Consider the following 144,179-nt stretch of genomic DNA (forward strand, 5'->3'; position numbering starts at 1 on the left):
AGTGAACCCTAAGGATAAAGGAGGAATTCTTATTAAAACATGTAACAGAAAAACACTTGAGAATCTTTCCGATGAAGTGATTCGTGATTGTGCGTAACTCCATTGGGCTTTAGTTCACTAGTGCTTTGGTTTGCATTAAATCAATATTCTTTTGCAGACAGTTTGATCTTGAAATGTCTGAGAATCCACAGCATATTTTGACAAAATCCAATTCAGAGACCATCACACCATAATGTTATAACACAAACTCCTTTTTGTTAAATTTTTAAAAATTTTATTTTGTATTGTGGTATATAGTCAATTAACAATGTCATGATAGTTCCTGGTGGACAGCAAAGGGACTCAGGGATATACATACACATGTAACCATTGTCCCCAAACTCCCCTCCCAGCCAGGCTGCCGCATGACATGGAGCAGAGTCCCCTGTGCTGTCCAGCAGGTCCTTGTTGGTTCTCCATGTGAAATACAGCAGTGTGTCCATGTCCATCCCAGACTCCCTGACTATCCCTTCCCCCATCCTTCCCCTTCAGCAACCATGAAATCATTCTGTAAGTCTGAGAATCGGCTTCTATTTTATGAGTTCCTTGAATCATTTCTTTTCAGATTCCACGTATAAGTGATATCATATCATATTGATCTTACCTGTCTGGTTTACTTCGCTTCGAATGACAACCTCTAGGTCCATCCGTGGTGCCTGTGAGTGGCATTATTTCATTCTTTTTTTTTTAATGAGTGGTATTCCATTGTTGTAGAGGGAAATGGCAACCCTCTCCCGTATTCTTGCCTGGGGAATCCCATGAACAGAGGAGCCCGGCTGGCTACAGTCCACAGGGTTGCAAGAGTTGGACATGACTGAGTGACTAAACCAACGTTCCATTGTATATTTGTATCACATCTGCATTATCCATTCATCTGTTGATGGACACTTAGGTTGTTTGCATGTCTTGGCTGTTGTAGACACTGCTGCTGTGAACATGGGCATGCATGTATCTCTTTGAATGATGGTTTTGTGTGATAGATGCCCAGTCGTACGATAGTTCTACTTTTAGTTTTTCAAGGAACCTCCAAACTCTTGTCCATAGGGGCTGCGCTAATTTGCATCCCCACCAACAGGGTAGGAGACAAAGTCTGTTTTACTTTGGATGGAATGGCAGCTGGCTTCACGATTGCGTGCCATTGGAAATGAAGAAGAAGATCCCCCTTCTGCTCTTAGACACAAACATGGCTCTCAGGATGCTCTTATAATAGTCCAGGGCAGGTCAGAATATAGCGGGAAGCTCTCTACATGGTAGGCTGTGCCTTTCTTGAAAGTACAGTAACATTTCGTGTAGAACATTCCTCCGTTCCTGACGTTACCGGCTTGCAGTCAGAAAGCCATGAGGTCTTCCCCATTCTGTTCTGACTTTGTCATTGTTGCTGAGCGCGTGAGGACTTTGCTGTTTTAGCTGTAGGACCGCCGAACCCAAGGACATGGGACGGCAGACCAAGGTCTGCCTGGAGCTGGCGAAGAGGAAACTGAACGACTTTCTTTTCTTTTCATCACCCGCTCATTTTTGGTCATGCTGGGTCTCTCTCGCCGTGCAGGCTTTGGGCTTCTCACTGTGGTGGTTTTTCTCCTTGCAGAGCACAGACTGTAGCCACACGGGCTTCGGTGGTTGCAGCAAGTGGACTCAGTCGTTCTGGTGTGCGAGCTTAGTTGCTGCACAGTATGTGGGATCTTCCGGGACCATGGCTGACTGCAGAAAAAATAACCTCTGCAGCCCCTGGCCATCAGCAGTGCGTGTTCTGTCCCTGTGGGTTTCCTTCTGGAGGACGTTCCATAGGAATGCAATTATTCCTCATGTCTTGTGTGTCTGGACTTGCTCTTATGTGTCTGGCTCATGTAACTCAGCGCGTGTTTTCAAAACATTTGTAGCGACCCACTTTTCTGTGTGTGACCTGCATTCCATCGAAGGTACGGACCACATTTGGTATATTCCTCATCTGTTGATGATCATCTGAACTGCTTCCAGCTTTCACTATCATGCATCCTAATTGTGTGATCTTCCATGTACGTGTCGGAGAAGGCAATGACACCCCACTCCAGTACTCTTGCCTGGAAAATCCCATGGATGGAGGAGCCTGGTGGGCTGCAGCCCATAGGGTTGCTAAGAGTTGGACACGACTGAGCGACTTCACTTTTACTTTTCACTTTCATGCATTGGAGAAGGAAATGGCAACCCACTCCAGTGTTCCTGCCTGGAGAATCCCGGGGACAGGGGAGCCTGGTGGGCTGCCGTCTCTGGGGTCGCACAGTCGGACACGACTGAAGCGACTTAGCAGCAGACTTAGCAGCCATGTACGTGTATTTGTTTAAATGTGTGTCTGTGTTTTAGACGCTCAGTCGTGTCCGACTCTTTGCCACCCCATGGCCTGTGGCCCTCCAGGCTCCGCTGTCCATGGGATTCTCCAGGCAGGAATACTGGAGTGGGTTGCCATGCCCTTCTCCAGGGGATCTTCCCCACCCAGGAATCAAACCTTGGTCTCCTGCACTGCAGGCAGATTCTTTACCGTTTCAGCCGCCTTCTCTGGGGGTCTGTATACCTAACCCCAAATTGCTGTGTCGTTTTCTACCAAGTTTTGCGATTTATGTTCTGTGCTCCAACAAACGTTACCCGGTTTCCCCAAGAGCAGATGAACTTACCTTTTGAGCTTCATTCTTTCTCGTTATCAAATGACCGCTCCTTTAAAATCATCATGTTACACTGCACTCGGTAGAGAGGGTGTCTGAAAATATGAGCAATGTGTATTTTTATGTGGAGATTCTATTTGGCATCATCAGTCTATTCCTAATCCCAAATGGACATGAGATCAAGATCAAGAGTTCCCTTAACTGAAAAAAGTAGTAGCAAAGGGAGGTGCTGAATGTGTTAATTAGCTTAATTGTGGTAATCACTTCAGAATGTGTACGTATACCATTTGATCATGTTGTACAGTTTATATATAGAAGTAGGATTTTATTTCTCATTTATTCCTAAATGAAGCTGAAATAAATAGTAAAAATAAATTCCCTTAAAGGTATGAAGAACAACACATTAAAAAAGAATTAGGAATTTTAAGCCAATTTGAAAATGATGTCTGTGGCACATATGTGATACAGCAATTATTACTTTATTATACAACAAGTATTACAAGTCTTCAGACATCTGCAATGTGGTGTGTTATTTCTTAATGCTGAAAGTATGGCAACATTGAGTTATTTAGGGATTAATACATTTATTTAAATTTTGAATTGAAAAACTCCAAATATTTGGATTGAAATATATCCAAATATTTGGATTGAAATATATCCAAATATTTGGATTGAAATAAATCCAATTGAATAAATACACTTATTTAAGTAAATGCAAAATCAGTTAAAAGATGCTTACTCTTTGGAAGAAAAGCTATGACAAACCTAGACAGTATATTAAAAATCAAAGACATCAGTTAGCTGACAAAGGTCCATATGGTCAAAGCTGTGATTTTTTCCTGTAGTCATGTACAGATGGGAGAGTTGGACCAGAAAGAAGGCTGAGTGCCAAAGAACTGATGCTTTTGAATGGTGGTGCTGGAGAAGACTCTTGACAGTCTCTTGGACAGCGAGGAGATCCAACCAGTCCATCCTAAAGGAAATTGGTCCTGAATGTTCATTGGAAGGACTGATGTTGAAGCTGAAGCTCCAATACTTGGGCCACCTGATGTGAATAGCTGACTCATTGGCAAAGACCCTGATGCTGGGAAAGATTGAGGGCAGGAAGATAAGGGGACGACAGAGGATGAGATGTTTGGATGGCATCACTGACTTGATGGACATGAGTTTGAGTGAACTCCGGGAGATGGTGAAGGACAGAGAAGCCTGGCGTGCTGCGGTCCATGGGGTCTCAAAGAACCAGAGACTGCTTAGCGACTGAACAACCACATTTAGTTAAATGTCTACAAGTTGAATGTAGGGTATCTTTTTTGTTGCCCTATTAAAATGTATTAACTTTATATGTGGAATCTAAAAAAAAAGGCGGGGGGCACAAATGAACTTATCTACAAAATAGAGATAGACTTACTGATATAGAAAACAAACTTATGCTTACCTGGAGGTAAGTGGAGGGGAGAGGTTAATTGCAAGATTGACACTGATATGTACACACTACTACATAAAATAGATAATTAATACGGACCTACTGTATAGCACGGGGAACTTCACTCAGAACCATGTTGTGGCCTATACGAGAAAATTAAAAATCTGTATGTATATACATACATATGTATATATGTGTATATACATATATCCACTAAGAAAGTGGATATATGTATAACTGATTTACTTTGCTGTATACTTGAAAATACATAAGGTTGTAAATCAACTATACTACAATAAAAATTTTAGTAATAATAATAAAAAAAAAATGCATTAACTTGATACAAAGATCTAGGGAAAAATGTCCACTGAACTATAGTTGAAAATCACAGATTCTGATTTAAAAAAAAAAAGAAATTCCTGAGGGATAAATGCAGATGAAGAGCATGGCTCGAAGCCCCCTGCAGAAAGCGCCCTCCCCGTAGACTCATAGATCCGTCTTTCACCCAGGACTCCGTAAATTAGGGGAGAGCAGAGCGTAAGGAGACGCTGACTGGCCATTGTTCTCTGTTTTTCCTCTGCTTACATTTGTTTCTACAGCACAGGGAAGCCAGTCAGACTGGATAATCATCACCATCCTTCTTGGAACGGGTTACTCTGCGCTCACCTGCGGGGAGTCGAGGAAGCGGAAAAGACCCTAGGGGGAGAAATATTTCTTCTCTGCGAGTAGCAAACCTCAAACCTGGTTTACACGTCAAAACACCAGCCTGTAATTTATCTCACTGTGGTGTGATCCGCAATTAAGATAACCTGGTAAAACCATTCCTTTCGAAGGAATTTCTGAACGCTTGGCAGGGGTTGGCTCCTGGGTATTAAATGTTTCACCCGCTGCCTGTCTGCTGATTGGGAGACTGGAAGCTAGTCATCAGTTGCCCTTGTCTTTCACAAGCTTTAGTGCTAGGGACTTCACGGGCCGCCCAGTGGTTAAGAATCCACCTGCTGATGGGGACACGGGTTCGATCCCTGGTCTGGGAGGATCCCACGTGCCCTGGGACAATTGAGCCTATGCACCACAGCTACTTAGCCAGTGCTTCAGAGCCTGGGAGCTGTAACTACTGAGCCCATGTGCCTTTCCCTTCTGCAGGGGATCTTCCCAACCCAGGGATCGAACCTAGGTCTCCTGCATTGCCAGGCGGATCCTTCACCAGCTGAGCCACCAGGGAAGCCCAGGAGTACTGGAGTGGGTAGCCTATCCCTTCTCTAGTGAGTCTTCCTGACCCAGGAATTGAACCGGGGTCTCCTGGATGGCAGGCAGATTCTTTACCACCTGAGCCATCAGGAAAGCCCCTAAACAAATACTCCTTTTGAAACATTTGGAAAGAATTGGAGCTGGTGGTCTGTGACATTTTCTTTCCCTTTGTAAATTTTATTCTTCTGTTATTTTATGAGGGAGCTGCACTTTCTTTTTCTCATAAAAGTGAGTGTATTTGGGATGGGATTTGTAATGCGAAATCTGTTTCGAGCTGAATGAAAATGAAAACAAAAGGCACCGTGATTTGGGAGGTGCAGAAAAAAAAATGGGCTTGGAGTTCTTGCATTAGGAAAAAAAATGAAGAGTCTCAGAGAAAATAGCTAAGCTTCTGATTTTAAAGCCATAAAAATAAGAGCAAATTAAATCCCAAATAAATGGAAGGAAAGAAATTATAAAGACCAGAGGGGAAAAAAAAAATCAGTGAGAGACAGAACTGTTAAACAGTGGATGAAACCAATTAAATCAAAAGCCGGTCTTGGGAAAGTTCAACAAAATTATGTAGTGTCTAGCCGTCTGGTCAGGAAAATAAAAGATCAGACACAAATTGGTGAAATAGGATCACTGTTAAGGGCTTCATAAATATTGATGTAATAATTAGTGAATATTATGAACAAGATCACACCAATATATCTGACAACTTGGAGAATCAACGAAGAAGTATTAATGATGCAAATTACTAAAACTCATGCAAGAAGAAAACATTAAGCATATAAGCCTGTGTATATTTAACAAATATAATTTGCAGTTTAAAAAAAATAGTTTCCGAAGAAGACTTGAAGAAGACATGGCCTATCAGGTGGAACATGAAATGAAAATTTATGGAATAAAAATACAGAATGCATATAAAGTCATCTAGAAAATAGAAGATGAGAAAATGCTTTCTAACTCCTTCGAGGAGGCGCGTATTATACTACCACAGCATGAAAAAGACATCACAATAAAAGGCAGCTGTAGATGAATACCCATAGTAAATCTTTGTGTCAAAATCCTTAGCTAAATATTTTAAGTGGAGTCCAGCAATGTATAAAAATTAGTGTCTAGGTTGGGTTTAAACATAGGAATAGATGGTTGGTTTAACACAGAGTAACTCATCAGAATGAGACGATACACTTGTAGAACAAAAAACAAAAATCCACCTAAATCCAAATAAATATAATTGGCCAAGAAAAACTGACTTAGGGGCTTCCCTGGGGATGAGTCAGCTATAAAAGAATTCACCTGTCATGCAGGAGCTGCAAGAGACCTGGGTTTGATCCCTGGATCTGGAATATCCCGTGGAGGAGAGAATGGCAACCCACTCCAGTGTTCTTCCCTGGAGCATGCCTTGGACGAGGAGCCTGGTGGGCTACAGTCCGTGGGGTCGCAAAGAGTCGGGCACGACTGAGTGACCGAGCACACACACCATGTATATAAAAGAGATCTCTTCACATTGAACTAAATGACTCTTAACAGTTAAACCTGATTAGTCAGTAATATTAAAAAAAATAATAAAAGCATTTAGAAGATAACAAGATGCTTCCACTGGGATTTGATTAACACGATGAGAACAGAAACACAAGACTGTCAGGGGTCACGGTTTTTACAATTCTTTTCAATCACACAAGTGTTGGATAAAGAACTCTAAGCATTTAGAGGGCTGGTTGTGAAATACAGAGGGAATGTAACTGCTTTCAAATTCCAGATCTAGCCTTCATTTTCATTTCGGTTATTGAACAATGCAAGTCAGAACACTGGGTTTGGTAAGTAAGAAAAACAATCATTAGAAGCGTGATAATGATCATGGCAATAGTTCAGGGCCATTTGGGAATTAAAGCTGAGATATGTCATTTATATTTTCATTTATTATGGAGTTAACAAACACCACTGAGGGCTTCCCTGGTGGCTCCGTGGTAAACAACCCATCTGCCAATGCAGGAGACGTGGGTTCCATCCCTGGCTTGGGAAGATCCCCCAGAGGAGGAAATGGCAACCCACACTGTATTCTTGCCTAAAAAAGGAAGTTGAGCTTGGCATTAATGGAACTCATTGGACGAGCTCTATGGTCATTACGTGACACTTGATTGTAAGGTGTGACATCAGTATATAAGCTTTCGTGGATAGAATCGTACTTATTTCTAGAACCGATTGTCTACTGTAAATAAGTGTGGGTGAGATGGTTTGAAAGGTCAAGGATGCCAAGAGATATCAGAGTCTCCCAGTTAGATCACAGCAAAGAAGTAAGATAGGGCTATTTTCTTCTTTCTTTCTAAAGCTCAACTCTCATCCAAAGAAAGAAAGCTTAAATGATAACTTAAGGTAGATAGCAGTGAACACGAGGATTGAAAAAGGAAAATGTGTTGCATTTTGGTGGTTAAAGTTTGCAAAGAAAAGATAAGGGTAGGCAAGAAGGAGGTAACGCCAACAAAAGTTGGCTGTGGAAATAAAAGGCTCTTTGATACACGCCTGCTGTAGGAGAGAAAAGGAAATCTGAGCCCCCTCGCCAAATTAAAAAAAAAAAGACTATTACATCACCATCCATCCTTAAATGCCAGCTACTGAAACCAGCTTTTACACTTTGCAGACAAAGTGGTGAGATTTACTAAAGTTTCCATTAGAAGAAATGTTGTTATTCAGTCGCTCAATCGAGTCCAGGTCTTTGCAACCCCTTGGACTGTAGCACACCAGGCCTCCCTGTCCATCACCATCTCCCAGAGCTTGCACAAACTCATGTCCATCGAGTTGGTGATGCCAGCCAACCATCTCATCCTCTGTAGTCCCCTTCTCCTCCTGCCTTCAGTCTTTCCCAGCATCAGGGTCTTTTCCAAGGAGTCAGCTCTTCCCATCAGGTGGCCAAAGTATTGGAGCTTCAGCTTCAGTCCTAACAGTGAACAGTCAGGGTTGATTTCCTTTAGGGTTGACTGGTTTGATCTCCTTGCTGTCCGAGGAACTCTGAAGAAGAAGCGCGTTATCAAACACGTGTAAATTTGCAAGTGAGGACAGAGGAGAAAAGACCCGATCATGATTTCTGAGTCGGGGTTTTTGTGTTTCCGTTAGGAACAGAATTCCTTGCGGCGCTCAGAATGCAAACCTTGCATAGCATCTTCCTTGCCCTGAGCTGAAGCCTTAGGACTTCCATTCTTGGGCTGCAACCTGAAACCGCCCTGGAATGACTACTGTATTTTTGTTCATCCTGATCCCTTAAATAAAAGGCTTGCTGACCTGTGTCGTGGTGGATTGCAAATGGAAATGCAATGTTTATTGGAAAGAAAGTAGTGTCTGTTTTTCTATACATTTTTCTAGCAGAACCTAAAAGGATGTGCATATAAGCTAAGCACTCAATAAAATAAAATTATAATGTTGTGCTTTATGATTAAATGTTTCAGAATCCAGCTGCCAATGCAGGAGATGCAGGAGATGTGGGTTCGATTCTTGGGTTGGGAATATCCACTGGAGAAGGGAATGGCAACTCACTCCAGTATTCTTGCCTGGAGAATCCCATGGACTGAGGAGCCTGGTGGGCTACCATCCAAGGGGTCCCAAAAAAGTTGGAAATGAGTGATGCAATTTAGCACACACATAAAAACACACACATACAACATCACTCCTGTCTTAATATGCTTCTGTGAAAAGAATCCTGTTCACTGATTCTAAATCTCTACCAAAAATTAAAACCTTCATTGTCTTCATGCTAGATAAAAGAAACATTGCTATTTGTGGTTTAGATGGTAAAGAATCTGCCTCCAATGCAGGAGACCCAAGTTCTATCCCTGGGTGGGGAATGTCCCCTTGGCCGGCACGCTAAATTGTCAGAAACATTACTGTTTGTGGTTCAGAATGTAAAGAATCCACCTATAACGCAAGAGACCTGAGTTCAGTCCCTGGGTCTGGAAGATCCCTTGGCCAGTATGCTCGATATTGGAAACATTACTATTTTCAGTTCAGTTCAGTCGCTCAGTCGTGTCCGACTCTTTGCGACCCTATGGACCGCAGCACTCCAGGCTTCCCTTTCCATCACCAACTCCCAGAGCTTGCTCAGACTCAAGTCCGTCGAGTCGGTGATGCCATCCAACCATCTCATCCTCTGATTTTTAGGAATAGCTAACAGATACAGTTGTGTTAATGGGATGTTCCCATGCTTCTACAAAATGAAAACTTTGTCTGGTTTGACGGTGTGTGTTGAAAGAAAAGAAAGTGAAGTCGCTCAGTCACGTCCGACTCTTTGTGACCCCATGGACTGTAGCCCACCAGGCTCCTCCATCCATGTGTGTTGAAACCAGTGTTAATAGTTAAGTGGTTCTGAGTGAGTTTACTAAAATCTCCCACCTTGTACTTTTATAAGAGACTGCACTTTGCACTGAAATCTCATTAAGTTGTATTTTCAGGAAAATCATTTTCATTGGTTTTATTACACTTGCCTACTTCTATAAAAGTTCCAGGCAGAATTGAAGTCCTATTACAATGCAGCAACAGGTTAAAAAATAAATGAATGTTATTAATTTTTGGTGAGAAGTTTTTTAAAAAAAAAAGCATGTGTACGATATTTACAGACTTAATATAGAAAGAAACTTGTAAATCAGTGTATTTTTAAGGCAGGCAAATTTAAATAACTAAAGAGCTATTTATTTATTTTAATTCAAAGCTGTGTTGAATGTTAGAGTAAAGATTTTTTCTTTCCCCAATAAGTTTTGACTGAAGTTTTTATATAACTGAAAGGGGAAATTTCTAACAACTTTCAATGAATAAGTTGATTAAAATGTGTTGGAATACATATATAAATATAGAAATGGGTCTTGGGAATATGTTCAAAGGGATAATTATTTTGAAAACACTCTGCTAAACACATTCTGCTATGTCTTTATCAGATTATTTGATTAGATCGTTGCATTTTGCGTAAGTTTCATGGGGTAGGACGTGCTCTTGTGGTCATCATACTTGTAAGCTCTCAACCACTTGGAAGAAAAAGGAACAAAGGAATGAGCCATGTGTGTAAAGGAATACAGAGTAACGAGAATTCCCCATGGTCCAGTCGTTAGGTCTCTGAGCTTCCAAAGCCGAGGGCCTGGGTTTGATTCCTGCTCAAGGACCTGCGATCCCATAAGCCATTCAGCACAGCCAGAAAATAAAATAAAAAAATCAAAGAGACCAGAATATTGATCGGAAGTGGCAGGCAGATAACAGTTACCACCAAGTGTTTTTTTCCCCTCTACACATTGAACACGGAAGTAGAAATAGCGTCTAATTTTACGTTTGTGAATTTAGATACACTTGTATGGTTTTAAGCACCTTTCCAAGATGCCCTTTGTGAGTGGGAAATAAAATGATTCTCCGTAGCACGCCTCGCAGTTTTTAGGATCCCATTATCTCGTCAAAATTGCGGCTACTTTTTTTCTGCCGTTGTTTTTTTACTGCTGTAATAAAATGAATAACATGAAGTCGTAAGAAGAGACAGACCCTTGGCCATTTCTGTTGTCTCTACCGCCAGCCGCAAGTTCCGACCAGTGTCTAAAAGCATGACATTCTGATTTAACTCCAATTTCTGGCAAAGGACAATGAAAAGAGATTTGATGACTCAGTTCATCACGTCAGCACTTACTACAAGTTGGCCTTGTTTTGAAGTGCTTCGGTTTACATGGACTTCTCTTCTGGCTCAGCTGATAAAGAAGCTGAGACCTGGGTTGGATCCCTGGGTTGGGAAGATCCCCTGGAGAAGGGAAGGCTACCCACTCCAGTATTCTGGCCTGGAGAATTCCATGGACTGACTAGTCCATGGGATCGAGAGTCGGACACGCCTGAGTTGTGCACGGCATCAGTAGTTCCAGAGTGCGGACTTACTCGCTCCCTGGCATGTGGGATCTTAGTTCCCCGACCAGGGATCGAACCCATGTCCCCTGCATTGCACGGTGGATTCTTAACCACTGGACCACCAGGGAGGTCCCCGACACTCCTCATTGGTCACAGTAAAGATACCATCATCAATGTCTCCATCATTAAGGGGCTGAGGTTACAAAGTATCCCAGTCTCTTATGTAGCGATTAAAATAAGCCACCTGGGCGTTGATGTGCAATTACTATTCCGTGACTGCTCTTCCAACTGGCATAGCTGGAGGAAGTGAAGTGAACTCACAGTCATTCAGTCGTGTCCAACTCTTTGCAACCCCATGAGCTATACAGTCCATGGAACGTTCCAGGCCAGAATACTGGAGTGTGTAGCCTTTCCCTTCTCCAGGGTATCTTCCCAACCCAGGTCTCCCACATTGCTGGTAGAATCCTTACCAAGCTGAGCCAACAGGGAAGCCAGTGGAGAGCAATGCATAGTTAATTATCTCTATGTGGCATTGGACTTTTGAGTGGAGTGCTTCAAACTAAATTTTCCTAGTACTACTTATGATTCTTGGGAGTTTCCCAGGTGATGTAGTAGTAAAGAATCTGCCTGCCACTGCAGGAGACACAGGAGACGTGGGTTCAATCCGAAAGTCAATAAGATCCCCAGGAGAAGGAAATGGCAACCCACTCCAGTGTTCTTGCCTGGAGAATCGAGTGGTCAGTGAAGCCTGGTGGGCTACAGTCCCTGGGGTCACAAAGAGTCAGACATGACTGAGCATATATATAGTCACAATTCTTCAGCATCCACTTTGATGTAAACAGTTCAGTAAGCTTCCTAAAGCGCGTCACCTCTTTGAATTCAAAATTCACACTTTCCAGCTCAGAACATCGAGGGCGTCTTCTCAAGAGTGTACAGGCTGCATTTTGATTTTCTCTAACAGCCCCTCCTCCCTGCCCCACCACCCTCCACTTCTTCCCTTTCTTCCAAAATGTCAAGACATTGGGGGATTTATACCCTCTGAAAAAAAAGGGAAAAAATAAAGAGCTTGTTGAATGCACATAATAACATGCCTCAGGCCAGCCTCAGCATATAGGAGAAATAAATGCAGTAACTTGAAATTCCCATCACTTCCAAGCACCACTCGGGTTATTTAAAGAGCGTTGTTTGCTTACTTGTATTTCTAAAGAACTGTAATGAAAGCTGTATGTGGAGAAGAAAATGTCATGAAGTACTGCAAAGTCATCTGAGACTTCAGGAAAATGAGTTTCCTTCAGTGGTTGTGTCTGTTGATTTCAGGGCCAATTATGTAGAATAGCACTGTCTGTATCAGAAATGTCACTGAAATCTTGTAAATATATCAAGTCTCATATCAACAATTTGACTTTTAGCTATTATATTGGTCAGGGTTCTCCAGAGAAGCAGAATATCTGTGCATCTATGTGATTCTTGACTCTTTGCAACCCCGTGGACTGCAACACGCCAAGGCCTCCCTGTCCATCAGCAACTCCCGGAGTTTACTCAGACTCATGTCCATCGAGTCAGTGATGCCATCCAGCCGTCTCATCCTCTGTCCTTCCCTGCTCTTCCCACCTTCAATCTTTCCCAGCATCAGGATCTTTTCCAGTGAGTCAGTTCTTCGCATCAGGTGGCCAGAGTATTGGAGCTTCAGCTGCAGCACCAGTCCTTCCAGTGAATACTCAGGGTTCATTTCCTTCAGGATGGACTGGTGGGATCTCCGTGCAGTCCAAGGGACTCTCAAGAGTCTTCTCCAACACCACAGTTCAAAAGCATCCGTTCTTCGGCGCTCAGTCTTCTTTATGGTCCATATGTGACTACTGGAAAAATCATAAGTCTTTGGCCATATGGACCTTTGTCAACAAAGTGATGTCTCCGCTTTTCGATAGGCTGTTGGTTTCGTTGTAGCTTTCCTATATAGAGAGAGATACATTTATTTTAAGGAGTTTGCTTACGTGATTGTGGAGATTGATGCATTGAAATCTGCTGGACAGACGAGCAGTCCAGAGACCCAACAGTTAATATTTCAGTTCAAGTCTGAAGTCTGTCTGGTGGCAGAATTCTCTTTTCCATCGGGGGCCTAGGGTTTTTTTTCCCCCCCTCTTAACGACTTCACCTGAGAAGATGTGACCCACCAGCATACTATGGAGGGCAATATGCTTTACTCCCAGCCTTCTAATTTAAATCTCAGTCTCATCTTTAAGGACTCATCATAAGGTCTTCCCTGGTGGCTCAGATAGTAAAGTGTCTGCCTACAATGTGGGAGACCCGGGTTCGATCCCTGGGTTGGAAAGATCCTGTGGAGAAGGAAATGGCAATCCACTCCAGTATTCTTGCCTGGAAAATGCTATAGACAGAGGAGGCTGGTAGGCTACAGTCCATGGGGTCACAAAGAGTCGGACACGACTGAGCAACTGAACTTTCACTTTTCACTTTCAGAGTATACCTTCTAAACCTCTAAACTCTAAAATAACCTCTAAACTAGTGTTTGGCCAAATATCTGAGTACCTTGAGGGTGCATAGAGTTAAACCATCACAAAGACTGGCCAAATATCTGAGTACCTTGAGGGCTCATAGAGTTAAATCATCACAAATACTTTACTTGCTGTACATTTGTGGAAATTAATTTATGAATACTCAGAGGTACTTGCAACAAATTCTGTGACCGGACATCTAACGTGTGTAACTTTTGGTGAGATAGAGATTCTATTATTACTTATCATTGTTCGACTGACCTCTTAATATTTCCTACTCTGGTGAAAGGTCTTTCAGTTGTTGAGTAGGAGAAAATCTGAGACTATGAACCATGAGAATATGGGAGCATGTGGATGGAAATCCATGTTGATGGAAATCGACTTGCTTTATTACTATTTGATCTGGATCCATTATTTAGACCACTTTACATGCAAAGAGTTGACTCATTGGAAAAGACTGTGATGCTGGGAGGGATTGGGGGTAGGAGGAGAAGGGGACGACAGAGAATGAGATGTCTGGATGGCATCACCGACTCGATGGACATGAGTCTGAGTGAACTCCCGGTGTTGGTGATGGACAGGGAGGCCTGGCGTGCTGCGATTCATGGGGCCACAAAGAGTCGGACACGAATGAGCAACTGAACTGAACTGATAGTCATTATTTCATCTAATATCAACAATGTCACAATATTTACATAAGAGTCAAAGCATATGAAAAAAATAGAGGAGATAAAGTTACCATGGGGGCTTCCCTAGTGACTGAGTGATAAAGAATCCACCCACTACATCGGAAATGCAGGTTTGATCCCTGGGTTGGGAAGATCCCCTGGAGGAGGAAATGGCAACCCACTCCAGTATTCTTGCCTGGACAATTCCGTGGAGAGAGAAGCCTGGGGGACTGCAGTCATGCAGTGGCAAAGAGTTGGACATGACTCAGCAACTGGGGAACCACAAAGAAGTTAGAGTGAAATGTGTTTCATGTCAATTTTGTTAGTGTATCAGAAGTTCAAAGCAAATATTCATTAAAATACTGTCTACCATTGTATCAGGCTTCCCAGTTACATTAATACTGATTTGTTGCATTTTTTTCCACAGGGGCATCACCACTATAAACGTAGACAAAATACATTCAAATTAATCAAATCATTTCATTTATTCTTCTGCTTTCAAGTAGCTGCAAGACCAACACGTTGATTTAACACACGTTGAACAGTGAACAGCTTGTGTTTCTGAGCATGGCACAGCTTAGCTTTTAGTAGTATTCTTTTATGAACAGATTTTTTTTTAGCTTTGCGGACACTTTTGCTTCTAAACCAGAGTTGGCTCTTGCAAGCAGCGTATCTGGGTTTATGCCTTCCGGGTTGTGGTTCGGTCGCTCAGTCATATCCGACTCTCTATGACCCCACGGACTGCAGCACGCCAGGCTTCTCTGTCTGTGGCATTTCCCCGAGAAGAACGCTGGAGTGGGTTGCCATTTCCTTCTCCAGGGGATCTTCCCGACCCAGGGATCAAACCCAGGTCTCCTCCACTGGCAGGCAGGTTCTTTACTATCTGAGCCACCGGGGAAGCCCACACCTTCCAGGAGGATTCCAGAAGTCGGAAAACTTCTCTTATTTTATGTTCTGATTCTCAGTTCTTTAAATCTTGCTCAGGAGTCCAGAAGACAAACATGTATTGGTCAAAGTGAAGTCGCTCCATCGTGTCTGACTCTCAGCAACCCCATGGACTGTAGCCCACCAGGCTCCTCCATCCATAGGATTCTCCAGGCAAGAATACTGGAGTGGGTTGCCATTTCCTTCCCGACCCAGGGATCGAACCCAGGTCTCCCGCATTGCAGGCAGACGCTTTAACCTCTGAGCCACCAGGGAAGCCCTGAATTCGTCAAGGATTATCCTTATTTGCACTTGGACAGAAATAAATCTCCAGTTTTAAGAAGTGTCTGCATTCCAATCCTGCATTAGATTTCCTGGTATTATTTACTTTTCACTTTGTATTTGAGATTGGAACATTGTTGCCAACATTTTCAGATCCAAAATGGACCGTTCTGTCAAGATTCTGTTTGCTTGCCGAAATCCACAAGTTGCATGATCTGATAACGCCTCTCTTCCTGTTTCGCTTCTATATTCGTTCTCCCACTTGAAGTTACAGATAAAATTATTACCATGTCACAATATACCTATGTTGTTTTAAAACCAGAGCTTTTGTTTTATTTCACTTTATTTTTTTAATATAAATTTATTTACTTAAAAATATTATGGCTGTAAGTGAAGTGTAAAGTAGAATTTTAAAGCTAAGTATTTGCCCAAATTTCTATATAACTTTGAATATACTTAATGAACTCAGGTATATCTGTGTGTTAATAAAATTAAAGTTAGGAAACAGCGCTGGCTTTTAAAAATATTGAAATAAATAATATTAAAAATATGTATATTTATATATACACACACACACACACACGTACACATGTATGTATTTTTTTGAATTCCCAGGTGGTGCTAGTGGTAAAGAACCCACCTCCCAGCGCAGGAAACATAAGAGACACGGGTTTGATATTTGGGTCGGGACGATCCCCTGGAGAAGGAAATGGCAAGCCACTCGAGCATTCTTACCTGGGGAATCCCATGGACAGAGAGGAGCCTGGTGGGGTACAGTCCATGCAGGTTTAAAGAGTCAGCCATGACTGAAGCGCCTTAGCAGGCATGCACGTATTTTTCAAGTCCATCATTTTCCCTGGGCCTGCTGTAACAATATATGACAAATTGGATTGCCCACAACAGCACCGTTGTGCAAACCAGCCGTCTGAAATCTAAACGTGCTCCAAGTAACTCTAACCCTCTGAGACTTTGGGACGAATCTTTCCTCGACTTTTCTCTCTGCTGGAAAATGTAGGAAATCCTTGGCATTCTTTGGCATCACTCCATTCATATAACTTTGTCTCCGTCTGCAAAGCTGTTCCAGGTTTCCCCTTTTCCTAAAGAGCCCACGTATATCAGTTTTTAAAGCCCACCCAGATATCCGCATTTTAACACAGTTGATTCTGCAAAAACCAGTTTTCTAAGTAAGGTCAGGTTCATGGTGCTGGCGGTTAGGAGTTCAGCATATCTTTATGGAAGACTCACTTTAACCCATAACATTAAGAAGCTGACTTTGGTCACATGCCAGGTTAATACTGAATCCTAAGCTAACATATGCCACTGGATGACTTTACTCATGAACAACCCTGATAAGCTCGTCTTTTAATGAAATGCACTGTAGCTAAAATAGTTGCCCAGTGATTTAACCAGACTCTTTAAGAAAACCAATAATTGCAGGAGCATGCAAATGTTTTCTCCTCTTCACACTTTGGTGAGCAGGTTGACCTCCAGAGAAATGTTGGATTTCTGACTTCCTCTGCATATTCTCTGCACTAACTCGAGATTTCAAAACACTGATGCTATTGCCCAAGATCAACTTGGTTTTTAGCATTTCCTGTCCAAACATTATTTCAGGAGAGATGATAAATTTGTTCTTTGGCTAGTCCTAGCGGAAGACATCACTTTGTGAAGAAGGATTTTTTTCACCTACTTGAGAACTGTCTCCTTTTCTTCTCTGTACCAGCTGTGTTTCAGCAGCTTCTACGACCACTGAGTGTAATGCCACCTGCAGGATCAGACTTCTAAACAGTGGCCCTGTTAATATTATTTGGGCAGAAGAATCATTTGTTTGCAGGGTACGGCCTCTGCACTGTGCAGTCTTTATAGCATCCTTGATGCTTCTCACCAGATGCCAGTACCACCCCACCCCGAGCTGCGACCTCGAGAAGTGGTTAAATCCCTAACTGTTAATCAACAGATAAAGAAGATGTAGATAAACAGATAAATACATTCCAAATGTATGCAATGGAATATTGCTGCTGCTGCTGCTAAGTCACTTCAGTTGTGTCTGACTCTGTGCAACCCCATAGACAGAAGCCCACCAGGCTCCCCTGTCCCTGGGATTCTCCAGGCAAGAATACTGGAGTAGGTCGCCATTTCCTTCTACTCAGCCATAAAAAGAAGAATGAAATAATGCCATTGTCAGCAACATGGATGGACCTAGAGAAGATCATAGTAAGTGAAGTAAGGCAGAGGAAGATAAATATTGTAGTATACATTTATATGCAGAATCTAAAAACAGTGATACAGATAACGTTATTTATAAAAGAAGCAGCCACAGACCTAGAAAACAAGCTTACGGTGACCACAGGGGAAAGGGTGGGGGGTAAATTAGGGGGTTGGGATTAACATATTCCTAAATATAAAATAGATAAGCAACAAGGACCTACTGTATAGCACAGGGAACTCTACTCAGTATTCTGTGATAACCTATATGAGCAAAGAATCTAAAAAGAATGAATATATGTATATATATATAACTGAGTCACTTCTCTTTAGCCCTGAAACTAACACAGCATTGAAAATCAACTGTTCTTCCATTAAAATTTTTAAAAGCTAAAATTCTACTATGAATTATATAAAAAAATCTTGTTTGATTCAGAAGCACTATAACAGATGCTACATCCCCTATCTGTGTCTTCCAAGATGGACAGCGGACCATACATAAGTTCTCAAAAGCTCTTTCTGAATTCGTAAGAGTTGCAGGTATTCATGAAACTCCCAACTATATGCTAAGCAGTCTTCTTTACACCTTTTAAATGTTTTTTAAAAGAAATTTTTAAGCCTTTGTTGAGTTTTTTATAATATTCTTTCTATTTTATATTTTTTGGCCATAAGGCACGTGAGATCCTAGCTCCTCAAGGGATCAAACCCTAACCTTCTGCATTTGGAAGTCAAAGCCACCAGGGAAGTCACTAAGCACTTTTTTTTTAAATCAATCTTTATTTTATTGATGTGTAGTTGATTGACAGTGTTGGGCTTCCCTGCTAACTCAGCTGGTAAACAATCTTCGTGCAAGGCAGGAGACCCCAGTTCAATTCCTGGGCCGGGAAGATCCACTAGAGAAAGGATAAGCTACCCACTCTAGTATTCTTAAGCTTCCCTTGTGGCTCAGCTGGTAAAGAATCCAGCTACAATGCAGGAGACCTGGGTTCGATCCCTTGGTTGGGAAGATCCCCTGGAGAAGGGAAAGGCTAGCCACTCCAGGATTCTAGCCTGGAGAATTCATGGACTGCAGTCCATCGGGTTGCAAAGAGTTGAACACAACTTGCATTTGTTCTGCTGAAGTGCAGTTGATTTACAATGTTGTATTAATTTCTTCTGTAGAGCAAAGTGATTCATTTATACACATATATACATTCTTTTTAAAATCATTGTTTCATGATGATTTGTCATATAATATTGACCATAGTTCTCTGTATGCACTTTAATTTTTTTAATTTTATTTTTATTTATTTAACACCAAAAATGGTTTGCCTTGCAGTATAGCCGATTAACAATGCTGTGATAGTTTCAGGTAAATAGCAAAGGGACTGAGCCGTACATAGACCATGTATCCATTCTCCTGCAAACCCCCCTCCTTTAAATACGGTATTTCATTTTGTCTTCAGAATGAAATGGATCTGAAGCCTGATGTCCATTTAGGGGAGTGAGAAAACCGGGTCGACCTCTGTTTTCTTTGTTTCAGAGAAACTGTGGCCAAGTTTCTCTCTCGGCCAGGTTTTCAGATTTCTGCTCACGGGTCCCTGAGGTGGGCCTGACGTGTTGAACCAGCCTTGGGGGCTGGGGACGTCGGCATTTCCTAAAGAGCTGGTGACAGTGAGGTTTCTGCTGCTTGTGTGGGAGGCGCCAGGGGAGTCCTGCGTTCAACCCAATTGTTTCAGGCCATGATTCTCTTCTTCTCCTGGAGGCAATTTGAGAGATGCATTAACTTTTTCAGGCCATTAAGGTATTTTATGGCACATGAGCGCACTGGCATCCCACGTGGTCACCCAGGGGCCTCATCCAGTCGATACAGCTTCAAAAATTTCCTCCTCCACGGCAAGCCCCGGGGAGCACTGGAGCGGGCAGCTTGCATTTTCTGTGCTCTCACTTGAGTCGTGTCCGACTCTTTGCGACCCCACGGACTGTAGCCCACCAGGCTCCTCTGTCCAAATTCTCCAGGCAAGAATACAGGAGTGGGTTGCCATGCCCTCCTCCAGGGGACCCTCGCGACCTGGGATCAGACCTGCGTCTCCTGCATCGGCAGGCAAATTCTTTACCACCGAGCCACCAGGAAAGCTTCTTAGGGAAACTTCCTGGCAAATGGATATATTTCTAGGAGCTATATACTAAAGGGTGGGGTTGCTAGAAAGAGGATGAGATGGTTGGACGGCATCACCAACTCAATGGACATGAGTTTGCGCAAGCTCCAGGAGTGGGTGATGGACAGGGAGGCCTGGCGTGCTGCGGTCCTTGGGGTCGCAGAGAGTCGGACATGACTGAGCAACTGAACTGAACTGCCCTTGCTAGATCACAGTGCATAAGAAAAGGATTGTCGATACATTGTGACTTCACCATGCACCATGTTATTCTTTGATTAACATTTGTAAGATAGTTCCAGTTCAACGTCACCCTCCCTGAAACTTGGTACTGGCTACCACTTTATCCCCACGCTCTCCATAACAGTATAGTACTGTTACTTTGTTTTAAATTTCGTTGTCTTTTTTTTTGGCTGTGCTAGGTCTTTGTTGCTGCCTGGGCTTTGCTGTAGTTGAGGGGAGCGAGGGCTGCTCTCTGGTTGGGGTGCAGGGGCGTCTCATTGCGGTGGCTTCTATTGTTCTCTAGAGCCTGCGGGCTTCAGCAATTGCTGCACATTCGCTCAGTAGGCTTAGCTGCTACATGCCATGCGGGATCTTGCTAGACCAAGGATAGAACCCCTTTCTTTAACATTGGCAGACGTATTCTTTACCACTGAGCCACCAGGGAAGCCCCTAAATCCCGTTACCTCGGTGACAAGTAACATGGACAACCCATCCATACGTATCTTTTGGTATGTCAGTTTCTACACTTCCATTGGCGTCTTTGTCTTCTCGTGAGGTTTTCATAGGAGGGATGGATAGACTGATGAATGCTGGGTGGTGTTACATAGAAAAGTGAAGTCACTCAGTCGTGTCCGACTCTGTAAACCAGTGGACTATACAGTCCATGGGATTCTCCAGGCCAGCAGACTGGAGTGGGTAGCTTTTCCCTTCTCCAGGGGATCTTCCCAACCCAGGGATCGAACCCAGGTCTCCCACACTGTGAGCTGATTCTTTACCAGCTGAGCCACCAGGGAAGCCCAAGAATACTAGAGTGGGTTGCCTATCCCTTCTCCATGGGATCTTCCCACCCCAGGGATCGAACCGGGGTCTCCTGCATTGCAGGCAGATTCTTTACCAGCTGAGCTGCCAGGGAAGCCCATAGATAATAGGTAAAAAGATGATAAGCAGATTGTAGAGTGATCGGAACACAGGTAGAGAGAAGGAAGCAAAGAAGAATCCTTTGTTGCACATATCTGTTCAAGCTTGTATTCTCCCCACCTGGTGGGCTGCATTTTCACTCTTGCAGTGGTGTGTGTGTGATAAATGGAAGAGCTTGATTTTATTTTAATGCGGTTTATCAGCATTTCCCATCATGGTTATCACAAGGCCGCTCTGTTTCAGGAATTTTACCTGATCAGTGTCATAAATCTGTTTCCTGTTTCCTCCAGAATCCATCCCTACTTTATATTGTGCCTTTGGGTGACAGTCCAACTAGACTGAATTGATGTAAAAGATGTAAAATCCTAGTAAAGATGCGTATTCGCCCACAAGACTGCCGTGTTGAACTACCATCTATTTTCAAGGCCATATTCCTCTTTGCAGTTGGCTGCCAAAGTCATCATAGATCTTACGTCTCAGATCATATCTGTTTCTCTCTGCTCTGTTTCATCAGTCAATTAATTTACATTTCTGGCCATAAAACACCATTGAATTGTAATAGCTTAGACATAGCTGCTTGTACAAATCTTTTAATACAGTCCTGCAGTTTCAAGATACCTTGTGTATGCACCTTTCTTTATATTTCCATGTGAGTTTTGCTCTAAATTTACCAATACGTATTTAATAAACTGACATTTTTAATAGTTTAGGCTCACTCTATAAATTTTGGGGAGAGATACCTCAATTCATGAAGAGGGTAATTTCCTCCCTTAATTTAGATTCTTTTTTTCCTTACAATGTGTTTTGCAGTTTAGAGTAGAAATTGATGTTTTTATACTGCTTTCCGTTGAGAAACCTTACTAGATTAGCTTATTATTTCTAGCGGTGTCTCTACAGATTCTTTTATATGCTCTGTGTAGCTCTTCATGGCCTCTATGAATAATATATTTCTTTTAAAATAGTATATGCAGTCCAAGTTATACCTGTTGTTGTTCAGTCGCTCAGTCGTGTCCGACTCTTTGCAACCCCATGGACTGCAGCACACCAGGCTTCCCTGTCCTTCACCAACTCCCAGAGTCTGCTCAAAGTCATGTCCATTAAGTTGGTTGCATGCATGTAGGCATTCAAAATTTGCTTTACAAACTTCCAATTGAAAAACACCTCAGTATAGATATAAATAGAAATATCCTTGTCCCGTTTCAAATTTTTGTGGAAAATCTTTAATAAATTATTAGGAATAATTCTAGATATGCAGATGTTGGAAATACCCTTTGTCAGATGAAACTTTTTTCTTATCATCATAGCTAAGAGTTTTATTAGAAATGAGCGATTGATATTATCAAATGCTTTATCTCCATCTCTTTAGAAGATTATTTATATGTACTTTTGCTTCTGTTGTGTGGAGAATTGTATTGAAGGTTTTTAAGTGATAAATCAGCCTTGCATTCCTCAAACAAAACCTACTTAAATAAGATACATTTCTGCTTGTAAATACCCCTGGATTTAATTTGCTAATGTCTGATCTACGATATGTGTCTCTCCATGCTTGAGGGACATTTTATTTAATGCCATTTTCAGATGTGCTTTTAGGATCATGTATAGTTCTCATAAAATAAGCAGAAAGCACATTTGTTAACATCCTCAGAAAATAAGTGGGGGGGTATTTTTTTGTCTCTTTCTGTTATCTGCAAATTTGTTTCTTCCTTAAATGCCAGAAGAATTTACCACTCTTTATCCATTGGGTTGGGAATTACTTTTGTGGCAGTTTGAAAAATAACATTTAAAAAAAAATCATTGCAAAGTGAGTTTCTGTTCTTCAGTGATCTGTGTTTATAACTTATAAAATGCAGGTGTCTATGTCATCTAAACTTTCAATTAAATTAGCATAAATCTGCACATGCTGGCCTTTGAATATATCACCCCTGCCAGCAGCGTGTATACAAGAGACTGTCTTTGGTAGTTTTTACTTTAGAATTGGTGTTATCTTTCTTTTATTCTGCTGTGACCTCATGAGAGATATATAAAGTACATGTTGTTTCCCAAAAAAATGGGCTCTCCTGGTGGCTCAGATGGTAAAGAAGCTGCCTGCCGTGTGGGACACCCAGCTTCCCTGGAGAAGGAAATGGCAACAACCCACGCCAGTACTCTTGCCTGGAGAATCCCATGGACAGGGGAGCCTGGCGGGCTGCAGTCCATGGGGTCGAGAAGAGTCGGGAATGAGTTAGCAACGAAGCAACAGCAACTTGGATTTATTTATGTGATCTTTGGATTATTTGCTTCCCTGGTGGCTCAGATGGTAAAGCATGTGCCTGCAATTTGGGAGACCCAGGTTCGATCCCTGGGTCAGAAAGTTCCTGTGGAGAAGAAAACTGCAACCCGCTCCCGTACTCTTGCCTGGAAAACTTCATGGACAGAGGAGCCCAGTAGGCTACAGTCCGTGGGGTCAAAGAGAGTCGGACACGACTAAAGGACTTCACTTTCACTGTCTTTTGGATTACATTTTCTATTTTTTGGGGGGTGTGTGTTTTTGTTTGCTTTTGCATCATGCATACAAGCCTAACTCCAAGATAATTTTCCAGACTCTCTTTTTCTGACGTATGCATTAGTGTCAGAGTTATTTTGAACACATGCAATTGGAAGTCCGTAACATTTGCTTTCATACATAGTGTTTTTATTATATGTTTTACTATTATTATATATTCCAATTTTTATTTACATAGAGATTTCTTCTTTGATCAGTACGTTATTTGGAAATGCACTGTTTCATTTTCAAATAATTGCAAATGTGTCATCCTTTTCTCATTGATGTTTAACCTAATTTTACCAAGACTGTAGAATATCAGCTGTCAGTGTGTTGACATGAATTATGTTCTAGTATATTTCTAGTATATATAAAAATCACATGGTTTTTACAAGTATACCTTAAAAGAATGCATACTCTGTATTTTTGGTTCAGTCAGTTTGACAGATGTTGTTAACCTATCAATTAAATGCTCTTTATCCTGGCTATTCGCCCCACCCCCATTAATTACTATCAGGATCTGTGACCATTGTGTTGAAATCACTCACTCCAAGATAGTGCTCTCTCTACTGAATGGGTCGGTATCCTTTATAAAATCTCCTTATTACCCTGAAGCCTTCCTAGTCTAGCATGAGAATAATTATTCCTTGGTTAATGCTTGCATGGCATATTTTCTTTCTATTCTTCTATGTAGACTGTAGTTAATATTTGCATGACACTTTTTTTTTTCTATTCTTGTACTTAGAATGTAGCTACTCTCGTATACCTTCAATATTGACAGAGTAGACAGCATATATAATCGCAATTAGTTTCTTTAATGTAATTGAGACATACGTTCGTTTAATAGAATTTGGAATATTGAGACCATAAATATCCAGTGTAATTTAATGGATCTGTTGATACCAAAACCAAACCCACTGTCTTGTTGGTTGGGTTGTTTCGTCTTTTTATGCCTATACTATGCTCCTGTTGGTCTGCACCATGCCTTATCAATGTTTCATTTGAGTTCTGTTTGTGTATTTATTTATGGCTGTGCTGGGCTTTGCATTTGCAAGAGCTCTCTCTAGCTGGGGCGCATGGGGCTACTCCTTGCTGCAATGTACGGGCTTCTCACTGTGCTGTCTTCTCTCCTTGCAGAGCGTGGGCTGTAAGACGCGTGGGCTTAGTTGTCCATACATTCGTATTCCCTCATCATAATTCATGTTCAATTAAAATGTTTTTTTTTCCCAAGTCGTTTTGTATTTTCTAGGACTAGCCACTTTTGATTGTTCAAAACGCCTGGTGTCTAAAGTTTAAGGATATATGTCAATCAGAGGCGAGTATGACATAGTCTTTACTGCCATCCATGTCAGCCCGGATTTCTTGAATTAATGAACTCAATTCATCAGTACTCAGTACACAGCCAATAAATTCCCAGAAATACAGACCCAACCCTGAGAGAATCACGTGGCATGTGCTAAGGGTGTGTTCTTTCTCCTGCACGAAATTCTGTGAAGGCCCATCAAATATGCACCTAGCCATTTCCACATATATTTAGATGTGAAAAGAATCAGGATCATCTCTCTAGACATTTTTGGTTGACTATTCTGATGAGATAATGGCTAATTTGTTTCATTTAAAAAAGGGCAGATGAGTAATTAAACGCAGAACTCTTACAGATCCAGGAGTCACCCCTCTGAACACCTTCAGTTATGGACATAATCAAGTGTGGTTAATTGGGTACCACAGTTAATAACACCCATGTTATTAGGGTCAGGAGAACTTGGCCCCATCCTGTAAAAGGGCACCACCCCCCTTTCCTGCTCATCTCTTCCTGGTTATTTATTTCCAAGTCTCCACATTATTAAAAAAAAATATATGTAGCAAGTTTCTAGTCCATCTTTTCATTGTAGCAGACATCTTTTCTCTCTGTTTCTAATACCAAGTAACCTCTTTTTTTGTTTTTATCTGACTTTATTAAGATATAAGTGAAGTCGCTCAGTCATGTCCGACTCTTTGTGACTCCATGGACTGCAGCCTACCAGGCTCCTCCGTCTATGGGATTTTCCAGGCAAGAACACTAGATTGGGCTGCCATTACCTTCTCCAGGAGATCTTCCCGACGCAGGGATTGAACCCTGGTCTCCCGAATTGTAGACAGACGCTTTTTCCGTCTGAACCAACTGATGTATAATACATGACATATACAACATTTTTAATCTAGTTTTATTAAGCTATAACTGATGCATAATATATGACGTATGCTACTGCTAAGTCACTTCAGTCGTGTCCGACTCTGTGCGACCCCATAGACGGCAGCCCACCAGGCTCCCCCAACCCTGGGATTCTCCAGGTAAGAACACTGGAGTGGGTTGCCATTTCCTTCCCCAATGCATGAAAGTGAAAAGTGAAAGTGAAGTCGATCAGTCGTATCCGACTCTTAGCGACCCCATGGACTGCAGCCTGCCAGGATCCTCCATCCATGGGATTTTCCAGGCAAGAGTACTGGAGTGGGGTGCCATTGCCTTCTCCATATGACATATAATTGATGCTTTTTAACTGTGGTGTTGGAGAAGACCTGGAGAGTCCTTTGGACTGTAAGGAGATCCCACCAGTCCATCCTAAAGGAAATCAGTCCTGAATATTCATTGGAAGGACTGATGCTGAACTGAAACTCCATTACTTTGGCCACCTGATGCCAAGAAATGACTCATTGGAAAAGACGTTGATGCTGGGAAAGATTGAAGGCGGGAGGAGAAGGGGAAGATAGAGGATGAGATGGTTGGATGACATCACTGATGTGATGAACATGCGTTTGAATAAACTCCGGGAGTTGGTGATGGACAGGGAGGCCTGGCGTGCTGCGGTCCATGGGGTCGCAAAGAGTCAGACACGGCTGAGCAACTGAACTGAACAAAACTGACATATAATATTGTATTAATATTAATTTTAGGTGTACAGCATACTGATTTCATATATGTATATATTGAAAATGATGACCACAGTAAATCTAGTTAGCATCCATCATCTCACCTAGTTACAATCTTTTCTTGTAATGAGAAATTTTAAGGTCCACTCTGTTCAGATCAGATCAGTCACTCAGTCATGTCCGACTCTTTGCGACCCCATGAATCGCAGCACGCCAGGCCTCCCTGTCCATCACCAACTCCCGGAGTTCACTGAGACTCACGTCCATCGAGTCAGTGATGCCATCCAGCCATCTCATCCTCTGTCGTCCCCTTCTCCTCCTGCCCCCAATCCCTCCCAGCACCAGAGTCTTTTCCAAATACACAATACGGTGTTGTTAGTTACAGACACCAGTCTGTACATCACATCCTTAGGATTTATCTTTTTTTTAAGCTGTAATCGGAGGATAATTGCCTTACAGAGTTGTGTTGGTTTCTGCCGTACATCAATGTGAAGCGTCCGTACGTATAAATGGGCTTCCCTTGTGGCTCAGCTGGTAAACAATTCGCCTGCAATGTGGGAGACCTGGGTTCGATCCATGGGTCGGCAAGATCCCCTGGAGAAGGGAACGGCTACCCAGTCCAGTATTCTGGCCTGGAGAATTCCATGGACTGTATAGTCCCATGCAGTCGCAAAGAGTCGGACACTTTCACTTTCATAAGTACACATACGTACCTTTTCTGTTATCTCATCATTCAGTCCTCAGAAAAGTAAGGCGGTTTAATAGAGTCATTTCTTTCATTGGATATCATGCTGTCTTAGCCTAAATTGACACTTCTCCTTTCAACTTGAATATATTTAATAAGAAATGATTACTGGAGCTCATTTCTATCCACATTAGATTAACCATCACCATCTTTTCTTTATATCTGTGTAATGAGGTGTGCCTTTTTTGATTGTAGAAGAAAAACGGTATTCTCACTCTCATTAACACATCCACCGTGTCCCACTGAAGGAGCTCCGTTAAGCTTCGTAGATAAATCAGATCCCTGGGAGATCAATTAGGACATCACCCAGATGATCTGGGTCAATGGCTACTTGTGATTTATAGAATATCAACGAGAAATCAAAAGGAAGCATATGGTAATAATTCAAGTGTTGGAAGTGTTTAATAATTCTTGATGCTCGTTTTGATCGTGTTTCCAGCAGAATCACCTCTTTATCTCTGGACTCTTGTCTCAGCAATGTTAGAAGGCAGTCTGGGACTTTCTCAATGGGTGAGCACACAGTTACACCTAAGCCAACAATTTAACCCCCGGTGTGTGCCCAAGAGAAACGCAGAGTAAAACTTACATAGGAGCATGCATTGCATTATTATTCATAAGAGGTAGAAGGTGGAAACAAACCAACTGTCCATCGATGGATGGATGGATGGATAGACGGTTGAACAGAGGAGCTGTATCCTCTCAACTGGGGCTTCCCAGGTGGCTCGGTGCTGAAGAATCTGCCTGCAATTCAGGACACCCAGGTGCGATCCCCAGGTCAGGAAGATCCCCTGGAGAAGGAAATGACAACTGACTCCAGTATTTTTGCTTGGAGAACCCCATGAACACAGGAGCCTGACGGGCTACAGTCCATGGGGTCACAGAGAGTCAGACTTAACAGTCTCTTTAACTTTCAGCTCGCAGCACAAGATTGGGGTTCATCAGTGGCTACCTGAATAGAACACTTGACGGATACCCAGTTGGAAAAAAGACCGCATTGCTGTTACTTCCGTCTCAGACTTTTTTTTTCACAGCTGCAGGCAGCTTTTCTCCGAATCGCTCTGTAGCACATGCTCTGGTGTGCTGGCCTTGGTTGCCATGGGAACTTCCCTTCCACTCATCTGTAAGGTCCATGACTTTCAGGCACGGTCCAGTCTCATGAAGCAGCCTAGCACGTGTGAAAGGAAAAGCCACACTGTCCCTTTTTTCTTTTAGTAATTAAAAAAAAAATGTGCATCATTTTAAAAGTCTTTTTTGCATTCGTTACAATATTGCTTCTGTTTTACATTTTAGATTTTATTGCCCTGAGGCCTGTGGAATCTTTGCTCCCCGACCATGGATGAAACCTGCGCCCCCTCCATTGGAAGGCACAAAGTCTTAACCCCTGGGCCACCAGGGAAGTCTGAACCTCAGTCCTTTAACCCACAACACACAAGAGCTCATGTATGCATTGGTCAGAGACGTAACATTCACGTTATCAATTAGGCTTCTATTTTTGGGGCTTCCCAGGTGGAAGTGAAGTGAAGTCGCTCAGTCGTGTCCGACTCTTTGCGACCCCATGGACTGTAGCACGCCAGGCTCCTCCGTCCATGGGATTTGCCAGGCAGGAATACTGGAGTGGGTTGCCATTTCCTTCTCCAGGGGATCTTCCCGACCCAGGGATCGAACCCGGGTCTTCCGCACTGTAGGCAGATGCTTTTACCGTCTCAGCCACCGGGAAAGTCCCAGGTGGCGCTGGTGGTTAAGAATCTGCCTTCCAATGCAAGAGACATAAGAAATGAGGGTCCGATCTCTGGGTGGGGAAGATCCCCTGGAGGAGGGCACGGCTACCCACTCCAGTGTTCTTGCCTGGAGAATTCCATGGACAGAGGCGTCTGGAGGGCTACAGTCCATAGGGTCATCAAAGAGTCTGACATAACTGAGGCAATTTAATACGCATGCGTGCGTTCAAGTTCCCAGTGAGTTCTAACTTACACATTTGCTTCTTGGCACTGATTTCACAACTACCAACCTAGTACTTGGAATGCCTTCTTGTTCCAGGTGACTGAATCTCAGGTGACTGAGTCAGACTGCCTACATCGTACAGTTCAGTTCAGTCACTCAGTCATGTCCGACTCTTAGCGACCCCATGAATCGCAGCACGCCAGGCCTCCCTATCCATCACTAACTCCCGAAGTGCACGAAAACTCATGTGCATTGAGTTGGTGATGCCCTCCAGCCATCTCATCCTCTGTTGTCCCCTTCTTCTCCTGCCCGCAATCCCTCCCAGCGTCAAAGTCTTCCAATGAGTCAACTCGTCACATCAGGTGGCCAAAGTACTGGAGTTTCAGCTTCAGCATCAGTCCTTCCAAAGAACACCCAGGGCTGATCTCCTTGAGAATGGACTGGTTGGATCTCCTTGCAGTCCAAGGGACTCTCAGGAGTCTTCTCCAACACCACAGTTCAAAAGCATCAATTCTTCGGCGCTCAGCCTTCTTCACAGTTCAACTTTCACATCCATACATGACCACTGGAAAAACCATAGCCTTGACTAGATGGACCTTTGTTGGAAAAGTAATTTCTCTGCTTTTGAATATGCTATCTAGGTTGGTCATAACTTTCCTTCCAAGGAGTAAGCGTCTTTTAATTTCATGGCTGCAATCACCATCTGCAGTGATTTTGGAGCCCAGAAAAATAGTCTGACACTGTTTCCCCTGTTTCCCCATCTATTTACCATGAAGTGATGGGACCAGATCCCATGATCTTAGTTTCCTGAATATTGAGTTTTAAGCCAACTTTTTCACTCTCCTCTTTCACTTTCATCAAGAGGCTTTTTAGTTCCTCTTCACTTTCTGCCATGAGGGTGGTGTCATCTGCATATCTGAGGTTATTGATATTTCTCCCAGCAATCTTGATTACAGCTTGTGCTTCTTGGCCCAGCGTTTCTCATGATGTACTCTGCATAGAAGTTAAATAAAGCCCTCATTAATGACCTGTGCCAAATTAGTCTTTTTCACATTGATTTATCAAGGATTTATGGGCTGCCCACCCATTCCAATGGGCTTCCCTGGTGGCTCAGATGGTAAGGAACCCACCTATAATGCAGGAGACCTGGGTTTAATCCCAGGCTGCCACCTGACATTGAGCAGAGTCCGATGTGCTGTACAGCAGGTCCTTGTTGGTTCTCTGTGTTAAATACAGGAGTGAGTCCATGTCCATCCCAGACTCCCTGACTATCCCTTCCCCCTAGGAACCATAAGGTTATTACAGAGTATTGAGCAGAGTTCCCTGTGCTGTCCAGCAGGCTCTTGATGCTTCTCCATGTTAAATACAGCAGTGTGTCCATGGGCATCCCAGACTCCCTGACTATCCCTTCCCCCATCCTCCCCACTGGTGATGCCAAAACCAGATAAGCATATCACCAAAAAAAAAAAAAAAAAAGAACTTAAGAAAAATTAGAGGCCAGTATCATTGATGAACTAGATGCAAATACCTCTGTGCTTTCTTATTTTCCTGTGTGTGTGTGTGTGTGTGTGTGTGTGTTCAGCCACTAAGTCATGCCCTACTCTTTGCAACCCTATGGACTGTAGCCTAGCAGGCTCCTCTGTCCATGAGATTCTCCAGGCAAGAATACTGGAGTGGTGCCATTCCCTCCTCCAAGGGATCTTCCTGACCCAGGGATTGAACCCACGTCTCCTGTGTCTCCTGCATTGGCAGGCACATTCTTTATCCTCCGGGCCACCTGGCAATCCCATATATTATTTCAGTGTCTCAGCCAAAGTATCCTTTGGGTCTTTGTCCATCTCTATGTCTCTCTTGCCTGCTGCATCCCTTAGCCGCACCCCAGAGGCATAACCAAGGCAGCCTGTGTCTTGGTTCCCGTGGGTGGATCCCTCCAGCAGCTCCAGCTCGATCAACCTACCAACTAACTGGCCTCTCTGTCTTCACTGTTTCTTTTCCTCTTGTCAGTCCTGTGGCTGGGGTTCCTCTTCAGAAAGCAAAAGCCGTGTGCGTCCCTCCTTTTCCACAGTGTTGCAGTGGATCACTCTTTCTGTAGGGTCAGAGCCGAAGCCATCTAAATGAGCACGGGGCTGACCTCACCCATTCCTGTTGTTACTGGCCACCACGTCCCGGCCACACTTACCTCCCAGCTGTGGGTCAAATAAGCCTGCCACGTTCGCAGCTCTGGATGTTGTCCTTACGATTTATTTTCCCTGAAATGTCTCCCTCGAACCAGACTCACGCTCAACTTTCTTATCTCTTCAAGTTTCGCATCAAACATCACATTTTCCATTAAAAAAAATGCATTTCATTATGCCTTGATTTGACTTCTCTGGGTCTTAGTTGCCACACGCGAACCCTCAGTTACAGCATATAGATTCTAGTTCCCTAACCAGGGATCAAACTTGGGCCCCCTAAATTTCGAGCTCAGAGTCTTAGCCACTGGACCACCAGGGAACTCCCAAACACCCTGTTTTCAGAGTCCTGTCCTGATCATGCTGTTTGAAATCTGACACCCCCACCCCCATCCTTACGTTTCTGGTCCCTCTCTTGCCTGGAAAATCCCATGGGCAGAGGAGCCTGGTGGGCTGCCGTCTATGGGGTCTCAAAGAGTCGGACACAACTGAGCGACTTCACTTTCACTCTTCGCTTTCATGCATTGGGGAAGGAAATGGCAACCCACTCCGGTGTTCTTGCCTGGAGAATCCCAGGGACGGGGGAGCCTGGTGGGCTGCCGTCTATGGGGTCGCACAGAGTCGGACACGACTGAAGCGACTTAGCAGCAGCAGCATACTCCGTGTATACATTTCCACAACTCTCATAACTTTTTAAGATATCATAGAATGCATTTGTTATACTCTCCATGTCTTGTAACTCAAAAACAATTCCCACAAGTGCAGAGGTCTTTGTCAATCTTTTTTCCTCCTCTAATGTTTGCCTAACACCTAGGAAAATGTCTAGAGTAGAGACGGTGTTCTTTAAATGTTATTGAATTAATGAAAGAATTGAATTAAGAGGCTCTTAATGTAGGCAAACCGTCAGGATAAATATGATAAAATTCTTCCCTGCTGTGGCTGTCTTTGGAGTCTATAGAGTGGTATTTGAAGACAGAGCTATATTAGATAAAAATGCATATTGATAATGCCTGGGGAAATATTAGAATCCAACTTAATGTTGAGAGAAGAGACAGTGAAATGGTTTTAAACCCTCAAATGAAAACAGAAGGCTGCAAATGAGGGAAATATTTTAAAGCCCAAATAGAATAAATGAAGTGAAGGAAATGGCAACCCACTCCAATATTCTTGCCTGGAGAATCCCATGCAGAGACTAGCCTGGCGGACTACAGTCCATGGGGTCTCAAGAGTCGGACCTGACCTAGCAACTAAAGCAGCACAGATATCTTAGCTATTATTTCAGCTATATCAGTAATTGCTTTAAATGTTAAGGTTTTAAATATAGTGTTTAAGAGAACGAGGTTGTAAGCGCATATGTAATTTTCTTTTAAGGGACACATATATATTGTCTAAAGGAAACCCATTTGAAATGTAAAATCAGAAATAGGATAAAATGAAGATAAAGCAGGCCTGCACTAATCAATGAAAAAGAAATCAAAAGATGCATTAATTTTTGAGAGACCAGATTTCAGGACAAGAAAAAGTATTGAGGGTGAAAATATGTTAAAGAGGACAGTTCTCCTTGGAGATTTATCAATCGGAAATGTGTACTCACCAGGAGTATAACAATATAGGAGGTAAAACCTTATAGATGTGAGAGAGGAAATAGAAAAAGTCCCTCTTTCTAGCTGTAGAGTTCCACTTACCTTCATCGATAACTGATGGATCCCTCAGGCTGAAAATCAGTAAGGGCATCACTCAGCATCACAGCTGAATCATTCAACTTGATCTCAGTGGCATTTATAGAATAGTCCATCCAACCATAGCAGAAGACACATTCTTCTCAGGTTCCCATGCAACTGAGCACACATTCTGGGTCATAAAACATGACATACCAAGAGTGAAAGGGTAGAAATAGAAAATAGGTTCCTAGCGTACACGGATCTAAATTAGAAATCGAGGACAGAAAGATAGATGGAGAATTCTCAACTCACTGGAGATTAAATAACACAGTTCTGAATGACTCATGGGAAAAAAATTCAGCTTATTGAAACATGTATGGTGCAGTGAAAGCTGGGTTTCATGGGGCTTTTACAATATCAAATGCACATATTAGATAAGGAGAGAGAGAGAGAAAGGATAACCTAAGTGTCTTAGGGAAGCATAGAAAGAAAGTGAATTTAGATCTAAAGTAAATTAAAGAAAATCAGTTATATAAATTAGAGCAGAGATCAATAAATTAAAAAAACAGGAAACCCACACAGAAACATCAACAACACAAGTAATAGGTGTCTGAAAAGATCAGTGATCAAGTCATCTACATATTGTCTGCAGGTATAGGATGAAAGTGCAGTCACTCAGCGGTGTCCCAACTCTTTGCAAATCCATGGACTGCATCTTCTCGACCCAGGGATCCAACCTGGGTCTCTGCATTGCAGGCAAATTCTTTACCATCTGAGCTACCATATAACCAACTGATGGTCATACCTATTTCTTACAGGTAGGAGGCAGTGATTTGATGGAAATTGCTTATGATTTAAATTTCAAAATACGCAAGGGTGATTAAACAGTTTGTTTATGGAGTTAAAATTAGAAAACTAATAAAAATAGATGCCTAAGAAATGAAAACAATTACAAGAGCTGTTAGAGTCCAAAGGGGACGCAGAAGAAACATCACCATGTTGGTTGTGGGTGCATGCCAAGTCACTCGGTCATGTCTGACTCTTTGCGACCCCATGGATGGTAGCCTGCCAGGCTCCTTTGTCCATGGGATTTCCCAGGCAGGAATACTGGAGTGGGTTACCATTTCATTTTCCAAGGGGGTCTTGCCAACCCAAGGGATCAAACCCAGGTCTTCTACATTGGCAGGCAGATTCTTTTTCTTCTGAACCACTTGGGAAGCCCAATCTCTATGAGAGAAGTAGCTTTCTCAGCTATCATAGAGATGGAAGAATTAAAGCTCAGAAAATCGGTATTAGCCAGTTTATCATCCACGGAAGAGAGTCAGCGTTGAACTTGGTCACGGACTTGAAAAGTTGACGGTCTTTGGCTCTCACACTTTCTCATTTTATATTTGTAAAGCAAGTAAAATATATCCCAATGAGAGAGATTATATAGAAATAAAACATTACACTCAGCATCATATGAACAGTTACCATTATAACATCCATTTCTGTATTAAAGAGCTATTTCTGCACCCCAGCAAATGACCCATCGTAACAGTGATTTGTAGATCTTGTTGTAAAACCTTCTAATAAAAATTCCTATGTAAGTATTCAGTTCAGCTCACCAGGAATTCATTAGCTTGTCTTTTAGCAATGTAAGCAAATCGAAAAGTGAAGTTTCATACCAAAGCATTTGGGAGATTGTGCGTTACCACTGGCAGGACTGATCCCATGGAGAGAAGTGTTTCAACAGGAGTCTGGAGGAGGTCAGGAGTTGTAAGAGCCTGGGTTCTAAGAAAGGCTGAAGCTCCAACACTTTGGCCACCTGACGTGAAAAGAGAACTCATTGGAAAAGACCTTGATGCTGGGAAAGATTGAGGGCAGGAGGTGAAGGGGACAACAGAAGATGAGATGGTTGGATGGCATCACCTACTCAGTCAACATGAATTTGAGCAAACTCTGGGAGATGGTGAAGGACAGGGAAGCCTGGCAGGCTGCAGTCCATGGGGTCGCAGAGTCGGACACGACTGAGCGACTGAACAGCAAATTCCTTTTAGTGGGCTCTCCTGATGGCTCAGTGGTGAAGAATCAACCTGTCGATGCAGCCGTAACAGGACATATGGATTTGATCCCTGGGTCTGGGAAGATCCCCTGGAGAAGGGAATGGCAACCTTCTCCAATATTCTTGCCCGGAGAATCCCAGGGACCGAGGAGCCTGATGGACTATAATCCATGGGGTTGCAAAGAGTCGGCTGCAACTGAGCACACACGTTACTGAGTTTCTTTCGGTAAATTTTATACCCACTTAGAAAGTATAATAGAAACAAAGCAACTTCCTTTAAACATGCTGGAGTGGGGCCATTCCCTGCAGGAGCGATGACTAGACCCTAAATATTTGAGGAAGCACTTAGCTACATTTCTGATACTATATGGTCTTCAGTCTTGCCTTAAGCTCCAGGTTTTCTACATTTGGAAAGCAGAGCTTTGCACCCTCTGAATGGATCCCTCTGCTCGTGAAAACAAAGCCTGGTTTTTGCTGTTGTTATTCCAATAGGTCTGGTGTGGGACCGTGTTCACACTGGGTCCATCTCAGCTTCCTCAGATGCAATGTTTTTGAAAGGTAGAGACCTGATCGTTACTAAAGAAGCAGCCCAGAGAAGAGACAGTGTCAACTGAACCAAAAGCATGCTTTGAAATTAATTTCTCATTTTGATATCAACTTCTTATTTCAATGCTTTCTTCTCTGCCATCACCCTCTGGTTTTTCTTCTGTCTTTTAACTCTTGAGGCTTTCGATGGCTGTGTCAAAGATGTCTTATGGTAAATGTCCCATTGTACTTGAACATATGTGGGTTATCTTCCAGCATCTTTTGATATCGATTCATAACACGCTTCTATAGTGGTAGAAAAACAGGTTCTATATGATTTCAACACCTTGAGACCATGAAATTTTTGCCCTGAGTTTTATGTCCCTGTATATGTTCCAGTGGGTCCAGGTTTGTTCTCTATGGGAACTTGAATAGAATTTGTATCCCATTATTGTGTGAAAATTGTATAAACCTTCTTTATGTTGAATCAGTTCGTACCGCTTATCCGGGTCTGTTGTATTCTTCTGCTTCTCTTTACATTCATGGTTAATTTTAAAGAGTTTGATATTGAAATTCTAATTAAAACCCTTAATTTATCTACTTAAAAATCATTCCAATATGCATTGGAAGTATATGTAGCCTTGTTCTGTATTTTCCAAGTCTCCTCTACATTCGTTAATCACCTTTTCATAATAAAAAAGAAAGAAAGAAAATAAAAAAAGTTTAAACATGAAAAGGAAAACACGATTAAAAATGATGACAGAGGGTTGGAAAATCCAGGCTGAGAGGCCCACATAGGCTGAACAGCCTTCTCCTTGGGGAGGTGTAGATAGACTTTTCGGGAACCTCCATGGAAGGACGTGTGAATAGACAGCAGAGCACAGGCTGGTGGCCAGGATAAATGATGCTCACATTTGTAGGCAACAGGAACCAAGCAAACGCCTTTCAGAGAGGAGAAACGTAACTGCAGTACCTGGAAAACGTTAAACAATCATTTCAGGTGTGGAGGGCCGGACTTTGAGAACCACGGACCATCATGGCAACGTCAACAATATGATGCAACGAAGATGGTAGACCTTTTTTTTTCCTACATAGTTTATGTTTTAAATTGAGGTCTACTTGATTCACAATGTAGTCTTAGTTTCAGATGTTCGGCAAAGTGATTGAGCAATAGGTTTGCTTGTCCATGTTCTTTTCCACCATGGAAAAAAGCAGGATATTGAATATTTCTCACAGGATACTGCGGAGAAGGCAATGGCACCCCACTCCAGTACTCTTGCCTGGAAAATCCCATGGACGGAGGAGCCTGGTAGGCTGCAGTCCATGGGGTCGAGAAGAGTTGGACACGGCTGAGCGACTTCACTTTCACTTTTCACTTTCATGCATTGGAGAAGGAAATGGCACCCCAGTCCAGTGTTCTTGCCTGGAGAATCCCAGGGACGGGGGAGCCTGGTGGGCTGCCGTCTATGGGGTCACACAGAGTCGGACACGACTGAAGCAACTTAGCAGCAGCAGCAGCAGAGGATGCTGACTCTAGTTCCCTGTGCTCCATAGTAGATCCTTGTCATTTATTTGTCTTGTACAGAGTGGTGTGTGTATGTTTTCCTGATAGATCAGCTGGTAAAGAATCCGCCTGCGATGCAGGAGACCCCGGTTCAATTCCTGGGTCAGGAACATCCCCTGGAGAAGGGACAGGCTACCCACCCCAGTATTCTTGGGCTTCCCTGGTGGCGCAACTGGTAACCCTGGTGGCTCAACTGGTAAAGAATCCACCTGCAATGCGGGAAACCTGGGTTTGATCCTTGGGTTGGGACGATTCCCTGGAGGAGGGCATGGCAACTCACTCCAGTAGTCTGGCCTGGAGAATTCTGTGGACTTAGTCCATGGAGTTGCAAATAAGTAGTCCATGGAGTTGCAAAGAGTCAGACATGACTAACTGACTTTCAGTTTGAGTGTGTGTATGTTAGTCCCAAACTCTTAATTTATCCCTCCCTTCCTTTCCTGTTTGCTAACCCGAAAGTTGTTCTCTGTGTCCGTGAGTCTGTTTCTGATTTGTTAGTTCATTCATTTGTATTATTTACTTTTTTATTTTAAAAATTTTATTGGCATTTAGTTGATTTACAACGTTGTGTTACTTTCTCCTGTACCAAAGTGACCGAGTTATACATGTATCTACTCTGTTTTAGATTCTGTTCCCTTATAGATCATTACAGAGTATTGAGTAGAGTTCCCTGTGCTATACAGTAACAACATATTAATCATCTGTTGTATATATAGTGGTGTGTATATGTCAATCCCCAACTCCAAATTTGTCCCTCTCCCACCTGAGCCCCTGGTCACCATCAGTTCAGTTCACTCAGTCGTGTGCAACTCTTTGCAACCCCATGAATCACAGCACGCCCCAGGCCTCCCTGTCCATCACCAACTCCCGGAGTTCACTGAGACTCACGTCCGTCGAGTCGGTGCCATCCAGCCATCTCATCCTCTGTCATCCCCTTCTCCTCCTGCCCCCAATCCCTCCCAGCATCAGAGTCTTTTCCAGTGAGTCAACTCTTCGCATGAGGTGGCCAAAGTACTGGAGTTTCAGCTTTAGCATCATTCCTTCCAAAGAACACCCAGGGCTGATCTCCTTTAGGATGGACTGGTTGGATCTCCTTGCAGTCCAAGGGACTCTCAAGAGTCTTCTCCAACATCACAGCTCAAAAGCATCAATTCTTTGGTGCTCAGCCATAGGTTTGTTTTTTACATCTGTGCCTCCATTTGTTTCGTAAATGAGTTCATTTGAACCATTTTTTAAGATGCTGCACATAAGTGATATCATATGATATTTGTCTTTGTCCATCTGACTTACTTCACTTACTATGATCATCTCCAGGCCCATCCATGTGGCTTCAAATGGCATCATTTCATTCAGTGATGTCATCCAGTATTTATCTTTCTCTGACTTATTGCTTGAGAGCCCCTTGGACTGCAGGGAGAGCCAACCAGTCCATCCTAAAGGAAATCAGTTCTGAATATTCATTGGAAGGACTGATGCTGAGGCCAAAGCTTCAGTGCTTTGGCCACCTGATGCGAAGAGCTGACTCACTGGAAAAGACCCTGATGCTGGAAAAGATTGAAAGCAGGAGGAGAAGGAGATGACAAAGGATGGGATGGTTGGATGGCATCACTGACTCAATGGACATGAGTTTGAGCAAGCTCTGGGAGTTGGTGATGGACAGGGAAGCCTGGCATGTTGCAGCCCATGAGGTGGCAAAGAGTTGCACACGACTGAGAGACTGAACTGAGTGACTGACTTATTTCACTTAGTATAATGCCCTCCAAGCCCATCCATGTGGCTGCAAATGGGAAAGTTTCCCTGTTTCTTGGCTGAGTAATATTCATGTGTATATATGGACTGTGTGTGCTAAGTCACTCCAGTCATGTCCAGCCCCCTGCAACCCCATGGACTGTAGCCCACCAGGCTTCTCCATCCATGGGATTCTCCAGGCAAGAATACTGGAGCGAGTTGTCATTTCCTTCTCCAGGGGATCTTCCCGATCCAGGGATTGAACCCCGGGTCTCCTGCATTGCAGGCAGACGCTTTAACCTCTGATCCAGGAGGGAAGCCCAGGGAAGTCCCGTATGTATGGAGTACATCTTCTTTATCCATTCATCTCGTGATGGGCTTGGTCACATCTACTGAAGACCTCCGTTCCGGCACCTAGATGAGACTCTGATTGGAAACCTTAATCTACCTCAGATACCCCAAGCCGTTGGCCTCTCCACTCATACACCTGGCCATGGCAGAGACTCTCAGAAAGGTAGTTATTCTTCTGTTAGTACAAATCCACTAGGGACCAAAGAGGAATCAGTACTGCATGCTCCTCTGGGAAAGACCCAACAGTTACATTTGGATGAAGTTTGACTTCAGACGGGCATGGAGGCCAGATGATCCCGTCTGTGATGTCATGTCATGAGAAAGTCCTGCTTTGTTGCTGTCATTCAGTCGCTTAGTCGTGTCTGACTCCTTGCGACCCCATGGACTGCAGGACACCAGGCCTCCCTGTCCTTCACAATCTCCTGGAGTTTGCTCAAACTCACGTCCATCGAGTCAGTGATGCCATCCAACCGTCTCATCCTCTGTCGTCCCCTTCTCCTCCCGCCTTCAGTCTTTCCCAGCATCAGGGTCTTTTCCAATGAGTCAGCTCTTCTCATCAGGTGGCCAAAGTATTGGGGCTTCAGCCTCAGCATCACTCCTTCCAATGAATATTCAGGGTTGATTTCCTTTAGAATGGACTGGATCTCCTAAGCCTTCCTTTAGACTCATGACATAACTCCAAAGACATTCACCTCTCCGAGGACTTGTATGATCCAATTGTGATACAAGTCACTTTTTTCTGCCGTATATTTTGTTTTACTTATTTATTTATTTTTGGCAGTGCTGAGTCTTTGTTACTGCACACGGGCTTTCTCTAGTTGCAGCAAGCAGGGACATCTCTCTGGTTGTGGTGTTGGGGCTTGTCCTTCCCCGGGATACATGAAAAATGCAGATAAATCACAATGTCGTTATGAGTGTTATAAGGATATGATTTGCAACACTCAGAGGATCGTTTCAGTGAGTATAACGGTCATTACCCTGCCTGTCCCAGGCTTCAGGAAAAGGATGTCAATGTGGGGACCAACCCTGCCTCCCAAACTGCTAAGGAAATGAGAAACCATAGTTAACTAGCCCTCCCCCACTGGGCCAAACACCCCTGTATACTCACCGTTCTCCATAAACCTACCTGAGCCTGCTTCTCTTTCCAACTGTCTTTCTCTCCTGCTTAGATACCACTCGTTTAAAAAATCAGGTGGCTCAATGGTGAAAAACCCACCTGCAGTGCAGGAGATGCAAGAGATTTGAGTTCGATCCCTGGGTTGGGAAGATCTCCTGGAGGAGGAAATGGCAACTCAATCCAGTATTCTTCCTGGAGAATCCCATGGACAGAGGAGCCTGGAGGGGCTACAGTCCATGGGGTTGCAAAGAGTCAGACTTGACTGAGTGCACACGCTCACAGACTCACACAGTAAGGACTTGGTAGGTGGCCAGTGTTAGGTAAACACTCTTCTGCTCTCTAGAAAGAATTCCTTCAGCCTCATAGCAATGATTGCATCAGATCAAAACCACAGATTTGTTGATGCATATACCAGTCCATTCTAAACGAGAGCAGCCCTCGGTGTTCTTTGGAAGGAATGATGCTGAAGCTGAAACTCCAGTACTTTGGCCAGCTCATGCGAAGAGTTGACTCACTGGAAAAGACTCTGATGCTGGGAGGGATTGGGGGCAGGAGGAGAAGGGGACGACAGAGGATGAGATGGCTGGATGGCATCACTGGCTCGATGGACGTGAGTCTGAGTGAACTCCGGGAGTTGGTGATGGACAGGGAGGCCTGGCGTGCTGCAATTCATGGGGTCGCAAAGAGTCGGACACGACTGAGTGACTGAACTGAACTGATAGTATAACTTCCTTGAGGGGAGTGACCTAGATTCTGCTGACTTTATAAACCTTTTTCTGATAAAGTGCTTGATGCATAAACAGAAACTTTGTATCCGGGTGTTGGTACATGTTCATAAAGTCAAAAGTGAAAACAGAAATCATTGCCTCAGTTTCACGAAAGCTGTATCGCATCCTTTGTGAAGGATGTGGGAGAACCCAGATAGCATCAGCGGTCCCCAGCATCTTTGGCACCAGGGACCAGTTTTGTGGAAGTCATCTTTACATGGACCGGGGAAGGGGGATGGTTTTAGGATGATTCAAGCATACTGCATACTGTGCATTTCATTTCCCAGCTTATACCGCTGCTGATCTCAGAGGTCATACCAGTCTGTGGCCCAGAGGTTGGGGAACCCTGTCCTGTAGAACTGCAGACACATAGAGACTGGATTGAAAACATTCTAAACCATTACTGGCCTGGAAAACAAGAAAAGGAAATGCCAAATGCCAACATAGAAGCAAAAAATGCAATAATAGACTAAAATTATTATGAGCTAAGAAGTTATTAAAAAAATTACATATAAAGAAATAAAAATGCACATTATTTCATTCAATGCTAGATTACAGGATACCATAGATATCTTTTTGTACTTAATATATTTTTGGCTGAGCTGAGTCTTTGTTGCTGTACTCAGGCTCTCTCTAGCTGCGGCGAGTGGGGGCTACTCTTTCGTGGTACGTGGGCCTCTTGTTGCTGTGATTTCTCTGTGCAGAGCATGTGTTCTAGAGCACGTAGGCTCAGTAATTGTGGCCCCCAGGCTGAGCTGCCCCGTGGCATGTGGGATCGTCCTAGACCAGGGATCAAACTCATATCCCCTGGGTTTGCAGGTGGATTCTTAACCACTGGACCACCAGGGAAGCCCATACCACAGGTAGCTTCAAAGAGCTGCATGGAAATAAACACCAAAAAGTAATTCTATAGCAAATTACAATGTCACTCAGGATCGAGGCGCCCATAAAATATTTTCAGGCATGTAAACACTCAAGCATGAGCTACTTGGGACTCTGGTAAATGAAATGTCCAGAGAACATAGGCATGCCCGCATATTGTGGGTTTGACTCCAGAATACCACAGTAAAGCAAGTCACACAAGTTTAATTTCCTAGCGTATACAAAAGTTGTGTTTATACTATAGTACAATCTGTTAAGTGTGCAGTAGTTTATAGCTAACAAATTACATACCTTAATTAAAAAATACTTTATTGCTAAAAGATAGTGAATATCAGCTGGCACTGCAGGTTGCCACAAAATTTCAATTTGTAAAGAAAAAAAAGTGGAATTATTCGCAACATGTAAAAATGTGGCATAAAAATCTTTATAATACACAATGCAGAAATATGCCTGTATGTTTGTAGAACATGACAGCTAGTCTTCTGTCCACGGAATTCCAGGCAAGAACAGTGGAGTGGGTTTCCATTCCCTCCTCCAGGGCATCTTCCCGACCCAAGGAGGAAACCTGGGTCTTGCTCATTGCAGGCAGACTCTTTACCATCTGAGCCGCCAGGGAAGTCCATGACAATTAAACCTGGGAGCAAAATATGTGATTCTGTACGGAGCCCTTTTGAGCCATGATCTTACATCTACAGTGGTCAAAATAATTGTTTACTTTTGTTTATAATGTGTGAAAATGTTGGATTTACAATCCTAGAAAATAATGCATGGAAGATGGCAGGTGAAGATAATGTTTAAAATACTTTCAGATTCTTGAATCTTTGAGGAGAAAGTTAGACATGTCGAGTAGTTATATATCTTTTGTATGCATATACTAAAATGTGAGGATTAACCCCTGAAGAATAGAAAACAAAGATCAAATTACAAGCCCGTAGAGGATAAGAGTGCTAATCAAAATTTGATCAGTCCAGTGGGGGCCATGAGAGCGAGGGGAATATGAAAGGAAGACAGAACCTTCATGTTACTCAGGAACAGGGACAAAATTAACAATACATGTAAAAATGGTGAAACATGGAAAATGGATTCATTGAACAAACTAGTTATGTATGAGAGAGTGTTGTGTGCAAATGAGGCAATGCAGAATAATACATTCATCAGAATGTAAAAAAATGCGCACAAAAATCCTATGTATTATTCATGAGTCCATGAATAATAACCCTGTCTTCACTTGAGTGATACAAGACAGTTTCATGAAAAGGGTTGTCTGGGCTGAGAGGAGGACAAATCTGGTATTAGAATAATGCATACTTCCTCTTACCTTTTTTTTTAGAAACTGAACATTTGACTGGAAAGTCTCAACTTTAAATCTATGTACACTGGATTATGGTTGCTGGACTTCCACCACGTTCTTTCTTTCCTGTCATTGTAAACATGTTTCAACGTGAAAAATTCATCCTCTGTAAGCTTAGAACGTATCGCAGTGGATTATAAATGGCATGGACAAGCATGTGACGTTTTGAAACGTCAGGTGTTTGAATAATAAAGCGTCTTTGTGGCAAATATTCAAAGCGGAATCACAACCAGCACGGCAGAAGTACTTTGGAGGAAGACTACAATCGAGCCAAACTCTGTCTCCCTTCCAAGTTGGCTGGTAGTAGTTAGGAGGACTTCCTGAGTCCTGAGAAAGAAACAGATGGAAGCATACCTTTAACTCTTTAATGCATGAGTTATTTCTGGAAACTTGAGGTTCTTTGGGGAGAAGGCGATGGCACCCCACTCCAGTACTCTTGCCTGGAAAATCCCATGGATGGAGGAGCCTGGTAGGCTGCAGTCCATGGGGTCACTAAGAGTCAGACACCACTGAGCGACTTCACTTTCACTTTTCACTTTCATGCATTGGAGAAGGAAATGGCAACCCCCTCCAGTGGTCTTGCCTGGAGAACCCCAGGGACGGGGAAGCCTGGTGGGCTGTTGTCTCTGGGGTCGCACAGAGTCGGACACGACTGAAGCAACTTAGCAGCAGCAGCAGAGGTTCTTTGGAAAAAAAAAAATGCTAGAGTGTGGGCGTATATCCAGAGAAAACCATAATTTGAAAGGACATACTCAAAGGACATTCACAATAGCCAGAATGTGGGAGCAAGCTAAGTGTCCACCCACAGAGATAAAGAAGATGTGGTACATATATACAGGAGACTATTACTCAGCCATAAAAAAGAGTGAAATAATGCCCGTTTGCAGCAACATGGATGGCCCTAGAGATTGCCATACTCGTATTTTAGGTTACACACGTAAATTATATGGTGTTTTTCTTTGACTGACTTCACTCGGTATGACAATCTCTCAGTCCATTCTTGTCGCTGCAGATGATATAATTGGAGTCTTTTTAATGGCTGAGCAGTACTCCATTGTGTGTGTGTGTGTGTGTGTATCACGTCTTCTTTATCCATTCATCTGTGGATGAATAATTGTTTCTGTGTCTCATCTATTGTGAATGGTGCTGCTTTGAACATTAGGGTGCATGTACCCTTCTGAATTATGCTTTTCTCCAGATGCATGCCCAGGAGTGGGATTTCTGAATCATATGGTAGCTCTTTTTTTTTTTTTTTTTTTTAGTTTTTCTAAGGAACCTCCATCGTGTTTTCCCTAGTGGCGGTACCAATTTCCATTCCCACTAACAGTGTAGGAGGGTTCCCTTCTCCCCTGACCCCTGCCAGCATTTATTGTCTGTAAACTGTAAATAATGTTCCTTCTGATTGGTGTGAGGTGACACGTCATTGTAGTTTTGGTGTGCATTTCTCTAGTATAATCAGCGATGTTGAGCATCTTTTCACGTGTCCTTTGGTAATCTGTAATTCTTCTGTGGAGAAATGTATGTTTAGCTCTTCTGCTCATTTTTTGATTGAGTTGTTTTGTGTGTTACTGAGTTGTATGAGCTGCCTGTGTATTTTGGAGATTAAGCGCCTGTGATTTGCATTGTTTGCAAATTTTTCTTCCATCCCATAGATTGTCTTTTCGCTTTGTTTATAGTCTCTTTTTTTTTTTTGCTGTGCAAAAGCTTTTAAGTTTGATTAGATCCCATTTGCAAAATGGGGTTTCTAACTCATCGTGTTGGTGGGCTTTTCATGAAAGGGATAAAGCTAACAGAGCTTACAGTGGGATTGAGAGGCTGAGAAAACGGAAATGAGAAACACAAATCCCAATTCATTATATGAATGTGGATTGGATACAAAAGCCTAGTAAACATTTTGGGGGAGTGGAATATCACAGACTGAATGTAAGTGTAATACAAAAGGGCATGGGTAACAGTCTCGTGCTCAGTCGTTCCGTTGCATCTGACTCTTTGTGACCCCATGGACTGTAGCTCGCCAGCCTTCCCTGTCAATTGGATTCCCCAGGCAAGAATATTGGGGTGGGTTGCTGTTTCCTCCTCCAGGGGATCTTCCCTGGCCCAGGGATCGAACCCATGTCTACTACATTGCCAGGTGAATTGTTTACCACTGAGCAAACAGCAAATCCAAGTAAGAAACGAATTGAAATCCATAATCTGTAGGGTGAAGTTTAAATTACTGTGATACTTCAAAAGTCCAACTGGCATTTAAAACTGCCTTATTAGGAAAAATGAGGTATTTTTTAGAATATCATCTTCATTTCTTTCCTCTTTTATTGAAGTATATAGCTAATAATCAGTGAAGGGTAGAAATATGGAGAGCAGAAGTAATCATATTTACTAATTGCACAGATGGACAGTTACTTTGGGACATTACTTCTGAAAATTGGACTTCCTGTTTCATAGTTGAGGGAACCAAATTTCAGAACAATAGAGTGTATGACTGTTTCGGCTCTTACTTAATCCTGAACGGAAATCCTAGTGGGGCTTAAACAGCTTCCTTCAGTGATGTTAAAAATATATATATATATTATTCAACTCCTCTTAAGCCACCTTTACATAAGTACTAGCTTCTTTATGGGAAACCAAATCCCATAATGCTTATTACAGAGAGAATTGCATTTGCTTTTGAATTTTCTTGAACCACGCATTTTAAAGCAGGTTGGAAATTAGAATGTAATAAAAATGAAAAGCCAGGGGCAAAATAGCTCTGGAATGAGACTGTCAGTGAAGATTTCCCTCTGGCAATTTTATTTCCACCACAGAGAAAAAAATACAAGCATATTCTAAATCTGTTGCAATATGTGAGGAGTTTTCAGTTGGATACCCGAAGACTAGCTGTTTGGGAGCAGAAGCAAAAAGGGCAGGGAGAGTTGGTTTTAGAAAGTAAAACTCTCTATAAACCCAGAAGCTACCTGAGTCTCTGTCGAGGTGGTAGTTTAGTGGCTCAGTCAAGTCGGAGTCTTCAAAATCCCATGGACAGCAGCACAGCCGGCCTCCCTGTCCTTTACAATCTCCCAGAGTCGGCTCAGACTCATGTGCATTGAGTTCGTGATGCCATCCAACTGCCTCATCTTCTGTCACCGCCTTCTCCTCCTGCCTTCAGTGTTTCGGGGTCTTTTCCAAATGAGTTGACTCTTCCCATCAGCTGGCCAAGGTATTGGAGGGTCAGCGTAAGCAATGACATGAGTCCCTTGTGACTAAATTCCAATGCATCAGATTCCATCACTGTGGATGGAATTCACATCCGCATGAATGAAGGAATGCTTCCCCCCGACACCCCATTCAAGGGTCCCACACTCAGTGTCGTGTGGCATATTTTTTCTTTTACATTTTTAACTGCCCTGGGTCTTCGTTGCTGTGTAAGGGATTTTCTCCAGTTCCAGCCAGTTGGGGCCACTCTGCGTTGCAGGACATGCAGTTCTCCTGTGGTGGTTTTCCTCGTTGAGGAAAATGGGGCTTCGGTCGTTGCCGTACATGGAGTCAATAGCTGTACACGCGGGCTCAGTTGCCCTAAGGCAGGCAGTGTCTTCCCGGACCAGGGGTGGAACCCACGTCCCCTGCATTGGCAGGCGGATTCTCAACCACCGGACCGCCAAGAAAGTCATTTAATGTCACGTCCCCAACATTTCATCTCACCTGTGACCTTGCCTCAACCCTCGCTTACTCTTCCACAACCACGAACATCTAGAGGATGGCTGAGCCATCAAACGTTTGTATCAACAGGGAGATAACAGACGGAGGCCACCTTAGATGTAATTTATCATAGATCCAGCCTTGAATGTAGAAGGAGAACTCTTAGAAGAGACGGAAAGTTGTTTCCTTTGATATCTATTCAGTGTGTAGTAAGGATGGGGTGTACCAGGTCTAATGCTTGTAAAATTCTACATAAAAGACAAACAGGCCCGTGCAGTATGTAGTATATGGTAGGTGCTCAGTACACTGTGAATGAAGGAAGGAAGGAAGGAAGGAATGAGTGCTCTAGTGCCTGTAATAATAACAATAACGACTTCCAGGAGGCTCAGCCAGGATAGAATCTTCCTGCAGTGCAGGAGACCCAGGTTTGATCCCTGGGTGGGGAAGATCCCCTGAAGAAGGGAATGGCAACCCGCTCCAGTGTTCTTGCCTAGGGAATCCCATGGACAGGGAAGGCTGGCAGGCTACGGTCCATGGAGTTGCAAAAGAGTTAGGACATGACTGGATGACTAACACTTAATGCGTGTAATACTGTACGCAGGAGAAAAATACAGGTTATACAATATACAGGTCTGTCTGTAATCACTATATCTGAAAACTAAAATAATGCCCATTGTTGGGAGTGTTGTTTTTACCTTCATTGACTTGATTTTATCTGCAGTATGAATTGTCGTCTGCTAGGTGAAACTCAGCTTCTCTTCCATTAGCATTTCTTGGTGGTGTTCCAGGTTTTAATGGATAGCAACTAAAAATTCTGTTCATCTCTCTGAAGGGTCTTTTGACTCCAAGGGGATAAATGCATCTTTTCTCATCTGGATTCAAATTTCAGCCTGATGCGGATGTTTTTTGTTTTTCTGTCTTTCAAGTTTTATTTTGTATTGGAGTGTAGCCGATTAAAAATATGATGGTAGTTTCAGGTGGACAGTGAAGGAACTCAGCCATACATATACACGTATCCATGCTCCCCCAAACTCCCCTCCCATCCAGGCTGCCACGTGACACTGAGCAGACTTCCTTGTGCTGTCCAGCAGGTCCTTGCTGGTTCTCTGTGTTAAATACAGCAGTGTATCCATGTCCATCCCAAACTCCCTGACTATCCCTTCCCCCATCCTTCCCCCTGGGAACCATAAGCTTATTACAGAGTATTGAGCAGAGTTCCCTGTGCTGTCCAGCAGGTCCTTGTTGGATCTCCATGTTAAATTGAGCAGTGTGTCTACTATCGATGGACATCTAAGTTGCTTCTGTGTCCTGGGTAGTTTAAATAGTGCTGCGGTGAACATTGAGGTTCCTCTTTCTTTTCAGATCATGGGTTTTTTGTTTGTTTCCTTTTTGTTTTTCTTCTCTTCTTTGCACAGAAGGGAGCATTTCCCATCAAAACTTCACCCTCTGTCTCTCCTTTCAGCCTCCAGTTGCAGGATGTACCTTGTCTGACATCCAGAGGCATCATAAGACTGTTTATGACACAGAGATCAAATACCTGTGATAATACACATTCATGTGGTTTGGACAAAAACAGTTAACAAAATGTGGCTTCCACACCCCTGGTAGGAACACTACGAGGAATAATGCCTTGACGGAGTCTCTCCTGGTGTCTGCAGCTGCTGCTGCTAAGTCACTTCAGTCGTGTCCGACTCTGTGCGACCCCATAGACGGCAGCCCACCAGGCTCCCCCGTCCCTGGGATTCTCCAGGCAAGAACACTGGAGTGGGTTGCCATTTCCTTCTCCAATGCAGGAAAGTGAAAAGTGAAAGTGAAGTCGCTCAGTCGTGTCCGACTCCCAGCGACTCCATGGACTGCAGCCCACCAGGCTCCTCCGTCCATGGGATTTTCCAGGCAAAAGGACTGGAGTCTGCAGCTGCACATATAGTGAAAAACAGCAAAGCCTTTGAAGTGAAGGCCCTGCAGGTTGGTCCCAGGGCTTATGTTGTGAAAGTCGCTCAGTCTTGTTCGACTCTTTGTGACCCCACAGACTATACCGTCCATGCAGTTCTCTAGGCCAGAATACTGGAGTGGGTAACCTTTCCCTTCCTGCCAAGGGGTCTTCCCATCCCAGGGATGGAACCCACGTCTCCCATGTTGCAGGCGGATTCTTTACCAGCTGAGGCACCAGGGAAGCCCAAGGATCTTGGAGTGGGTAGCCTGTTCCCTTCTCCAGTGGATCTTCCTGATCCAGGAATCGAACAAGGGTCTCCTACATTGCAGGCGGATTCTTTACCAACTGAGCTATCAGGGAAGCCTGGTCCCAGGGAGAGGCACGATTTTAAGGATAAACCTATATGCCTGAGAGCAAAAAACTAGGTCAGTTCTCAGCACCCAAATCAGCATCTCCCCCTGCTGGCTGCCCTGCAAAACTGAAGGTCGCCAAGACTTGCCTGACAACATAACTGCATCCCCTCGATTTTTGGGATCACCATTTTCAAACATAGGCTACAAATTTAACGTTGTTGTTGTTTTTCTGTTGCTCAGTTGTGTCCAACTCTTTGCGACCCCATGGACTGCAGCACGCCAGGCTTCCCTGTCCTTCACCGTCTCCCAGAGCTTGCTCAAACCCATGTTCACTGAGTCGGTGATGCCATCCAGCCATCTCATCCTCTGTCGCCCCCTTCTCCTCCTGCCCTCAATCTTGCCCAGCATCGGGGTCTTTTCCAGTAAAAAGGCTACAGAGATGTTGAGGGCGATATTTTGCACCGATCCCTTGAATATCCACGAAGCTATTTCTGTCGCCGAGAGTGTTAACAGGCATGATTGCTCTTAGATGAAGGCCCCTGCATCTTGCGTGCATTAGACACTGTCCCTGCAGAACACTTCCTGGGTGACAGTGAATGCAGCCTTCTTAGCTGGGGAATAGAGGCACCTTCCTGGACATTTCTGTGTATAAGACTTCCCCTACTGTTCTTGCTGTTTAGTCACTAAGTCGTGTCCGACTCTCTGCCACCCCATGGACGGTAGCCCGCCAGGCTCCTCTGTCCAAGGCACCTTTCAAGTATTCCCTTTCCAGGGGTGCATTTCAGATCAGTTCCTGACGTCTCTGAGGGTGGCAGTTAGCATTTTGTAGATTTAAAAGCTTTCCGGGGAATCTGGGGCAGCTAAGCTCATAGGCTGCACCTCGGTTCTGCAGGCTCAGCTAAGAAGGATGTCCATTTGGAACGATGATGGCTCAGATATTAAAGAACCTAGCCACCAGAGCAGGAGATGCTATAGGCACAGGTTCGATCCCTGGGTCAGGAAGATCCCCTGGAGAAGGAAATGGCAACCCAGTCCAGTATTCTTGCCTGGAGAATCCCATGAATAGAGGAGCCTGGGGGGCTACAGTCCATGGGGTCACCAAGTGAATTGTTTGAGCAGCTAAACAGCAGCATCAATTACTTAGTTTCCACAGTGTTGTTGCCATCGAAAGAAGCTTTGGAAACCTTGTTAGGGCTTCCCTGGTGGCTCAGAAGGTAAAGCATCCGCCTTCAATGTGGGAGCCCCGTGTTCGATCCCTGGGTTGGGAAGATCCCCTGCAGAAGAGAATGTTAAACCACTCCAGCGTTCTTGCCTGGGAAATCTCTTGGACAGAGGAGCTTGGCGGGGCTACAGTCTATGGGGTCGCAAACAGTCCGAGGCGACTGAACAGCTAAAGAACAGCTAAAGAACAGCAGCAATTACCCAGTTGCCACAGCTGTTAACATGGAAAGAAGCTTTGCAAGCCTCCTTACATTAGGATCTCAGCAACAACGTTTCTAGTTTCACTTCTGTGAGTGAGAGCTGCTGGGCATGGGTCAGGCCACACTTAGCTAGCTCGGATTCCCCTTTGTTTAAGGGATTATGGGCTCTGCCTTCTCTAAGGGATTTGTTGACTAAACATCCTGTTCATCTCTCTCAGCTGGAGAATAATAACGTCAGGCCAGATGAGAACAGAAAGGCAAGCCAGGCTGGGCCTTGGACCTTAGTACGTGTAGGTCAGAGCTCCCAGTTCATCAGCAGTAATCCTACTGTAGGACACCAGGGGTCAGCCGTTAATAAATTTCCGTATTATAGAGAACTCTTTAAGTTAATCAGGCCAATTGGACCAACTTAACTGCATTAGAAAAATAATTACCGATAGTTCATTGAACATCAAAAGCTCCCAGAAATTTCTTGCTGCCTAAGCATACTTCCAGTAGCAGAGCACAGAGTTGACCAGGTCAGGTGATTTTATGTTCATCTGAGCTGTGACTTCTAAAATGAACATAAAATTACCTGACCCAGTTCTCACAGCATACAGATAAGACTGCAAAGGAGACAGAAAAAAAGGAAAGGAAATGTCCCACCGCTATATATATGGGTGTATATAAAATAATATATATTTTAATGTATAAAAGTCAATGTTCAGACTGCCTTATGTGGGTTTAAAAAAAAAAAGGATACAAAAATAAGAGTGTTTTTAGCCTGATGCTGGGAAAGATTGAGGGCAGGAGAAGAAGCGGGCGACAGAGGTTGAGATGGTTGGATGGCATCACCAAGGGGATGGACGTGAGTTTGAGGATGAGATGGTTGGAGGGCATCACCGACTCGATGGACGTGAGTTTGAGCAAACTCCGGGAGTTGGTGATGGACGGGGAGGTCTGGCGTGCTGCAGTCCATGGGATTGCAGAGAGTCACGCAACAAGAGTCAAGACACAGCTGAACAACAAGAGATCATGGATGATTTCCCTGCTCTTCTGAATATAAAGACAGAGCAATGCAAACAACTTTGAGAGCAGATTAAATGAATTAAGACATGGTGAAAGTGTCTTTTAAGTCTGTCCTAGGCTATAATGGACTGTTGACTCGTAGTATTATGACATAGCACACGTTGGGGATCCGGATTTACACCTTCTCCAGTGAATACTTACCAATCACCATATCCAGCCAACAAACCAGGATGATCCCATATGAACAGGAAGTGGGTTTAGTCCCTTCACAAGCTTGTTATTGGGATTACACCCATACCTCCTTCAGAAGAAAGGCAGGTATCTGTCTGACTTACCCAGCACCATCAGTAGATACAGGAAAACTTCAGACAGAAAGGGCATCGGTGTTCAATTAAAACTTAACTGTAAAAGTTGAAATCTGAAGGACTTCCCTGGGCGTCAGTGGCCAACAATTCGCCTTCTGATGCAGGGAGTAAGGGTTCCATCCTTGACTGGCGAGCTAAGCTACCACGTCCTTCGGGCCCCCAAAACCCAAACATGAAATAGAAGCAGTATTGTAACAAATTCAATAAAGTCTTTTTTTTTTTTTTTTAGAAATGGTCCACATTAAAAAAAAAAATCTTCAAAAAAAAAAAAAAAGTTGAAATTTGGTATGTTTGCCTCCAAGATTTCATAACACCCCTGTTAAGTTTGGGGCTTCCCTGCAGCGCTGGAGACCCAGGTTTGATCCCTGGGTCTGAAAGATCCCCTGGAGAAGGAAATGGCAACCCACTCCAGTATTCTTGCCTGGACGATCCCATGGACAGAGGAATCTGGTGGGCTACAGTCCATGGGGCGGCAAAGAGTTGGACACGACTGAAGCGACTCAGCATACATCCACACAGTCAGCCCAGAGACCTTACCCAGGGAGGCTGGCCATCCTAATTAATATAGACAGAGGCAAAAACCAATGAGCTAGAGTGATCCTGTTCCACCGCATGGGGTCGTAAGAGTCGGACTCGGCTTAGGGACTAAACCACCGCTAAAATGATAAGGTTGTCAGTCTTTTTTTTCCTCTGAAGCAAATGGGTGCTCTCTCTCTCTAAATGCCATACTGAGTGAATCAGTGTGTGTGTGTGTGCCTGTGTGCACGCTCAGACTTTTCCCAGAGTCTCACCATACTCTTGCAAGCTGTGCAAATCATGGCCAAAGCAGCAGCATGATAAATTTTCAGTTCAGTTGCTCAGTCGTGTCCGACTCTTTGTGACCCCGTGGACTGCAGCACGCCAGGCCTCCCTGTCCATCACCAACTCCCTGAGTTTATTCACACTCACGTCTGTTGAGTCGGTGATGCCATCCAACCATCTCATCCTCTGTCGTCCCCTTCTCCTCCCGCCTTCAGTCTTTCCCAGCATCAGGGTCTTTTCCAATGAGTCTGTTCTTTGTATCAGGTGGCCCAAGGATGGGAGCCTATACACAGCCATAGGTATGCATGTGACCCTGCCCTCCTGAGCCTCCCTCCCACCTCCCTCCCCATCCCACCCCTCTACGTTGTCGCAGAGCCCTGGGATGAGCTTCCTGGGTCACACATCAAGTTCCCATTGACTGTGTAGTTTACATTAGAAGTGTTTATGTTTCCATGCTGTTCTCTCACCTCCTCCCACCCTCTCCTCACCCCGCTGTGTCCACAGGTCTGTTGTCTGCGTCTGCCTCTCCATCGCTGCCCTGCAAATAGGGTTATCAGTGCCATCTTTCTAGATGCCACGTGCGTGCCTTAATATACCATATTTGTCTTTCTCTGATTTAACTCACTCTGTGTAATAGGCTCTAGGTTCACTCTGTATAATAGACCCTAGGTTCCCGGTTGGAGAAATAAATTACTGGAGGAAGGAAGGAATCAAGGCGGAGGAAGACATTTGAGAAATAAAACAGAAGCGAATCTGTTGAAAGCCTCTTTGCTTTCCCACCCAGACATGTAACAACCGTTCATTGCCTTCATCCCTACTGTCTTCAGAGCTGCCCTGTTGGAGAAAAGGAGGAATTTGATCCATCCCGAGCAACAGGAATTCAAAAACATTTTTTAAAAGCTTTTCTTGTCCTTCTTAGCCTTGAATATAAAGATCTGACTTTTTCACAAAGGGTTTGCAATAAAAGTAATAGCCTATTTCAATGGGTGGCAGAAAAAAAAAAATTCCAATGGAATTTCCTTCACAGGCATAGGTCTGATCAGTTACCCCTTCTGGGTATCATTTCTTTTTTTTCTGCAACAGCAAAATCACCTGAAGTGATTTTGGAAAAATACAAAGCTCAAATTTTGTATTTTCCACCACTCACAGTTGAATTACTTTTTTTTAATGAAAAAGTTTCTTTGATGTGAATCAATTCTAAAATCTTTATTGACTTTATTATATTTTTGCTTCTGTTTTATGTTCTGGGTTTTTTTGTTGTTTGTTTTTTTTTTTGCCTCAAGGCATGTGGAATCTTAGAAGGTGATGTCTTACCCACTGGAACACCAAGGAGGCCCCCCACAGGTGAATTTTTAAATTCAGCTCAGTCAGTTACAGTGGGATAGCTCGCAGTCATTAGAATTAATTTTGGTAATCTCTGGGACAAGGTAAGGAATCTCAGTGGGCATCATTATAACTATAGCTTAATCTGGTCTGTTTCATCAAGGCTATCGTTTTTCCAGTAGTCATGTATGGATGTGAGAGTTGGACTGTGAAGAAAGGTGACCACTGAAGAACTGATGCTTTTGCACTGTGGTATTGGGGAAGACTCTTGAGAGTCCCTTGGACTGCAAGCAGATCCAACCAGTCCATTCTAAAGGAGATCAGTCCTGGGTGTTCATTGGAAGGACTGATGTTGAAGCTGAAACTCCAATCCTTTGGCCACCTCATGGGGAGAGTTGACTCAATGGAAAAGACCCTGATGCTGGGAGGAATTGGAGGCAGGGATTGGAGGAGAAGGGGACGACAGAGGATGAGATGGCTGGATGGCATCACCGACTCAATGGACATGAGTTTGAGTAAGCTCCAGGAGTTGGTGATGGACAGGGAGGCCTGGCATGCTGCAGTCCATGGAGTCCCGAAGAGTTGGACACAACTGAGCGACTAAAATCAACTAAATCTGGTCTCTTGTTCACCAAAAACCCAGACGTTACAAACCATAAGTCACGTGTGGGTCTTGCAAGCAGACAAACGAAGTACCTGGTTCATAATGATTTTGACTTTGGGGAGGGCCCTGTGTTCCTTCTATGTAGCTGCCTGTAGGCTTTTTCTGATTTCATGGCATGGGGGCTGCTCTCCAGGTGCAGGGCATACGCTCCTCATGGAGATGGCTTCTCTTGTTGTGGAGCGCGGGCTCAGTACTCACTGCACACGGACCTAGTTTGCTCCACAGCATGTGGGGTCTTCCCAGACCAGGGATCGGACCCGTGTCCCCTGCATTGGCAGGCGAATCCTTTAGCCCTGGATCACCAGGGAAGCCCTGATTTCAGCCGTATAACCAACTGCTTTAACATCCTTGGACGGTAGAAGGGGGAGCCCTGTCAAACAGAAGGTCCCTTCTTCCTGGCGAATTGACTCTTGCCTCCCAGGGACTCAGTGTCTGGTTTTGCTGTTTTTCCGATGGATGTACAGTTGGCATGTGATTCTCTGTTGGTTCAGGGGTGAAGAATCCGCCTCCTGATGCAGGTTCAATCCCTGGGTCGAGAAGATCCCGTGCAGAAGGAAATGGCAACCCAGTCCGGTATTCTTGCCTGGAGAATCCCCGTGGACAGAGGAGCCTGGTTGGCCATAGTCCTCGGGGGTTGCAAAGAGTCGGACAAGACTGAGCAGTTGAAATAGCAGCAGATTTATCCCCTACCCCTTCCCTTTCTCCACTTGGAGGAACCACTAGCTTATTCCTCATATCGATGAGTCCACGGCCTTTCTGTTATATTCACTAACTTGCAGTTTTTGACTCCACACATAAGTGATATCTGGGCCTTCCTGCATAGTTCAGTTGGTAGAGAAGCCGCCTGCAATTCAGGAGACCCCGGTCTGATTCCTGGGTCAGGACGATCCTCTGGAGAAGGGATAGGCTACCCACTCCAGCATTCTTGGCCTTCCCTTGTGGCTCAGCTGGTAAAAGAATCCGCCTGCCATGTAGGAGACCTGGGTTGAATCCCTGGGTTTGGAAGATCCCCTGGAGAAGGGAAAGGCTACCCACTCCAGTCTTCTGGCCTGGAGAATTCCATGAGCTGTATAGTCCTTGGGGGGCTCACAAAGAGTCGACATGACCGAGCGACTTTCCCTTTCATAAGTGATAGCATATGATACTTGTCTTGGACTTGCTTCACGAAGTATGATAGTGTCCAAGGTCATCTGTGCCCTGCAGTTGGAATTATTGCATTCTTTTTTATGGCCGAGTAACATTCCACTGTATACCGATGCACCACATCTTCTTTATCCCTTCATCTGTGGGTGGACGCTTGGGTGGTTTCCGGGTCTTGGCTGTTGTCAACAGCACTGCTATGCATGAAAATTAAGGTGCCTGTCTCTTTTCTAATTAGTTTCCACCTTTTCTGCATATATGCCGAGGAGTGGGATTCTTCCAGCATCATATGGTAGCTCTAGATGGCGGTTTTTAACGAACCCATGTCCCATTCTTCATAGTAGCTGCACCAGTTGGGTACGGATGGAGATATCTCCCAACTCCACGGGACCCACACAGGAGACACAACCATAAGCCGTCCCCACGGAAAAGCAGAAACTACAAACGGATGCCCCTAGTCACAATAATTCATACACCTATAAAATTGCTTATCAGCATCTGTTATCATATATGTCACATGCACCTCCTGGGATACCAAAACTTCACCTGAAGGTCACTAATAATGTATATTTTACTATTAGCTTGAGGCCAAAAGGAGAAGGCGGCGACAGAGGATGAGATGGTTGGATGGCATCACAGACTCGATGGACACGAGTGTGAGCAAGCTCCAGGAGATGGTGATGGACAGGGAGGCCTGGCGTGCGGCAGTCCTTAGGCTTACAAAGAGTCAGACATGAGTTAGCAACTGAACAACAAAAATAATGCATATCTATTTCAACTATGGTATATGGGATATATATGCAATCCAGGTAAAGAGCATCAAAAACGTTTGTGAAGATGTATAATGATTCTCACAGGGGTATTGTCAAATAATGGTGATGGAGATTATAGGCGCGTATATTTATTTTATTAATAACATGGGCATGATGAAACAAACCACACTTTTTCCAGGGGGACTTGCCTGTCAAAATTCTACAGCTGTTTAACTTAAAATAAGAAGATACATTCCATTCAGGGAGGGAAAAAAAATCAATGAAGAGATCTTTAGCTATTTGAAAAGATCAAGGATTTGTCAAAAGTACAAAAGAGACTACATTTTTTAAAACATAGGGGTTTGTGACTCCCATCAGGGAGGTTTGGCTGGCAAGAAGGAGCCATTTTAGGGAGAAACCTTTTTTTTTTTTTTTACCAGTTAGAATTTTGCAATGCAGGACAAAAAGCATAGGAATACAGGACAAGAAACGTTACTACTTAAAGCATATGTAGAATAAACATATTACTAGTTAAAATGCCCATTGTACACTCACTCATTGTAACAACTGTATATTAATCATGTTAAGGGGTAATACTTGCTGCATTAGTTGCTCAGTCGTGTCTGACTCTTTGCAGCCCCGTGGATTGTATCCTCTGTCCAGGGGTTCTCCAGGCAAGAATACTGGAGCGGGTTGCCATTTCCTTCTCTGGGGGATCTTCCTGACCCAGGGATTTGACCCGAGTCTCCTGCATTGCAGGCAGATTATTTACCATCTGAACCACAAAGCAAGCCATTAATCACCTATTGGTTATCCGTATACATCACATGGCATCTTAGCATCCATAAATCAATATCATTCTTAAAATATCACCTCTGTTTGTAATATTTGCTGTGCCATGATTGATTTATCCCCGCTAAATAAGTCATATCTCTATTGTGGTAGAAGTTAACAAGGCTTGTAAATACATCTGGGGATTCTTTGCAACGTCTTGAACAATGGATTAAAGACAAAAGTATAATGAAATATTGGAGAAGGCAATGGCACCCCACTCCAGTACTCTTGCCTGGAAAATCCCATGGACAGAGGAGCCTGGTAGGCTGCAGTCCATGGGGTTGCTGAGGGTCGGACACAACTGAGCGACTTCACTCTCACTTTTCACTTTCATACATTGGAAAAGGAAATGGCAGCCCACTCCAGTGTTCTTGCCTGGAGAATCCCAGGGACGGGGGAGCCTGGTGGGCTGCCATCTCTGGGGTCGCACAGAGTCGGACACGACTGAAGCGACTTAGCAGCAGCATAATGAAATATACTTCAGACTCTTCAACATTCATGTCAGCAAATTCACTCAACAAGTTTATTTTCTTTAGTGGTATGTAATCTTGCCATGGCATACTGACATCTGACTTAAAAGCCAATTCTTTGGCAAGGAAATGGGTCATGTGAACATACTGTGTAACTAAGCATCCATTCATCAGATAAACAGCAAAAAACTAAAATGGAAGGGTCACATAAATTAAATACAAAGAAGATTAAAAAATAAAGGTGTCATGCATTTAAACGTATTTTATCGGGTAATTATTTTCTAAAGTGTTATTTCTCTCCTGGGCTACTTTCATGCAGAAACAAGTTCTGTCCTTCAAACCTGGTGTTTCGTGTATATTCTTCAACTCTTAACCACTGAGGATGCTTTAAATTGAATATTCTATGAAATGTAGTTGCAATTACATAGTCAGACAGAACAGCCCCTGATTCTTTTAATGGTTTGTATTGACTTTGCTTTTCCAAGAAAAAAGATGCTTGAGTAAAAAGCACAAAATAATTCACCTTTTGACTAAAGAAGACTCAATTCGATTTCATTTGTTCAATTGGCATGATAAACAGTGTAATTTACCTTCAAAAGTTAGAAAGTTTTTTAAGATTTTTTTTTTCTGAATAGCGATATACAACCTCACATTGAATTCTTCAGTTCACTTCAGTCACTCAGTCGTGTCCGACTCTTTATGACCCCATGGACTGCAGCAAGCCAGGCCTCCCTGTCCATCACCATCTCCCGGAGCCTACTCAAACTCATGCCCATCAAGTCAGTGATGCCATCCAACCATCTCATCCTCTGTCGTCCCCTTCTCCTCCCGCCTTCAATTCCATGGATTGTATAGTCCATGGGATCGCAAAGAGTCAGACGCAACTGAGCAACTTTCACTTCACTTCACGATATGTTTTGCCCGTGACGAAAACAGTTGGACCATGTCAAATTTAGACAAATTCTTGTTGCATGATCCTGTAATTCCACGCACAGTTATGAGAAACATGAAACCGTGTGTCCACACAAAGACTTGCGCAGGAATTCATCGTGCCTTTATTTAAACAGAAAAGAAAAGCTGGAAGCACCAAATATTTATCAAGTACTGAACAGATCACTTATCTTCTTTATCCAGTCATACCATGAATAGTATTCATCAGTCAAGAAGAACAAAGCATTAACGAATGCAACATTAGATATGAATTTCAATAAACTCTATGCCAAGTGAAAGAATCAAGACCTCAGGAGCCATTTACATGAAATTCTAGAAAAACGCAGCGAATAGATGCATGCTAGCCCCAGGGCTGAGAGTAGGAAAAGGCCAGGCTTCAAGGGGGCTACAGAAACTTGGGAGGGTGTTTGTAGGCTTTTATGTTTTGATCTCAGCAGCGATTACACAAAATAATATAGTCAGCGAAACTCACAAACTTTATACTTCAAGAAGATGGGTGACTGTCTAAAAATTGTGTATCAATAGCACTGGAAAATACAGTACTTTTTACACTAAACTTTCAACGTAAATTCTGTGTATTCCCCCTCATTTTCTCTATCTTTCTAATCATCTATCCATCATGTATCTACCATCTGTCTTATCATCTAGCTCTCTCTGTCTATCAGTATATAGTGAGCTATGTGGCGAGCTCACAGTCACTGCTTCGTTTCTGTCCAGCATCTATCCATCTATCTATCATTTATCTCTCTGTGCGTCTTTATAGCTATCTGTCTTTGTAGCTATCTGTTCAGTTGATTAGTCCTGTCTCACTCTTTGCAACCCCCGTGGTCTGCAGCTCACCACACTTGCCTGTCCTATACTATCTCCCAGAGCTTGCTTAAACTCATGTCCACTGAGTCAGTGATGCCATCCAACCATCTCATCCCCTGTCATCCCCTTCTCCTCATGCCTTCCATCTTTCCCAGCATCACGGTCTTTTCCAATGAGGTGGCCAAAGTGTGTCTAATATCTATTGTCAGTCTCTCTGTGTATCTACATCTCTCTGTCTATCCATCCGTCATCTGTCTCTGTATCATTATCTCTGTGTGTCTACATATCCAGCCATCTATCTAGCATCTATTTGTCTATATATTTAATCTATCACCTATGTACACATGTTATTTGTCTGGGTGTATACACATCTATCTGTTCATCTAGAATACTCAAACTACCACACAATTGCACTCATCTCCTACGCTAGTAAAGTAATGCTTAAAATTCTCCAAGCCAGGCTTCAGCAGTACGTGAACCGTGAACTTCCAGATGTTCCAGCTTGTTTTAGAAAAGGCAGAGGAACCAGAGATCAAATTGCCAACATCCACTGGATCATCAAAAAAGCAAGAGAGTTCCAGAAAAAAAAATCTATTTCTGTTTTATTGACTATGCCAAAGCCTTTGACTGCATGGATCACAATAAACTGTGGAAAATTCTGAAAGAGATGGGAATACCAGACCACCTGAGCTGCCTCTTGAGAAACCTGTATGCAGGTCAGGAAGCAACAGTTAGAACTGGACATGGAACAACAGACTGGTTCCAAATAGGAAAAGGAGTCCGTCAAGGCTGTATATTGTCACCCTGCTTATTTAACTTATATGCAAAGGACATCATGAGAAACGCTGGGCTGGAAGAAGCACAAGCTGGAATCAAGATTGCCGGGAAAAATATTAGTAACCTCAGATATGCAGATGACACCACCCTTATGGCAGAAAGTGAAGAGGAACTCAAAAGCCTCTTGATGAAAGTGAAAGTGGAGAGTGAAAAAGTTGGCTTAAAGCTCAACATTCACAAAACGAAGATCATGGCATCCGGTCCCATCACTTCATGGGAAATAGATGGGGAAACAGTGGAAACAGTGTCAGACTTTATTTTTCTGGGCTCCAAAATCACTGCAGATGGTGATTGCAGCCATGAAATTAAAAGACACTTACTCCTTGGAAGGAAAATTGTGACCAACCTAGACATCATATTCAAAAGCAGAGACATTACTTTGCCAACAAAGGTCCGTCTAGTCAAGGCTATGGTTTTTCCTGTGGTCATGTATGGATGTGAGAGTTGGACTATAAAGAAAGCTGAGTGCTGAAGAATTGATGTTTTTGAACTGTGGTGTTGGAGAAGACTCTTGAGTCCCTTGGACTGCAAGGACATCCAACCAGTCCATCCTAAAGGAGATCAGTCCTGAGTGTTCATTGGAAAGAATGATGCTGAAGTTGAAGCTCCAATACTTTGGCCACCTGATGCAAAGAGCTGACTCATCTGAAAAGACCCTGATGCTGGGAAAGATTGAGGGCAGGAGGAGAAGGGGATGACACAGGATGAGATGGTTGTATTGCATCACCGACTCTATGGACGTGGGTATGGGTGGACTCCAGGAGTTGGTGATGGACAGGGAGGCCTGACATGCTGCAGTCCATGGCATAGCAAAGAGTCAGACACGACTAAGCAACTGAACTGGGCTGAACTGAGTCATCTGTCTGTCCCTGCTGAGGTGAATGTCAAGATATGTTGAAGGATTCTGCCTCATCCCCTGACACCAAGGTGGTTCAAGCACTTAACAGGCCAGAGCCTTGGGCAGTCTTGAACCCCACCTTTATCTACTGAAAACTTCCCAAGACAAATACACTAAATCACCTCCTTGGCTTGTCCCGTCCATTACCTGGGTATCCTCTGAATCCTCTCTCTATATAATAGACCTCAAGGAAGGATTGAGAGTCCTCATGACCAGATGGTGCCAGTGCAAAAGAATCCACCTGCCAGGGCAAGAGACGTGAGGGACGTGGGTTCGATCCCTGGGTGGGGAAGATCCCCTGGAGAAGGGCGTGGCAACCCACTCCAGTACTCTTGCCTGGAGAATCCCATGCACAGAGGAGCCTGGGGGGCTGTAGTCCACAGGGTTCAAAAAGATTCAGACACAACTGAAGCTATGTGGCACGCACACACAGGACATAAAATTGTGGAGTGTTTGTCATGACCCACTTCCCAGAGAAGACTTATCTCCTCCACCTCCATCTTCTTTGACCAGATAGGAGCCTTGCCACTGAGCTCTGTGATGCACATGTTTATCCCACTTACCTTATTTCTCTGTTATATATGAAGAAAGATGCTCATGGAACCACAATACACGCCTAACGTCACTTAGGCAGCAATAGCCAGCACTCTTACTAAATTCACCCGCTGTGTCTTCCCCTACACATAATTTGGGACCTAAGATGGCATGTGGACGGGGGAGCCTGGTGGGCTGCCATCTATGGGGTCGCACAGAGTCGGACATGACTTAGCAGCAGCAGCAAGATGGCATGTGTGCCATAAACCACAGATGCAGGAAAATGCACGCAAGGTGTCCATTTCATGCCTTTTTCTGCTGACTGCTCACTAACATTTTGCCCTGTCACAGACCATGACTGATATTTACTTGCAGCATCTCTGCATGAAAAATGCATTGTACTTCCCTCTAGATTAGGGGAAAATGCTATTAAAAATTGATGCTCTCTTACAGCAAAATGTTATTCCACACTCAAGGACTGCTGGTCTTACCATGACTTTTTTTTTTTCCATAATGCAAACGTTTTACTAATTGCTTCTGAAAGCTTGTTGGTATGAAAGTATTTCTACAGAAAATTAAGGATAGTATCCATTTTCTCAAAATTTTTATCTCCACCCGAATTCTGTTCAGGGGGTCTGATTTAAATTGTACAGGTAGAACAGAAAGCTGAGATATGATTTTATAAGGATACATTAGATGTATTTTAAGAAAAGTAATCACTGTGTAATTATTCCTCATTGATCTATTTTTTCCCACAAATAGAGTTAAATGAGCAAGCAGATTTAATCTAAAGTTGATCAAAACTTGAATTGATTCTCTAAATTAAGGTGAGGGCTTGTTGTACATTCTAAGAGACCTCGAGGTCATTCCTGAAAATCGTTCAAGCACCCATTCTTCATTTTAACCTGAAACTTAACTCTTGGTGTTTAGTATGAAGGAATTATGTCATGTTAATTGATGCATTCAAACTGTGGTGTTGGAGAACACTCTTGAGAGTCCCTTGGACTGCATGGAAATCAAACCAGTCAATTCTAAAGGAAATCAGTCCTGAATTTTCATTGGAAAGACTGATGCTAAAGCTGAAACTCCAATACTTTGGCCACCTGATGCAAAGAACTGACTCATTGGAAAAGACCCTGATGCTGGAAAAGATTGAGGGCGGTAGGAGAAGGGGACAACAGAGGATGAGATGGTTGGATGGCATCACCAACTCAATGGACATGAGTTTGAGTAAACTCTAGGAGATGGTGATGAACAGGGAAGCCTGGCGTGCTGCATTCCATGGGATCGCAAAGAATCACACATGACTGAGCAACTTTCTCTTTCACTTCCAGTCTGACCTAGAGCAGTATAGACACTAATTAGAAATAGACAGAGACTTGGATTTATAGCAGTAGGCATGCAAGTTTAAGGGCTTCCCAGGTGGCGTTAGCAGTAACGAATCCACCTGCCAGTGCAGGAGACGTAAGAGACATGGGTTCCATCCCTGGGTCGGGAAGATCCCCTGGAGAAGGGCATGGCAACCTGCTCCAGTATTCTTGCCTGGAGAATCCCATGGACAAAGGAGTCTGTTGGGCTGCAGTCCATTGGGTTACAAAGCGTCAGATAGGACTGAGTGACTGAGCTTGCATGCACCATATACAAGTCTAAATATCCATATCCATCTGGGTCTACATTTGCGGCTCTGTATCTCCTCCATCCATGAGTCTGTATCTGCATATCCCGTCCACACCTTCACCTACGTCTACAGATCTGTAGCTGTAGATCTGCATGTGTATCCTCTGTCTGCATCTCCATCTCTAATTGCATCTCCGTCCACTCTCTGTATCCCTGTATCTGTCTGTATCATCCGCATCTGCATCCATATATCCATGTAGGTCTGTACCGGCTACACCTACATCATCACCAGCATCAACTGCGTCCATGTATCTGTATCATTCACATCGTCATCTGAGCCTGCATCTCTATCCATACATCCATGCCTCTCTCCATCTGTGTCATCCACATCTCCATCCGTATATTCATATCTGTCTCTATAGCATCTCCATCTCCATCATGTATCTACATCTCTGTCTCTACATGTATCATCTACAGCCATATATCCATATCTATGTCTGTACCATCTACACCTGCATCTCCATCATGTGTCTGTATGCCTCTGTGTGTATCATCTGCATCTGCATCTGTATATCTCTATCTATTTCTGGACCATCTGCATCTCCATCATGTATCTCTATCTCTGTCTCTATATGAATCATCTACATCTGCATCCATTTATGCATCAGTTCACTTCAGTTCAGTTGCTCAGTCATGTCCAACTCTCTGCGACCCCATGGACTGCAGCACTCCAGGCCTCCCTGTCCATCACCAGCTCCCAGAGCTTGCTCAAACTCATGCCCACTGAGTTGGTGATGCCATCCAACCATCTCATCCTCTGTTGTCCCCTTCTCCACCTACCCTCAGTCTTTCCCAGGAAAGGTAATTGATCAGAAAGGCAATGGCACCCCACTCCAGTACTCTTGCCTGGAAAATCCCATGGACGGAGGAGCCTGGTGGGCTACAGTCCATGGGATCGCGAAGAGTTGGACACGACTGAGCGACTTCACTTTCAATTTTCACTTTCATGCATTGCAGAGGGAAATGGCAACCCACTCCAGTGTTCTTGCCTGGAGAATCCCAGGGACGGGGGAGCCTGGTGGGCTACAGTCCCTGCGGTCCCAAAGAGTTGGACATGACTGAGCGACTTCACTTTCTTTCTTTCTTTCTTTCTATGCCTGTGATGGATCTGCTCCCAGTCCAAAGGACTCTCAAGAGTCTTCTCCAACACCACAGTTCAAAACCATCAATTCTTCGGCCTTCAGCTTGCTTTATAGTCCAACTCTCATATCCATACATGACTACTGGAAAAACCATAGCCTTGACTAGACAGACCTTTTTGAGAAAGTAATGTCTCTGCTTTCTAATATGCTGTCTAGGTTGGTCATAACTTTCCTTCCAAGGAGTAAGCATCTTTTAATTTCATGGCTGCAGTCACCATCTGCAGTGGTTTTGGAGCCCCCAAAATTAAAGTCTGCTTCCTGCCCGGTACCTGGTTCCTTACCCGCTTAGAAACTCCTGTAGCACCCTTCACTTGGTGTCTCCTCTGATATCCATCTTAAGCTGCTTCCTCTCTTCTATTAGAATTTATCCTCACGTCTCCCGAGAAATTCCCAGGCTGACCACAGGTCTTTCTAGATACATAGCTGCATGTGCATATTTTAAATCATTTCCACATGTTTACTGAAAGATGATACTAGAAAGTACCACGTGTTGACTTTCCCAGTAGGACATGGGGGTGGAACAGTTATTCTTTATGTATTTCTTTATTTTTTAAATTTTTGGCTGGGCTGGGTCTTCCTTGCTCCACACGGACTTTTCTCTAGCTTCAGAGAGTGGGGGCAACTCTCTAGCTGCCATGCACAGGATGTCTCTTTGCAGTGGCTTCTCTTCTTGCCAAGCATGGGCTCTCTACAGCATGTGGGCTTCGGTAGTTGTGGCTCCTGGGGTCTAGAGCACAGGCTCAGGATTTGTGGCACACGGGATTACTTGCTCCGAGGCATGTGGGACCTTCCTGGACCAGGGGCTGAACCCGTATCTCCAGCACTGGTAGCTGGATTCTGTGCCTCTGAGCCACCTGGGCTGTCCCATATTGATTCTTGATCTTCTTCTTGAGATTAAGAACAAATGCATTCCTGCTTGGACAGAGTCATCCGTATTTAAATACAGTTACCACGTTTGCCTCTCCATCTCGTCATTCTTTCTGGAGTTATTTCTCCACTGATCTCCAGGAGCATATTGGGCACCTTCCGACCTGGGGAGTTCATCTTTCAGTGTCATATCTTTTTGCCTTTTCATAGGGTTCACGGGGTTCTCAAGGCAAGAATGCTGAAGTGGTTTACCAGTCCCTTCTCCAGTGGACCATGTTTTGTCAGAAATCCATGTTTTGGATGTGAGACTTGGACCCTAAAGAAAGCTGAGCGCCGAAGAATTGATGCTTTTGAACTGTGGTGTAGGAGAAGACTCTTGAGAGTCCCTTGGACTGCAAGGAGACCAAAGCAGTCCATCCTAAAGGAGATCAGTCCTGAATATTCATTGGAAGGACGGATGCTGAAGCTGAAGCCCCAACACTTTGGCTACCTGATGTGAAAAGCTGACTCAGTGGAAAAGACCCTGATGCTGGGAAAGACTGAAGGTGGGAGAAGAGGGTGACAGAGGATGAGATGGTTGGATGGCATCACCGACTGGATGGACATAAGTTTGAGTAATTTCCAGGAGATGGTGATGGACAGAGAAGCCTGGCGTGCTGCAGTCCGTGGGGTCACAAAGAGTCGGACACGACTGAGCAACTGAAATGAAGCACGTTTGCCTGTAATCCTTCTTGTGTTCCTCTAGATGGAAAACCCTTTGGACCATGGGTTGCTGTACATCAGCCGTCCTCATCCTTTCTGTCAGTAGGGACTGGTTTCATGGGAGATGACTTTTCCGGATCAGGGTGGGTTTCAGGAAGACCTGTGTACTACACTAATCATACACTATATTTCTATTATTATCATATCCGTTCCACCTCAGATCATCAAGCATTAGATCCTAGCGTTTGGGGACCCCTGCTTTACATGGTTAGCTCAATAATGGTAAATACTGCATCAAGATAGCTTAAAGGAATCTCTGCAGTCCTGTTAGCCAAAGTACTAATGGCAGGTCCCTTTCTGCCCTGTGAGGTTTGTAGGTGCCCCATGAAGGTTAAATCTTATGAGCATGGTGTACTTCTCAGCTCGTCCAAATTAATGGGGCGTGCGGAGTTTTCTGCCTGAGTCATCTGTGCGCATTTATTTATTTATGCGACCACATGTACTGCTGTCGAATTGGTGTGAACTCGCTACTCAAATGGGAGGGCAGGTCACCACCATAAACACAAACATTGGCAGATTTTATGAGGGGGAAAATAGTCTGATCCAAGCAGATACCCTCAGAGATTTAAGCCAGGAGGTTCTGTCCACAGGGACTGCAGTGAAATCTTTTCTTCCAATTACTTCCTCCAAGACTGAAGCCGAACTGTCCTTGTTTATATCATCCCACTGAGTGGAATGCTTTTCTCCACATCCTGTTTTCCGGTACCTGATTTTCACTGCTGCTCTTGTTTGTGTTTCTTTGCCTTCTTATATGATGTGGTATCGTTGTTCGGTCACTAATTTGAGTCTAACTCTGCGATCCCATGGACTGCAGCACACCAGGCTCCACTGTCCTTCACCATCTCCTGGAGCTTGTTCAAACTTGTATCCATTGAGTCAGTGATACCATCCAACCATCTCATCCTCTGTTGTCCCGTTCTCCCCCTGCCGTCAATCTTTCCCAGCATCAGGATCTTTTCCAGTGGGTCAGGTCTTTGCATCAGGTGGCCAAAGTATTGGAGCTTCAGCTTCAACATCAGTCCTTCCAGTGAATATTCAGGAGTGATTTCTTTAGGATGGACTGGTTGGATCTCCTTGCAGTCCAAGGGACTCTCAGGAGTCTTCAACAGCACAGTTCAAAAGCATCAATTCTTCGACACTCAACCTTCTTTATGGTCCGACTCTAGCATCTGTACATGCCAACTGGAAAAACCATAGCTTTGACTATACAGATTTTTGTTGACAAAGTGATGTCTCTGCTTTTAAATATGCTGTCCAAGTTTGTCATGGCTTTTCTTCCAAGCAGCAAGCATCTCTTTGTCTCCTTTATTCTGAAATGGATTAAAACACAAGATCCAGAAATACTAGATAATGGCTAGAAACACTAATGTTTGAGAAGAACGGCCTAGGGTAAATCTTTTTTTCTGCCTCTGATAAATTTTGAAGACCATTTCTTTCTGTTTAATCACATCTTATTGTATCTGCCGAAATTACCTGCTACACGGTAGGCCTCTTGGATAATTGGGAGAAATAGAAAGCAATTTGAAAGTCAAACAATGGGACTTGCTTTTTGTACCCTAAATTCAAACAGGTAACTGTTGAATAAATATTGGTCATTCTGTAGATACTTTCCAAAATTGTTATGGTCTTCATTAACAAATGCACCAGGTACAGATTTTTAAATGCACCTTATCCAATGGACATTTTAAATAATTTCATTTCAGGATAATTGGTTGAAAGGTGTTTCAAATTACACTCTTTGAGAAAAGAGAATCAATTTCAATTGAAAGAAACATTCAGAGTTGCAAGCTGGGCCCAGACGTGGTGTTCATGTCATAAATCAAACCTCATTTTCTCCTCCGAGTTACTGATTTATTTTGCTCTATTTCTGATGTCTGTTTGATCACAAGTAGAAATGAGTATACAATAAGATATGCCTTCAGACTTGTAATTTGTGATTTTAGACATTTAGCAGGTTTTTTCTCACTTTCACTTAAACAGTTTAAACCAATGCCATTTCTATCCCCAAAGCATCTATACGAGGCTGTCTTATTAAAGTCTGGGATATTACATGAAAAGCCTGCAGTTCGCAGAATTTAATGTTGCTTATCATAACAGTTACAAAGCAGAAGCCATCTAAACCCTTTCTCTACCCTCTGAAAGTGTTCCAAAAAGTCCAGCGCTCAGGTAAATTATCTAGAAATCACTGAGGGGAATGGTTAACATTTACAAGTGCAGTGGCTTGTATGCAGTAGCTTCTATTATTCCCAAGACCCTTAACTGATATTTGTCGTTGTTCAGTCACTCAGTCGTGTCTGACTCTTCGCGACCCCATGGACTGCAGCACGCCAGGCTTCCCTGTCCATCACCATCTCCCAGAGCTTGCTCAAACTCACGTCCATCGAGGCAGTGATGCCATCCAACCATCTCATCCTCTTCTGCCCCCTTCTCCTCCTACCCTCAATCTTTCCCAGCATCAGTGTCCTTTCCACCTACATTATCATTTAATTGTGAGAACAGAGGGCCACTGATAATACTGAGTATTAATTGAGACATCAGAGGGAAAAAAGCCATCATGCATCTCGAAAATAGAGATAACATTCTTTTTTCAGCTGCAGCAAATTATATATTCAAAGTTCTGGATATAAGTATATTGGCATTGCATTAAAGTAAACTACAAATGTTTTACTTATGTTTGAAACAAAAAGTTTTCCTGGGTGAATGTACCACTGTTCAGTTCAGTTCAGTTGCTCAGTCGTGTCCGACTCTTTGTGACCCCATGAGTCGCAGCACGCCAGGCCTCCCTGTCCATCACCAACTCCCGGAGTTCACTCAAACTCATGTCCATCGAGTCCGTGATGCCATCCAGCCATCTCATCCTCTGTCGTCCCCTTTTCCTCGTGCCCCCAATCCCTCCCAGCATCAGAGGCTTTTCCAATGAGTCAATTCTTCGCAGGAGGTGGCCAAAGTACTGGAATTTCAGCTTTAGCATCATTCCTTCCAAAGAACACCCAGGGCTGATCTCCTTCAGAATGGACTGGTTGGATCTCCTTGCAGTCCAAAGGACTCTCAAGAGTCTTCTCCAACATCACAGTTCAAAAGCATCAATTCTTCGGCGCTCAGCTTTCTTCACAGTCCAACTCTCACATGCATACATGATCACTGTTAGAGACCTCTTAAACAACAATAAAAAATGTTACTCATTCATCTTTTTTGGGAAGAAGGAAGAGGAAGAGCACAGTTAGAAGAGCTTGTTTGGGCTGTGGACACAGGAGGCTTCTGCACATAGAATATAAACAGTACATTCTGTGAGCTGCCGGGAGGAGAGAGTCAGCAAGGCAAGGAGACCAACCTGGGGGATAAAAGGCTGTAAAAGTCTTTGAGCCCAACTCTAGCAGAGGCTCAGGTCTTCCTGCTCAGCAGTCGTCCCTCCTCCCAGGTGACGATTGCTCAGGATAAGGAGAAGCTGGATTTTTAGTATCTGTCATGGTGAGTCTTTGTTTTATTTATAAAAAAAATTAATTGGAGGATAATTGCTTTATAATGGTGCATTAGTTTATGGTGTGTAACATCATGAGTCTGTCATAAGTATATATGTGGGTGTTGTGTGCATATGTACATATATACACACACAACACACATATCCCCTCCCTGTTGATTCACACCTCACCCCACCCCTCTAGGTCATCACAGAGCCCCGAGCTGAGCTCTCTGTGCTATGCAGCAGCTTCCCACTAGCTGTCTATGTTACACATGGTCGTGTGTATGGACTTGCCTGGTGGCTCAGATGGTAAAAAGTCCACCTGCAGTGCAGGAGACCCGGGTTCGATCCCTGGGTTGGGAAGATCCCCTGGGGAAGGGAATGACAACCCACTCCAGTATTCTGGCCTGGAGAATTCTGTGGACAGAGGAGCCTGGTGGGCTACAGTCCATGGGGTTGCAAAGAATTGGACACGACTGAGCAACTAACAGACACATAATTTGTGTGTATATATGGACATGGAACAACAGACTGGTTCCAAATAGGAAAAGGAGTACCTGTTTATTTAACTTCTATGCAGAGTACATCATGAGAAACGCTGGACTGGAAGAAACACAAGCTGGAATCAAGATTGCCGGGAGAAATATCAATAACCTCAGATATGCAGATGACATGACCCTTATGGCAGAAAGTGAAGAGGAACTCAAAAGCCTCTTGATGAAAGTGAAAGTGGAGAGTGAAAAAGTTGGCTTAAAGCTCAACATTCAGAAAACGAAGATCATGGCATCCGGTCCCACCACTTCATGGGAAATAGATGGAGAAACAGTGGAAACAGTGTCAGACTTTATTTTTCTGGGCTCCCAAATCACTGCAGATGGTGACTGCAGCCATGAAATTAAAAGACGCTTACTCCTTGGAAGGAAAGTTATGACCAACCTAGATAGCATATTGAAAAGCAGAGACATTACTTTGCCAACAAAGGTTCGTCTAGTCAAGGCTATGGTTTTTCCTGTGGTCATGTGTGGTCATGTGAGAGTTGGACTGTGAAGAAGGCTGAATGCTGAATAATTGATGTTTTTGAACTGTGGTGTTGGAGAATACTCTTGAGAGTCCCTTGGACTGCAAGGAGATCCAACCAGTCCATTGTAAAGGAGATCAGCCCTGGGATTTCTTTGGAAGGAATGATGCTAAAGCTGAAACTCCAGTACTTTGGGCACGTCATGCGAAGAGTTGACTCATTGGAAAAGACTCTGATGCTGGGAGGGATTGAGGGCAGGAGGAGAAGGGGACGACAGAGGATGAGATGGCTGGATGGCATCACTGACTCGATGGATGTGAGTCTCAGTGAACTCCAGGAGTTGGTGATGGACAGGGAAACCTGGCATGCTGCAATTCATGGGGTCGCAAAGAGTCGGACATGACTGAGCAACTGATCTGATCTGATCTGATCTGATATATATATATATATCAATGCTACTCTCTCAGTTCATCCTATCCTCTCTGTCCTCTGTTGTGTCCACAAGTCTGCTGTCTACATCTATGTCTCTATTCGTGTCCTGCAAATAGGTTCATCAGCACCACTTTCATAGATTATATATATATATATGGAATTATATATATATTAATCAAGGCTGTAGTTTTTCCTGTGGTCATGTATGGATGTGAGAGTTGGACCATAAAGAAAGCTGAGCGCCGAAGAATTGATGCTTTCGAACTGTGGTGTTGGAGGAGACTCTTGAGAGTCCCTTGGACTGCAGGGAGATCCAACCAGTCCATCCTAAAGAAGATCAGTCCTGAATGTTCACTGGAAGGACTGATGCTGAAGGTGAAGCCACAATACTCTGACCACGTGATGTGAAGAACTGACTCATTGGAAAAGACCCTGATGCTGGGAAAGATTGAGGGCAGGAGGAGAAGGGGATGACAGAGGATGAGATGGTTGGATGGGATCACTGACTCGCTGGACATGAGTTTGAGCAAGCTCTGAGAGCTGGTGATGGACAGGAAAGCCTGGTGTGCTGTAGTCCATGGAGTTGCAAAGAGTCAGACACAACTGAGCTGATATATATATAAATGTGTGTGTTAAAGTACGACATTTGCTTTTCCCTTTCCAACTTAACTTCATCTTTATAAAAGACTCTTGGTTCATGTTAGTCAGCACAGGAGTTTGAAAGATTGTACTGGTTTCATTCATTTGCAGAAAATCTATGGAGACAGTCCCATCAATGCATTGACTTTCCAAAGTCTATATTGATCGGTGGGGTTTGTAATTCCTAGTTAGACTGTTAAGAAAGTCTCCTACTTTTTTAAGATTTATCTATTTTTGGCGGTGGTGCTCAGGCTTCTCATTGTGGGGGCTTTTCCTGTTGCAGAGCACGTGCTCTGGGCCAGCGGGCTTCAGAACTTGTAGCATGCAGGCTCGTAGCTGTAGCAGGGGGCTCTTCATGGACCATGGATTTAATTCATGTCCCCTGCACTGGCAGGAGGGTCCTCAACCCCTAGACCATCAGGAAAACCTCTACGTCGTCCCTTTTTAAAAAAATTATTTCATTTATTTTAATTGGAGGCTAATTACTTTACAATATTTTAATAAACGTTGCATCTACAGCTCTCAGCGACTCTCTTTGCTAGCTCTTTATCAGCCCGAGGTGCATATTATTTTGAAACTACCAACATCAGAAAATATTCTCCAACACCCAAGTTAAATATCACATTAACAGAATGTGGCTTCAAAATGATAGGCTGGAAAAGGCTTTGAAAGAAAAAGCCTTTTTTAAAAAAAAGATTCCAAACATCTACTTTGGGGCACTCTTTTAGAGCCTTGTCAATACATTTAGCATTGACTAGGAAACTTTTTCTGATTTTCTGAAACCAGTCTCCCTACAGATACACAGATGAGGAAAAATAATAAGATATAGCAAAGTGACCGTTTAGTATTCAACTCACATAAACTCGCGTTGTGTCCACGCTGTGGGCATAGGGTAGGGCCAGCTCTCAGTTTCTTTCGTTGACAAGGGAAATTTCTCAATTCCTAAAGTCCAGTCATTCACAATTCCGGCTGTCGGGACAGTCAACAAAACGTTGCATCAAGCATTTGCCCTGGAAAAATTTGCACTGTGTCTCCCAGAAAATCGTTTTTAGGAAAGCCATCTCTGGTTCTTGAATGGTTGTCTTCAATGCTTCTGTCTTTGTAGGTATCCACAGATGGCAGCATTAACCTCCTGAACACACACACACACACACGCGTGTGCGCGTGCAAACGCCGTGTGCTTATAGACTGTGCGTAACTGTGGGGACCTAAGCCCTTCCTCTGTGATGCTGGTCCTCCGGGGAGGACCTTCTCCACGGATTCCACCCCCAGCAACCTTTTCTGTCGGGTTTCTCTCGGTACCCATGGATACAGAACTTGGCCGCTCATCAGAGCTGGCTCATGCAAGCTTCTCATTCATTGGCTCCTTCACGGTGCTCTATGTGTGACTCTAACTACTTGGTGATTCCATTCAGTCACAGCACGGTAAACCAGGCAGTTACCATCCCCAGCCCACTATCCCAAACAAAAGCCAGGATAGGGACAAAAAACCTGTAATCCGGGACTTTCCTGATGGGCCAGTGGTTAAGAGTCTGGGCTTCTGCTACAGGGGGGCACAGGTTCAATCCCTGGTTCATGATTAATATCCCTCAGCACATGGCCAAAACAACAACAACACAACAAAATATTGAATGACCTGGATATATTCAATGACCTTCTGACCAACCCACCACCCATCTGGAGTTCAAACATCTTTGAAAATCCCATTTAGGGTCTTCTTTATCTCGAAGAAGTTGTGTTGCATAGATAGGCATTCTTAAATGGATATACATTTTACATTTTCACTGTTTTTTTTTTATTTTATTTTATTTTTAAACTTTACATAATTGTATTAGTTTTGCCAAACATCGCAATGAATCCGCCACAGGTATACATGTGTTCCCCATCCCGAACCCTCCTCCCTCCTCCCTCCCCATTCCATCCCTCTGGGTCGTCCCAGTGCACCAGCCCCAAGCATCCAGTACCGTGCATAGAACCTGAACTGGCAACTCGTTTCATACATGATATTTTACATGTTTCAATGCCATTCTCCCAAATCTTCCCACCCTCTCCCTCTCTCTCAGAGTCCATAAGACTGTTCTATACATCAGTGTCTCTTTTGCTGTCTCGTACACAGGGTTATTGTTACCATCTTTCTAAATTCCATATATATGCGTTAGTATACTGTATTGGTGTTTTTCTTTCTGGCTTACTTCACTCTGTATAATAGGCTCCAGTTTCATCCACCTCATTAGAACTGATTCAAATGTGTCTTTTACAAAGAAAGAGTCCCGTTACATCTATAATCTTGCTGGACTCGAGATTTTAGTTAAAATTCTGTCCTCACGGTGCTTTTCCGGTGGTGTCGTCGAACCCAGGAGTGCGGTTGAAGGTTTGCCGGACACTCTGTGGATGGTCAGCTTTGGGACGTCATGGTTTCCTAAGTTGTTGTTCAGTGACTCAGTCGTGTCCGACCCTTTTCGACTCCACGGACTGTAGCCCACCAGGCTCCTCTGGCCATGGGATTTCCCAGAGGAGAATAATGGAGTGGGTACCCACTTCCTTCTCCTGGGGATCTTCCTGACCCAGGGATCGAACCCAGGTCTCCTGCACCTAGACAGATTCTTTACGGACTCATCTGCCAGGGAAGCCCTACAGGGAGTCCTGTCGGAGATCATTACTGTTTGAGCTGTCACGGAACAAGGTGAAGGAGAGAAATGACTCAGAGACCAGATACCGTATGGAAATCAGGCTTCTTTGATTCCAAAGTTGTCCATCTTCTTCTTGGACTGTACCTTGGCACTGCCTACTTATGAAATCGGTCCTGTAATTTCAGACTTGAACCCTCCAAATGTATCATCTCTGTTGCCACTTTTACTGAAGAACTAACCCATTGATTTTCCTTTCTCCTATGCATAAATAATAATTCCTGTTCTTTTTTAGTGCTTATTTGACACTAGATTAAATGGATTTACAGTGCTCTGTTTCTGGTGTACAGCACAATGATTCAGTTATACTTACACCTGTATCTCTTGTCTCTTCAATTGTTTTCCTGTTTAGGTTGTTAAAAAATCCTGAGCAGAGTTCCCTGTACTATAACAATAGATCCTTGTTGGCTATTTTATATATAGAAGTGTGTGTGTTGTTGTTCAGTCGCTCAGTCGTGTCTGACTCTGCGACCCCATGGACAGCAGCACGGCAGGCTTCCCTGCCCATCACCAACTCCTGGAGCTTGCTCAAACTCATGTCCATCAAGTCGGTGATGCCATCCAATCATCTCATCCTCTGTCCCCTTCTCCCGCCTTCAATCTTTCCCAGCATCAGGGTCTTTTCCAATGAGTCAGTTCTTCAGTGGCCAGAGTATTGGAGCTTCAGCTTCAGCATCCGTCCTTCCAAAGAATATTCAGGGCTAATTTCCTTTAGGTTTGACAGGTTTGATCTCCTTGCAGTCAAAGGACTCGCAAGAGTCTTCTCCAGCATCACAGCTGGAAAGCATCAATTCTTGGGCACTCAGCCTTCTTTATGGTCCAGCTCTCACATCCCTCATCGTGCTATTCGTTTGCATTTCTCTTATAGTTAGATCCATGGGGTCTCAAGGACAAGAAAATGGCAGCCCACTCCAGTCTTCTTGACTGGAGAATTCCGTGGGTGGAGGAGCCTGGTGGGCTGCTGTCCGTGTGATCACAGAGAGTCGGACATGACTGAAGCGACTTAACATGCGTACATCCATTGGAGAGGGAAATGGCAACCCAGTCCAGTATTCTTGCCTGGAGAATCCAGGGACAGAGGAGCCTAGCGGGCTGCCATCTATGGGGTCGCACAGAGTCGGACACGACTTAGCAACTGAGCGGTAGTTGGGATGATAAGCATCTTTTTGATGAGCATCTTTTCAGATGCCTCTTGGTCATCTGTCTTCTTTATAGAAATGTCTGTTTGAGTCGTCTTCTGCTTTATTTTAAATGCAGACTAGGATTTCTACCTCTTTCTCGGGGAAAATTGCATTGCAAACTATGGATCCTCAGAAATTAATGCTAGGTTGGTTTGTTCTAAAAAGAAAAAAACTGTCTCTTCCCATTTCGATGCTTGTTTTTTATTTCTGCCTTTCTTTGGGAGACAGGAAAAGGGCAAAGGGAGGGAAGTTTGAGAGCTGGGGCTAAAAGCCTAATAACGCAAACTAAAATATGCAGATAAGCCTCACCCAAAGGTTTTCAGCTTTTGGAAGTGGTAACATACTTATTTTATATCCAGATCTTTTCTGAGAAAGGAGGAGATTGATTACAGCTTGACTGTATTGATTACATCAGGGATGTTTCAATTACTTGCCTGTGTTAGTAAGAGTGTTTCTGATTAATTGCCTGACTTCAGGTCAGCCGGCCGCCGTCATCTAAATCAGTTCTAACAGGTGGTTGATGTCTTGACAGGCAAAGTGATGGGGGGCCCAGCAAAGCTTAATAGAAGCCACGTCAATCTGGAGTGTAAAAAAAAAAGAAAAAAAGGGAGTGTTGAACCATCTTGTTGCTCCTGTTGTAGAGTTGCTAAGTCATGTCCGACTCTGCAACCCCATGGACTGCAGCACGCCAGGCTTCTCTGTCCTTCACTGTCTCCCGGAGCTTGCTTAAACTCATGCCCATCGAGTCGGTGATGCCAATGAACAATCTCCTCCTCTGTCATCCCCTTCTCCTCCCGCCTTCAGTCTTTCCCAGCTTCAGGGTCTTTTCCCATGAGTCGGCTCTTTGCATCCGGTGACCAGAGTTATCGGAGTTCCAGCATCAATCCTTCCAATGAATATCCAGGGTTGGCTTCTTTTAGGAGTGACTGGTTTGACCTCCTTGCTGTCCAAGAGTCTTCTCCAGCACCACAATTTCTTTTCAATACCCAACAGCTGGGAAATGTGTGCAAATAAATAAATACTTTTTGAAATGTTTATTGTCTTGTAAAACTTTCACACACAACTCCTGTTCCGAAAGGAAAAAAAACAGAGAAAGTATCTAGACGTAAACAGCTTTAGGAACTAGAGTTCTCTCTCAGGCTTGTGTCCACTTGTTCAGTCCCCGCAGTGGGTCCACCTTAGTCCACCCAGGTTAAGACAATGCTCACGCCTACACTCTTGTCCGTATTGAGCTGACGAAAATAATTTGCCACATGGAAAGAAAATAAGGCTGCATTTTAGGAAAACATGAGATGGTCTCAGATACCAAAGCCATGGGTTTGCTTTTGTGGCATGCCTTGCGAATGATCTAGTTAATATTGTCTAGAAAAAAGAATGCGTTCTGTATTTAGTTCCTTTTACATGTTTTTAAAAAATTATTGATATATAAGTTGCTTTTCAATGCTGTTAGTTTCTGCTGTAGAGCAAAGCAATTCAGTTACAGATAGATATAGATATAAATTTTTGTTTATATTATTTTCCACTGTGGTTTATCACAGAGCATTGAATATAGTTCCCTGTGCTATAAAGTATGACCTTATTGTTTATCCATCATATGGATAATAGTTGGTGTTGTGTGGTTACTCACTCAGTCATGTCCAAGTCTTTGCAACCCCATGGACCATAGTCCACCAGGCTCCTCTGTCCATGGGATTTCTCAGGCAATATTACTGGACTGGGTTGCCATTTCCTTCTCCAGGGCATCTTCCCGACCCAGGGATCGAACCTGGAGCCTCCTGCGTCTCCTGCATTGGCAAGTGGATTCTTAACTGTGTTAGCCACCCGGTGGACCGAGTAGGAGTTTGGAATTAGAAGGTGTGAACTATTATACATAGTTACAGGTGGTTGGGTGGCATCACCGACTCGATGGACATGAGTCTGAGCAAGCTCCGGGAGATGGTGAAGGACAGGGAAGCCTGGCGTGATGCAGTCCACAGGGTCACAAAGAGTCGGACACGACTGAGCGACTGAACAACAACAGCGTAGTATACACAGCTTAAATCCTCTAATTGCAAAGTCTGTCCTCTGTGCCCACGAGTCTGCTTCTCTTTCACAAATAAGTTCATGTGTGTGTGTGTTTTATTTAATTCCTCGTATAAGGGATATCATATGATATATGTGTCTGTCTGCCTGACTTACTTCACTCAGGATGATCATGTCTAAGACCACCCAGGTGCCAGCACATGGAATTATTTTATTCTCAGTTTAAAGTCTTGAACCCAGTCACCAGCAGGGATGATGTCTTCTTTCCACTCTAGAGTCCAGATGCCACAGTTAATTTCCCCTGACAGCTTTACTTCTCACAGTCCAGAGGACGTCCGGCTCTTAAGATGTGCAGTTTGTATTGGCTACTGAATCCCCAGAGCCTGGGACTAATGCTGGACCCACAGGCCAATAACCTTCTCTTTGAGGATCATTTCTGAGCCTTTCCTTGTTTACGGCTCTGTATATCAGAAGTGTCCACATCTCACAGTATTGACTAGTCATGCTGTATTTGTTAACTCGCTAAGTTGTGTCCGGTTCTTTGCGACCGCATGGACTACATCACGCCAGGCCTCCCTGTCCATCACCGACTCCCAGAGCTTGCTCAAACTCATGTCCATCGAGTCGGTGATGCCATCCAACCATCTCATCCTCTGTCATCCCCTTCTCCTCCTGCCCTCAATCTTTCCCCGCATCAGGGTGTTTTGCAATGAGTCAGCTCTTTGCATCATGTGGCCAAAGTATTGGAGTTTCAGCTTCAGCATCAGTCCTTCCAATGAACACTCAGGATTGATCTCCTTTGGGACTCACTGGTTGGATCTCCTTGCAGTCCAAGGGACTCTCAAGAGTCTTCTCCAGCACCACAGTTCAAAAGCATCAATTCTTCGGCAGTCAGCTTTCTTTATAGTTTAACTCTCACATCCATACATGACTACTGGAAAAATCACAGCTTTGACTGTATGGACCTTTGTTGGCAAAGTAACAACATGTATATGTGTTATCTGTAGATATATTTGGTCATCCTTTATGCAGCTGCTCCAGTCATTTCTTCATCCTCTGTCTCGCTGTGTCTTCATGTCAGTATTTGTATCGAATTTCTCTGCTCTGTTAATACACAATTCTCCATGCCCTGCGGTCAAACTCGGTCCCTTTAAACTGCAGTAAAGCTGCTTTTCAGGGTCTTTTGAAGTCTGATCATTTTCAACGCTCCCGATAGCTTTTTGTCACGCTTGAAATTTTACACAAAATTCCTCAGGATGTTATATCTGAAGAAGCAAAATAAACAGTCGTCGGATGTCTTAAGGACGGGAATTTTAGGCTTCACAAATTTGGCAATCACTCCTGGGAGGGATTGGGGGCAGGAGGAGAGGGGGACGACAGAGGATGAGATGGCTGGATGGCATCACGGAGTCGATGGACGTGAGTTTGAGTGAACTCCGGGAGTTGGTGATGGACAGGGAGGCCTGGCGTGCTGCGATTCATGGGGTCGCAAAGAGTCGGACACGACTGAGCGACTGAACTGAACTATGCATTTCACTGGATTTTTGTCTGGTGGTACCAGGTGACAGTTATAACATATAAGGAAATACAGTTTCAGAACTATTTACTATATAACTAAGTGTAAGTTTTAAAAAGATAAGTATCCTAACTATAAAATTTCATGTAGCCTCAGCGACTCAATGGACATGAGTTTGAGCAAACTCCGGGAGTTGGTGATGGACAGGGAAGCCTGGCGTGTTGCAGTCCATGAGGTCGTAAAGAGTCGGACACGACTGAGCGACGGAAGAACAGCCTCAAATAGAACGTTTGACTGACTCATTTTGCTGTAGAGTTGAAACCAGCACAATACTGTAAAGCAACTATGCTCCAATAAATATTAATTTAAAAATTAAGGAAACGGAGACATAAGCTAGTATAAACTAATTTCAGTTCAGTTCAGTCGCTCAGTCGTGTCCGACTCTTTGTGACCCCATGAATCGCAGCACGCCAGGCCTCCCTGTCCATCACCAACTCCCGGAGTTCACCCAGACTCACGTCCATCGATTCAGTGATGCCATCCAGCCATCTCATCCTCTGTCATCCCCTTCTCCTCCTGCCCCCAACCCCTCCCAGCATCAGAGTCTTTTCCAATGAGTCAACTCTTCACGTGAGGTGGCCAAAGTACTGGAGTTTCAGCTTTAGCATCATTCCTTCCAAAGAAATCCCAGGGCTGATCTCCTTCAGAATGGACTGGTTGGATCTCCTTGCAATCCAAGGGACTCTCAAGAGTCTTCTCCAACACCACAGTTCAAACTAATTTAAAAAGGAACTAATATTTCCCTTTACTCTTCGAATAGGTTTTAGAAATCTCTCTTTAAAAATAAAATACTAAATCAACTATAATTCTATTTTTTACTATGTGAACTGCAAAATCAAAATAAAAAAAAGTTGTAGGTATGACCAGAGTCATTTTAAATTTATTAAGGAAAGTCCTATCATCCAGGATGTAATCTAACATGCTAAATGTATTCTCTTAAAAATGATGCCTATTTGGCTGGGTTTTTTTTTTTTTTTATGGTAATAAAATTTCAAGTTAGCGTGTTAAGATTACATGCAGTGGGTAAAATTCGAAAGCAGTGGTTTTGTAATTTTCTCTTTTTTTTTAAGAATGCTGCCCTTTTTTTATTGTGTAGCTGATTTACAGTTTGGCTGCTATGATAATCATTAGGACAAGTTGTTTAACAGTCTTGAACAAATCGCTTGTATTTTTACTAAAGGTTCTGCTTCCTTTTTCTATCAGTTATGTTGGACTGCTTACGTGTTAACATGATTATATTAATTAAACTTAAATTGTGACTTTCTCTGGTTTTCCACGCATTATCTATCAGGTTTTAGTTTTTTTAATTTATTTTTTAACTGAAGCATATATGCTTTACAGAATTTTCCTGTTTTCTGTCAAACCTCAGCATGAATCAGCCATAGGTATACATATGTCCCCTCCCTTTTGAAATTCCCTCTACCTCCCTCCCCATCCCAGCCCTCCAGGTTGACAAAGAGCCCCTGTTTGAGTTCCCTGAGTCACACAGCAAATTCCCATTGGCTGTCTATGTTACATATGGTGATGGAAGTTTCCATGTTACTCTCTCCATACACCTCTCCAATTGACAAACCTCAAATTTGTCTATTCCTTTTTCAAGGAGCGTGTTACTCTAGTAACAGGCTTCCCAGGTAGTGATAAAGAACCCACCTCCTAATGCAGGAGACGTAAGAAACTTTGTTTCCATCCCTGTGTGGGGAAGATACCCTGGAGGAGGGCATGGCAACCCCCTCCAGTATTCTAGCCTGGAAAATACCATGGACACAGGAGCCTGGTGGGCTACAGGCCATGGGATTGCAAAGAGTCCAGCATGACTGAAGCGATTGAGCACACATGCTCGCGGTAGGTGCATAAGTGTTTAGTATTTTATATCATCTTAGTGAATGGGCTTTTTTTTACTGTCAAGAAGTAACTCTTTACCTTTGGTAGTAGTCTTTGCTATGAAACATTATGTGTTGGGTATAGTCAAAATGAAAACTTGCTCCGTTGGGTTCAACCCTTTGCAACCCCGTGGACTATACAGTCCATGGAATTCTCCAGGCCAGAACACTGGAGTGGGTAGCCTTTCCCTTCTCCAGGGGATCTTCCCAACCCAGGGATCAAACCCACGTCTCCCACATTGCAGGTGGATTCTTTACCAGCTGAACTATAGAACCGCATCAGTTCAGTTCAGTCGCTCAGTCATGTCCGACTCTTTGCGACCCCATGAATCGCAGCACGCCAGGCCTCCCTGTCCATCACCAACTCCCAGAGTTCACTCAAACTCACATCCATCGAGTCGGTGATGCCTTCCAGCCATCTCATCCTCTGTCGTCCCCTTCTCCTCCTGCCCTCAATCCCTCCCAGCATCAGAGTCTTTTCCAGTGAGTCAACTCTTCACATGAGGTGGCCAAAGTACTGGAGTTTCAGCTTTAGCATCATTCCTTCCAAAGAACACCCAGGGCTGATCTCCTTCAGAATGGACTGGTTGGCTCTCCTTGCAGTCCAAGGGACTCTCAAGAGTCTTCTCCAACACCACAGTTCAAAAGCATCAATTCTTCAATGCTCAGCTTTCTTCACAGTCCAACTCTCACATCCATACATGACCACAGGAAAAACCATAGCCTTGACTAGACGGACATTTGTTGGCAAAGTAATATCTCTGCTTTTCAATATACTGTCTAGGTTGGTCATAACTTTCCTTCCAAGAAATAAGCGTCTTTTAATTTCATGGCTTCAATCACCATCTGCAATGATTTTGGAGCCCAAATAATAAAGTCTGACACTGTTTCCACTGTTTCCCCATCTATTTCCCATGAAGTGATGGGACCGGATGCCATTATCTTCATTTTCTGAATGTTGAGCTTTAAGCCAACTTTTTCACTTCTCTTTCACGTTCATCAAGAGGCTTTTTAGTTCCTCTTCACTTTCTGCCATAAGGGTGGTGTCATCTGCATATCTGAGGTTTTTGGTATTTCTCCCGGCAATCTTGATTTCAGCTTGTGCTTCTTCCAGCCCAGCGTTTCTCATGATGTTCTCTGCATATGAGTTAAATAAGCAGGGTGACAATATACAGCCATGATGTACTCCTTTTCCTATTTGGAGCCAGTCTGTTGTTCCATGTCCAGTTCTAACTGTTGCTTCCTGACCTGCGTACAGGTTTCTCAGGAGGCAGGTCAGGTGGTCTGGTATTCCCATCTCTTTCAGAATTTTCCACAGTTTATTGTGATCCACACAGTCAAAGGCTTTGGCATAGTCAATAAAGCAGAAATAGATGTTTTTCTGGAACTCTCTTGCTTTTTCCATGATCCAGCATCAAGTTTCACTGAATTGAGGTAGCGTGGTGTAACCTTTTTCTGTCAAGTTGCTTTTAACCTCCCTACATCTTTATATTTAAAGGGACTTTTTTACAAGACACATTAATAGTTGTCAGGATACCGAATAGTGGGGTCTTGCCTTTTGTCCACGTTGGCAAATTCTGTTGTTAACTGACTGCATTTACTGCTGTTGGGAAGCCCCGGTGGCTCAGACAGTAAAGAATCTGCCTATCAATGCAAGAGACACAGGAGATGCAGGTTCACTCCCTGAGTTGGGGAGATCCCCTGGAGGAGGACACGGCAACCTACTCCAGTATTGTTGGCTGCAGAATCCCACGGGCAGAGGAGCCTGCTGGGCTACAGTCCACGGGGGTCACAGAGAGTCCGACACGACTGAGCAGATGAAGCTCTCACTGCTATTATCGATACAACAAGTTTTGAAAGATAAACTATTTGTCTCTTATTTTTTGTCTCATTGGTTTTTTGTCTTCTTTTGCATTAATTTTGTTTATGATTCCATTTCATTTCCTTTGCAAATTCGTTAGTTGTAATACTTTATTCTCTCATTTTTCTGGTTGCCTTAGAATTCATAGTAAATATGATTCACTTATGACAGGCTAGATTTAAGTGACAGTGTATTTCACACATAGTTTAAGAATATTTCCACAGTGTCCTAGCGTTCTCTCCTCTTGAATTTTGTGCTACTGTCCCATTGATTTTGCATTTTATGTTAAATTCATTTACTAGATCTCATTTGCTTAAAGAATCAATTATTTTAAAGAGACAGAAATAATAAGAAAAATATTTACCATGTACATAAAGTGTCACATTTCTGTAATATTTGTTTAAGCAGTCTGTTATCTTTAAAAGAGATGTAAATAAGAAAGAAATCTCACGTGTTTTCAGTGTAGTTCCAACTACTGAATTCCTTCATTGCATTGTATAAATCCATATTTCCAACATCACACCTGATATTATTTTCTTTCCCTTGAAGGGTACCCTTAACATTAATTGCAGTGTAGTCCGTCCTGATGAATTCTTTCTGCACTTTTATGTTTGACAATTCCAACATTATCTGTAACCTTTAAATACATTTTTGTTGTATGATATTTGAGCTTCTTTTAAAAAAATTTTATTGACATATAGTTGATTTACACTGCTGTGTTAGTTTTCGGTATAAAGCAAAGCCATTCAGTTATTCATGCAAATGTATATACATATTCTTTTTCAGAGTCTTTTCCCTTGTAGGTTACTGAAAAATATTTTGTTCTCTGTCCTGTACAGTTGGACCATGTTGGCTATTTATTTTATATATCGGAGTTTGTATCTGCTAATCCAAACTCCTAATTTATCCCTCCCCACATGTTACCCCTCTGGTACCTATCAGTTTTCTATGTGTGTGGGTCTTTTTCTGTTTTATAAGTTTGTTGTATCATATTTTAGATTCCACATGTAAGTGATGTCACATGATATTTGTTTTTTTCTGACTTAGTATGATAATCTCTAGGTCCATCCATGTTGCTGCAAATGGCATGGTTTCATTCTTTTTCATGGCCGGGTAATATTCCCTTGTATCTGTGTGCCTCAACTTCTTTATCCATTCATCTGTCGATGGACACTTAGCCTGCTTCCATGATCTAGCTATTGTAAATGATGCTGCTATGAAGATTGGGGTGCGTGTATCTCGTAGAATCTTTATTGACTTTTCTCCCTGTAGGACCTTAAAGATGGTATGCCACTGTCTTCTTCCTTGCAAAGCTCTCACAAGAAACCTGAATTAATCTTTCTCTTTCCCTTATGGTAGTTAAGGTAACTTTTATCTGTTAATATTCTCAGGCTTTCTCGTCATCATTACTTTTCAGCAGTTCCATTATGGATTGCTATGAAATTTTCCCTAAATACTGCTTTAGCATCATCTTATAATTTTGATACTTCATAGTGTAATTCATAACTTTTGTGCTAAGCATTGACTGGTCTTCTTGGAACTTACTGCTGTAAACTTACATCCAATATGGAAAGTGATTTCTCTTTATTTCTTTAGTTGTTTTTTGGTTTTGTGTGTGTGTGTGATCCCCTTTAACAGAAAATTCAATTACATGCATATTCGGGTGCTTAACATTTTCTCCCAGAAGTTTTATGCATTTTAAAAAATCTCTTTTGTTTGGGTTTTAATTTGTAGTGTTTCCGTCATGTCTTTAGTTCACAGGCTTCCCAGGTAGCTCAATGGTAAAGAATCTGTCTGCAATGCAGGAGATACAGGAGACCCAGGTTCGATCCCTGGGTTGGGAAGATCCCCTGGAAGGCATGGCAACCCACTCCAGTATTCTTGCCTGGAGAATCCCATGGACAGAGGAGGCTGGCAGGCCACAGTCCATGGGGTTGTAAAGAGTCAGACATGACTTAGTGGTCATGTTCACGGGTCATTTGTCCTGTCAAGTCTAATCAACTGTTACCTCCATTCAACGAATTTGTCATTTCACATAGTATAGTTCTCACATCTAGATGTTTAATTTGGATCTTTTTATGACTTACATATCTCTAACTTTGTGGACATATTAAATGCAGTTATGGTAACTCCTTAAAGTCACTCTATGGTTTTTCCTGTGGTCATGTATTGATGTGAGAGTTGGACTGTGAAGAAAGCTGAGCACCAAAGAATTGATGCTTTTGAACTGTGGTGTTGGAGAAGACTCTTGAGAGTCCCTTGGACTGCGAGGAGATCCAACCAGTCCATTCTGAAGGAGATCAGCCCTGAGTGTTCTTTGGAAGGAATGATGCTAAAGCTGAAACTCCAGTACTTTGGTCACCTCATGCAAAGAGTTGACTCACTGGAAAAGACTCTGATGCTGGGAGGGATTGAGGGCAGGAGGAGAAGGGGATGAGATGGCTGGATGGCATCACTGACTCGATGGATGTGAGTTTGAGTGAACTCCGGGAGATGCTGATGGACAGGGAGGCCTGGCATGCTGCAATTCATGGGGTCGCAAAGAGTCAGACACTCCTGAGCGACTGAACTGAACTGAACTGATTGATGTCTTTATTTTATTCTTTGCTTTATCGGTTGTACTTGACAACTGCTTCTCCTGGCTGGAAATTTTTGTTTGGATGGCAGACATTGAAAAATTAACCCTGCTGGGTCTTGAATCTTTTTGTGTTCTACATGGTTGAGTTTACCTCTAAGAGGTCCATAAAGGCATACGCAAAGGTATTTGGGGTCCAATTTGAGACCTCTGTAATAAGGCAAGTAACAGACTAGTCTAACATTGGACCTAAAAGTTAGGTTTATGCTATACTGTCAGCTGTTAGGGGCTTGTCTGATGGCTCAGACAGTAAAGAATCTGTTTGCAGTGTGGAGACCCGGGTCGAGAAGATACCCTGGAGAAAAAGTGGCAATCCTCCATCTGTAACACTCACAGAGATTTAAGAAAATCTCTCCTCCCCAAGCAAATATATTCTAGATAATTGAAGTGAAAAATGTGAACAGAATAAATGTGCAGAAAGTGGATTCAGTGATATAAAATCATCATGTTCCTGGAATATTTAAGTAGAGAAGAATTTGTTTTGAACTTTAAAAAAGAAAAATTTCGTAAATGCAGGGGATGCTCTATTTCACATTGTTTTTCTGAAACTTCCAGACGGTTCTGGGGAGCAGGAGTGACCCCTGCAGGAAGATTGTGGCTAAATAAAACAGTTTTCAAGATAGCTCTTCCATCTGCTAATTTGTATTTCACTCATCGCGTTGAGTCATTGTGTCTAGAGAATTAGAAAGAGACTGTTCCTGCCGTGCTCTGTGAATCACACCCTTGTTACGGACTCCTGAAAGGATGCTGAAATTCTGTCAAAGGATGTGGAAAGCACAGGCTGAAATGGATAGGGTGGTTTCTTCCTATTGATCCTGCCTTTTGAAACAAAGTGTCTCTCTCTCCTGGGATTATAACATTTAACCCTGAAAATGTGGGCTTGCTTGGTGACTCCAATGGTAAAGAATCTGCCTGCAGTGCAGAAGAGACTCGGGTTCCATTCCTGGGTCTGGAAGGACGCCCCCCACCCCGAAAGGACATGGCAACCCACTCCAGTGTTCCTGCCTGGAGAATCCGCTGGACAGAGGAGCCTGGCGGGCTACAGTCCAGGGGTTTGCAGAGTCAGACAGGACTGAGCGGCTAACACCTTCACTTCATTTTTTTCCCTTCAGTGGTACTACATTCTAAAACAATGTGTCTCTATCTTCTGTGACTGTAACATTTAACCCCAGAAACACAGTTCATTTTTTTTTTTTAAGCAAGAATTTCCAGGGGAAAAATATTTCTCTCTTTATTTCTTTGCTAGCAAAAAAGGCAGTTTTCTCGTAACGGTGAATGAGGCTTATTAAAGAGCAAGACACCGCAGTCCAAAACAGTGTGTGTGGTGGGTTCATATGTATGTATGAGGTTATGTGTCTGTGGGTGTCATGTCTCCCCTACACAGATGGAGGGGTCCCCCTATAGAGGAAATCAGCAGGTATCTTAGTTTCCGAGGGCTGGGGTCTTAAACAGTAGACATTTATGTCTCTCCTGGAGGCTGGCATCTGAGACCCAGGTGTGGGCAGGGCTGGACTCTCTCCTGGGCGTGTGGACGGCCATCCCCTCCCTGAGTCCTCACGTGGTCATCCCTCTGTGTCTGTATCCTGATCGCCTCTTCTTATGAGGACCCCAGTGCTATGAGGTCAGGACCCAGCCTAATGCACAAAGGTTGTTTGTTTAAACTACGTGACCTCTGAGTTTAAATAAGTCCTCGTTCCCAAGGTCACATCCACAGGTACTATGAGTTAGAATTGCAATAGAGAAATATTTGCAGGCTTCCCTGGTGGCTCAGATGGTAAACAATCTGCCTGCAATGGAGATTTTGATCCCTGGGTGGGGAAGATCCCCAGGAAAAGGGAATGACTACCCACTCCAGTATTCTTGCCTGCAGAATCCCATGGACAGAGGAGCCTGGTGGGCTACAGCCCATGGGGTCACAAAAAGTCAGACACAACTGAGGGACTAATGCACATATAAATATTTATTTATAAAAGCATACTAATTATAAACACTATGTTTTATAACCTAATTATATACAATTTACGTTTTATGTTGTATTTGTTTATGGCTTAAAACCATACCATATTGTCACAGAATCAACCTTCACTCACTGTGAAGAATTAAACAAAATATAAATAATCCTTAGGTCCTAGTCTTTCAAGCCGGCTTCCCTGGTGGCTCAGTCCTAAAGAATATGCCTGCCAATGCAAGAGCCACAGGTTTGATCCCTGAGTTGGGATGATCCACTGGAGAGGGAAATGGAAACCCACTCCAGTGTTATATATACACAACACATATATAACACTGGAATGTTATATGTACATATATGCAACGTATATTATAAACATATTGTAAAACATTGTATTATAAACATTATAAACATTATATGATAAACATAAAACATATCTAATTTTTACTTATAAAAATTAATATTTATATATCAAGTAGTGTAGTTCAAACCACACAGGAGGATTTAAGGAGAGACTAGATCTTCACTCTTAGTCTGCCGTGATTTAAGCAAATCAGAGTGATCTTTAAGGCAAGATTCTTTTAAGGATCTGGTGGACATGGATAAAGCTTTTTGGCAAATACGAGCCAAGAATAAAAGGTAAAAAAGACTCTGGCTGTTGAGGGCAGTAGTGGTAAAGAATCCACCAGCCAACGCAGGAGACACGGGTTTGACCCTGGGTTGTGAAGATCCCCTGGAGAAGGGAATGGCAATCCACTCCAGTGTTCTTGCCTGGAGAATCCCATGGACAGAGGAGCCTGGTGGGCTCTACAGCCCATGGGGTCGCAGAGAGTCGGACACGACCGAGCGACTCAGCCCTCACTGGGCTGTCTGCCTTCCTTTCGAGGTATATTTAACGATTACATTTCCACCCCAATCTACTTGACTTCTCCCCAGAGGTACAGCCCTCTGAAGGCGCCCCAAGCAGCGCTCTGTGGACATCGAGCTTACAGGGTGCCCTGAATGACTTCTCCCAATGGTTGGCAAGCACACAGCGCTCAGCACGCACCCTGACAGCTGGCAAACACCTGAGCAAGGAGCACCATCCTTCCCTGAAGCCGACAGCCACAGACGACATCAGAGCCCGCAGGCGGAGAGAGCAGTTCAGCCACATCAAGTCAAAAGCCCTCTCCTCAGTGAGATCCAAGTGGATAGACTTGCAGGTGAATGCTCACAAAGAGGAATCTATCTAACCCACATCACGGGCTTGACATCCATCCACAAATACCCTTCTCCACCTTACGGGGTTTTTTTTCCACAAGTGTGTGTTTCCTGGTGAAATTCGCATCCTGCTTTCCCCTCTGTCTCCATGGATAGTCTTGTTTTACTGGGAAATCCTGTTTATTCTGGTGTCACTTCTCGTCCTGGTTTTCATGCATCTTCTGGCCTTACCCTGACCCAGCTCTCCCAGCCCCACAATACCCAGAATCCAAAACAGTTATCACTGTTACATCTTTGTCAAACATCACTACCACCTCAGCGAAAGGCACTCAGTCGTGTCCGACTCTTTGCGACCCCGTGGACTCTACAGTCCATGGGATTCTCCAGGCCAGAATACTGCCATGGGTAGCCTTTCCCTTCTCCAGGGGATCTTTCTAACCCAGGTCTCCCACACTGCAGGTAGATTCTTTACCAGCTGAGCCATCAGGGAAGCCCGACAATACTGGAGTGGGTAGCCTTTCCCTTCTCCAAGGGATCTTCCCAAGCCACGGATTGACCCTAGATCTCCCACATTGTAGGCAGATTCTTTACCGTCTGAGCCACCAGGGAAGCCTAAGAATACAGGAGTGGGTAGCCTTTCCCTTCTCCAGGGGATCTTCCCAACCCAGGAATCGAACCAGGATCCTCCTGCATTGCAGGCAGCTTTTTTTTGCCAACTGAGCTATCAGGGAAGCCTTAACCAATATCTTTCATCTACTCTGAAGAATTTGTAATAAGGTGAATGCTAAAAACAATCCTGGGCAAATGAAATCTGAATTTTTTTTTTTTAAGTGTGACTGGGATTCCCCAAATGGATTCTCCCTGCATGGTAAGACTGGAGTCTACAAGGAAGGTGAAGACAATTATTAATTGGACTCTCCTCCAAGGGCCAAAGAGAAGTTACCTTGAGGGGAAGACTTTGACAGGGCACACTTGTAACATTCAACAGGATGCAGTTACAGCTTTTTGCCCTGGGCATAACTAACCCTCCGCCGAAACAGGTGGACGTATACTTAGGTGTCTCCTGCAGGCTGTCGGGAGCATTATTTTCTAGGAAAGTCAATGATTAATTATCGTCGTCTCTGCGAATCATTGATGCACAGCTTGCCGGCGAGTTGATTGAAAGCCCGTGTCCAATGCAATTACCGGCTTGTCCATCAGATGGCTCAAAATAGAACCCGGAGCCTCATGTGGGGACGCTGAAAATATTTGTACGGGCATTAATTGTGGCCCCCGACATTCACCACACGCGTGCAGAGAGAAATCGCCTTAAATGTTTCCCCAAGATTCCTGTGATGGCTTTGACATGAAAATATATTTGCAATATGTGCTTCCAGGTCTCGGCCAGCGTACACAATGCTGCTTTGTGCAGTGGGGTGCGTGCTTGTTCTCCAGTTGAAGTATCATAAAACCCAAATGAAAAATTTAACACCTGCTCTGTGTTTCCATTACAGCCAGTCGAAAGGTACCGCAGAAGCATCTGAGGATAAAAATTTAAAAGCAGTTCTGGTTTTAATGGTAAAGCTTACAGACAGATAAATTACAGCACAGATGAAATCATTTCTATATGCTTAAACAAAGTGTATGGTGAGAAAGTTAAAAAATACAAAATCTAAGCATAGTTGCAGTGACTTACAAATGGAGAATTTTCCCTGATTTTATAAGCCAGGGTAAAATGGTACGTATACCATCCTTTGATTCTACGTGTGTGTGTGTGTGTGTGTGACACACACAATGTGATACGCAATACATAGAATGGCAGTCGAGGTGCAATAGATGGAACATGACGATTCCCATAATCTCCTTTACTGTTAATTCAACTATAAGCCTATTGGACCTGACTAGAAAATGGATATTTGCTAATGAAATCTAGTCTGATTATTTCAGATTTGAATTTTAACCGCTGAGGTCAGCCACCAAACCTTGCTGCTATTTCTCTTCTGGAGGCATACCGTCTACAAGGTGCTTGAGAGTTATTTCATTCACAGTAAATAGCAAGCCATAGAGAGACAAGACCTAATGGCTTGGATTCGTGGCCCTTACATCCCTTAAAAGTATAATTCAGATCAGATCAGATCAGTCGCTCAGTCATGGCTGACTCTTTTTGACCCCATGAATTGCAGCACGCCAGGCCTCCCCGTCCACCACCAACTCCCGGAGTTCACTGAGACTCACATCTATCGAGTCAGTGATGCCATCCAGCCATCTCATCTTCTGTCGTCCCCTTCTCTTGCCCCCAAAAGAAATGAAGTTAGGTCCATCCACAACTCTACATGAGTCTGCTGTACAGAGTGAAGAAGTCGGAAAGAGAAAAACAAGTGTTTTTATTAACATATATTAACTCATGTATGTGGAATCTAGAAAGATGGTCCTGATGAACCTACTTGCAGGGACACAGACACGGAGAGACAGACACAGAGCATAGACTTGTGGACCCAGCAGGGGAAGGACGGGGAGACGATTGGAGAGGGTGTAGCTCTCACACATATACACGACCACGTGTAGAATAGATAGTGTTTGGAAAGCTGCTCTAGGAATAGCAGAGGAAGCTCGGCTCGGTCCTTTGTGATGACCTGGGTGGGCTGCAGGCAGGCTCCAGAGGGAGCCTCTTGTATAATTCTGACTGATCCCCGGAAGCTCAGTCGATAAAAAATCTACCTGCAGTGCAGGAGACCCCCGTTTGGTTCCTGGGTCAGGAAGATCCCCTGGAGAAGGGACAAGCTACCCACTCCAGTATTCTTGGGCTTCCCTGGTGGCTCGGTTGGTAAAGAATCTGCCTGCAGTGTGGGAGACCTAGGTTCGAACCCTGGGTTTGGGAAGATCCTCTGAAGAAGGGAATAGCCAATCCACTCCAGTATTCTCGCCTGGAGAACCTCCTCGGACAGAGGAGCCGGGCGGGCTACAGTCCATGGGGTCGCAGAGAGTCGGACACGACTGAGCAACTTTCCCATGTACTTGTACAGCAGAAACCAACACACCAAAGTATCCTCCAGATAAAATATTTACCAGTCACTGGGTGCCTACGGTGCTTTGGACCCCGTGCTAAGTATTTTCCATACACCTATTCATGAAATCATGACTCGGACTCGGTGAACAGACTCTTCTTACACCCGTTTCTCTCATCTGAGAAAGATCGGCCCGAGAAGATCACGGCCCTTGGTTTAGCATGGTGTATCACTGAGCCTTGACAGAGGCAGAGGGTTACACAGTGTTACCTTGATTGTGATCAGAGATAAGGCCTTACGAAGGTGTGACTCTGTGTGCCTTTCCGGGCATGCAAGCCCGTCTGATTGCTAATATTTTCAGGAAAATCACAGATGCACACTTGGAAGGCTGTGGTAAAGCTGTACATACAACTTAGGTGATCATATTGCGTGAGTGGAAGGTCCTAACGGTGTTTATTCATCACTGTGACTGGTGCATAATTTCAACGTTTGTTGTACCTTTTCTTACTTTCATAATGCTCTTCTTTGGAATGTATCTACTTTTTGAAACCTGTGTTGCTAACTCAGCTTTGGGGAGTAAGCTAACGCTCAAAGGGATGTGTTCAGCGTGATGGAGCAAAACCCAAGTGGGATGCGTGGGTGCTCACAGGTATCACGCTGTAAGCACCTTTCTTATTTAACATTTAAGTGTTATTGGAATATCACTGATTTGAAATGTGTTAGCTTTAGGTGTATAACAAAGTGAATCAGTTATACACAGACATTTGTACACTTTTTCATATATTCTTTTCTCGTATAGCTTATCACAGAGTATTGAGTAGACTTCACTGTTCTATCGAGCTGGTTCTTGTTGAGTGCATCTCTTGATTCCCAAATTCCTAACTTATCCCTTCCCAGCACCTGCTTCCGTAATGATAAGTTTGTTTTCTCTGTCTGTGACTCGGTTTCTGTATTATGAATAAGTTCATTTGTATCATTTTTTTTTAGATTCCATATATAAGTGATATCATATGATATGTCTCTTTACCACTTCACTATTAGGATAGTCTCTAGGTCCATCTCTGTTGCTGCAAATGGCGTGATTGCATTTTTCGTGGCCGAGTAATATTCCACGGTGTATTTGCCACGTCTTCTTTGTCCATCCTTCCTTTGACGGACGTTTAGGTTGCTTCCGTGTCTTGGCTGTTGTAAATAGTGCTCCTGGGAACACTGGCGTGCGTGTATCTTTTTAAATTACAGTTTTCTGCAGATATGTGCCCAGGAATGGGATTTCTGGATCATATGGTGCCTTCCGTGCACAGGTTCTTTAGGAACCTCCATAGTGGCTGCAAAAATTTACAGTCCCGCCAGCAGCATAGGAGTGTTCCCTCCTTTCCACGCCCTCTGCACCATTTACTGTATGTAGACTTTTTAAGGATGACCACTGTGACCTGTGTGAATTGATACCTCATTGTCATTTTGATTTCATTTCGCTACTCATCAGTGATTTTTGAGCATCTTTTCATGTGCTTTGTGGCCGTTGGTGTGTTGTCTTTGGACACATGTCTACTTAGATCTTTTGCAACTTCTTTGATTGGTTATTTGTTCTTTCTTTTTTTAAGCCACTTCTTTATTGTGAGTAATCAGGACCATCCTTCAGGCATCAGAGACACACAGAGAGTTGGTCTACACAAGCCCCTTGCGTGAACCTGGCCCTGCCGTTAGCCACTCTTATGTTGAAGTTAAGGAAACATGGAAGAATGCAAGGTGAGGAATCTAGAGTGCAAGGTGCTGCAAAAGCAGAGACGACCCAGCTCCCCCAAACTTAGCACTACGTCTCTTCAGTCGTGTCCACCTCTGTGCGACCCTGTTCTTCATAGCCCGCCAGGCTCCTCTGTCCGGGGGATGCTCCAGGCAAGAATATTGGAGTGGGGTGCCATTCTCTTCTCCACGGGAAGCTCCCAACCCAGGGATTGAACCCATGTTTCCTGTGACTCCTGCATTGCAGGAGGGTTCTTTACCATCTGAACCATCTGGGAAGTTGAGCAACATGGTTTTCAGTTCAGTTCAGTTCAGTCGCTCAGTCGTGTCCGACTCTTTGCGACCCCATGAATCGCAGCACGCCAGGCCTCCCTGTCCATCACCAACTCCCGGAGTTCACCCAGACTCACGTCCATCGAGTCCGTGATGCCATCCAGCCATCTCATCCTCTGGCGACCCCTTCTCCTCCTGCCCCCAATCCCTCCCAGCATCAGGGTCTTTTCCAATGAGGCAACTCTTCGCATGAGGTGGCCAAAGTACTGGAGTTTCAGCTTTAGCATCATTCCTTCAAAGAAATCCCAGGGCTGATCTCCTTCAGAATGGACTGGTTGGATCTCCTTGCAGTCCAAGGGACTCTCAAGAGTCTTCTGCAACACCACAGTTCAAAAGGATCAATTCTTCAGTGCTCAGCTTTCTTCACAGTCCAACTCTCATATCCATACATGACCACTGGAAAAACCATAACCTTGACTAGACGAACCTTTGTTGGCAAAGTAATATCTCTGCTTTTGAATATGCTATCTAGGTTGGTCATAACTTTCCTTCCAAGGAGTAAGCATCTTTTAATTTCATGGCTGCAGTCACCATCTGCAGTGATTTTGGAGCCCAAAAAAATAAAGTCTGACACTGTTTCCCCATCTATTTCCCATGAAGTGATGGGACCAGATGCCATGATCTTCGTTTTCCTAATGTTGAGCTTTAAGCCAACTTTTTCATGGATTTAACCAGAGATTATTGTACTAAGTGAAGTCAGTCAGTCAAAGAAGGAAAAATATCACATGACATCCTTTATATGTGGAATCTAAAAAGAAATGATACAAAAGAACTTACTGACGAGACAGAAAGAAACTCCTAGACATAGAGAATGAACTTAACGCTTGCCATGGGGAAGGGATGGTTAGGGAGTTTGGGATGGACATGTCCACTCTGATGTGTTTAACATGGATGACCAAAAAGGACCTGCTGGACAGCTCAGGGCACTCTGCTCAATACTCTGTTATAACCTTATGGTCACCAGGGGGAAGGATGGGGGAAGGGATAGTCAGGGAATATGGGATGGACATGGACACACTGCTGTGTTTAACATGGAGAACCAGCAAGGACCTGCTGGACAGCACAGGGAACTCTGCTCAATGTCATGTGGCAGGCTGGATGGGAGGGGAGCTGGGGGAGAAGGGATCCATGTGTATGTGTAGCTGAGTCCCTTTGCTGTATGCCTGAAACCATCACAACAGTGTTAATAGGCTATACTCAAATACAAAATAAACGGTTAAAAAAAATAATAATATGGGAAGCAAAGAATCATGGGTATCTTAAACCCATGCTTCAGTTGCTTATGTATTTTGATTAGTTTTCTAAGGATCTGAGATATTCTACAAATGCACAAGAAAAACCATCCAAATCATTTAGGTATAAGAAACGAGCTATTTGTGTGGAAAATTAATGAGAATTAGATAATGACAATTCTTGAAAAAAGAACATGTCATTTAAAAATTCATTAATTTACAGATAAGTAACTATCATTAATGTAGTCAGAGCTTCCCAGCATGTAATTATTTATGGAAGAGTCATCATTCTCTAATTTTGCACATACCCAAATGGACTTGTTGGATTTCTGAGCAACCAAAGGACTAATTCGTAAAACAACAATTTCTTTTAAAAAACTGTGCCTGAGGTTATCATCAAAGACTGTTATAAAATTTTAAGCCTATTATAATCAGCCTCCCCCAGAGTGTTCATCAATTTTAAAAGGAAAATGACTGTTGCTGGTTATCAAATAGTTTTTTAAATGTTTTCTTTGTAGGTTGAATTGAAGCTTGAATTAATGCACCCTTCGGGACTTCCCTGGCAGTCCAGTGGTTAAGATGGGCTTCCAAAGAAGGGGTGCGGGTTTGATCACTGGTCAGGGAACTAAGATTTCACATGCCTTGTAGCTGAAAAACCAAAACACAAAACAGAAGCAATATTGTAACAAATTCAGTAAAGAGTGTATACATCAGTTCAGCTCAATTCAGTTCTGTCCAACTCTTTGTGACCCCATAGACGTCAGCATGCAAGGCTTCCCTGTCCATCACCACCTCCTGGAACTTGCTCAAAGTCAAGTCATGTCCATTGAGTCAGTGATGCCATCCAACCATCTCATCCTCTGTCGTCCCCTTCTCCCCTTGCCCTCAATCTTTCCCAGCTTCAGGATCTTTTCCAATGTGTCGGTTCTTCACATCAGGTGGCCAAAGAATTGGAGTTTCCACTTCAGCATCAGTCCTTCCAATGAACACCCAAGACTGATCTCCTTTAGGATGGACTGGTTGGATCTCCTTGCAGTCCAAGGGACTCTCTAGAGTCTTCTCCAACACCACAGTTCAAAAACATCAATTCTTCGGCGCTCAGCCTTCTTCACAGTCCAGCTCTCACATCCATACATGACCGCTGGAAAAACCATAGCCTTGACTAGATGGACCTTTGTTGGCAAGGTAATGTTCTGCTTTTTAATGTGCTGTCTAGGTTGGTCATAGCTTTTCTTCCAAGGAGCAAGCGTCTTCTAATTTCATGGCTGCAGTCACCATCTGCAGAGATGTTGGAGCCCAAGGAAATAAAGTCTGTCACTGTTTCCATTTTTCCCCATCTATCTGCCGCAAAGTGATGGGACTGGATGCCATGATCTCTGTTTTTTGAATGTTGAGTTTTTAAGCCAGGTTTTTCACTCTCCTCTTTCACCTTCAACATGCTCTTTAGTTCCTGTTCACTTTCTGCCATAAGGGTGGTGTCATCTGCATATCTGAGGTTATTGATATTTCTCTTAGTAAAGTTGATTCCAGCTTGTGCTTCATCCAGCCTGGCATTTTGTGTGATGTACTCTTCATATAAGTTAAATAAGTAGAGCGACAATATACAGCCTTGACATACTCCTTTTCCTATTTGGAACCAGTCTGTTGTTCCATGTCCAGTTCTAACTGTTGCTTCCTGACCCGCTTATAGGTTTCTCAGGGGGCAGGTCAGGTGGCCTGGTATTCCCATCTCTTCACTGCAAGAGTAGCTTTGAAACATATAGATTACCATATGTGAAACAGATGGCAGGTGGGATTTGCTGTATGACTCGGGGACCTGATCCCTATGCTCTGGGACAACCTAGAGGGCTGGGATGGGGTGGGAGGTGGGGGAGGTTCAAGAGGGAGGGGACACATGTATGCCTGTGTCTGATTGACATTGTCATACGGCAGAAACCAGCACAACATTGTAAAGCAATCATCCTTCAATTAAAAATAAATAAAAAAATTTTTAAATCTTAAAAACAAAAAAACTGCACAGTTTAATGGAGAAATATTATCTGAGATGGGGAATAGCTGTGAAGGTGTCATGTATACCCTAAAAGAGCCCACGATTTGGCTCTTTTTCATTGGCCCCACCAATTATAAACCATAGAGGCTTCAAAGTTTATAAGTGCGTATGTGTCCTGCCTGCAAAGATCCTGCAAAGAGGACTTTGGGAGAAAATAAAAGTACCTGTTGCTCCAAAACCATGTTATTAAGAATGGCAAGTTTCCCAAAGAAGCTCAGCAAAGAGTCTTCTAGCCTATCAGAGCAAGTATAAAATCCTGAACACCTTGCATTTACAAGAAGCAGATATAGCATCCTGATGGCCATCGCTAAACAGAATAGGTTAGCATTTTGGTTTTTTTCTTAAATAACATGTTTAAAATCCTGCTACATGTTGGCACTAAAAGGAATCAATTTTATATATATATATTTTTAATTGGAGTAAAATTGCTTTGCACTGTTTTGTTTCTGCTGTAGAATAAAGTGAATCCGCTGTAAGTACACATATATCTCCTCCGTCTTGAGCCTCCCTCGCAGCCCCACGCACCCCTCTGGGTCATCACAAAGCCCCGAGCGGAGCCCCCTGTACTGTAGAGCAGCTTCCCCACTGGCTGGCTGTTTTCCACATGGTGCTGTGTATACATCAGCACTACTCTCTCAATTCATCCCACCAACCGCTTTCCCCCAGCTCTTTCCATTGTCTATGTCTGCATCTCTCTTCCTGCCCTGCAAATAAGGTCATCTGTACCGTTTTTTCCTAGATTCCTCATGTTTATGTGAGAATACACGATACTCGTTTTTCTCTTTCTGACTTCGTACGACAGGCTCTAGGTCCATCCACGTCATCACTACAGCTGACTCAGTTTTGTTCCCTTTTTTAGGGCTGAGTAATATTCCATCGTGTATATGTTGAGGGTGAACAACAGATAGGTGTAGCACTTTCTGGAAATTTTGCAGACATTCGCTGGAACTTTTGAAGGATCGGTTGCATTCAATTTCTTAAGAAGGCTTTACAAAATTGCAGGTTGACCAGCAAACATTCCTTGAGGAACAAAGAATAAGGTGCTCATAGTTTTAAACCAAGAAAGGACCAGATCAAGGCTTGAGGAGTCATCCTTGTTTAACTGACAGATAATAATGCAGAAAATACTATGGGCATAAGAATTTTAAGACAGACCCTCACAGAAATTTGGAGAATGTTCTTAAAATGAAATCAGTGGGCAGAGTTCACTCAAGGTCAGTAAGATACGGTCAGTCAACCCCCTTGCCATTTGAGATTCCAAGCTTAGTTTCAAAATTGCAGCCCCTAAACGTTGGGTTCCATTTGTCCTGATTTGTTCATCTGTTTACCCGAATTACATATTTCCAAACAGAGGATCTATTTTTCACAGTGACCAGAGTATTTCCCTAGATATCCAAACAATTTGTGTATATGCTGAAGGAATTTAAAGCCAACACCATCCAACGAGCAGTGATCTTATTAAACTGGAAATGCAAAATTTGCATTTAAAAAGAAACCGTTATTTCTATTTATTTCTTTCCCAGTGGAAGTGAAAACCTGTGAGATTAAATTATTCTCCCGTGCGTGTCTTGTTTTCCCATATAAGACATGCTAAAAAGTGCGTTTCATAGAAATTTTAGTAGATTGTTAAATGTTAATGTTGTCTATTCCCACTTGTGTTTTGTGACTTAACATACTTGAAAATGAGTCAGTTGAATAAAGCCAGGAGTTTTTTGTTCTTTTTTTTTAAATTTTTTTAATCTTTTTTAACACCAAAAACATTTTGTATTGGCGTATAGCTAATCAACAATACTGTGATAGTCTCAGGTGGATAGCAAAGGGACTCAGCCATACATATATCCATTCTCCCCCAAACTCCCCTGCCATCCAGGTTGCCACATAATGTTGCTACTGCTGCTGCTAAGTCACATCAGTGGTGTCTGACTCTGTGCGACCCCATAGACGGCAGCCCACCAGGCTCCCCCGTCCCCGGGATCCTCCAGGCAAGAACACTGGAGTGGGTTGCCCTTTCCTTCTCCAATGCATGAAAGTGAAAAGTGAAAGTGAAGTCGCCCAGTCGTGTCCGACCGCAGGGGTCAATGTAGAATAAACCCAGGTTTTGAACTTACACGGTTTTCTTCAGAGGTTTTAAAAAATTGGGATTTGGAACAATTGGGCATGTTGTGTGATCTCTTTCTTCCAAAAATTGTCAAACTGAATTCTTTAGCCACAATTTTAATAGGATAATTGCTTTACAATATTGTATTCGTTTCTGGCACATATCAACATAATTTTTTTTAACCACCATATACTTGATAATAATTGATGATAATTAACGACATATTGAAAACCTTTGTGAGCATAGCATACACTTCCTAGCATGACGACTATGGCCATTTCATAATTCCTAATACAAACTTTAGTCAACCTGGAATCTGATTATTAGATTTCTGTGTTTGCACAGCTACAAAAATCTCCTCACTTCTTTCCAAGGCCTTTATTTTTCTGACAGTCATAAGAGAGTAAAGTTTTATTGGTTTAAGCTTCAGTGGGCTTAATTATTTTCTACAGGGTGATTTGGACAATGGCAATGAAATTGCTTTATTTGACACCCAACGCTACACTTTTTAAATCATTATACATCAGGAATTACCCATTCTGCTAAAAGTTAAAAACAGATTTCGTTAAAATGAAGACTCTGTCATGTTCTGTTTAATTTTAAAGAAATCTTGAGTATTAAGATAATGCTTGGAACATTCGAGTTTTTCAAATATTATAGCATATTCATTAGAAATAACCACATACTCTTAAAATTGAGGTCTTCCCTGGTGGCTCAGAGGTTAAAGCGTCTGCCTGCAGTGCGGGAGACCTGGCTTCGATCCCTGGGTCGGGAAGCTCCCCTGGAGAAGGAAATGTCACCCCACTCCAGTCTTCTTGCCTGGAGAATCCCATGCACGGAGGAGCCTGGTGGGCTACAGTCCACGGGGTCGCAAAGAGTCAGACACGACTGAGCGACTTCACTTCACTTCACTTCATAGTTGATGTACAATGTTTGGTAGTCTCTGGTGTTGTAGCAAAGGGATTCAGTTATACATGTATATTATTTTTGATACTCTTTTCCACTATGGTTTATCAGACGCTATTGAATAAACTTCCATATGCTATACAGTAGGTCCTTGTTACTTATCTATTCTTTCTATGGTATTGTGTATCTGCTACTCCCAGACTCCTAACGTATCCCTGCTCCCTTTGCCCCTGTGGTAACCGGAGTTTGTTTTCAAACTCTGAGTCTGTTTGGTAAATAAGTTCATTTGTATCATTTTTATCTTTGTAAGTTTGTATCATTTTTGGATTTTGCGTCTAAGTCATGGGATATTTGTCTTTCTCAGTCTGGTCCCTGAGGATGATCATCTCTGCTGCTGCTGCTAAGTCACTTCAGTCGTGTGCGACTCTGTGCGACCCCAGAGACGGCAGCCCACCAGGCTCCCCCGTCCCTGGCATGCTCCAGGCAAGAACACTGGAGTGGGCTGCCATTTCCTAGGTCCCATTCTGACTGGTGTGAGCTGGTACCTCACTGTGGTTTTGATTGACATTTCTCTGATAGTGAGTGATGCTGAGCATCTTTTCAGGTGCCTCTTGGCCATCTGTACGTATTCTTCAGAGAAATGTCTAAGTATTCTGCCCATTTTTTGATTGGGTTTTATTGCTGTTGAGTTGTACGAACTGTCTGTATCCCTGTCAGTTACACTGTTTGCAAATATTTTCTCCCAGTCCGTAGGCCGTCTTGCTTTTATTTATGGTTTCCTTTGCTGGGCAAAAGCTTCAAAGTATGATTAGGTTCCATTGGTTTATTTTTGCTTTTATTTCTATTTCCATAGGAGATGACCTAAAAAAACCATTGGTACTGTTTATGTCAGAGCATTTTTTATGTATATTCTCTTCTAAGATTTTTATGATATCAGGTCTGTAATTAAGTCTTTAAGCCATTTTGAGTTTGTTGTTTTTTTTTTTAACTTACTCTCAGGATGTATTAAGTTCATCCCTGAGCTCAACTGAGCATCTGTGTCTGCTGAGTGTAGGCTGTGTCCATGACAAAGACTTATAGGGTTTATTGTCTTTGAAGTGTTGGTTTTGAAAGGAATGCGTCCTTGCAGCCCATTTGGGGCAGAAAATGAGATAATGTCATAGATGGTAATAGCAGTCCTTGGGCCTTCCCTGGTGGCTCAGATGGTCAAGAATCTGCCTGCAATGCAGGAGACCCCGGTCCGATCCCTGGGTTGAGAAGGTCCCCTGGAGATGGGACTAGCAACCCACTCCAGTATTCTTGCCTGGAGAATTCTATGGACAGAGGGGCCTGGCGGGCTACAGTCCATGGGGTCGCAAAGAGTCAGACAGCACGGAACAACTCATGCTACTGCTATTTCTAAAGGAGTTCTTGGCAGAAGTGGACTGACTCATTTCATTGGTCAAATATTCAATTTTAAAATATAAGGATTTTATATCTACAGATACAAATATTTATTAATGTAAATGTTATCACCAACTTGATGGACATGAGTTTGAGCAGGCTCTGGGAGTTGATGATAGACAGGGAAGCCTGATGTGCTACAGTCCATGGGGCCGCAAGGAGTCGCACACGACCGAGCGACTAAACCGACTGAATATAATTGTTATATTTATATAACATACAAATAATCTGCAAGAATGAGAAACTTGAAAACCTGTCCAGAGTGAGGGGTGAGGTCACAGGCAGTCAATGACTTTTGTCCCATATTGTGCCTTTGTTTCTAGACCTTGGCAGAAATGATGCAAAATAATAATAATAATAGATTGACCCTGAGATGTGAGAGTTGCACTATGAAGAAAGCTGAGCGCCAAAGAATTGATGCTTTTGAACTGTGGTGCTGGAGAAGACTCTTGAGAGTCCCTTGGACTGCAAGGAAATCCAACCAGTCCATCTTAAAGGAAATCAGTCCTGAATATTGATTGGAAGGACTGATGCTGAAGCTGAAGCTCCAGTACTTTGGCCACCCGATGCAAAGAGCTGACTCAGTTGAAAAGACTGATGCTGGGAAAGACTGAAGGCAGGAGAAGGGGACGATGGAGGACGAGATGGTTGGATGGCATCATTGACTCGATGGACATGGGTTTGGGTGGACTCTGGGAGTTGGTGATGGACAGGGAGGCCTGGTGTGCTGCGGTTCATGGAGTCGCAAGGAGTCGGACACGACTGAGCGACTGAACTGAACTGAGAATCTCAGGGCAATTCCTTGGTTGACGTACCTTTTGAATTGTGACAATTATGGGTGCCTTTGGTTGAAGTAATATGAAATGTCCCATTCTCAGGAAGATGTATATAGGTTTTGACATAATGTTGTTGCTGTTGCTGTTAAGTCGCTAAGTCGTGTCCAACTCTTTGCAACCCCATGGACTGTAGCCCACCGGGCTCCTCTGTCCATGGGATTCTCCAGGCAAGAAGACTTGAGTGGGTTGCCATGCCCTCCTCCAGGGGATCTTTTCGACCCAAGGATTGAACCCAGGTCTCCTGCATTAGCAGGTGGATTCTTTACCATCTGACCCACCAGGAAAGCCCTTGGCATGAGACAGATTGATATTGACTAGCAGAATTTTTATTTTCACTTCTTTGAATAACATGAGAACATCATTCTTAATTTAATATTTAATATTAATTATTGTCAAATTTTATAAAATATTAATTTTAATTATTGTTTATTTTAAAATAGTATTTACATTTTTGATTATTAATGTTTATATAATAATATGTATGAAATATATTTATATTTATTAATGTCTATGTAATTATAAACAATGTTATTTATAGCATGTAATATATTACATGAATATTAATGTTTATTGTCATCAATTGTTATTAAATATTGATGGTTAAATTACATTGATATTAATATTAATTTAATATTAATATCAATATTAAGAATATTAAAGCACATTCAGATTTGAGGAGTAGAATGTCCCTCAGGGTCTTTGGGGAAAGGCCTTTAATTTAGATATTGTATCCTGCTATCCCCAGGAGGTGGTGACCTCTTCTTGGTTAAAATAGAATTTATTTTTTTTTTCATAATGACACACACTAGGAATGTCATGACCTACAGAAAATAAAGAAGAAAGCAAAAATAAGCACCTGAAACAAGCAGTTAGGACTTTCTGAAAATCCCAATTTGGTTATAAATTTTATATAAAATCCCAAACCAATTATAAATTTTAAACAGTCCTTTGAAAATGAGCATGTTTGAGGTAAGCGTGTCAATACTGGGCACAGAATTTGAAGGTTCCATCCACGCTATAGAGACCATTAGTAATGAAGCCATACATTATGGCTGTCTATCCCTGAGCTATGTGTATGTATATATATATGTGTGTGTACGCGCTCAGTCATGTCTGATTCTTTGAGACGCCCTGGACTGTAGCCTCCAGGCTCCTCTGCCCATGGGATTCTCCAGGCAGGAACACTGGAGTGGGTTGCCATGCCCTCCTCCAGGGGATCTTTCCGATGCAGGGATGGAACCCACGTCTCCTGCATCTCAGGTGAATTCTTTACTGCTGAACCACCCAGGAAGCATATTCCTGAGATCACATCGCTTCAGTTCCAACCAAAGACTCTTCTTCCAAGGATATCTCATGAGACCCGCCTGAGTGACCCTTGACGAATCATCCAACCTCAGGGTTCTGGAGTCAGTGATAAAATTCTCTAGCAAGTCCCCCGCATCACCCCGAGACCCGAAGAAAATATATGGTGTCTGGTGCACAAATGCATCGGTTCAGGGATAGGCTCGTAGTTTTACTCCGATGCTCAGAGGCTCCGTGATCCCCAGATATTAATAACCACCAACCATTCCTTGCAGCCTGTTCTTTCCGTACTTCTAAAATGATGGACTGAGGTTACACCGCCTTTAAGGTCAGTTTTCGCTGGGTGATTGTATGCATCTATGAATTTCATAAAACTTCTTACCGGCAAGCTCTCCTCTTTCTCAGACCACGTCTTAGGAACACGTTTTAAAGTCTCCAAGGGGAAATAAATCACTGAGGCTCAAAGCAGATCAGCACCCATGATAGAATTCCATTTGTCAGTGCCCGCAGATTCAAGATTCTGCCCGAAGAATGTGTCAGAAGCTGTAGTTAAATGGTGTCACAGGCAAATATTGTTTAGAAATAAGATGAACTCCTACCCAAGCCTAAGGAAGATCTCCCGGAGGAGGAAATGGCAACCCACTCCCATATTCCTGTCTGGGAAGTCCCATGGACAGAGGAGCCTGGTGGCCTACAGTCCATGGGGTTGCAAAGAGTCGGACACGACCGAGCACTCACGCACACACACGCTACCTAGGCCATAGGAAAGTGTCTTCACTCCTTTCCCAGATGGAGGCAAATGACTGCATATTCCTACTCTGCCAGTTTGTTCAAGGAATCAACAATCTGCAGTGTCTCCAACAGCATAACAGGGTTCTCCCAAAATAGCGATATGGCACATGCATGTCCTGCTTTTTCTCTTGCAGTGAGTGTTCAGCTAGCTTACAGCCGTTTAGTCTTCATTCAGTCCCCCTGCCTTCCCAAGACTTATAGACGTAAGCACAGAAAGAGGAAAATGGCCAGCCATCTTTGTCAGCATTGAGGGGGGCATTAAAATAAAAAAAGAAACCAAAGCCATAGGATATTAGGAATGTCAGCGCAGAACAAAGCAGACAAGAATGGATGGAATGGGGCTTCCCTGGTGCCCCTGTGGTGAAGACTTCACCTTCCAATGCTTCCAAGTTCCATCCCCGGTCACGGGGCTAAGATCCCACATGGCTCACAGCCGAGAAACCAGAACATAAAATCGAAGCAATATTGTAACAAATTCAAGAAAGACTTTGAAAATGGTCTGCCAAAAAAAAAAAAATCTTTTAAAAAAATGGATGGATTGAAATGCCCATTGGAGATTCAAGGTGAGTGATGCACCATTTGTCTTCGTTCACAAGTATATTTCATTGGGCTGCAAATTGGATTTTTTAAAATGTTGAACCGGTGGGTACTTTAAGCCCAACTACGTCATCAATATTCTACCTTCCCCGTCATTTCCCTTATGATTAGCTATGTCCCTAAACGAGTTTTATTTCCCAACCACTGCCACGGATAGAGTGCTGTGAGATTTGATAATTTTGTAAATCTATTTACTTGGTACAGACAAAGCAAGACAGGTTAAGACACATCGAGTTAAACGCTTGCAGTGTGAAGTCCAGCTTTGGTAGACTTGATCCATTTCTAGTTTAGCTCCAAGTCTAAAGCATCACCCGGTTAGTTCTTTTTTTGTATGTGTGTAATCAGACAACCGAGTGATTTTTTAATGCAATTTTCTTCTTTAGGGCTGCACCTACTTGTCATTGGAAAACAGGCAAGCATAAACTATGGGTTATAAACTTAGCATATCCAAAAAGCTCGTGTGCAGAACTCCTCCACAATATAACAGACAGCAGGATGTGTTATTAGCCTGAAATAAATTTTCATTAACGACGGCTGAAGGTACCCAGCAATCGAATTCTGACGCGAGATGGTTTACCTTGAATATCCTTCAAACGTGCTTCGGCGAGAACTAAAAATTTAATAAGAAGTTATTAGATTAAACTTGCTTCTTTGAAAACAGTGACTGAATTACATGGGCTCTGATCATAACCGCTCGTTAAAAAGACATGTCAAGGGAACCGGCTGCCTTAAGAAAATGGAGGATTTCAGGCAGTGGGATTTTATTCCATCAAAGAAGGTTGAGTGTGGCAAAGGCAGACGTGAGTAATCTCGGACCAAGAAAAGCAATTAAAATGTCACATTGAACCTTAGAAAAATTAGCCCTCTTACTTTCAGCAATTTAGCTGTAGGCATAGCTGTGTCTAGTGTTCTCTGAAGCTTCAAAAATTCTCTAAAAGATAGTCTAGAGAGGAAGTTGGAATATATACGTGTGTGTGTGTGTTATAATTGTTGTTCAATCACTCAGTCGTGTCCTACACTTTGCGACCCCATGGACTGCAGCACACCAGGCCTCCCTGTCCATCACCAACTCCCAGAGTTTACTCAAACTCATGTCCATTGAGTCGGTGATGCCATCCAGCCATCTCATCCTCTGTCGTCCCCTTCTCCTCCTGCCCTCAGTCTTTCCCAGCATCAGGATCTTTTCCAATCAGTTGGCTCTTCACATCAGGTGGCCAAAGTATTGGAGCTTCAGCTTCAGTCCTTCCAAAGAATATTCAGGACTGATTTCCTTTAGGATGGACTGGTTGGATCTCCTTGCAGTCCAAGGGACTCTCAAGAGTCTTCTCCAGCACCATAGTTCAAAAGCATCAATTCTTTGGCATTCAGCCTTCTTTATGGTCCAGCTCTCACCAGTACACAATTACTGGAAAAACCATAGCTTTGGCTGTGTGAACCTTTGTCGGCAAATTGATGTCTCTGATTTTAATACGTTGTCTAGGTTTATCACAACTTTTCTTCCAAAGAGCATGTGTCTTTTAATTTCGTGGCTACATTTACAATCCGCAGTGGTTTTGGAGCCTGAGGAAATAAAATCTGCCACTGGTTCCAGTTTTTCCTCATCTACTTGGCAGGAAAAGTGTGTGTATGTGTCTTCTCAATTAAAAAGGAAGTGAAGAACTTGGCATTTATGTAGAGACAAAGGATGTCCTCTGCTCTATCAGTAAACAAGGGATGCTGCAGTCCTCAGACCAGCAGCTAACTGGGACCCTGAGGGGATTCACGGTGGAGAAAAATACGAAGCTGGCCCCATATAGCTGAGGTGCACATGTAGGGAATGATTTCAGTGAGCCCAGACTCTTGCATCTTCCCAGACATCTTTAACTTCAGGTTTCCCACCCCCCACCCTTAATTAACAGTAATTTTTTGACGTTCCAATGACCTGGTCTTTGTTGCAAACATTGCCTCTATTTCCTGGCTCCTCCCTGACCTCTTTGGAGCAGTCCATGCCAGCAGTCTGAGATGGTGCTTCCTGCATGTAAGTCCGCAGAAAGACCGCCACGTGAAACATGATTCTCACCCTTTAGGTTGTGCTTCTTCCCTCTTTTATTGAAGTTGAAAGCAGTACGTGTCTGCATAGGGATTAAAACCAATTCTAATCCACTCCATTACTATTGCCTGGAAAATCCCATGGACAGAGGAGCCTGGTAGGCTACAGTCCATGGGGTCGCAAAGAGTCGGTCACGACTGAGCGACTTTACTTCATGGATAATTTCATTTGAAATGTTGCCTGATTGGACTATCGTAATGTCATTAATTATCTCATACTCCTCATTGGAGTATGGTTGACGGACAGCAAGTTGACTTATGTTCAGGTCTGTGGCAAAGTGATTCAGTTATACATATACATATATTCATCCTCTTCTAGATTCTTTTCTCAAATAGGTTACTACAGAATGTTGAGCAGAGTTCCCTCTGCTGTGTACAGGAGGCCCTTGTTGGTTGTCTGCTTTATATATAGCAGTGTGTGTGTTCATCTGAAACTCCTGATTTATGCCTCTGCACGACGTTTTCCCCTGGTAACCCATAAGTTCGCTCTCTAAGAGTCTGTTTCTATTTTGTAAAGAAGCTCTTTTGTATCGTTTTGTTTAGATTCCACATACAAGTGCTATCATGGGATTTTGTGTTTCTCTGTATGATTAGCTACACTTTCTATGATAATCTCTACATTCACCCATGTTGCTGTAAACGGCATTGTTTCATTCTTGAATATTCCGTTCAGTTCAGTCGCTCAGGCGTGTCCAACTCTTTGTGACCCCATGGACTGCAGCACGCCAGGCCTCCCTGTCCATCGCCAACTCCCAGAGCTTGCTCAGACTCATGTCCATCGAGTCGGTGATGCCATCCAACCATCTCATCCTCTGTCGTCCCCGTCTCCTCCCGCCTTCAATCTTTCCCAACATCAGGGTCTTTATTATTTATTTGTGTATTATTCTTTATTATGGCTGAGTAGGATTCCACTGTATATATGAACCACAACTTCTTTATCCCTCCCCCTGCCCATGGACATCTAGGTTGCTTCCATGTCCTGGCAATTGTACACAGTGCTGCAACGAACATTTGGGTGCAGGTATCTTTGGGAATTGCTTGTCTCTGGATATATGCCCAGGAGTGGGATGGCTGGATCATGTGATAGTTCTGTGTTTACTCTTTTAAGGAATCTCAGTAACGCTCTCCATAGTGGCTACACCAGTTTACATTCCCACCAACAGTGTAGGAAGGTTCCTCTCTCTCCACACCCTCTCGAGCGTTTATTGTCTGCAGACTTTGCGATGGCGGCCGTACTGACCCGAGTGAGGTGGTACCTCATGGTAGCTTTGATTTGCATTCCTTTGATAGTCAGTGATATTGGGCATCGTTTCATGTGCCTTTTTTGGCCATGTGTCTGTCTTCTTGGAGAAATATCTCTTTAGGTCTTCTTCCCCAGCCCTGATTTCTGACCCTTGGCAACCATGAGATAATAAACGACTAGCAGTTAGAGCTTCTCAATTTGTTGTAATTTGATGCAGAAGAGAGAAAAAAAACTGAGTGGGCTTCCTCAAACTTGTCGCCTAATTTTTTTTTCTTCCATTCACCTTATGGGTATGAAAGGAGACATAATATGCTAGACGTATTACAGACACATTGGCCCAAGAGTTAATGTAATATGAAGCCCCGTGGGACACCCCCATTCTTTTCCAGTCATCTACCCTCCTGATCTTAACCGTGGCTACGTTTTTTGAGAGCCTGCTGTGCTATGGAGCTCTTGCTTTGTCACCCAGCATTCAAGCAGCAGTTGACTACATTTGAGCTCCATCCATCATCTCCAAAATAGAAGTCACTTGGTCTCAGTCTCCATAGATGTTTATAGACCAAACCCATAGGACGTGTCTCTTCTTAAAAGCATCTCATGCTGGGTATATGCACCACACCTTCTTTATCCATTCATCAGTTGACTCTGTTGTTGTTCAATCAATCAGTCGTGTGCAACTCTTTGTGACCCCATGGACTGCACCACGCCAGGCCTCCCTGTCCATCACCAAGTCCCGGAGTTCACTCAGACTCACGTCCATCGAGTTGGTGATGCCATCCAGCTATCTCATCCTCTGTCGTCCCCTTCTCCTCCTGCCTTGAATCTTTCCCAGCATCGGGGTCTTTTCCAGTGAGTCGACTCTTCATATCAGGTGGCCAAAGGATTGCGGCTTCAGAGTCAGTCCCTCCAGTAGATCTTCAGGGTTGATTTCCTTTAGGATTGACTGGTGGGATCTCCTTGCAGTTCAAAAGGACTCCAAGAGTCTTCTCCAGGACCACAGTTGGAAGGCATCAGTTCTTCAACGCCCAGCCTTCTTTATGGTCCAGCTCTCACATCCATACAGCTGACTTTGTGTCCTCCCCATTTGGTCATCTTGTGCGTGCGTGCTCAGAGCGTGTTCAGTTGACTTGCTCTGAAACTCTGATACCTCTACTCTATCTCTAGGTCAAGATGTCCATTCTCATGCATTTTAAAAATTGAAGTACAGTTGGTTTACAGCTTTTTGTAAATTTCCATTTACAGGAAAGTGATTCAATTATACGTGTATACATTTTTTTCAGATTCTTTTCCAGTATAGGTTATTATAAGATATTGATATAGTTTCTGTGCTATAACAGTAGATCCTTGCTGCTTATTTTATATATAGTAGTGTGTGTGTGTGTGTGTGCGTGCGCATGTGTGTGTATATTATTCCCAAATCCCTTGTTCTTCCCCTTACCCCTTTGGTAAGCATCTGTGGTGGCTGTTATTTACTTGCTCAGGTATGCTTGAGTGCTCAGTTGCTAAGTTGTGTCCGACTCTTTGCAACCCTGTGGACTATAGCCCGCCAAGCTCCTCTGTCCATGGGATTTCCCAGGCAAGAGCACTGGAGTGGGCTGCCCTTTCGTCCTCCAAGGAAATGCCAATCATAACTTTGTGACCTTGTAAGTTGCCTTGTAAGTAACCTGAAAGTTTGTGATTCTTGGTAACTGTCAATTCGTCTTCTATGTCTATGAATCTATTTCTGTTTTGTAAGTACGGCCATTTGTATCATATTTTACATTCCACATAAAAGTGATACCATATAATGTCTGTCTTTGTCTGTCTGACTTACTTCACTCAGTATGACTTCTCTATATCCATCCGTGTTGCTGCAAATGGCATTATTTCATCCTTTTTTATGGCTGAGTAATAAATAATCCACGGTATATGTATACCACACCTTCTTTATCCATTCCTATGTCCGTGGACACTTAGGTTGCATCCATGTCTTGAGTGTTGTGTCTACTCTATGCTGTAAGTCCCATCTCTACATCAGTTGGTTTCTCATTTATCATGTGCAGTGGCCTCTCTCCGAAGCCTGTCTAATTTCCTAAAAATCAGTTGACTCTGTGGTCTCCCCATTTGGTGTGTGCTCAGTTGCGTCTGACTCTTCACAACCCCTTGGACTGTCACCCGCCAGACCGTCTGGTCATCTAAGAAGATCTGAGATGCACCAAGCTCCAGACAGAAAGCTTCGATTGTTTTTCTCCCCAGGGAGAAGGAGAAGGGAGGGAAGGAAGAGGGATAAGAGGACTGAGCAGAAGCAGACAATGCAGAAGCAGAAGACGGAGACACAGAGGGGAATAGAGAAGACAGGCAGAGATGGGAGAACAGGACCCGCATCAAGTTCGTGATTGATCCATGCTTTCAGCCTTACCCGAGGCCACATTCTCCCGCATAGACTTAGCAGCCAGCAACTGACCTCTTTGGAAGCCTTGATGTTCTCATTGTCTTCCTGCTTTGAACCCACCCCGCCTCCCTGGCTGTAATTATCACCTCCAGGCAGGTTCTTCCCTAATTCCACAGCTTCCCCGAGATTCACATTTCCCGAAGTCTCTCGGGTGGTTTCTGACCAGCTTGCGCCTGCAGCCTCTCCATTCCTGCAGGTTGCAGAACAGATGAACCAGCCCAGTCCCCAGTTGCAGCCCCTCCTCCCTAAGTCCCGCTTCTTCTAACAGCTCCATCACGTTTACCCTCAGGGTTGAAATCCTTTGGGCTGACAGTGGCCAGCCTGTCTTGCACACTGCCTTCATTGCGTCTTCAGCTGGAGAACAGTTTCTTCACCAAAGCTGCATCCGTTTCTTCCCTCGGATTGTTGCATTTCCCTGGCTATTACTCTGTTCTTGGTGATTTTCTCCAGTTCGTTCGGTCACTCTGTCATGTCCGACTCTTTGTGACCTCATGGACTGCAGCACGCCAGGTCTCCCTGCCCATCACCAATTCCCAGAGTTTACTCAAACTCATGTCTATCGAGTCAGTGATGCCATCCAACCATCTCATCCTCTGTCCTCCCCTTCTCCTCCTGCCCTCAATCTTTCCCAGCATCAGGGTCTTTTCCAATGAGTCAGCTCTTCGCATCAGGTGGCCACAGTATTGGAGTTTCAGCTTCAACATCAGTCCTTCCAGTGAACACCCAGGACTGATTTCCTTTAGGATGGACTGGTTAGATCTCCTTGCCGTCCAAGGGACTCTCAAGAGTCTTCTCCAACACTACAGTTCACCACATCTGGCTTATCCTTTACTGAATATATTGTGTTTCCACTGAATTTTTATTCTCTTGGGGGACCAAGCATATGAATTTTGCTATTTCTCATGGTCTCTGGCACATTGGAGACTCTTACTCAGTGTGTGTTAACTGAGTAAAAGAGAAAATGAACTGTATCATGTCTTACCCATGTAAGTCGAACTTCTCTACCAAGCTTATCACCATGGGGTGGGTTGTCATTTTCATGGTTAGTTTTTTGTCTTCAAGATGTTAGCAGTAGCTGCATAAGTCAGATTCTGCGGAAGAATCATCTGTGTTTTTATTTTTTTATTTTTTAATCATTTCTACTGCTTCTCTAATGAGTTTGTAATTCCCATGTCAGGTTGCAAATGAAAAATTGAATCGTTGCTTTTCGGTTTAGAGGACCTCAACAGATGTCTTCGACTCACTCTGTGTAAATGTGATCTTTTGATATTCTGATGCTTTGAGCTGGCAGTTCCTTTTTCGCTTGCCCGTGTCTGCTTAGGGAACCTGCATTCGCTAAGAAAGATGTATTGCAACCGTGTCCTTCCCCTTCCCCAAAACCTGAAATTTTTTGCTTCTTACCTAGAGAATGAAAATCAAGATATTTTAACCTGCTACCTCGGGTCTTTTGTGGCTAGGTAAAAGTGTCGCTTTAATTATTTTTAATTCCTCTGCAACTCTTTCATATCTGTGTTTTTCAAATGCATTTTTGAAATGAAGAATTAAAACAAGATCTGAGGGGGAGAGACGACTTTTCTAAAGTTTCTGAGCAATTTAGAATGGGCACAGTGGGGGAAGGAGAGGGTGGGGTGAATTGAGACAGCAGCCCTGACAGATATATACTCCGACCGTGTGTAAAACAGGTACTTAGTGGGAAGCTGCTACATGGCAAAGGGAGCTCAGCGTGGGGCTCTGTGATGACCTAGAGGGGTGGGTGGGGGGTGGGAGGTTCACAAGGGAGGGGACATATGTATACGTATGGCTGATTTACACTGTTATACAGCAGAAACTAACCCAACATCATAAAGCTATTATCCTCCAATTAAAAAAAATAAAATGAGGTCAAGAACCAAAATGAAATTATGACCTTAGTTTAATAGTTGTGCTGGAAAATGGAAACACGGGATTTTCACAGTATGAAAAAATCAGACCTTCCAAATAATTGTTCACTTTGTATCCTTCGTAATAATCTTGTATCATGAAAACAAGTCAAAATTACATTATCTTTATCATTGACACAAGTGTAGATTATTGCATCTGCCTTCCCAGTTATGGTTCTGGAACACAGTTGTTCCGGAACACACTTGTTCAGTCCCTTGAACATAACGAAAGATACATAAATATAAATAACTCTATTACTGTTATATGCAAAAGCATAACTGTATATATGAATACATATTTCCATTCATAATCACAGTTATTTAAGTTACTGTTGACACGTCCATTATCGTTACTTACAAAGACATTATTTTGTATATACAGTGCATATATGTAATATAACATTATATATATATGTAAATATGGTTGGATGGCATTACCAACTCAATTGACGTGAGTTTGGGTAAACCCTGGGATGGTGATGGACCCGGAGGCCTGGCGTGCTGCGGTTCATAGGGTTGCAAAGAGCCGGAGACGACTGAGCGACTGAACTGAACTGAACTGATATATGTAAATAACACCACAATTTAGATTAGCTATTTTTACTTCTCTCCCCATCTCTCTAACTCTCACTCTGCTCTCTCTGCCCGTCACTCTTCAGTAGCGAGAACTGTTCAACATTGAGGTTTAGTTCATTTACAGCGTCCGTAACTTGATGGCTGCTGTCCACTATAATTCCCGAAACCCTGACGGTTCTCCCCACCATCGTAGTTACCTCCAAAATTTCCTCCTTCATTGTAACCGTCATACCCATGTGTCCGTGTTTCGGTCCACACCCCCAAAGCCTCTACCCCTGTAACCAAGACCACGGCCATTAGGGCCCCATCACTTCCAAATCCATCCTGTCCACCATCCCCTCCTGCAAAACTCGATCTGCAGTCACCGCCTGGAGACTTTTCCTCCACGACCCATACAGTTTCCACAGCCACCTGCCCCACCTCTTTGTGGCCCAGCAGCTTGCATCTCTTATTGAGAAAGGGCCTTTATCACGTCACAGCTATGTCCGTGAACAATGTGGTATTTGTTTAAATTTATTTTTGGCTGCCTGCCCTGGGTCTTGGTTGCTACGTGTGGGTTTTCCTTAGTGGCGGCAAGCGGGGGCTACTCTCTAGTTTTTTGTGGACTTCTCATTGTGGTGGCTTCTCTTGTTGTGAAGCATGGGCTCCAGGGTGTGGGCTTATTAGTTTTGACGCGCGGGGTTGGGGTGGAGGGGCTGGGGGAGCTTACTGGCCCCGAGGCACGTGGGATCTTCCAGGACCAGGGATCAAACCCCTGTCTCCTGCATTGGCAGGTGGATTCTCCACCACTGGACCACCAGCAAAGCCTTGCATTTCTTGATTAGAAAGGACCTTTTCTTCACTTCGCAATTCTGCCAATAAATAGTGTACTACTTCTGAACACCAGTGTTACCAAATGTATCAGGATCATGAAAAAGTTAGAAAAGCAAGTCCTCTCTTGACCTGCACTCTGCCCGTCTTCCATAAGTTCTGCAGTTTCAGTCTTGCCGTATGTTTCAAAGTCATCTCTCAAATTACAGTGTATGTTTTTAACACCACCGGCAAACACGTTCTTCAGGGTTAGATGGGCACAGGGGCTTTAGCAGATCCTCTGTACAAACAGCTGTCTTTGGTTCCACGAGATGACCATCAACCTTGTGGGGTCGCCCACACCTTCCTGTGTCCATGCCTTCCACGCAAAGCTAAGTCACAAAACCAAAGCCCGTGCGGGGTCTGGTCCGGGGCCTCTCTCATCTCCACACAATCTGTGAGTACGCCTCATCTTCCAGAACATTCTCTTAAGCACTCGACCACAGTTGCAAAGATCTGATCACTAATTATCAGGTTTTTTTTTTTAAATAAAGATGACTTAACTGGCAGGTAGAGACCTTACTTTGCCAACAAACGTCCGTCTAGTCAAGCCTATGGTTTTTCCAGTGGTCATGTACGGATGTGAGAGTTGGACTATAAAGAAAGCTGAGTGCCAGAGAATTGATGCTTTTGAACTGTGGTGCTGGAGAAGACTCTTGAGAGTCCCTTGGACTGCAGGGAGATCCAACCAGTCCATCCTAAAGGAAGTCAGTCATGAATATTCATTGGAAGGACTGATGCTAAAGCTGAAACTCCAATCCCCTTCATGGAGACTACACCCTCATTACCGCCTCACTTCCTGATAACATTACTTTGGGGGAAGAGACAAAAACATCCTGTCTTTCTCTCTATATATATACAGATAGATCAATAAACAGATACAGTATAATGAATGGATCAATAAATAGACACAGTATTGGTGGTTTACTCACCAAGTCGTGTCCAACTCTTGCGACCCCATGGACTGAAGCCCGCCAGGCTCCTCTGTCCATGGGATTCTCCAGGCAAGAATGCTGGAGTGGGTACCACTTCCTGCTCCGAGACGTAGTATGAGGTTAAGAATATTCCTAACATAATTCGTTTTGAAACTACTCCTGTGTGTTATTTCTTATTTATTACTGCCCCTTGTGCTCTTAACACACTTATTTTTTTTAACTGTTTTTTTGTGTTTTTTTCCATCAAAGTCTTCATTGAACTTGTTACAATATTGCTTCTGGGTTTTTTTCTTTTTGGCCACAGAGCATGGGGGGATCTTACCTCCCTGACCAGGCATCAAACCTGCACCCTCTGCATTGGAAGCTGAAGTCTTAACCACTGGACCACCAGGGAAGTCCCTACGTTGTCTTATTTTTTGTCTCATATGTGTATATGACAATTCAAAATAAAGTAATAAACAACATGTATTATTTATTATCAACCTACCTAATCAAGTTGTTTACTCTGCATTATATAGTACAGTATGTATGAAATATATCATTTTTGAGTATAATAAATATGGAGAATGGTATATATATGTTTTTCTTTTATCCAAACAAGATGCATTTGTTGTGTATGCACTACTTAGCGAGTTTCCATACTTGAATAGGCAAATATCCAAGGTCTCTGGACCCACTGTGTTCATGCACACAAGAATAAAGGAGAAGAAAATCAGAAATGAGACTGTGTAAGCTCAGGGTCAACAATGTGCAGTGAATAAAAAGGACGAAGAGAAAGATACACTTGGACAGAACGTGTTCTGTGCAGAGTCCTTGGCGAACCAACCCACTCTCACCCCACGTCAGCTAATGGTGTAGACCCCGGGCAAGTTGAAGGACCGTTGGCATCTGTCTTCAGCCTTGAACATTTGAGCCAGGAATGCTAATTTCACAAATTCCTAGAAGAGAGGGGAAAAAAAGCCATCAAGTCATATCCGCTACTCATTGATAACCCCAAATAAGTTTTTATTCTCTCATTTTATATATATATATATCTCTCTCTCTCTCTCTCTCTCTCTCAATGAATTCAGAAAAACCACTCCCTATTGCCTAACTGTTAAAAAGAAAATGACAACATAACTTGCAGAGGGGAGGGGGAAAAAAATCATATTCAGGGAAATTGTATGCAAGGAGACTTGAAGCAGCCCATTGTTGTAAAGCATTCAAGAGACAAACGCACTCATCCATTTCTTGGGGTACAAGGAGAGACGGGGAGTGCGGAACCCCACAAAACACAGCCTTCTCTGTCTGCCACAGACGAGGCCACGAATAGTCAGAAATCAGTTTAGCCACACAGCTCCAGCTCCGAACCTGAAAATGAAAAGTTACCATCCGCATTTCCATGTCAGCCCTGACACGGCGGAGACCGTGAATCCCGGGGCTTTGGGCCTAGATCAGGCCTGTGTGAATGACCACCCGTGAGCTCCCTTCAGGGAGAAGAAGGGTATGGGGTTTGGAGCAGCAGCGTGTGCAGGCAGGAACAGTGGAGAAGGGTGTTTCTACGTATCAGAAAGCAGATTTAAATGGGGGCGTTTTCTCCCCAGAGACACTGGGCTCCCCTGGTGGCTCTGATGGGAAAGAATCTGCCTGAAATGCACGAAACCCAGGTTTGATGCCTGGACTGGGAAGATCCCCTGGAGAAGGGAATGGCAACCCACTCCAGTATCCTTGCCTGGAAAATCCCATGGACAGAGGAGCCTGGGGTGGTTACAATCCACGGGGTCACAGAGAGTCAGACACAACTGAGCGACTAACATTTCCTCATTAGGTAACAAACCTACCCATGTCTCCAGGAAAAACTCTGAGCGACTGACAGGTCCCAAGTTTATTAAAGAGCATTAATGATAGAATTCCTTCTGAAAAAGAAAAATGATGTAGACAACCTCCCTGGGTTTTCTTTTTCCTTACTTTTATGATTCTTACTTTAAAAGTCATTTTGAAGACATCCCCTTAGGTAAAATAGGATGTTCTTTATTTTTTATTACAAGCAAAAGAATCAACTTTAAATTCACTTCTCGAGAGGTTTCCCAGCTACTATAAAGATGATAATAGAGCCAATAAAATTTAACTGACTTCTAGAAAATCTTCTGTCAGGAATCTCATTTGAGACGGTCTTGAACTTTTAATAGCATTTTTTTTTTACTACCTTAATCATAGATGTGGCTCCTTCTTGACAAGCCTGTGATTTATACCTGTGGCTCGAAACAGTATCACAAATACTATACAACAACCTTTATTTTGAGCATGAAACCTAAAGCCTGACGTGAAACTTGGGATTTTATTTGGGTTTTTTTAAAGCTAAATTGTAACATAATGAACTGATTGTACATTTTCACATGACCATTAATTCTGGTCAAAACTTACTGTCCGAAATTTTATTACAATTGCAGAAGTAGTTTATAATCTTTTTGAAGTAGCAAAATTCTATCGGTGGAATTTTCCACGCTGGTGCCAGAGAGTATTTATTTATAGTATTTCATGCTTAGTTGCTCAGTGACGTCTGACTCTGCAATGCCATGGACTGTAGCCCGCCAGAGTTCTCCATCCACGGGATTCTCCAGGCAAGAATATTGGAGTGGGTTGCCACTTCCTCCCCCAGGAGATATTCCAAACTCCAGGATGGAACCCATGTCTCCTGTGTCTCCTGCATTGGCAGGCAAATGCTTTACCACTGAGCCACATGGAAAGCCCATTTTATAGTCCTGGGTTGGCCAGATAGTCTGTTTGCATTTTTCCATATGAAAATCACAAATGAACTCTTTGGCCAAGTCATTAAATATGCTAGTAGATAAACTCTGAATCAAAGGTAAATGTAGAAAAAAAAATCAGAATAAGGATCTTTGGGCATATCCATTCCTTCCATTGTCTAAAAATGCATGCCCTTGCATTTTCTAGTAAAGCGTTTGATTCTGCTGTTCTTTTAAAGAGAGTCTAAGAGTAGATTTTGTTTTATTAAAAAAGAAAAATAAACTGGGAGGGACATTGAGAGATTTGTCTGGCGGACTTGGTTGACCCAGCAGATGAAGAGGTCCTTGGTGAGATGTAGGCTTTTGGGGTGTCACTTGTCATCACTTACCTGTGTAGCTCAGGTGGAGCACAGTGTCCCTGGAGTTCTTCCATCTCCCTGTAAACCGGCACTAGAAAAAGCCAAGAGGCCGGGTGTAGGCTTACAAGGCAGCGGTCATCCGCGTCTCCTGGGTCAGCAGTTCACGTGAACTCACAGCAGGCATTCAGGCCACCAAGCCCTTGAGATGAATTCCGCACTCCACGAGCTGAAAGTCTCCTGTGGGTTGTCTTTTCCTCTCATGGATCCTCGTATATCAGCACTGCTGTTTTTCAGTCGCTCTGTCGTGTCTGACTCTGCGACCCCGTGGACTGCAGCACACCAGGCTTCCCTGTCCTTCACCATCTCCAGGACGGAATAATCCAGGTATTTTTGAGGTATTTGTGGGAGGAGGTGAATGCCACATGTCATGTGTCAGCGTCTTGATTCCTCTCTTACATTAGAGTTTTTGAATGTTGTGAGGGACAGACTTTATTAGAATTTAAAAAAGAAAAATGACATTTTCATATGCCAGAATATTAAAGACAACAGGAAAAATTGCTAGCAGCTTGCAATATATTTAATCCAATCTCATCTGTCTTTTTGCAGATGTCCAGAGTATCTAAGGGGATTTCCTTTATGGCTCAGGGGAAAAGAACCCGCCAGCCTATGCAGGAGACCTGGGTTCGATCCCTGGGTTGGGCAGATCCCCTGGAGAAGGAAATGGCAACCCACTCCAGCATTCTTGCTGGGAGAATCCCGTGGACAGAGGAGCCTGGCGGGGCTACAGTCCATGGGGTCGCAAAGAATCGGACATGACTAAGCGACTGGACAATAACAACTCAACAATATAGCCATGTTTTTAAGTAAAAGCTGGGACGGGGGAGCCTGGTGGGCTGCCGTCTATGGGGTCGCACAGAGTCGGACACGACTGAAGCCACTCAGTAGTAGTGGTAGTATGACCACGCTATACTCTGTAATGTTTAACACGAACTGACCAAAATCAGACTATGAATATTAAACACATTTCAAAATCAGGGCTGGCTTTGACAGTTTCTCTGTGCGTGGCCTTGTTGAACACCCTTAATTCATTCCACATGTGGCTGTGTATGGTCATCAGCAAGATGGGGCTCTCAGACAGAATTCGTAAACGTTAGATCAAAGGCGGAGGAATGAAGAGACAGAGGAGGATCCAGTGACGTGATTTGTAAGATGCAGACTGGATATCAGGGGCTCACGTCTGAGTGCACGTGAGGTAGCACCAGAATTAGATATCACGTCCGAGGGGTGTCAAGCCTCTCGAATGTGACTGGCACCTTGGTCTCACCACCATCCACGGTGCAACCCACGCTGAGTCTCTATGAGCAGCGTGCATGAGGTCTTGTGACAAGGGGCAAAGCCACAGACAGGCAGTTATCCTCTTAGGAAATATTGAGTATATCTACCAACACCAGGCAGCAAGGCAGCAACAATGGACCATATAGGACTCCTACAATCATCCGTGCTGCTCAAGGACAACGGAGGAGCTCAACTGGCTGTCTAGCGGTGGAGTCGTGGGTTCGATCCCTGGTCGGGGAACGTAAGACCCCACGGGCTGTGCTGTGCTCAGTCGCTCAGTTGTGTTTGACTCTGTGCGACCTCATGGACTGTAGCCCACCAGGCTCCTCTGTCCGCAGGATTCTCCAGGCAAGGATACTGGAGTGGATTGTCATTTCCTTCTCCAGGGGATCTTCCCATCGAAGGGATGGAACCACCAACATCTCCTGCTTTGGCAGGCGGGTTCTTTACCACTAGCACCACGTAAGTGTTTAGGTAGCTTTTCAAATTTGCATTTTAAAAGCTTTTGCACAGCACAGGAAACCATCCACTGAATGAAAAGACAACTGATATCACAGGCTGTGTATTTACAAATGTAACCAGTAAGGGGTTAATATCCAATGTATATACCCAATTCCTACAACTCTACATTAAAAGAAACAACCCAATTTTAAGATGATGTCCGTCAACAGATGAACGGATAAAGAACTTGTGGTACATATACACAATGGAATACTACTCAGCCATAAAAAAACGCAACACATTTGAGTCTGTTCTAATGAGGTGAATGAACCTGGAGCCTATTATACAGAGTGAAATGAGTCAGAAAGAGAAAGAAAAATACCGTATTCAAACACATACATACAGAATCTAGAAAGTTGGCACCAAAGAATTTTTTTGCAGGGCAGCAAATGGAGAAACAGAGAACAGGTTTATGGACATGGAGAGAGGGGAGGAGAGGCTGAGGTGTATGGAAAGAGTAACATGGAAACTTCCATCACCATATGTAAAATAGAGAGCCAACAGGAATTTGTTGTTTGGCTCAGGAAACCCAAACAGGGGCTCTGTGTCAACCTAGAGGGGTAGGATATGGAGGGAGGTGGGAGGGAGTTTCAAGAGGGAAGGGACATATGTATACCTATGGCTGATTCATGCTGAGGTTTGACAGAAAACAGCAAAATTCTGTAAAGCAATTATCCTTCAGTTCAGTTGCTCAGTCGTGTCCGACTCTTTGCGACCCCATGGACTGCAGCACGCCAGGCCTCCCTGTCCATCACCAACTCCCAGAGTTTGCCCAAACTCATGTCCATCGAGTTGGTGATGCCATCCAGCCATCTCATCCTCTGTCGTCCCCTTCTCCCACCTTCCGTCTTTCCCAGCATCAGGATCTTTTCAAATGAAATTTGAAAATTTTCAAATTTTTTATTGAAATTATCCTTTAAAAAAAATTTTTTTAATGACTAGAACAATAAATATACATTTCTCCAAACAAGACATACAGATGGCCAATAGGCACATGAAAAGATGCTCAAGATCACTCATTATTAGAGAAATGCAGAGCAAAACTACCCTGAGGTCCCACCTCACACCAGTCAGAATGGCCATCATCAACAAGTCCACAAACAAATGCCAAAGAGAGTGTGGGGAAAAAAGGGACCCTCCTAAACTGTTGATGGGGATAGAAACTGGTGCTGCTACTATGGAGAACAGTTATGGCAGTTCCTCAGTGGACACGAGTTTGAGCAGACTCCAGAAGCAGGTGAAGGACAGGGAAGCCTGGCATGCTGCAGTCCATGGGGTCAAAGAGAGTCAGACACACCTTGGTGACTCAACGAGAGCAATGCAGTTTCCTTAAAAAACTGAAAATACAACTACCATATAACCCTATAATTCCATTCTGGGGTATATACCTGTAAATTTAGATTTAAAAAAAAAAAAACACAAATATGAAGTGAAGTGTTAGTCACTCAGTCATTTTCCGACTCTCTGCAACCCCATGAGCTGTAGCCCGCCAGGCTCCTCTGTCCGTGAGGTTCTCCAGGCAAGAATCCTGGAGTAGGTTGCCATTTCCTTCTCCAGGGCATCTTCCCAACCCAGGGATCGAACCCAGGTCTCCTGCATTGAGGGCAGATTCTTTACCAACTGATGGAACATAAACTGTAGAGCCTGCTACAAAGTATTTCTGCCATAATGACTGAAGCCACTGTTCACATCACCACATATTATATAAAACCACATTGTTTATCGTTCAGAGCATTTGTGCTTTCTCAGTATTTTCATGCATCGTGAATACGGGGTTCTGTTCAGAATAGGTAAAGTGGAGCTTCTCAAAAAATATAAGAATTTAGAGCATTAAGAGGTACAGACTAGTAGATAAACTTACAAAGGTATATTGTTTTATATATACTATATGGTCAATATTATATATATAATATATTCAATATTGTATATATTATACAGCCAACACTGTATATACTGTGTGTATATATGTATATATATGCTGCTGCTGCTGCTCAGTCGTTTCAGTCGTGTCCCACTCTGTGCGACCCCATAGACGGCAGCCCACCAGGCTCCCCCGTCCCTGGATTCTCCAGACAAGAACACTGGAGTGGGTTGCCCTTTCCTTCTCCAATGCATGAAAGTGAAAAGTGAAAGTGAAGTCGCTCAGTCGTGTCGACTATTCGCGACCCCATGGACTGCAGCCCACCAGGCTCCCCCGTCCATGGGATTTTCCAGGCAAGAGTACTGGAGTGGGGTGCCAATGATATACAATATTGTATATATTGTATAGCCATTACTTTGTATATCTACAAATGGGGCACAACCTTTGAAAATTGTGAGACACTATATTATTTACTTAAAATGTATATAATATTGTACATCAACTGTACTTCAATTAAAGATAATTTTTTGAAGATTCAGCTACTTTTAATTTTGTGTTTATTTTTTACTGAAGTATGGTTGCTTTATACTGTGTTAGTTTCTACTGAACAGCAAAGTCAATCAGCTATATGCATGTATATATCCCCTCTTTTTTGGATTTCCTTCCCATTTAAGTCACCACAAAGCATTAAGTAGAGTTCCCTGCGCTCTACAATAGGTTCTCAATAAAAGATAGCTTATAATTAAAGAGAAATTAAAGAGTTTATCTGGAGGAGAGCATGACAACCCACTCCAGTGTTCTTGCCTGGAGAATCCGATGGACAGAGGAGCCTGGTGGGCTACAGTCCATGGGGTCGCAAAGAGTCGGACACGACTGAACAACTAAACACGAGTTTATAAACGTAATACATGTAAGACTTCTTTAATAAAACCAGTTAGCAACTCAAAAAGATAGGGTAAAATGAATTAATAGTACCAGCACAAAAAGTTAGAATGAAGGAATTTGAACATGTGAGTGAACTGTTCAGCCAAGCTTTAAGAAAGGGGGGTGCAGTCAAATGCTCTAACTCTCAGGTTTGGGGATGGTTTAGGGAAGGGATAAAGTTGGTAAGGTATTATTAATGCAGGGTTGCTCCATGGGGGTTTCTGATCTAGAAACAATTATAAAACTTCAGTTGCAAACCCAATAACATTACTTGTATAATGGTGCTGGCCATGTTGTTCTTTTAATCAGTTGCCTCTGACTTTTATGGAAAACATTCAACTATCATTAAAAAATGAAGTTAAGCTGTTGGGACCATTTCTTTGAAGATCTAACAGAAATTCAGCCTTATTGGTAGTTGGAGGGAAATACACCCTGTGTTACAGCACATGTTGAGTTTTCTCCATCAGGAAATTTCAGTGTGTATTTTGATGAAAACAAGCTGGATTAAAATGGACAGTTTTGTTACTATAACTTTAAAATCAGCACTTTTAGAGATAACAGATGCCAAGAATCAGTACAGTAGTATTCCAAAGTATTTTCTCTACAAACGGAAGTATATTGAACAGAACTTTTTCAACTGCCTACCAGTACAATCTTTTGTGGAAGATACTTTAAAGTCACTTTCTACTTCGTTAGTAAAGTTTTCTCTGCAGAGCTGCAGGCACGTTTTAAGGTGTAATTTATAAAGACTAACATACAAAGAATAGTGCTGAATTAAGTGGCATTTAATATCTATAGGCCATTTTGGTCCAAGAAGTTACTTCAGTGTCAGTCAGTATGCAGCACCTGAAGCTTTTCCATAAACAAGGGTGTAATATGAAAGCTGCTTTTTTTTTTTTTTTAAAGAATAAAAGCACATTCCATGTACGAAAATGAGTTTAAAATAATAAACTGAGGCAAACAGTTAAGAGGTTTTATTTTTAGAACAGCAAGTTAACTAAATATTTTAATGTTAGTTTGCTCATCTGTGATCTGAGATCATGCTGAAGTGAGAAAAACATCCCCCAAACTATAATACATTGGGGGAAAAAAAAAAGAGACTAAAATTAGTAATTCCAGCTACAGTCTTCAGATCACCTTTGTAATGTATTATGGGTCCATTTTTCCTGGAATAGCTTAAACTGAAGCAGTTTCCCCTGTTTTGGAGATTTTGTAGTTAATTTTAATTTTGGCTATTGTTTGGAGGATGGGCTGTTGTGTAGATATGAAGTATAGTTTTTCCATAAAACAGATGTTTATTTTGTATTAAAAATACCACTGTACTTGTTTTACACCATTTGTATACATGTGGTGATATTAATGCTGACCTGTAAAATTCAGGAATTAAAATGTGACCCTGTAATTCTAAAAAAAAAAAAAAAAAGAAAAAAGAAAGGGGGGTGATGGTGTGATTATTTTGAAACACTAAGACTCAAAAAATGTCCAAAAAGTATGCAACAAGAAGATTTTAAAATTCTATTGAAATCGTTTTTCTCTTTGGCAAAGCCCATCCATGGAAAGTTGACTGCCAGGCGTTATGTAAAGATGAAAGATGAGGCTGATCAGCCTTAGAGAAAATAACATTTTAAGACAATGCTTCATAATCCAAATTAACACACATAAAGAAACAAGACTCTGTGTCCAAGCCTGCTTTTAGCAAGAAAAGACCAGAAACAGTTGCCAAATGATCACAGTATCATTGTCTGAAGTGTTTCCCACAAAGGTGCAATTCACTTTGAAGTAGTCTTGTTAACAAAACACCAGTCCTCTTCAGCTCATGCTAGAATTTATGCAACGTTTTTACACACTCCATTTCTTTGATCAAAACCCCTTTGGAATGAAGAAGGGCCCTGGGTGTTATCTGCATTCCACAGAATACAGCAACTCATAAATACTGAAATTTGTCAAATTCATACACACACCACCAAGACAGAAACCACTAACATGTCCTAAGATTATTTACCTCCAAGTCCACAGTCACACATTTATAGCCCCTAAATGAGGGCTTCCCTGGTAGCTCAACGGTAAAGAATCTGCCTGGCAATGCAGGAGACCCGGGTTCAAACTCTGGGTCGGGAAGATCCCCTGGAGAAGGGAACGGCAACCCACTCGGGTATTCCTGCCTGGAGAATCCCATGAACAGAGGAGCCTGGCGGGCTGCAGCTCATGGGGTCACAAAGAGTCTGTATTCAGGATATATTGGAATTCTTTGAGGGGTAGTTCTTTTAAATAGTTTGCTCAAAGTTGTGTTTGTTAGATGCCTTTTTTTTTTTTTTTAATGGCTCCTCAGATCTTAGTTCCCTGAAGTGAAAAGAGTGAAAATCGCTAAGTTGTGTCTGACTCTCTGCAACCGCATAGACTACCCGTGCCAGGCTCCTCTGTCCATGGGGATTCTCCAGGCAAGAATACTGGAGTGGGTAGCCATTCCCTTCTCCAGGGGATCTTCCCGACCCAGGGCTCGCACACTACAGGCAGATTCTTCACCAGCTGAGCCACAAGGGAAGCCCCTAGTTTCCTGACCGGGGATCAAACCTTACCCCAGGAGTCAAAGCATAGACTTCTAACTATTGGATCACCAGGGAATTCCCCCGGAGATACACACACACACACACACACACATGCACGCGTGCATGCTCAGTTGTGTCCAACTCTTTGTGACCCCATGGACTGTAGCCCACCAGGCTCCTCTGCCCATGGGATTCTCCAGGCAAGAATACTGGAGTGGGTTGCCATGCCCTTCTCTAGGAGAACCCAGCGATCGAACCCACATCTCTTGCATGGCAGGAGGATTCGTTACCACCGAGCCACCTGGGAGACCCATGTATCTATAGTCTTCATGTGGGATCTTCCCCAACCAGATATCAAAGTCTCACCCCCTGCAGTGGAAGCTCAGAGTCTTATCCACTGCTGTTCTTGTTGAGTCACTAAGTTGTGTCTGACTCTTTGGGACCCCATGGAGTGCACACACCAGGCTCCTCTGTCCTTCACCATCCCCTGGAGTTTGCTCATGTCCATTGAGTCCATTGCTTTCTAACCATACATATGAATGTGCAGACCATCCTTTTGCAGTCTTGCCAAACTGAAGGTTCTGATTCAGGAGCTGAGATACGGCCGTGAAATTCACCCCCGACAAAATTCTGATGCCGCTGATTCAAAGACCATACATTGAGGACCGAAACCAAGAATGTTGGGTTTTGAAAGCTTTGGGGCTTCCCAGATGCCCCTAGTGGTAAAGAATCCACCAGCCCATGCAGGAGACCCAAAAGGTGGGTTCGATCCCAGGGTTGGGAAGATCCCCTGGCGAAGAAAGTGGCAACCCGCTCCAGTATTCTGGCCTGGAGAATCCCATGGACAGAGAAGCCTGGTGGGCTACAGTCCATGGGGTCACACGGAGTTGGACATACCTGAGGGCCTGAGCACGAGTGTTCACTTCCGCTTGCAGATGGAGCCATCAAAACATGCAGACACTCCTCAGCTTTGGCACTAGATAAAAATGCTTCACGTTTTTATCAGCTTTTGTTCAGAAGCAATTCACATGTCATGAAAGACAGTCTTACTGTTCACAGTAGGTAACAAATGAAAGCAACCCAAGTGGCCATCAACAGTAGAATAAATAAAGAAGATGTGGTGCATATATACAATGAGATATTGTATTGCATTGCAGGTGGATTCTTGAGCAGCTGAGCTACCAGGGAAGCCCAACGGAATATTACTCAGCCATAAAAAAGAATGAAATAATACCATTTGAAGCAGCATGGATGTTCCTGGAGATTATCACACTAAATGAAGACAAAAGACCAATGCCATACGATATCACTTACATGCATAATCAAACAGAATAATACAACTGGACTTACCTATGATAGAAACCAGGGCTCAGAGAACAGGCTTGTGGTTGGCAAGCGGAAGGAGATTGGGGGAGGAATGGACTAGGAGTTTGGAGTTAGCTGGCACAAACTATCATATATACGGTGAATAAACAAGGTCCTACAAAGAGCATAGGGAACTATACCCAATATGCTGTGATAAACCACAATGTAAAAGAATATAAAAACTGCAGATATATAGGTATTCATATACATGTATAATCGATTCAATTTGCTTGAGAGCAGAAATTAACACATTGTAAATCAACTATGTTTCAATAAAATACAATTTTTTAAATGCACTCTTGAAAATGTTTGCAGTTCAGTGGTTTTTTTGGTATATTCAGGATCTGCAACATCACCACCATCTATCCTAGAATATTTTTTCACCCTAAAAAGACATTTTTTATCTATTAGCAGTCCCCTCCTCCTCTACACCCCCTCTCCCAGACGGCAATCACTAACCTATTTTCTGTCTCTGTATGTTCTCATATGTACATAAGGCATTCCACATAAACAAAATTAAACACACTCTGTCTTGTGTATGGGCTTTTTTCACCAAGCACAGTGCTTCAGTTCAGTTCAGCTCAGTTCAGTCGCTCAGTCGTGTCCGACTCTTTGCGACCCTATGAGTTGCAGCATGCCAGGCCTCCCTGTCCATCACCAACTCCCAGAGGTCACTCAAACTCTTGTCCATCAAGTCGGTGATGCCATCCAGCCATCTCATCCTCTGTCATCTCCTTCTCTTCCTGCCCCCAATCCCTGCCAGCATCAGAGTCTTTTCCAAAGAGTCAACTCTTCACATCAGGTGGCCAAAATATTGGAGTTTCAGCTTTAGCATCAGTCCTTCCAAAGAACACCCAGGACTGATCTCCTTTAGAATGGACTGGTTGGATCTCCTTGCAGTCCAAGAGACTCTCAAGAGTCTTCTCCAACACCACAGTTCAAAAGCATCAATTCTTTTCTTCACAGTCCAACTCTCACATCCATCCATGACTACTGGAAAAACCATAGCCTTGACTAGACGGACCTTTGTTGGCAAAGTAATGTCTCTGCTTTTTAAATAACTTTCCTTCCAAGGAGTAAGCGTCTTTTAATTTCATGGCTGCAATCACTATCTTCAGTGATTTTGGAGCCCGCCTCCCCCCCACACAAAATAAAGTCTGACACTGTTTCCACTGTTTCCCCATCTATTTTCCGTGAATTGATGGGACCAGATGCCATGATCTTTGTGAGCTTTAAGCCAACTTTTTCACTCTCACTTTCATCAAGAGGCTTTTCAGTTCCTCTTCACTTTCTGCCATAAGGGTGGTGTCATCTGCATATCTGAGGTTATTGATTGTGCTTAGTCTGTTTTAAATACATACTATGAACAGTCCCAGTAGAGATGCTAGAAGAAATATCACTGCTAAATAAAACCACGTATCCAATTTCCAGAAAGACAAGTGTACACAATGCAAACAGATAGTCCTTATGTTGACCTGATCTAGTGATACACGCTTAAAGCTCACAGTTGCTACATGTCTGCATACATTGTAGGAGGCTTGTGTGGTTTCTAATACTTTGGAAGAATATTAAGAATGAAGCAACAGATACCTGGACAAAAATACATTTTAAAGTTTGTAGCCTAATTCCTCAGATAGGCAAACGATACCACTCTAATGGCAGAAAGTGAAGAGGAACTAAAGAGCCTTTTGACAAAGGTGAAAGAGAGTAAAAAAGTTGGCTTGGAATCTCAGCATTAAAAAAATGAAGATCATGGCATCTGGTCCCATCAGTTCAGTTCAGTTCAGTTGCTCAGTCATGTCCAACTCTTTGCGACCCCATGGACTGCAGCACACTAGGCCTCCCTGTCCATCACCAACTCCCAGACTTGACTCAAATTCATGTCCGTCAAGTCAGTGATGCCATCCAACCATCTCGTCCTCTGTCGTCCCCTTCTCCTCCTGCCTTCAATCTTTCCCAGCATCAGGCTCTTTTCCAATGAGTCAGCTCTTCACATCAGGTGGCCAGATATTGGAGTTTCAGTTTCAGCATCAGTCCTTCCAATGAATATTCAGGACTGATCTCCTTTAGGATTGACAGGTTTGATCTCCTTGCAGTCCAAGGGACTCTCTAGACTCTTCTCCAACAACACAGTTCAAAAACATCAATTCCTTGGCCCTCAGCTTTCTTTATGGTCCAACTCTCACATCACATCCTGGTCCCATCACTTCAAGGCAAATACAAGGCAGAAAAGTTGAAACAGTGACAGACTTTATTTTCTTGGGCTCCAAAATCACTGCAGATGGTGATTGCAGCCATGAAAATTAAAGACACTTGCTGCTTGGATGAAAAGCTATGAAAAAAATAGACAGCATATTAAAAAGCAGAGACATTACTTTGGCAACAAAGATCAATCTAGTCAAAGATATAGTTTTTCTAGTAGTCACGTACGGGTGTGAGAGTTGAAGTATAAAGAAAGCTGAGTGCCAAAGAATTGATGCTTTTGAACTGTAGTGTTGGAGAAGACTCTTGAGAGTCCCGTGGACTGCAAGGAGATCAAACCTGTCAATCCTAAAGGAAATTAGTCCTGAATATTCATTGAAAGGAGTGATGCTGAAGTCCCAGTACTTTGGCCATCTGATGCAAAGAGCTGACTCATTTGAAAAGACCCTGATGCTGGGAAAGATTGAGGGCAGGAGGAGAAGGGGACGACAGAGGATGAGATGGCTGGATGGCATCACCAACCCAATAGACATGAGTTTGAGCAAGCTCCAGTTGTTGGTGATGCACAGGGAGGCCTGGCATGCTGCAAGCCATGGGGTCGCAAAGAGTCGGACATGACTAAGGAACTGAACAACAAACCTAATTCCAGAGGTCTAATTCTGCCGCTCTCTCCTATTTTCAAACTTCTCTCTACGTTTTTCGGTTAAGTGTATCTGCTATCACAAAGGCATTTGGTGCTTATTTTTCAGAAAACTGTTTAATCATCCAATAACAGCCTGGAATATTATGAACTAGTCCGGGGCGTAGAATCTGTCTCCTCCCCGCAGTGCTGGTTGAAAACAGCAAGGTAATTTTTACAGCCACAACCAGCCATTTTCATCAGACACACGGTCATATTCTAGAATAAGGTACCAATTGTGTAATAGATTCTCTCATAGTAATCCTAGCACCTCTTTTTTAATAAAATGGAATTTTCTTTCAGCATTATCCCAATCATGGAGGTGCTCTTTTGTATAAAAAAATCACTTGATAAAAGAAATAGAAATGTCTTGACTTTGTGAGCGCAGAGTGCTGGCAATCCAGCTAAATAATTCTCTCCGTAACTGATCTCGACAGCTCGGCACCAACTGCAAAACCAACAATTTTTCCTTTAAAGATCAATGCTTTCTCGGGGTTTATTACAGTGAGGAAAGATTCCTTCCTCAAATGCCTTTCCATTTCTCTCTCCCTCAATAACGGCCCCATTCTCCGTTTCTGGTAATGGTTCGCAATGGATCATTAGATAAACGCCTTTTTAATCAAGAGAAGCCAGGTGTACTGGGAAACCGGGATGATGGAGTAGCTTCAGTCTCTCAGCGTCATTAGTCCGGGACAAGCCATCATGCACATTTCTTACTGATTCTGCTTGAGAGACCAACCCTTGCCGGGGTCTATTAACGATGACAGGTCCTTTATTACTTGATGAGAACACGGCCATGTTTCCATCGTCAGCGCTCACATTCTCCTCCATCCCCAAAGCCTGGCAATTCACAGAGTCACCTCCACTTTCCAGGAGCCCGACACCTCCTTTTTTGGTCCTTACCACGTGATGTTGGAGAAGACCCTTGAGAGTCCCTTGGACTGCAAGGAGATCCAACCAGTCCATTCTAAAGGAGATCAGCCCTGGGTATTCTTTGGAAGGACTGATGCTAAAACTGAAACTCCAGTACTTTGGCCACCTCATGCGAAGAGTTGACTCATTGGAAAAGACTCGGATGCTGGGAGGGATTGGGGGCAGGAGGAGAAGGGGACGACAGAGGATGAGATGGCTGAATAGCATCATCGACTCGATGGACGTGAGTTTGAGTGAACTCCGAGAGATGGTGATGGACAGGGTGGCCTGGGGTGCTGCGATTCGTGGGGTTGCAAAGAATCGGACACGACTGAGCGACTGAACTGAACTGAACTGAACACATCTCCAAAATTACCGCACAAATGCAGAATTAACCATCGTGCCTTCAAGTCCTTCTGGTCTACCTGCCCCACACCTCTTCACCAATGGACTGAAGGTACCTACCTGCTCAGTGGCTTAGTCACGTCCAACTCTTTTTGACCCTGTGGACTGTAGCCCACCAGGCTCCTCTGTCCACGGGGATTCTCCAGGCAAGAAGACTGGAGTGGGTTGCCCCGACCTCCTCCATGGAATCTTCCCAACCCAGGGACTGAACTCGTGTCTCCTGCATTGCAGGCGGATTCTTTACCGTCCGAGCCACAAGGCAAGTCTGCACACACACTAAACTCAGGATCTTGATTACGGTCCCTAAAACATTAAATGACACTGGCACCAAATAAATTTTCTCTTTAAAACATAAGGATAGAGACTTCCCTGGGAGTGCAGTGGTTAGCAATCCCCAATGAACGGGACACAGGTTCAATCCCTGATCAGGGAGCTAAGATCCCACATGTCGTGGGACAACTGAGCCCTGTGCAACATCTAAGACTCAGTGCAACCAATCAGTTCAGTCGCTCAGTCATGTCCGACTCTTTGCGACCCCACGAATCGCAGCACGCCAGGCCACCCTGTCCATCACCATCTCCCGGACTTCACTCAAACTCCCTGTCCATCACCAACTCCCAGAGTCTACTGAAACTCATGACCATGGAGTCAGTGATGCCATCCAACCATCCCATCCTCTGTCGTCCCTGTCTCCTCCTGCCTTCAATCTTTCCCAGCATCAGGGTCTTTTCCAATAATAAGACAGATGGGTGTGAGCTATGACCAGAGTCAAATCAGATACTATTTATGTTTTCCAAGTTAATTTAAAGGTAACTTTGCAGGAAGGATGACTAATTACATACACTTTCTAATCTAATTCCTATCTTTCCTCCAAATTCAGAATAATGACTTTAAGTGTTAAATCTGTAAAACTAATATTGGGTTGGCCAAAAAGCTTGTTGGGGTTTTCCATGTTATATAAAAGCACAAACAAACTTTTTGGCCAACCCAGCATATTGGCAAGAAATTCTGCTCACGGTGACAGGAAAATTGATCGTATTGGACTCATTGTGGCTCAACAGGAAGGAATCCGCCTGCAATGCAGGAGACCTGGGTTTGATCCCTGGGTCAGGAAGATCCTCTGGAGAAGGAAATGGCAACCCACTCCCATATTCCTGCCTGGGAAATCCCATGGACAGAGGAGCCTGGCGGGATACAGTCCATGGGCTCACAAAGAGTACGACATGACTGAAGGGACTTAGCATGCACGTACAGGTTGACAAAGGCATGAGACCTTATCATAAAAATACATATATAGAGTGGTGGGGGCGGGCGGCAGGCTCAAGGGGGAGGGGACATAGATGTGCTCATGGCTGATCCACGATGTTGTACTGCAGAAACCAATACAATGTTATAAAGCAGTTACCCTACAATTAACAAAAAGACTACTATTATCCAAATTATTTTTGTAAAATACATATATACAGAGCCACGGATGGACCTAGAGTCTGTAATAGAGACTGAAGTCAGACAGAGAAAAACAAATATCGTATATTAACCCGTACGTGTGGAATCTGAAAAAATTGGTACAGACGGTCTTCCTTACAAAGTGGAAATAGAGACACATATGAAAAGAACAATCGTGGACACCAGGGGGACTAAGAGGGGAAGGGTGGGATGAGTTATAGCATACACTACAGGTATTTTGTATAAAATAGAAGACTAATGAGAACTGCACACCACAGGGAAGGCTACTCAGTGCTCCATGGTGGCCTCAATGGGAAGGAAATCCAGAAAAGAGGTGGGTATGCGTATGGCCGGCTCATTTTGCCGTACAGCAGAAACTAACACACCATTGCAATGCAACTATATCACAACAAACATTAATTTTAACAAATTTCCCATGTAAAAATGGCAATGGTGATGTGTGACATGCTCTCTTTGTTCTTGTAGGAGCTGGGCCACCGTCTAAAGAACATCTAGACGGTAAGTCAAGCCTATTTTTTATTCTGGGCAGACAGAAAAATGCACAGGCTTTGGAGTGAAGAAACTAATGTATGATGTGATGCTTCATAGATCAACAGAGACGGGTGAGGTGAACGCAAGGTTGGGATGGACTCAGGAGAAAGAAGTGGGTGTGGATCTGAGTCTGCATTTGTGCTTGGTGAAGAGAGACTGTTTTCTGAAATCTGCTGGCAGTGGACTTAGGAATTATTGATTCTCCATGCTTTCTAATCTCTGATTGTGATCTGGGGTGGCTCGAAGGTACCTGTGTCTTGGCTTCTACTCTAGAGACAGCAACTTATCTCATGCACGTAACACGCTGCTTCCATCCAAAGACAACACTGTATCGACGTATTAATGTATTCTCCTCGTATTAATGACACACCCTCTATTTCTGGTATGATTTATCCTTTCCTGTTTTCTTTTAAAAGATGGTAGAGACGAGCATTTGCAAATGACATAATCTTGAATATTTTACTAACCTGTTCACTTATGCAAAGGAACGTCAGTGAATAATGATTGCTGGATCACACGGTAACTCGATGTTTAATTTTTTAAGGAACCTCCATATTGTTCTCCACAGAGGCTGCCCCAATTCACATTGCCACCCACACTGTAGGAGGGTTCCCTTCTCTCCACACCCTCTCCAGCATTTATTGTGTGTAGACTTTTTGATGAGGGCCATTCTGACCAGTATGAGGGGTTCCTTCAGTGTATTTTGCATTTCTCTATTAATTAGTGATGGAGAAGGCAATGGCACCCCACTCCAGTACTCTTGCCTGGAAAAATCCCATGGATGGAGGAGCCTGGTAGGCTACAGTCCATGGGGTCGCTGAGGGTCAGACATGACTGAGCGACTTCACTTTCACTTTTCACTTTTATGCATTGGAGAAGGAAATGGCAACCCACTCCAGTGTTCTTGCCTGGAGAATCCCAGGGACGGGGGAGCCTGGTGGGCTGCCGTCTATGGGGTCACACAGAGTCGGACACGACTGAAGTGACTTAGCAATAGCAATAGCAATAATTAATGATGTTGAGCATCTTTTCAAGTGCCTGTTAGCCATCTCTAGTTCTTTGGAGAAACGTCTCTTTAGGTCTCCTGACCATTTTTTGACTGTGTGTGGGTGTTTTAAAGGGATCATATTAAATGCTGGAAACCCACGCTATACAGTGGCTTCATATTAGAATATACAAATACAAGTGCGCTGCACGCTTATGAATCTTGGAAGTTAATTGATATTCTATGTTATATTAGCACCTCAAAGCTAAAAATCTTCCCTGATTATTTTCCTGAGACATGTCAGTAATTTGAAACAGAGTGATACTGCATTACAAGTATGTGAAAGTCACTCCGTCGTGTCCAACTCTTTGCAACCCCGTGGACTATACAGTCCACGGAATTCTCCAGGCCAGAATCCTGGAGTGGGTAGCCTTTCCCTTCTCCAGTGGATCCTCCCGACCCCAGAATCGAACTGGGGTCTCATGCATTGCAGGCAGATTCTTTACCAACTGAGCTATCAGAGAAGCCCTTTACAAGTATATGTGAAACTTTATGTTCTAAAGAATATTTGCTCCTACATCATCTCATAGATGGGCTTCCCTGGTGGTTCAGATGGTAAAGAATCTCTCTGCTGATGCAGAAGACCCAGGTTTGAGACCCCTCACACTGGTCAGAATGGCCCTCATCAAAAAGTCTACACACAATAAATGCTGGAGAGGGTGTGGAGAGAAAGGAACCCTCCTACAGTGTGGGTGGGAATGTGAATTGGTGCAGCCAGTTGTTTGATCGGGAAGATCCCCTGGACAAGGGAATGACAACCCCTTCCAGTACTGTTGCCTGGAGAATCCCATGGACAGAGGAACCTGGTGGGCTGCAGTCCATGGGGTCACAAAGAGTTGGACACAACGGAGCGACTGAACAATATATATTTAATATATAACACATGTTATATTAACCCACATATTATTTATATGTAATATATTGTAATATAATATAGAATAGGTCATATTTTATATAAAATAAAAATAATATATTTTATATAGAAGCACATTATTTTAATTTAATTATACTATATGTATACTTTAGTATACTATATGTATATATGTATACTTTAGTATACTATATGTATACTTATAGTATACTATATGTTTACTATACTATTATGATACTCCTTATATACTATAAATTGTATATATTTTATGTATTGTATATATTTTGTGTACTCATACTAGTATACATTATACACACATTTTATGTATATTGATATAAGTACATAAATAAATGTAAAGAAAAATTTTTTATGTGGATCATTTAAAAAAATTTTTTTATTGAATTTGTTACAATATTGCTTTTATATTATGTTTTGGTTTTCCGGCCAAGAGGCATATGGAATTTTAGCTCCATGTCCAGGGATCAAACCTATACCCTGTACACTGGAAGAAAAAATCTTAGCCACTGGACCACCAGGGAAGTCCCATAAATAAATACATTTTAATGTAAAAAAAAAATATATATATATCCTCATTCAAACTTTTCAACTGCACATTCCTCGAAACTTCATTTTTTTGAGACTGATAACGTGAGGTACAGAGCGTTCTTCGGCATCCTGATCACCTTGGAGACTTTCCAAAAGATGTTATTTATTTGCTAAGCCACACTTCTCTGGAGTGTTTCTCTAGCTTCACTATCACACTGAGCTCAGCTTTCAGAGCTTTCTTAGCCAGACACACTGTGCTCCTGGAATGCCTCTGATTTTCACTCGCCGGCCGTCTTATGAAGAAACAGAATCAGAGACTTCCCTACTGGCTCAGCAGTAAAGAACCCACCTGCCAACACAGGAGATGTAAGAGACACAGGTTCGATCCCAGGGTTGGGAAGATCCCCTGGAGGAGGGCAGGGCAACCCACTCCAGTATTCTCGCCTGGAGAAGCCCATGGACAGAGGAGCCTGGCAGGCTACGGTCCATGGAGTCCCAAGGGTTGGATACAATATAGCAACTAAACAACAACACGAATTATAAAGATACAGAATCAGGGACTTCCCAGGCGGCTCAGTGGTAGAGAATCCACTGGCCAGTGCAGGAGACAGAGTTGAATCCCTTTTCTGGAAGCATGCCACATGTTGCGTAGCAACTAAGCCCAGGCCCCATGACTACTGAGCCTCTGCTCTAGAGCTGGGACCTGCAACTCCTGAACCCACAGGCTCCGACTACTGAAGCCAGTGGACCATGGAGCCCCAGCTCTGCAACAAGGAAAGCCAGCGAAATGAGAAGCCTGAACCCTGCAACCAAAAGCAGTCTCCATGCACCACAACTAGAGAAAGCCCACGCACAGCAAGAAGCAAGACCCAGCACAGCCACACAAAAAATGCACAAGGTGAGAATTGTGAAATGAGTTTTATTTGGGGGCAAAATGAGGACTAGAGCCAGGAGACAGCACCCCGGATAGCTCTGAGAAGTTGCTTCTAAGAGGCAGGGATCGGGGTGGAGGCAGGGAGGTGCATTTAGAGGTGATTCTGGTGCAGGAACTGTTATTAAGTCTCTCCGTCATGTCTGACTCTTTGCAACTGCATGACTAGCCCGCCAGGCTCCTCTGGCTCCAGGATTTTCCAGGCAAGAATAACTGCGGTGGGTTTCCATTTCCTCCTCGGGGGGATCTCCCGGACCCAGAGATCAAACTCGCATCTCTTTGTCTCCTGCACTGCAGGCGGATTCTTTGCCACTGAGCCACCAGGGAATTCCTGCAAGTGTCCAGGGGAAGTACCAGTTTGTAGTGGACAGCAGCGTGTACATCTGGCCGTTTTTGAAGAAACAAGATGTAGAGTGGTAGCATGTGACTGCTCACCAACTATGTGTCCGTACACTTCTGCGCCTCTTTCCCCAAATGCCATTCGCAGAGTGGCTTGGGCTGACGGAGCCCTTTGCTTCAGAAGCTCAGAGTGCCTACTTTGGCTTGCATCACGCTTGATCAGTGGGCGAGACCCCGAGCCTGTCTTCCCTGCCCCGCTGACATTTCATTTAACATGTGCGGGCATCTTTGGCATAATGCTGTTATTCGGGGATAGCCCTGGCCTGACCGGTCTCTGCCCTTCTTTGGGTTTGGCAGGAAGCCCTTCTGTTCACACAGGAGACAGTCCACGTGGCCAGGGAGCCAGTTTCCAAAAAGCAATCTCACGATGGTGAGAGGAAAACGTGTCTTGCCTGTCAATTCGGATCTGTCATTTTCCCGCTTTGGTCAATGTGTCCCGGGAGGCTTGCAGCAAATATGTATATATATATAGAGAGAGAGAGAACACAAAATAGGGAGCATTCTTCAAAGCCATCTGTTTAAAAGGACTGGATGGGTTTTCTGCCTCATGTTGAATGTTTCACGAGTTGTATCTGGACGAAATGTGCAGTGTAACTTGCAAGAGTGACACCCTGGTGAAATGCAGAGAGTCCTAATTGTTAGTCAGCAGTGGGTCAGATGTTTAAATGTACCTGACATGGGGAACATGTGTACCCCCATGGTGGATGCATGTTAATGTATGGCAAAACCAATACAATATTGTAAAGTAAAAAAAATAATAATAATAAAAATTTTTTTAATAAATAAATAAATGTACCCGACAATCAGAAGCCCTTAATGATTCTGTCATAACCTTTGACTGAAAACCCGAATGCGGCTTTGGCACTAAGGCAGTAGTCGGGGGGGTGTTATGTGGGTTGCTTTTGGGGTTTTTTCTTGGCCGTGCAGGGTCTTTGTTGCTGCGTGTGGGTTTTCTATGGTGCAGAGAGTGGAGGGTATTCTTGGCTGTGATGGGCGGGCTTCTCCCTGAGGTGGCTTCTCTTGTTATGGAGAACAGGCAACGTAGTTATAGCCAACGTGGGTAGGCTGCTCCACAGCATGCGGGATCCTCCTAAACCAGAGACTGAACCCATACCCCTGCCTTTGCAGGCAGATTCTTAACCCCTGGGGGCTCCCCTGGGGGGCTCAGACAGTAAAGAATCTGCCTGCAATGCAGGAGACCCAGGTTTGGTCCTGGGGTCGGGAAGATCCCCTGGAGGAGGAAGTGTCAACCCACTCCAGAATTCTTGCCTGGAGAATCCCATGGACAGAGGAGCCTGGCGGGCTACAGTCCATGGGGTCGCAAAGAGCTGGGCACAAATGAGCGACTAACACTTTTTTCCTTAACCAGTGGACCACCAGGGATGTACTGTGTGGTCTCTAAAGACACAAGAATAGCTGTGAGGCAAAAAACATTGAATCATTCATTATAGGTTGCTCATGACTTAAATAATTCTGTATTTATGCACAACCCTTTACAAAAGGGCCAATTAAAAATTATAAATCTGTGATGGCCAGAGAAGTGAACCCAATGAATTAAACCCAAGATGGACAGTCCATGGCAGAAGGGTGTGTACAAACGTATTCACATAACCTGTTCTTAAATATTTCAGTTTTCACATCATAAGGAACCAGCTCTCTATTTAAAGCAAAAGTTGGATAGATTCTATATATTACATGTGTGTGCGTGTGTATGTATATGTGTGAGTTCAGCTGCTAAGTCGTGTCTGACTCTTTTCCACCCCCATGGACCGCATCAGGCCAGGCCTCCCTGTCCTTCACTATCTCCCCGACTTTGCTCAAACTCATGTCCATTGAGTCAGTGATGCCATTCCATCATCTCGTCCTCTGCTACCCCCTTCTCCTTCAGCCTTCAATCTTTTTTATAAGTGTGTAAAATTTCTTAATAATTTTCAACTCATATCATTTAGTCCTATAATGTTTAACATCTATAAAATTTAACATCTAAAATATGGCATACGTTGTATTTGGCATTGTGGATACGGAAGCATTTTTTAAATGCCTGCCATCAAGGCTTTTTTTGGTTCTGTCAATGACCACATCCATTTTTTATTTATCCATTTCTTTATTTTTTGGAAAACTTTTCTTGGACTCTAGTTGCTTTACAATATTGTTTTATTTTCTTCTGTGCAACACAGCGACTCAGCCCTGAGTATTTGGGGCTTCCCTGGTGGCTCAGAGGGTAAAGAATCTTCCTGCCAGTGCCGGAGATGCAGGTTCGATCCCTGGGTCAGGAAGATCTCCTGGAGAAGGAAATGACAACCCGCTCCAGCATTCTTGGCTGGAGAATCCCATGGACAGAGGAGCCTGGCGGGCTACGGTCCAAGGGGTCGCAAAGAGTTGGACACAACGGAGCGCCTAACACACACATACCTATATTTTAATTAGGAATATCAGGAGAACATTTTCCCTCTGTGGATTTAGTGCAGGACACCTAAGACATGACATCAACTTCAGCACTTCAGCTGGATATAATAGGCCACAAACACAGTATATGTTCCGTACAGGAACGCTGATGGCAGACTTGTTCATCACTGCCGAAATCTGGAAGCCACGGAGACATCCTTTGGTAGGTGAAGAGATGAGTGAACTAGGGTACGTCCAGACAATCAGGGATCATTTCGTGCTAAAAGAGAAAGCAGCAAATGAAACCATGAGAAGACCTGAAGCCACATGCTCTTCAGCCCGTGGCTAGCTGGCTTCCAGCCTTTAGTCCAACCCTTCCCAAACTCATCCGGTGATCCGTGATCACCTTGTAGACTTGCCAGCTTTCCGAAGCCACGTTCAGCCTACAGGATCCATAAACCCGGGTACTACCAGCAGGTCGAGTTCGAGTTGGGAGCACCAACAAGCACTGGCCAATTCATCCGTGTTAAAAGATGCAAAGAGCTGACTCACCGGGAAAGACCCTGATGCTGGGAAAGATTGAAGGCAGGAGGAGAAGGGGACGACAGAGGATGAGATGGTTGGATGGCATCACCCACTCAGCAGACATGAGTTTGAGCAAGCTCCAGGAGTTGGTGAAGGACAGGGAAGCCTGGCGTGCTGCAGTCCATAGGGTCGCAGAGAGTCGAACACTACTGAGTGACTTAACAACAAGAATAGAAAGTTAGAGGAATCTTTTTTTTCCTCCAGCAAACTGTCCCTCACCCCCTCCACCTCGGGGCAGGCAGGTAAACTGTTTACACAAATGTTAATGGAGACCTTTAAGAAAGGAACAAAGGAAGGGAATTCCCTTTTCTCCTATAGATACACAGGGAACTAACCTTTAGATTCTGATAACTTGCCAGCAAAGCCTGGATACTCTCACCATGGGAGGGGTTGCAGGGGGCGAACACAAAACTCCTTTCAGACCGAAATCAACCGATTTGCCATTCCCATTTGGAGACTTGAGTAATTGGCAAACCTCGAGAAAGACTGCTTGCCCTCAATGCACCAGTGTGGGCCAAAATCCACCTTCACTCGACTCTGAGCCTGAGAGCCACGTGGCAGGGAATCCAAATACCACGGGTGTAGACTAGGGCAGGGTGAGAAAAGCCGCTGAAATATCATCTCGTTCCCCAAGACGACCGCCGCACACCTCGAGGACACCGCACGGAAAACTCTCATCTCCACTTTCTATTTTCCAATCTCCTGCCTGAGATGGAAATGATTGCCCGCCACAGAATTGTCTGCTTGGAGCGAAAAGGAACGCGTTTTCAGGCCAACAGGTGAACATTAGCACCTGAAGATTTGCTGTTAAGAGGTCGTATTTTTCCCTGGCTGGCTCTAAAGATTACAATACCCAGGTGAACACATAGAGGCTTTGAATTATGCGGCATCGAGAGATGTGAAAATGACTTCATTGTAAACAGTCGCCTCAATTTCACACCTTTTGCCCCCTCTGGGTGTGGAAGGTGCCAACTCTTTCCTTCTGGGGATGGAGCAACACAGCTCTCCTCTCTCCGTTCTGGTGAGAGAAAGGCTTCTGCACGAATTAAAATTTAACTGTAATGAAAATGGACAGAGGTGCACAACTGATAAGGAACAAGACTGTGACTCTTCATTATCAATTCATCAGTATTTTACAAGCCCCTGAATCACCTTGTTTTTTTCTTTCTTTTTTTTAAGATTTCACTTGATTTTGGCACATTCCCTGGTGGCTGAGTGGTAAAGAATCCACCTGCAGTACAGGAGACATGGGTTTGATTCCTGGGTCGGGAAGATCCCCTGGAGAAGGAAATGGGTACCCACTCCAGTATTCTTGCCTGGAGAATCCCATAGACAGGGGAGCCTGGTGGGCTGCAGTCCATGGGGTCACAAGAGTCGGACACGTCTGAGCTGCTTTCAGTTTCGCTATATAGCACAGGGGACTCTACTCAGTGCTCTGCGATGACCTAAATGAAAAGGAAATCTGAAAAATAGGAGATATATGTATAATTGAATCACTTTGCTGTACAATAGAAACTAATGTAGGGCTTCCCTGGGCACTCAGATGGTAAAGAATCTGCCTGCAGTTCACTCGGGAGACCTGGGTTCGATCCCTGGGTCGGGAAGATCCCCTGGAGAACTGAATGACAACCCACTCCAGTATTCTTGCCTGGAGAATCCCATGGAAACTGATGTTATTAAGCAACTGCTAACCGCTGCTGCTGCTGCTAAGTCGCTTCAGTCGTGTCCGACTCTGTGTGACCCCATAGACGGCAGCCCACTAGGCTCCCCGTCCCTGGGATTCTCCAGGCAAGGATACTGGAGTGGGTTGCCTATATGCCAATAAAAACTAATTTAGACGGAAACAGGGGGAAAAGTAACATTTACGTAAGCCCTAATGACATTTTTGTTCAAAATACATCTTTATATCTAACATTCCCTTTTTTATAGACCAGATTGAATTCACGTCAACCTTAATGACATCAGCTTAACTTGATTACGTCTGCAAAGACCTTAGTGTGAAATAAAGTTGCATTTGCAACTACTCAGGGTTAGGATGTCAGAATATCTTTCTTTTTTTGAGGGGTGGCGGGGACACTGTTCACTGTAAACCACCACTCCAAAATGAGCATCTCTTATAATACTTATCCCCATTAATATATATGTGTGTGTGTGTGTGTGAACTACAAATTGATACAATACTACTGAGATAGTTAGATGCTGGAAGGCAACTGTTAAGACAACAAATGCTTATAGACGAGTTGCACAGAAATGCATCTAAGTTTTACAATTAAAAATAATAAAATCGGGGGTAGGAGCAGTGAACACCAGCCTCACAGAAGTGGTTGCCTGTAAGTACAGAGAAGAACAAAGCCCAGGGCTGAGGAGAAAAGAATATTTGGTGAAGTCTATAGAGTACTTTTTTTTTTAACTTTGTATTTTTTATTGGGTTATAGCCAATAAACAATGTTGTGACCGTTTCGAGTGCACAGTGAAGCAACTCAGCCAGACATACACACGTATCCCTTCTCCCCCAGACTCCCCTCCATCCAGGCTGCCACGTGACACTGAGCAGAGTTCCCTGTGCTGTCCAGCAGGTCCTTGCTGGTTCTCCATGTGAAACACAGCAGTGTGTCCATGTCCATCCCAGACTCCCTGACTATCCCTTCTCCATCCTTCCCCCTGGTGACCATAAGGTTATTACAGAGTATTGAGCAGAGTTCCCTGTGCTGTCCAGCAGGTCTTTGTTGGTTCTCCATGTTAAATACAGCAGTGTGTCCATGTCCATCCCAGACTCCCTAAACTCTCCCTTACCCCATCCTTCTCACAGAGTCTTATAAATCAACAATAAAAAAATAACACACAGATACACACACACATACACACGTCAAGAGCATCTGCCTAACACTTGCTCATTCCATATTTCAAATTCATCTCTGTTTGGAGTGACTTTGAGACTTACCTACTGAAAGCAATCAACATGGTAAAAATGGGTGAAAATGATCATTTATAAACAACAGCATAATATAAACGGCTGAAACATTTATCTGGTGATTTACCCAGCGTGTGTTTCTGGATTGTTCCCTAGAGCAAAGGAGCGCCCATCTTCCTTTAAGTTCTAATGAGGGCATGTGTCTCCTTAAATTCAATATATTTCAGAAATCCTCCCTGCCTCTTTCCACCTCTGTAATCTCCTCTCACCCCATGCCTTCTAGTTGTGGTAACGTCACCGGTTTGGAGAACTCTCATTTCTGTCTTGTGTACCTTTCAAGCTTCACTTGAAGCTGTTTCCACAGATCAGTGCAGCACTCCGCATTCACGAATCAAAGCATAAAAAAATGCACTTCAAGGAGATCCAGCCAGTCCATCCTAAAGGAAATCGGTCCTGAATATTCATTGGAAGGACTGACGCTGAAGCTGAAACTCTAATACTTTGGGCCACCTGATGCAAAGACCTGAATCATTGGAAAGCACCCTGATGCTGGGAAAGATTGAAGGCAGGAGGAGAAGGGGGCAACAGAGGATGAGATGGATGGATGGCATCACTGACTCGATGGACATGAGTCTTAGCAAGCTCCGGGAGTTGGTGATGGACAGGGAGGCCTGGCGTGCTGCAGTCCATGGGGTCACAAAGAGTCAGACAGGACTGAGCAATGTAACTAAAAAGTGGTGGGGAAGTTCAGTTAACCAAAATGTAAGATGCATGGAAAAAAAATAACACCCATGGCATCTCTAATAAATCACACACAAACACTCACAGACACTCTCCTCCTTAGAAGTGGAATCTCTGGGCAGCACACAGGTTGCCCAAGTAGAAAGCAGCCCTTGAAAGTTTTCACGCATCCAGAGAAAAATGCAAGTTGGTCTTGCCTGGTGGTCCAGTGATTAAGAGTCATCTGCCTGCCACTGCAGGGGACACGGGTGTGATCCCTGGTCAGGGACCAAGCTGGTGCCACAGGGCAACTGAGCCTGCATGCTCGAAAGCCTGTGGTCCACAAGAGTGGACACCACAATGAGAAGCCCGCACACCACCACTGGAGAGGAGCCCCCACTCGCTGTAACTAGAGAAAGCCCATTTCCTACAACAAAGACCTAGGCAGCCAAAAAAGAAAAATGCGAGTCACACGTATCTTGCTAGGCTACAACAGAAAAGTCAACCACTTGTTAAAATTCATAGACTTCCTTATCTCTTTCA

The sequence above is a fragment of the Bubalus kerabau genome, chromosome X (assembly GCF_029407905.1).
Source record: "Bubalus kerabau isolate K-KA32 ecotype Philippines breed swamp buffalo chromosome X, PCC_UOA_SB_1v2, whole genome shotgun sequence".
NCBI lineage: Eukaryota > Metazoa > Chordata > Mammalia > Artiodactyla > Bovidae > Bubalus > Bubalus kerabau.